This window comes from Xiphophorus hellerii, chromosome 6, assembly GCF_003331165.1.
Source record: "Xiphophorus hellerii strain 12219 chromosome 6, Xiphophorus_hellerii-4.1, whole genome shotgun sequence".
Lineage (NCBI taxonomy): Eukaryota > Metazoa > Chordata > Actinopteri > Cyprinodontiformes > Poeciliidae > Xiphophorus > Xiphophorus hellerii.
In genome coordinates this window covers 747,355-889,289 of record NC_045677.1, presented here as the reverse complement: position 1 = coordinate 889,289, position 141,935 = coordinate 747,355, and the positions used below count along the sequence as shown (strand labels likewise).

General features: G+C 40.8%; 6 protein-coding genes and 2 long non-coding RNA genes across 12 annotated transcripts; 4 read left to right on the top strand and 4 right to left on the bottom strand.

Moving 5' to 3' along the window:
• Positions 1 to 6,091: 6,091 nt before the first annotated feature.
• Positions 6,092 to 19,379, bottom strand: LOC116721249 (tissue factor-like). 2 transcript variants are annotated; one of them, XM_032564860.1, is made up of 7 exons: positions 19,197 to 19,379; positions 16,083 to 16,200; positions 14,111 to 14,197; positions 13,208 to 13,317; positions 12,847 to 13,025; positions 9,588 to 9,753; positions 6,092 to 8,824 (listed from the first exon to the last, which is right to left on the bottom strand). In XM_032564860.1, exons 1-7 carry the CDS (start codon positions 19,258 to 19,260, stop codon positions 8,679 to 8,681), a joined length of 870 nt encoding a protein of 289 aa, XP_032420751.1. In that variant the 5' UTR covers positions 19,261 to 19,379; the 3' UTR covers positions 6,092 to 8,678. The 2 variants fall into 2 exon arrangements, with proteins under 2 accessions (XP_032420751.1, XP_032420752.1); XM_032564861.1 differs by lacking the exon at positions 16,083 to 16,200.
• Positions 19,380 to 38,110: 18,731 nt separating this feature from the next.
• Positions 38,111 to 46,529, bottom strand: LOC116721535 (uncharacterized). Its single transcript, XR_004339617.1, has 3 exons — positions 46,518 to 46,529; positions 43,198 to 43,199; positions 38,111 to 38,449 (listed from the first exon to the last, which is right to left on the bottom strand). It is a non-coding gene; the product is annotated as an uncharacterized LOC116721535 (long non-coding RNA).
• Positions 39,721 to 56,775, top strand: fam110b (family with sequence similarity 110 member B). 2 transcript variants are annotated; one of them, XM_032565320.1, is made up of 5 exons: positions 39,721 to 39,915; positions 49,630 to 49,743; positions 50,240 to 50,839; positions 52,454 to 52,866; positions 54,638 to 56,775. In XM_032565320.1, the coding sequence occupies exons 3-5, from the start codon at positions 50,717 to 50,719 to the stop codon at positions 55,539 to 55,541; spliced, it is 1,440 nt and encodes a 479-aa protein (XP_032421211.1). In that variant the 5' UTR covers positions 39,721 to 39,915; positions 49,630 to 49,743; positions 50,240 to 50,716; the 3' UTR covers positions 55,542 to 56,775. The 2 variants fall into 2 exon arrangements, with proteins under 2 accessions (XP_032421211.1, XP_032421212.1); XM_032565321.1 differs by having other exon boundaries at positions 49,630 to 49,761.
• A 649-nt stretch (positions 56,776 to 57,424) lies between these two features.
• atg10 (ATG10 autophagy related 10 homolog (S. cerevisiae)) lies at positions 57,425 to 66,425 on the top strand. Of its 3 annotated transcripts, none has more exons than XM_032565323.1 (7): positions 57,425 to 57,694; positions 57,971 to 58,077; positions 58,163 to 58,303; positions 58,388 to 58,553; positions 59,897 to 59,994; positions 60,076 to 60,173; positions 60,830 to 66,425. In XM_032565323.1, the coding sequence occupies exons 2-7, from the start codon at positions 57,973 to 57,975 to the stop codon at positions 60,933 to 60,935; spliced, it is 714 nt and encodes a 237-aa protein (XP_032421214.1). In that variant the 5' UTR covers positions 57,425 to 57,694; positions 57,971 to 57,972; the 3' UTR covers positions 60,936 to 66,425. The 3 variants fall into 3 exon arrangements, with proteins under 3 accessions (XP_032421214.1, XP_032421213.1, XP_032421215.1); XM_032565322.1 differs by having other exon boundaries at positions 57,426 to 57,694; positions 58,385 to 58,553; XM_032565324.1 differs by having other exon boundaries at positions 57,426 to 57,694; positions 58,385 to 58,553; positions 60,076 to 60,177; positions 60,830 to 60,940.
• A 201-nt stretch (positions 66,426 to 66,626) lies between these two features.
• Positions 66,627 to 67,923, bottom strand: LOC116721537 (uncharacterized). Its single transcript, XR_004339618.1, has 2 exons — positions 67,628 to 67,923; positions 66,627 to 67,390 (listed from the first exon to the last, which is right to left on the bottom strand). It is a non-coding gene; the product is annotated as an uncharacterized LOC116721537 (long non-coding RNA).
• A 6,352-nt stretch (positions 67,924 to 74,275) lies between these two features.
• On the top strand, positions 74,276 to 78,794 carry en2b (engrailed homeobox 2b). The gene is made up of 2 exons (XM_032564346.1): positions 74,276 to 76,152; positions 77,668 to 78,794. Exons 1-2 carry the CDS (start codon positions 75,669 to 75,671, stop codon positions 77,988 to 77,990), a joined length of 807 nt encoding a protein of 268 aa, XP_032420237.1. The 5' UTR covers positions 74,276 to 75,668; the 3' UTR covers positions 77,991 to 78,794.
• Positions 78,795 to 85,244: 6,450 nt separating this feature from the next.
• On the bottom strand, positions 85,245 to 118,082 carry cnpy1 (canopy FGF signaling regulator 1). Its single transcript, XM_032566558.1, has 6 exons — positions 117,928 to 118,082; positions 115,875 to 115,977; positions 108,007 to 108,122; positions 97,873 to 98,085; positions 96,712 to 96,808; positions 85,245 to 85,407 (listed from the first exon to the last, which is right to left on the bottom strand). Exons 2-6 carry the CDS (start codon positions 115,966 to 115,968, stop codon positions 85,367 to 85,369), a joined length of 561 nt encoding a protein of 186 aa, XP_032422449.1. The 5' UTR covers positions 115,969 to 115,977; positions 117,928 to 118,082; the 3' UTR covers positions 85,245 to 85,366.
• A 6,991-nt stretch (positions 118,083 to 125,073) lies between these two features.
• paxip1 (PAX interacting (with transcription-activation domain) protein 1) lies at positions 125,074 to 141,483 on the top strand. Its single transcript, XM_032566341.1, has 23 exons — positions 125,074 to 125,271; positions 127,211 to 127,345; positions 127,983 to 128,026; positions 128,196 to 128,259; positions 128,358 to 128,468; positions 129,453 to 129,528; positions 129,692 to 130,180; positions 130,298 to 130,398; positions 131,413 to 132,124; positions 132,195 to 132,289; positions 132,365 to 132,460; positions 135,569 to 135,706; positions 135,867 to 135,988; positions 136,083 to 136,267; positions 137,276 to 137,319; positions 138,390 to 138,457; positions 138,565 to 138,667; positions 138,748 to 138,916; positions 139,007 to 139,107; positions 140,150 to 140,284; positions 140,442 to 140,517; positions 140,604 to 140,664; positions 141,263 to 141,483. The coding sequence occupies exons 1-23, from the start codon at positions 125,191 to 125,193 to the stop codon at positions 141,276 to 141,278; spliced, it is 3,222 nt and encodes a 1,073-aa protein (XP_032422232.1). The 5' UTR covers positions 125,074 to 125,190; the 3' UTR covers positions 141,279 to 141,483.
• Positions 141,484 to 141,935: the final 452 nt, after the last annotated feature.

The window sequence follows — 141,935 nt, the reverse complement described above, 5'->3', positions numbered from 1 at the left end:
GAAGCTAGTTTCTGGCTGCAAAGTCAAGTAATTCTGCTTGTAAAAATTATGTTTTTATTTTCTTTCATTCTTCGCTGTGAAAGGTAATGCCAATGAATCCAGTTTGTATTGTAAAACGGTTGAAACAAGTCCACACAGCACATGACTTACAATCAATAATAGCCACACAGGCACACCCCCTAGAACAGTGCTTCTCAATTCCAGTCCTCAGGCCCCCCTGCTCTGCATGTTTTAGCTGTACCCCTATTTCAGAACAGCTGATCCAAATGATTGCATTACCTGTTCTGCAGCCATCAAGTACTGCAGAAGCCTGTTAATCATTCATAGATTCAATCCAGGTGTGTGGCAGCAGGGAAACACCTAAAACATGCAGAGCAGGGGGGCCTGAGGACCGGAATTGAGAAGCACTGCCCTAGAAGGAACCAAATGCAACCAGTACAACACTTTCATTCTATTGGCTGAGAGGTTGCCAGGCAACTGTGCCAAAAGACAGTTACAGGTTTCATAAGCGAGCAGAGTCAGAGGAGAGACTAAGTGTGGAGGAGTAGTTTTGAGTACAAGCGTTACAAGTTTTGAGAAGAAAGACATGAAGTCTTCTTTCAAAATATAAATGTAAGCAAAAATTTTAAAATGTTGAGAACAAAAAACATAAAATCCTGCTTTCAGACTGAAAATGTGTGCTCTTGGATTATGGCAGAAAAATTCCCCCATAGTTTTTTTGCTTCTCTTTTAAAGCCTTAGCACGCGAAAGTTACATCATAAAATATAAAGATAAATTATTTGATAACAAGAAAGGTCATCTCTGAGAACATTGTCAGTTTCACTTCACTCGACTCTGCAATAAAATGTACAAAATCTAATGAAAAACCTGAGGTCATTTAAATATTATAGTTATAAATGAAGGGATATGTTATTCTAAAGAAAAATTCAAAGTGAGAGATAACAGAGCTTTCTCCAGTTGTGACTAATGTCAAAGGTTAAAACAAAAACACTTCCACTGTCACCACTGAGTGCCAGGCTTATGTTAGGGACCAGGGCCAGAGCCAAGGAGGTGAACTTAGAAACACATACCACATAGACAGGTCTAAGTCTGACTTTAAATGAGAAGGAAGGATATCAAAAAATAAGGTTAACTATAGTTTCTCTCTTTGAAAACACTCAACAGGTCAAGAGCAGGCAAAAGACTACCTACCAGACTTTTAATTAGTTCTTCTAATGGATAAGAGGCGGGGTACACCTTCCTCTTGACCATTGCGGTGACATTAGGGTGCACTAGTCACCCTTGCAACACAGAGACACCAATCAAAAATTTGTCTATTTCACTTCTGATATTTATGTTAAAAGAGAATAAATAACATAAGTTTTCTTTGACATATTTAAAATAAATATATAATTAAATAAATAATTATCTTACCACTTGAAGGTACCGTATTTTCCACACTCTAAGGCGCACCTAAAAAACTTAAATTTTCTCAAAAGCCGACAGTGCGCCTTATAATCTGGTGCGTCTTATATATGGACCAATATTGAGCCACAACAGGTCTCGCAACTACGGTAAGAAGCCGCCGACTTCATTTTCCCCCGTAGAAGAAGAAGCGCGCGGTGCACGCTGGGTTTTGTGTAAAGACCCCAAAATGGCTCCTATTAAGAGACACGCTTACGACGCAGAGTTTAAACTCAAGGCGATCAGTCACGCAGTAGAACACGGGAATAGAGCAGCAGCGAGAGAATTTAACATGAACGATTCAATGGTGCGGAAGGAAGCAACAGCTGTTTATTCATTTTGGGAATGAACGGAGTTTTCAGAATGCTGGTTTGTCATCTATTAATAAAGTTTGACTGACCTATCTGACTATTTTGTTGACATTCCCTGTAGCGCAGTTCCATCTAATGGATACATAACGTAACCCCAGCCTCTACTGTAGCATCTATTCTATGCGCCTTATAATGCGGTGCGCCTTATATAAGAAAAAAGTTTTAAAATAGGCCATTCATTTAAGATGCGCCTATATAATGTGGTGCGCCTTATAGTGCGGAAAATACGGTACTTACTAATCATTTAAATTTGATTCCGAGATCATCACTTAATCCTTAAATGTGACAAAAGTAATGCACCTCTTTCTGATTCTGCTGAACTCTGTGAATTCCAGGTCTTAATTTGTATTCACTATTCAAAAGGATCATTACATCACTGATCCTTAGCAAACATAACTGAACAAAATTTCCTTAATTTCTTCATATGTAGAACTGTATAAACAGCTTCAACACGCCCCAGGTACATGCAGCCCGCAACTATGTGACCTCTCATCAACTGTTCCGATTCAGATAAAGGACGGGAGAGGCTTAACCCATTTCTTTGGACTGAGAACAAATTCTGGAGGTTTGACTGTGCATTGTCATAAAAAGCTGTTTTTGTAGCAGGACATAAAAAATACTGACATGTTTGGCATGATATCTGAGTTGGATTAAACTATCCCTCACATTTTCATTTTGGCTCCTTAAAATGCTCTTTACATTATTCTAGGGCTGGGCGATATGGCTTAAAAATAAAATCTCCATTTTTTTAAAATACAATTTTAATAAATTTTTTCTGGCTTTTTTTTTCTTTAAAAATAAATTGCAAATGACAGAAAATATTTTGGAAACGTTGCTTTCATTTCAGTCATCCTTTCTGGGAGTTGACCTGAATACAAAGTTCAAATAAATACAAATTGTAAAACAGTGAAAGCAGTTGGTGGAAAAAAATAAAAGTTTTCCCAAATTATATATAGAAGCGCCGAACGATTTTAAAGATTGGCTAAATCCACAGCTCAGACCTGTCAAATAATATAAGTAGCAAATATTATTTCACTTCTTCCAAAATACAGATAGGATTTTATTTGCTCAACCAAATTGAATCTCACACAAAACAACATTGTGAGCTTGTTGCCTTTGTATACCCATCCAGCTTGAGCAAAATCTATCAGTGACCTACATACATGTTGACCAGGTGCCTCCTTTCAACAGGATAATGTGCTGCAGACATCACAAGTTTTTAAGTACATTGAAATAAACACAACACCAAATATTTGGAGCCAATTTGTCTCCAGACTCTCCAGATCTCATCCAATTAATCATCAGTCAGATATGCTGGCCAAATAAAGCCCACCTTTCAGGAACAAACTCAAGGATTTCAAAAGATCTGCTGGAGATCTTTAGTTCTGTTGTGTACTTCATACCTTGATGGTTCAGGCCTACTTCCCTGGTAACATAGACACTGCTGCTGCAGGTGTGCTTGTCTCCAGCACAGTGATATTCACATGAGAAATTCATATTGCTCATGTGAATATCTTGTTCCATCTCATCCCAAAGATGATCTATAGGACTGATATCTGGTGACTGTGGAGGCCGTTGGTGCATGGTAAACCGTTTCAGTTTCGGTGGTGGTAAAATACTATTTGCTGGATGAATCCATGCTTTCAACTTGTTTCACCAAATTTTGGCCCTGACATCTGAATGACACAGCTAAAATCAAGACTTATAGTTTTGACAATAACAGACACTTTCTCCTGTATGAATTGTAGGTGCAGTTTCTTGTCCTTTGATGGAATAGATATTTTGCTTTTCTGCTGCTGTCTCTCATTCACCTCTAGGTCCTCCATCTTTGCATTCATTCAGGACATTTTGCATACTTTGGAACAAGAATGTGTTCTATTTCTACCATTCTGAACCAGTCTGTCCATCTCTGACTTGTGAAATGAGCAAGGCATGTCAGTCAACACAACTGTTGCTCACTGGATATTTGGTCTTTTTCAGAGAGTTCTCTGGAAACGTGAGAGTTCTTACAGTAGATCCACAGTTTCTGAAACACTTTAGTCTACCACATGCTTAACCGAAAGCTGAACAGTTGACGTGCAGTTATGTGGTTGCAGACTTTTCACACACAACTTTAATGCAAAGGTGCAGATCACCTGAGTGACACCCCTTCCACTTTAGGATCCATTACATCTCTAACCAACAGGGTTACCACTGCCTTCCTGAATCCTATATTTTGGCTTTATGAAATGTGCACAGTGAGAGCCCCACAACTTTCTGCAGCCACCCTCCTCCATTGACAACAACAATGCCATTTCCCTCCCCCCAAGAGTCTTATTATTATAGTAGTTATGTAGTGAAGAACCATACAAATGTACAGAATTCCTTTCTGTGTCACATAAACTTTCCTCAAAAGTATTCATATCTCCTATGGATACAAAAATCAGATGGTGGAAGTGGAATATTTGAAGAGAAATATCAACATTGCTCTCTGAGTGCATTATCTGCCTGAAGTCAAACTGTTGACGTGCGGTCACATGGTTGTGGGGTGTTGGTTTTTTGCATACTCTTAGAGATCCAGAAAATACAGCAAGCTGAGCTCCTGTGACAGTCCTCCTGCTGCAGTATGTATTATGGTGGTATGGCATATGCATGGTTTACAACAGCAAAGTAGATCCAGGGATCACAACAGAGAGGAACAATTACTACGAGTTCACAAGTTCGGAGCAGGAAATAATGACCATCAAGTTGAAAAATCTCATTTTACTTTTTCAGACCAGAACGGAGCAGGGAGTTCAGTGTTTCAGTCAAACAGATGTGGAAAATGAATGTTGGGGAAGTTGAGTACTTGAAATGAAAGGTCAACATTGGTGTCTTGTCACTTTTCCCTCTTAAACAACCATCAAACTAAACACACAATAGTTTACATGCTCAGAGGGGTGAAAAGTTCACCAGGGAGATTGTGACAAGAAGAGGCGGCGGCATGAGGCTGAGAACAAAATGATGTGATTTTCATCAGGCAGCTGTGGTGATGTGAGCAGATTCAGGACTTCGGCCCGACTATCCTGGGTCGGTTTGAGCTTCAAGTTGTTTCATTGAGTTGCAGTTATGTGATGGGCTTATTTGATATTCCTTTCAACAAGCTACTGAACAAATTTACATAATAAAGCGGTTGTGTGGTTGATTGGTATATTTTAACCAAAGCAGTGGGCAGCAACTATCTCCTTTTTAAGAATAGAGTCCAAGTGCCCCGATTTGCTTTTAGTCCTTAAAGTCAGCCTCACATTTCTTGTGTGGCACTCTGGCATGTAGGTAATTCTGAGTAGGGTCTTATTTAATCATTCATTTATTTATTTACTGAGAAATGGAAAACACTTCCAACATATTGGTTACAGGGGCAGATTTTAGCGATAGGGAAAAGCCTGACTGGCATAAAATGGTAGAAACGGAAGAGAAGTGCTTTGAAATACGTTTGTTCAAATGGGAATCTATGTTTGGGTTGGTGTGTGAAATAACCTCGTTATTCCTTGGTGAATGTTTTACAGGAGACTGTTGTGTATGATAAGTATGTATCACCTGTGATATTATGTCTTCACACTGCTCTCAAGAGGAACTTGAGCAAAAATATTTTCAGCCACTGCATGTCAAGATGTGCGGTTTGTAGTCGTGAGGATGGACATGGCAGGACCCAGGTATAGTGGAAAATGATGGTTTTCAATGACGAATTGATACACAAAAATCCAGGCAGCACAGGTGAGTAATAGTTTTGACTCTGGTAGCAACTGGAACAAACTTTCGACAACTGATGTAAGACTCCTGACAATTGATGATAGACAAGGATCCAACAAGGAACAAGAGACACAAGTGGGTATGAATACACAGGGAAGGTAATAAGGGGAGACGAGGGACAGCTGGGAACAATCAAGAGGCAGACTGGACGACACAGGAACTAAATAAACACACAGAAAACTAAATCCTCACACTAAAGACCTTTTGTTGGCCTACCTCATGGCTACATAAAAACACTGTGAAATGATTGGTAGCAAATATTAAATCTTTTTACAGGACAACATGCATCTTTGCAACTTCACACACAACAACCAAAACATGAAAAGTTCCAACTGTAAACAGTGAGATATTCTCTGCTGGATGCTAAGTGATCTAACCTTTAGTTTGGCTGTGAGCCATCATGTGTGTGGAAAACAAAAAGGTGACATTCTGAAACATTATTGCTTCTAGTTCATTGTGTGAAAATCTTCCATTGTACTCAGCAGATGAACATAGTTGAACAAGCCAACCAGATGATTCCTCTTTTATTGTGCATGAGATATTTTTAAGCAAAACATATTTACTCTGTTATGTACAGTATATATGCATCATGTACACGATGTTGGCCAGACTAATACCAGTTTAGAACATCTGTGTATTGCAGAGTAAACATGCAATATCTCATTCAAGCACACTGAAGCTGCTACATGAATCTCAAATTATTGGTCATACTACAAAAGACAGCTTTAACTTCTGTTTTTAACCAAATTTTACATATATAAGCAAGAAATATTAAAATATTTTTTATTACGGGACATGATATTTAAACATAAAAATCATGTTTTTTGTTGGTGTGAAAAACGTAAGAGCTTCTTGGAAAGGACAGAAGAAGGCTGATGCACTGCCTGATGTAGCCACTGGGGTCCAGAATTGATTGAGTGCAATAGGAACTAAATGTTTAATGCTATTACCAATGACTCACAAATACATCAACTCTACTGTAGGAGCTGCAATGAGGTGGAAGCTTCTTTTCATGTTATAAAAGATTTTATACTTTATCTTCCTTTAATGAACTATTTCTTGTTAATGTGTTCATGAATTTGCAGATCAATTTTTGCATAACCCAGTTGTATTGTGAAAGTAACTGATGCAGTTAGAATCCTGACAATATACCTGACTTAAACTGCTTCAAGTTACATTATCTGACAGGGAGTTCCAATAAATAAACAGAACAAATAGTTTTGTTATGAAATTAAAATTTTCTATCTATGCATGGTTTTTGTTACATTTTAGGAAATGTCTAAAACCATCTTTTTTTATTGTTATGTATGCTATAGATTGCAAATGCAATTTTAACCAGAAGATGTTACCCACACAGATGAGTTGTTGACACTTTATCTGTGTCCTCATTTAGTGCTGTCTCTATTTATTCATTGATCTTTTTGTTTGTTAAAAGCCATGTTAAGTCACATGACAGTCAGCGAAATTGTGTTTGAACCTGTTGGAGGAACAATTTCCTGCTATAATAATGTGTTTGTCTGTCAGATAGAAAAAAACTGTTCTTGTGTAAATGGTACATTTTGTGAAGTATTCAAGGAATAAAACTGTCCGTCCAACAGCTAGTCTGATTATTTCTTTAGAGAGCCAGTTGAATTGTACATGAGACATCGTCTTAATATAAGGAGCACGAAATGACAGATGAGGTCATGGAGAAACATTAAACCTTAAAGATATTTTGCATATTTGAAAGTGAAATAGAATGCATGGTCTGTCTTTATAAGACCTTGGAGTTGCAACACACAATGGCTGATAAATCAATCTGATTCAAGCTTGGCTTGCTGTCCACTTACCAGGTCCTGCCTTCAGTTACAACTGCACTGGTTACCATAACAATTGTTAGTGAAACCATCAGTTTGACAGACATATTTGATCCTCATTTTATTTGTGGTGTTAACACTGAATTCATCACTATTAATCCATGAATTCAACGTAGTTAGTATTTTAGAACCAGTTCATGTCAAATATTATCTTAAAGAACTTGATCCATCTTCCTTGTTTATTTATAACAGCTGAAGTCTTGTTATATTCAAGTCAAGTTTATTTGTATAGCACATTTTAGCGATAAGAATTTTGATGTGATTTACATAATAAAAACAACACAATGAACAAACACAAAATATTACTATTACTATTTGCATTCAGATCCTCTGTTGTAAGAGCAGGGGGCTCGGAGTTTTGGAGGATGGAGGCGGGGTGGAGGCGCTCATGCTTCCCCCACAAGATGCCACCCTGGGCAGTTGCCCATATCAGAAACCACCGCTATTGTTGAAAAAGTCTTGCCATAGGCTATTTCTTAGTATTTAGTTTTTTTATTTATTCTTTGTGTTCTTTGTGCATTTGTATTTTGTTCTCCTAGATCAGTGTTGCTGTTTTCCAGCCGATTTGTTGTTTCCTTGAGTCTCTGTTCATCTCAGGTTGATTATGCATCTTTCCTCAATCTGCCTCTTGGCTTTCTCATCCAGCTAAAGACGGTTAATAATCAACCACCTGCCTCGTCAGCATTCAGATTTGGAGTGACTCTATACGACACAGTGTCATTTCAGTCTGTCCAATGCAAAGGAAGGAGGAAATAATTTTTTGTTTTTTTTATTGGAACATAATGTATAAAAAACATAACAGAATTTATAAACTATTTAAGTAAAAAATATTAGAGCATTCCACATAAACAAGATCAACTTTTTTCTTTATATTGTTGGTACACTAAAAGAAAACTACTTTCAAGGACTTTTATCTGATTTATCATTGTTGCTTTACAGAAAACCGACCTAAATACTATACAGCACTGCTGAAGTACTTAACATATCCTTGGCTGTAATACCGGCAACTTTCTGTTAATGGGAATCCAATGTTCTGACTCTCTGAATTGAATGTTCATTCATTTGTTTTAACTTTATTATTGATAAACAATAAGGCAGGAGGATCAATCTGAAGTTGGTGACTGAAAACCTTATTTTCTTCATCATGTACCTCTATTCATCCTCCTATCAGAAAGCATGAAATGTGTTCAGATAAATGTAAAAAAAAAAAAAAAGGACAGACAGAAAATACTGTGCACCTCAGATAGGAGCTGATGACTCAGCTGTTTGGATGTTTTTGTGCCTTTTGTGATTTCTTCTGCAGCAGAGGATAGTTGTTGTGATGAAGACAATGATGACTGTGATTAGGATGAAGATGATGCCAACCCAAGCTCCAAGGCTTAAATCTACAGGAACAGAAAGAGTCTCAGTTAGAAAAATACTTCATGTAGGAAACCTGTTTGTGGGGAAACTCCAGGTTTTCTGGCTGGATTCCAGGCTGTATGAAGAAACCTGCTCACTTTGAGAACACCTGTGTTTCTCTGGTCCCTGCCTGACACGAGATGTTCATTTATAAAATTGTATTGATACTGAAGCGGTCATAGGAGAATTTTCTCACATAAATCTAATGTTCTACAACTCACTCGTACATATTTTGCGACATGGCTTAATACACTGGAGACCAGCTTCAGATATACTTATTACATATTACAGAAGGACATTTTAATGACTGTCCTGCCTGCAGACACCCAAGATGGAAGAGCTCAGGAATATGATCTGCTTAAATTATTAATTTAAAATTTCCAGACATCAAAGTAAGGTACTAAGATCCAAATTTCACATTCATTTGTTTTCTTTCTATAGATGCAGCAGTTAGTATTTAAACACATAAGACACCCAGGCTGAATTCACCCCATCTTCAACAAGATGGTAAAATCTCCTTGGGTGAATTTTCACAGCTCAAATATCTTGCTTATCTTAACAGAGGTCACAGAAATCTAATAGATGTTTATATGTGGGTAAAACATATTTTACCCACATATACCAACACATAAATAACTGATATTTGAGAGAAAGTAACTAATTACAATAGCTCTACTGCTTCACTACACTATGGATAAAACACTTAACTCTTCTCAGCTTCTGTTTTATGTCTACGTGTGCAAGCACCTTGTGTGAAGTGTGTGTCTCCTCGTCTACACTGCTGTGTGCTCCAGGCTCCAAGTTGGGTGGCTTTAGGTCTGGAGGGAATGAAAGCTGCCACCATGAAGCAGTAGCTCTGTCCAGCATCCAGTCCTGAAACTTCTGCTGAGCTGGAGTCAGCAATCTTATCTTTCTGTAAGGTAGAAATCAGATTTTTGACACTGTTGAAAGCACAAAGATCCACTCCACTAAAAATAAACTTCAAACTAAACCTGGTGTACTATTTGTGGAGTAAAAGCTAGATATTTTAAACCATTTTAGATCCTCAGCTTTGACACCAAGAGAACTGCTAAACAAGAAACAGCTTTTTTCAGTTTTGACATTTTATTTCTCATAACTTATGAAAGTCAAACAATCTTTTCTTAAACATTTAAAATACACCTAGATCAAAGCTTTTGTGGGTTTGTCTGCTCTGTCTTCTCAAACCCCCAGCTCATGGCAGATAGCTGCTCACACTGAGCCAGGTTCTGGTTCTGCCAGAGGTTTCTTGCAATCATGTTAGTGTTCCTTTAGGCCAGTGGTGAGGAAAAGCCATTATGAAGCCTTTGGTGCAAATGAGTGGCTTCATAAGACCATTATGACCATTATACAGGTGAGGCTGCATTGGATGATGCATCCTCACCTGCATCATCCAATCACTTTGTCCCTGCCTCAGCCAATCCTCAATCAAGAATCCCTTTAAAAGGCTCATCATCCATGGATCCACCTGCACCACCGTGCTTCTGCCCACCTCCACCCCGTCTTCCCAGGCTCCCCTCCTTTCCTGTCTCTACTCCAGCACCAGTGTCTGGCTCCAGGAGAAGAAGACCCTAATCCTCGTCCTAAGCTGTCAATTCAAGCTGGTGGTGATTCTCAGCATACAAGTCTTCTGCTGGGGTCCAACTGCCAAAGAACCTACTTTCAAGTCAAATAAAACTCTCTAATTGCTGCTTTTGTCTTTGTGAGTCTCTCCAGATTCAATCATTTACTGTACATAGCACATTTTCAGAAATTCAAAGTCATTTACATGATTGGAAGGAAATAAAGCAAGCAATAAACCTTACACTGCAGTTGCAAACTTAAGGGAAAACAATGACCGGTTGAAAAACAGACTAAACTTTCATTTAGTTGTTAATTGAAGGCAGTTGTGAAAATGTGATTTCAGTTTAGATTTAAAGAAACTCAGTGTTTCAGTTGTTTTTGGAAGTTTGTTCCAGATGTGTGGTGCATAGAAGCCGAATGCTGCTTCTCCATGTCTGGTTCTAGTTCTGGGGATGCAGAGCAGATAAAGGCTGGTAACCTTTATCTAACCAGTTAGGTTAGTTAACTGGTACTTAACCTAACCCATTAAGTACTGCATCAGAGAGTCCAATCCAGCTTTCTAGATGTTTCAATAATCATGGTCAATTGTGTTGAACACCACACTGAGGTCCAACAGAACCAGCACTGTGGTTCTTCCACAGTCTGTTGATATGAATGCCACTGAACACGTTGATTCTCAGGACTGTGGTGAGCATGGAAACCAGACTGAAAAACATCAAAGCAGTTGGTCATCAGGAAGCTATTTAACTGTTGCAACAGCTTTTTAAATCACTCTGCTGGTAAATGATCCTAGCCTTTGCCTTGCTATGCATTTCTGCTTGATTTTGATCTCCCTTCAGTGTTCCGCCTGTGCTTTATTAATTAATCTAAACCAAATATTTTTCATAATATGCAAGAAAAAAACTTCCTTCACCTAGTTAAAAAGCACACATTTCTCTGTTAGTTTTACTCACAATAGCAAGTTATATTACTATTTTACTTTAGGATACGTTAAATCCTTGTTTCAAGTTGCATGAACAAAATTTCTGATCTGATAAATAAATTTTATTAAACATCACAATGAATTCTGCTCCAAAACATTTAGTGTGAATTCTCAAGCTTTACAATCTGTTAGTAGCAATAAAACCAACATTTGCTTTAATGACACACAAGAGTTAGATCGATGTAACACACTTCCATCTCATTCCCGGTGCCACACAGGAGACAAAAACACGCTGCTAAGCACACTGGGAAATATTTCCCACTCCTGTCTTTTTCTTCTTTCAGTTTTTTTAAGTGCTAACCTAAAAACTCTAGTTTATCCAACTCTTGAATGTTTAACAAAATTAATAAAAAGTTAACACAACTTACTGCTCTAAATTTGTCTTTTATAAACTCGCACATTTAGGTTCAAAATCTAGATCTCGCTAAATTAAGAGACCATACTGTATAAGCAATTCAGCTTCTACATTTTTCTGAGACAATATTTTTAGTGATGTTTGGTTATAGCAAAAAAATACTTCATGGCTAATAAGATTCGAAAAGTGTCTCTAAGGATTCTGCATAGATGTTATCGTGATAATATTGCAATATTTAGATATCGGCCAAAAGTTCATTTTACAGCAACTCTGAGGAAACCATCATTCATCCTTTCTGGGACCTCTCTTATTCAAATGTTTTAGAAATATATTTTTTATTTCTAAAAAGAAACTTGATAATAGATGTACTGTTTAACTTTACAACTATGTCAGGTGGTTTCTTCTGTTTGAAAACTCCAAGAAATAAAGTCTTAGTTGTAAACTTAATGTTAATTTAGCTAAATTTAATATCCACTGCTGTAAATTTCTCAAGTCAAAACCCAAATTGAATGCCTGTTTTTACCTATGTATCTTCATATTTGTCTTCTTTAAAGTACTGTACCAATGCAAAAGCCTTAAAGACTTTATCAAGTTGAATTTAATTTTTCATGTAATCTGCCCAACTTTGTTGTATTTTTCCTTTTCCCAATTCTATCTTTTGTTCTCTTGCTTGCTTTAAGCCTCAACATACATTCATTCATTATGTATGTTTTTGTAATTTGTTGTACACACACAAACACGCGCACCCCCCCCCCCCCCCCACACACACACACACACACACATACACTCATATACTGTATGTATATGTATATGTATATACATATACAGTACAGACCAAAAGTTTGGACACAACTGTGTCCAAACTTTTGGTCTGTACTGTATGCATGTGTGTGTGCGTGCGTGCGTGCGTGCGTGCGTGCGTGCGTGCGTGGGTGGGTAGGCGTGTGTGTGTGATATATGTTTTGCTGAACTGAGGTTTTAAAAACATTTCAAAACAAGAAGGGGTTGACCATCATATCACAGCTGTTGATATAAAACAGAGTTTCTAAAGCGCTGATAGAGATACTGTTCTCAAATAAGCAGCATACCTTTCCTGTGCTTCCAGACTTGTAGTAGATGATCTTATACTTCAGATCATTTTTCAGAATGTCCTTGATAGTTTGCTGCTTCCCTCCCACAGTGATGGAGGTCAGTGGATGTGTGATGTTGAGGATGACGGTGCCCTCATCAACATCCGTGATGGAAAATTCCAAAGCGCTGATATTGCCTACCGAGATGAGACAGCAGTGATAATGAGATGTTTTGTCTGGCTTAACATATTAGGAATCTGGGATGTTATTGGATGAGAATGGAATTTGGATTAGCAAGAAAGCCATAAATGGAAGAAAATGCAAAAGCTGTCAAGTGCTCACATGTCTGTGTGTGGGTGTTTGGTAATGTGATACCTACTCTCTTTGTAGGGGTTAAACACTGGGGCATAGGTGTGAGGAAAGTCATAGTCCAAGCCAAACTCATCAGCAAGGTGGTCAGAGTCTGATCTAATATCAGCTTCATAGTTCCTGTGAAGACAGAAAATCTTTCCTAAATTTTCTCTCTTTCTGGGGTTTGTTTGTTCTGTACTGAGCAGCTGCCAACCCCCATCCAAACTCGTACAGTTTGCCTGACTGAGTTTAACTTCAGCATTTACTCTGACTTTTAAAGCAGCTCAAGTGTCTAGGTTACATGGTTGTGATGCAGGCAGCAAACCTTAGCACATCAGTTCCTGTCTGCATTTCACTGAAATTTGATCAGGCAGTTTAATTCTATTAATTTTATAATTATGAAGTCAATTCATAGCACATGTTGTCTCAAAGACAGTTACAAGTCTGTGGTATTTTTGGGGGATATTTTTCAAAGCAACTAACACCCTGAGCAGAAAACATTGAATTAACAAAGACAGGAAGCAACAGGAAGATAATAGTCATAGCTGCTAATTTCATTTCTTCAGACCTGATGCAACACATATAAATGTAGACTTATAGAATAAAAGGTGAATATTCCTGAACTACCAAGTTTTATGTTGATTTTTAAGAAAAGTTGCCCCTTTCTAAAGTTTTTCTATAACATTTCAACTGCTTTCATAAAGGAATATTACACTCATGTATCAAATTTCAAATTAAATCCCTTCAAGTGTTCATTAAAGGTACCTTTGTCTCTTGAGTTTTACAAGAGATGGTAGAAGTCACTTTAACTCATCATAATGAATTAATGGTGATAGAAAAGGCAGGTAAAAAATAAAATTCTCTGAGAAAAATATATTTATTTTATAACATAAACTGTGAAAAGTTTTAAATGTCATCAATAAGGTCTCACTTGTTCGATGCTTCAAGCTGTTGAGTCAAATCACATTCAGTCTCCGACATGCTGAAGCAGTTATCAACATCCATCCAGTTGTGATCTCTGAAAGGTTTATGACAAAATTACATTTTAGCAGAAGAAAAACCTCCAAACACGACAAGACAATTATTTTAGACCAAAGAAACAAACAGCAGATGTTGTAAACAAGAAGAGGTTAGACGAAGTCATTGTTTTGTAAGTCACAAGTAAATCTCAAGTCAAATTTCAAGTGAAGTCCCTAGTAAACGCATGCAAGCACCAAGTCAAGATAAAATCCTAGACTTTTGATTTCAAGTATTAAACAAGTCATTTGATCAATTACTTTTATTAATTACTGGGTGATAATTCATAACATCTGAATTGTTAAAATAATTTTGAAAAGTGTTGTTGATTGTCTGAACAACCAGCGATAGAAGCTGAACTTCAAAATGCTGGAAAATTACTAGTGATGTTGCTTTTTTCTGGAAATATTTGCCAAAAAAAAATTCAACTGTCACAAAACAGGAAAAAAAATATTATCCAGAATAAAAAACAAAATAAATCAAATATTCCCCATGTCAACCAACTGCAACAATAAATCCCTGATTTATAATATTACTTGATAAAGATCAAATCCTTAAATTAACAAATCAAATTATTTATTCATCTGTATCAAAACAGGCTTTGTTGTAGAGCTGATTTTAATAGAAATGATTACTGCAGCATCTACCTGCTCAGATGCACTTTAGGTTAAGACCCAAAGCTCAGAGACTTGCCATGTACACTTTTGGCTCTCCAGGCAAGAAGGACGGAATGATGTTGAGTCTTTGAAAAAGGAATAATGAGACTGGTACAAAAACTGTTAATCCCAGAATGCACTGAATTTACCTACTTTCAGTTTATATCTTCCTAATGGACATTCTGAAGGAAGGGGAATGAATTGGTGAGACATAGATTAGCGTGTGAGAGCTCTGTGTTTGCTGGCGAAGTGAGGCACAGCAACTTTGAAGTATCCCTGGATCCAGAGTACATACAGTTGGTGACTCTATTCCAGCCTTGACCCTGGCCTATTAAAGCTCTGCAGAGAGGACGCTGTCTCTATTTCAGTTGCTGAGCCGACGTTGCTAACCACCTGTCACTGCTTCCCATCCTTACTGGAATCCTGGAGCTGAGCAAAAAACCATGGTCCCACACACATTGTCCTGCCACTGCACTGTTCTGCACCAGATCAAGTTCACCCCACAGTCTGAGCTAACATGGACCAGCCAAACAGTGCCGCCACCTGCCAGCACTCACGCTGCGCTGGTGACAATTGTCTCAACTGTCACCAGCTTGAAATTACCAACAGGTCTGGAGGAACATTCTGGTCTGCAATTAAAGTCTTACTGAAAATGCATTAACACTATTGTATAGAATGGTGCTGCTGTAGCCTATGGGACATTTGGATGACTCTGTGCACAAGTCATCTTTTTTTCTTTCCCAACTTTTCCCAAACCTCTTGGATAGCTCTGGATGAACAGACATCGCCAGCACCGTCATCATCTTTGCTTTCTTTGTAGTATGCAGAATGAAAGCAGATAAACGGAACAGTAGAAGCAGTCCACAGGAGGTGGAATTGCTGGAAAATGGTCAGGACCATGCGCTGGGCTGAACCCTTCACCTGGAACAGTTTAATTATTACGTGCCTGGCATACCCATGAAACCAGACAGAAAACAAACTTTCTACTTGGTTTAAGATCTCAAGTCTTTTCAAGTAAAATGTTTCACATTCAATTGAAGTCTTAAGTCATTGGTTTGAAAGTATAAGTCAAGTCCTAAGTCTTTTGAGGTTTTATCAAGTTAAGTCTGAAGTCACAAGTTTGTGACTTAAGTCATGGAATCTAGATTCCAAGTCATGTGACTCTGCCTAAGTCTAACAGGCAACAACTGATCATTAAAGGCAGGATAAAAAAAATGTGTCCTCACTTACTTTTCAGAGTACATGACGGTATATGTATGCTCAGACTCTTCAACAGTCCATTTGAGAATAGTTTGAAAATCTAGAGATGTCCAATGAACATTCTGTGCTTTGGGAACAGAAGTGTCACCTGGAAATATGAACAGAAAATATTTGTCTCTTTAGAATGGAAGTGTTTTTTACTCCTTTCACTGAAAGTTTAGCATTATGATATGTGGCTTTACGTTTTGTGATTCTATGATCTTCCTTCCTTATTTTCTTCTGTTTGAGAGTAAAATACTCAACACGTTATGCTTGATACACTTTCATTAAACATACATTCACCACCATTTATAAATTTAATGTACAATTAATGGAACAAAACATTCAATGAACAATGGTCCAAGTTTAGCCTTTTCTTGCTAAAAAAAAACAGGTTCTGTTCTCTAGAAGACTTGGCAGTCTAAAAAAGTTCAAATGAAATCAGATGATGCTGTTCAACAATTTTGTGTCCATGAAGATGCAGTGTCATCAAAGGTGAAGGAAAAATACCATAAATTGCACTATCTCTGTCTAATTACATATAAATATCCATATAGTATAATATTTGTAACTTTTTTTGACACCACTTGTGGTTTTTAATGTAGGCTATTTGGGTGACATTAGAAAATTCTCAGATACTTTCTTGCATTTTAATTGGTTGAGTAGAGGGAGGGGCTTCGCAAGGGTGCCATTCATTTGAGAACCACCACTGACCGGCATTACCCGGTAGGAGGGGTTCACACAGGGCTGTGGTCAGGAAAAGGGAAGCACTCTTGCACACTTGATGACTTTTCAAAACCCTGTAGGAACTTTCTTTATCTCAAAAAGCAGCGAGAAACAAATCTAGCGGCTTTATTTTGTGTTACTGGAGACTCTGGGGACAAAAATCACCAATCACTCTGCAGTAACTATCCTTACTGAGCAAGCAGTTATAGCTGCCATGAGCCCCTCCCACTTCCTAAACACTACAGTCAGTCTCACACAGCTGCTGTGCAGTCAGAGCAGAGGAGATCCATTCCTCTCTGTGTCCACATTGCAAAGAAATCACATGTGCAAAGCTGAGAAACACTACTGATCAATGCTCACCATTCCAACTCCCACCTCACCATGGGGGTGTATGTCTGAGTTGAGATGGTTTTATACATTAAGGTGGGCTGTGATGTAGACATCCACCAAGTTGTACCGTGGCAACCAATAGAAAACTTCAGCTGCTATGTACACCCTTCAACCCAATGGACCTGAGATTCTGCATTCTTTGGGTGTCTCAAAGTGTTATTGTTAATTTAGACAATTGTATTCTTTAAAGCTGCAGTATGCAACCTTTACAAAAATGTGTTTTTTTAACTGTCACCGTGTCCTCCTGACAGTAAAATACCCATCCATCCATTTTCTAACACCCTTGTCCCTAATGGGGTCAGGAGGTGCTGGTGCCTATCTCCAGCTAATGTTCGGGTGAGAGGCGGGGTCACTCTGGACAGGTCACCAGTCTGTCACAGGGCAACACAGAGACAGACAGGAGCAACAACCATGCACACGCACACACACACCTAGGGAGAATTTAGAGAGACCAATTAACCATGACAGACCATGATTTTTTTTCAGACTGTGGGAGGAAGCGGGAGTACCTGGAGAGAACTCACCATGCACACATGCAAACTCCATGCAGAAAAACCCGGGCGGGGAATCGAACCCGGGACCTTCTTGCTGCAAGGCAACAGTGCTACCAACTGCGCCACTGTGCAGCCCATGACAGTAAAATATAAGACAAGATCAAGCTTCTCCACCTTCTCCCTGAGCTATTAATTCCGTCCAAAGAAATGCACCCTGGTCACAAACAACCAATCAGAACCAGTAGGAGGGTCTTAGTGCTATCAATCAACCTTATCTACATGCTGCTCATTGTGCTAATTGCAGAGAAACAGTTTAGTGTTCCAGAAAAACTGTTAATCTGCCATCATTGTTGGGCATGCAAACTAGCTTTAGCATTCATGACAGGCTCTGCTGTGGTGAACTATCTGTAAATTGACATCACTAAAACCCTCTTTCTGGTTCTGACTGGTTGTTTTTGATGGAGCTGTGTATTTTATGGCCGGTCCATAGGGAGAAGGCTGAGGACCTTAATTTTTTTTCACAGATTATCTGTGTTATATTATACTGTCACAACCTGGTGATAGTTTTAGCAAATTTATAAAAGATATTTTTTATACTGCATCTTTAATACTGATGCTAATGTTACTATGAGGCGATGTGGCGACAGTGGTAGGAGTTTGTCCTGCAATCGACAGGTTGCCAGTTCCATCTCCGCTCTTTCCACTTCTGTCATTCTGACCTTGGCCAAACGTGTCACTCTATCAGTCATACACTTCTCAGTCAGTCTGTCAGGCTCTGTTAGTCTGAGTGTATGAATCTTTGTGTGAGTGACTGACTGAATGTAGTGTGGGGTCCTCTGGTCTTGATACAGCACAAGTACAAGCCATTTATCAAGATCTCCACCCACAGAATTATAATCTGTTACAGATCAGTTAAACAGACTGATAAGTGCTGACCATAGTGTTTTATTTCTGCTAAAAGTAAAGCTTTTATCTGAATCCGCAGGTGAATCAATGAAAGGGTTCAATAAAAAGCAGGGTATCACATGCTGAAAATGTTAAGTTCCTCTGTATTCCTTCAACAGGCAGAGTAAACATGAACTTTTTACTCTGAATCGGATGTGAGGTGGAACACCAGAAAGGAGAAAAAGTTAAACAGTTCCTGAAGATAAACTAAATCATATAAGGTCTGACCGGTGGGTTTCTGAGAAGGCTGTTTATTCACAGGGATACACTGGCAAGTCAGTAAACATTCAGACAATTTCCAACCTAATATCATCCAACTATGTAAATAAAATGTACATCATTGTTAAATTACTTAGGTTGTTTGCAGACGATTGAACTTCTCTCTTACAGACCAATAGACTAGTTATACTCAGTAATGGGATGGTATCCAACAGAAGTAAACCATAAACATGACAGCACCATTTCAAGTGCACTGTGTGGAGTTTTCATAGAGAGGCTGGTGCAGATGACTTGTACCAGAACAGAAGAAAACAATGATCTCATGACTTACCTGTGGTCATGCTCCAAGCAGTCATACATGCTCCCACAGACAGCAGAGTTTTTATACAAGCCATGTTAACACACTAGAATACGTTCCAAGGCAATCTGTGGTCCTTCACTAACTACCTGAGCTGAAAAGAAGCTCATCTGGTTTTCAGCGGCTCAGACTGTTTTTATGTAGCAGGGCAGAGAGCGTGGGAGCTGCTGTGAGGTGGAGCTAGGGGAACATTCAGGGTCCGCCTGCTGTGTGCTGACTCTTTCCACATGTTTGCACGTATGGGGCTCAGTCTGAATTCCTCCCTAAAAGTCCGTGTTGAAGAGCATGAATGCCTTATGACTAATTGTACACATTCATTTGAAAATTGGGAAACATGAGCTTCAGTAATTTTTATTTCTGAGGAGGACTAAGAGAGGACAAAGCAGTGAGTAACACATTGGAATTGCATGTAGTCTGAAAAAGGTTTGTGGTCTGGAAATTAAAACAAGCTATTCTTCTCATCAGTGGTTCTTTTGTAAGAAACAAACAGCTTGAGCTCTTGTTGCCTTGACAACTGAGAAGCTTTGTGGCCTGACCCAGATCAGACTCACCATAAACCACTTTAGTTCCAGAGAATTTGCTCATTTTGTTCACATTAGCTCTTAGACAGATAAGTGGGTCAAAAGTGATTCGGTGAGGGTTCTTTTGCTATATCTTTTTAACAAAAGTCATCATTTCATTTTCCAGGTTTTCCTCAAAAATGTGTTACTGAGATTATACCATTTGAAATTTGATCTTACCTCTGATACATTTAGCAGAATTGACATTTTCACAAAACTATGCAAGCTTCCTATCCTGAGGGAATTTTTCTGCTATAATCCAAGAGCACACATTGTCAATCTGAAAGCAGGATTTCATGTCTTTCTTCTCAAAACGTGTAACGCTTGTACTCAAAACTTCTCACATTCACACTTAGTCTCTGGTCGGACTCTCTGCTCGCTTTTGGCAATGCCTCTCAGCCAATAGAGGCGTTACCAAATGAAAATGAAAAGCATTAGTGCTTCTACAGATTTGTTGAAACTGTCACAATGTCATGACAGTTTGGTATGAGGCAGATAATCTATGAGATCAAGTTGTCATTTCCCAGTACTCCCAGTAATAACTAGAAACAGCCAATCAGAGCTTGGAGTGCCTCCTGGGAGTGCCTTAGTGCTGTCAATAAGGCTCGTGTATGCGCTTGGTTTTTGCTATGCTGCAGCTTCTTCCTGAGAGCAGAGGCTTCCATCAATGCTCAGGCTAGTTAGCATGGCCATTGGATATGGCCATACTAACTATGTTGCATTCTAGCCTGGCCATTTCCAATGGCCAGGCTAGAATGCAGTTCTGGGTTCGATTCCCGGCCTGGAGTCTTTATGCATGGAGTTTGCATGTTCTCCCTGTGCATGTGTGGGTTCTCTCCCGGTACTCCGGCTTCCTCCCACAGTCCCGCCTCTCGCCCGGAACGTTAACTGGAGATAGGCACCAGTACCTCCCTACCCCACTAGGGGCAAAGATGTAAGAAAATGGATGGATGGATGGATATATTTATAAAAGTTACATACTGCAGCTTTAATTTCACTTGGGAGAGGATAGGTCAGGAGGGACGTGGGTTAGAGCTGCTGGTGACTGACTCATCTGTTAAGTGGTAAAAGATACGCTTACAAGTTCAATATATCAATATGTTGGTAATTTCTTTCCTTAAGTCATTAAGTGCTAGTGAAAAGAAGGCAAACAGTCTGTAGCTAAGCTAATCTCACACAGTCTACCCACCTCTCTATGAGAAAAACTGGGTTACAAACTGACACTTTTACCTTTTTCTCTCTCCCTCTCTCTATTTTTTTGAAAACCTAACTTTATTATTTTTCTTAGATGCATAGTAACTGCCACAGTCGTTCTTGTCTTCCACTGTTTGCTGCTGAACATCGTCCCCGTCAAGTGCGCTAAGCAGGAACAACCATTTCATGCAGGGGGGTGTTCAGTGCAAATGTCTGCTTTTTGGTCTGGGGGTGGTAACATTTAATTTTTACTGTTAAAAACAATTTTAGAAAACACAGTATAATTAATTTTGTAATTGACAGGGCCCCATTTTTTTAAAAAAATTCTATGAAAAGAAAAAATTGTGGAGGGCCCCCTGTTGGTCAGGGGCCCTTGGAATTGTCTTAACTTTCCCCTCCTATATGGCACCCTTGCATCAGTGTCCCAATCCTGTGATAAAACCAAACAGAAACATTAAAACAGGCAAATGTTGCAAATTGTTTGTACTGCTGACATTGCTTTCCAGTTTTGTGTGCTAAAGAAAAAATATTTACTGAAATGATTTGTGTTATGCTAAGTTGCAATGCTGGCATCTGGAAGACAGCCACTGGCCTATGAGACTTCTATGAGAACTTAACAGGCAGATTATGTAGAAGTCAGTGGGGCCATAACTAAGTAGAACTGGGAGACCTCAAAGTACAGTGGTCCAAATCGCTGTCACATCTGGTTTCTAAAGGTGGATATTAATAAATAATTTAACCAACTAGTGATGTTAGAAATATTCAACTGACTAATCAGGAGTGTCAAGAAAATCCGAGCTCATCCCACTTCCCCATGCTGGAGATTTTAGTTTAACAGTAATAATAAATAAAGTTATCTTTAAAATGAATCACTCAAGTGACTTCAAGGCCCAACAGTAGACTTAAGTGTCAATAAAGTTAGTTTAACAGTAATAATAAATAAAGTTATCTTTAAAATGAATCACTCAAGTGACATCTAGGCCCAACAGTAGACTTAGGTGTCAATAAAATAAATCTGGTTGTGTGTGTGTTGTTTTTGTCTAAAGCAAACTTTGCTTTAATTCTACTTTTTTCTATCTAATCATAAGAAATCATAGTCAGTCAGAAAGAGTCATTAAACAGGAAAAGCAGGTTTCCTGGAAAAAGAGGAAGTTTCCAGCCTGTAGATTTATAAAAATAGCTGAAACTATTCCTTAGTTTAAAACATGAAAGTTTTACAGAATGAAATCTAAACATTATTAGTAACTGGATAAGATTCAAGGTAAAACACTTATATTAATATTGGTTTACTTGTAATCATACTTACACTTACATTTGTGGGAACACTTATAAGAAAAACAAGTAACTGTAAACGTGGGTATCAAATAATTAGAATCATGGATTATTCTTGGTTTCTTTTCAGAAAACATCTGTAATAACTCACATTAGGATTATAATAAGGATAATTAATAAGTTATGGTTATAAAATCATAAAGGAATGATAGATCAGAGAAGCTGAAGAAAATAAATGTGATATAAGTTATGGTTATAAAATTATAAATGAATGCTAGATCAGAGAAGCTAAAGAAAATAAATGTGATATAAATGTGATTTTGACATTGAACTTGAAATGGTGTAAAAGGTGTAACTGCAATTAAACATCACTGATATGTTGGAGGTAGATGGTAGGTGAAAGGTGAAAGGAAGGGAAAAAGGGGAACTAACAGGAGAGCAGAGATGATCAACGCCTTATTTAGGTAAAAGGTTGTGCAGGCAATGGACATAGGAGGTTGAGCAACCCTGAGACATTAGCACAGACATCAGGACATAAGGTCTGTAAGACAGTGATGGATATGAGATCATCTGTCTGAGCAGACAGCCAATGAAACAAGCCCAGCAACAGTGCTAGCCAAAGAAACCCTATAAAAGGTGAGTGCAAAAGAGGAACCTTTCGTTGGATCCTCCGGGCAGCTTCGAGCCAAGAGATGGACAAAGAACTCTGCAGCTGAAGAAGAGCCGGGGCCACGGAGCCGAAGACTGTCCTGCCATGAGGACCAACCCGTCAGCCCTGCAACATGTGGCTTCGAATCGCACTTCTCTCATCGGCTGGGTTCAGACCCCAAAGACAAAGATGAAGACAAAGGCAAAGACAAAGAAGAAGAACTGGTGCCTTTTTTCCTGCCAGCACCAAGTCCTGTGTGACCTCACCATCCATGCGGAGAAGAAGCTCATCAGACCTACAGAGATCCCTGCCTTCGCTGATCAACATCTTCCTCCTGCTGCAACACCTTCTTCATCATCAGGCCAGGTCTGGGGTTCGAAACACCAAACTCCGTCCGTCTCTCTCAAAGGTTCTCTTTTTTAGTTCTCAGTCAGCAGTAGGGAAAGATAGACTAGATGATTGATTTTACTTATTTGATTATTTCTGCTACTGAATTAAGCTGTACTGACCCTTGCAAAACTGCCTTATTAATAAAATATTTAGCATAAAGAAAATCTAAAAGATGTTGTGGACATTCAGTTAATGAGTCACCTTAAAGTTCTTTGATGGTTGTAAAATAGCTATGATGTTTGATTCTGGAGAGGAAAAAGTTTAAAATGTTTTATAGGTTGCTGGTAGCCCAAATTTAAAACGTCATCCTTGGGACTCGCCCGAGTCACTAAAACCTACCTGGTTCAATAACAAATGCAAGTTGTAAAATAGAGAACGAGCGACCGTTAACAGGTGTGCTCTGTGAAACTAGTTGGCTGTAGGCTGCTCAGTCTGGCTAATTCACAGGGGGAAGAAGGGTGGGACACCTGGATGTTGGCCGTCAGAAACCAGGCGAATTGTTTCTCGAAACCAGCTTAAACAGAGTTTACTTCAGTTCTGGGCAGGGTAAATCCCAGCAGATTTAGGAAACTCAATTAACCCGTTAGAAGGAGAGCTGGTAGCACATCTCCCCTCTCAGAAGAGGAAGCAGAGAGTGAGACAGTAGAGACAGAAGGGGGGGGGGGGGGGGGGGGGGGGTGTTGCGCAACAACAGGAGCATCCCAAACCCTCTCGTACTCAAATTCATTTCAACTGTTCACATAGTGGCACTATAGAGCAGTGTTGTATAGTAACAAAGTAAAAACACTTCACTACTTTACTTAAGTATATTTTGGAGTACTTCATACTTTCCTCGAGTATGAAAATTTTTGATAACTTTCACTTTTACTTTACTATATTTCCGAACTTAATTGCATACTTTTACTCCGATACATTTTCAATGTGTGGTTTAGTTACTCGTTACAAAAAAGCGAGAGAGAGAAACGCAAGTGTTTTGACCCCACCTACGGATTAGCAAGTAGCAAGTAGGCTACCGAACAAAGTCGGTAGCCTACTTGCCTGGGCTTGTTCATCACCACCAATAGGATACACCTGTTTCGCTTCTCCCATTAAACACAAAGCAAGTCTCGCAATCAGCAGCAGCCACATGGAGGAGGAGACGGAGACCACAACGACTGCAACTACGTCGGACACGGCTCCAGGGGAACCACCAGCTGGTGATGAGAGCCCATGGCCTTATTTAAACACAATGCACTAGTGATGGTGAGATGAAGCCTCATGAGGCATTGAACCACTTGAGCCAACTGGTTCAGAAAGGGTTCATTTCTTGAAGCTTCATGTGCACACGAAACCACCTACTGGCCAGGTGTATAATCACAGCCAGCTGTATCTTAACACGTGTGATGCATTGAATTTTTGTCTATTATGGCTCTTGGGAATGACTTCACAAAAGGTGTAGGACGAAATCATTTGTCTACATAAATTATGTATACACATATGTGTATAATAAAATATTGTTTGAATGTATTCTCTGTGTGTAATTATTCCCAAAATAGTAGTGTCATGTGATATGGCATGTTGTGTAATAATGTTTTTCTGTGACTCTAGAAAAATGGCATGGGCTTAATCAGGCAGAGGACAGTGAAAGTGCTTGTGGAACTAGGGAGGGGGTAGTGAATAGGCTAATGCTTGTGTAACTTGGATGATTTCATGCATTTTTATTAAGAAACAACAATTTCTCCACAGTTTTTGGTTTCAAACGATTTCTCTTTTTTGACACTACATGGATGAGGTGTTATTATTGTACCCCAACTCCTTGGAGCACAATAAACACCTCACCTTTACAGAAAATAAGAAACAGTGAAAAATACAGTTCCTCATAAGCAAACCTAATGCATCTGCAAATGTTCAGTTCACCTTACCTTGTTAGGGCTTATCAAATCAAAATGTTCCCACATAGGGGAAATCCTCCTCTTTCTCGCCGGCTCCATCCTACTCCTATCCTGTCCTCGCGCTCCTAAATCTCCTATCTATCTATCTATCTATCTATCTATCTATCTATCTATCTATCTATCTCCTAAACTCTCCAAACACCAAACTAACTGTCTCAAACTAAATAACCACTATCCAAACTCTGCTATCCAAACTATCAAAACTCTATCCACTCTCTCAACTGACCGCAACTCGCCTACAACAACCCACATTTTGAATGGAGCCTGTGGGGTTTCTAAAGCTGTCAAAAACCGGCGCCAACATTTGAGCCACTTCCCGAAGCAGTCACGTGGTACAGCCGGGCAGCGAGGCTTCGGACGTCATCGTTTTCGGCTCCTCCCCTAAATGAAGCAAGCTTCGATACGCGCTTTACGGAAACGCCCCCTCCATTACTCGACACACGCCTCGAAGCCTCGGCACATCACGTAACATCACTACAATGCACTCTTTCGTGGGTGTTAAAGATTCGTCATACCGCATGCAGTGTATGTTATTCCTGCCCGAAGATGTGGAAATTCTATCTTACAAAAACTCCCCGTCCAACTTGAAGAAACACATCGAGGTAACGTCTTATGAAATGGTTATAATCCTCCTGTTTCAGTAACTATAGCTTGGTCACTAGGCACTACTGTATTGTGAAATCTTGACCATAAATGAACTTTGTTTGGCATTGTTTCAGTTCCACACGTGGTGTATTTAGCTTAGGCCTAATGTTGACTGTAGCAGGCTACCTAGACTCCTCTGTTCAAGGGGGGACAGAAGCCATAGCGATAACAATTTAGACTAAATTTAACGAATATAGGAAAGGAATGCAAGTTCAAAACCAGGTTTACAGATGCCAATAAGCTGCATTTCCCTCCCAATTCTTTTTTTCTTTTGCATAATGACCAGTTGTGTGCACCACCTACTGACTGTAGCGTTGACTGATTCACTGATTTGTGAAGTAGAGTAATCGTAACAGCTCTTTTTCTTCATGTTGGCCGCATTTTCTGTACTATTTATTTTTCTCATTTTCAGCACTGACCTTACTTGAAGGGAAAACTTAAGGCTTACAAAAACTTTGTATTTTCTGTCCTGGAGGGTTTACTAAGAAGCTGGTTCAGTTGTAAAGCAGGTTAAGTTAACCTTGTGCTATAGGTAAAGCACCTAATTTTCTTAACTAAATTATGCCTGCAGGTATATCTATTAGCAGGTTTAATTTTGCCTGCACTTGGTTGTGTACATTATTTTAAGTGTATTTGACAAGTTTACCAAAATATAAAAAATGTCATTCAAACTGAATTTGCCTTGTTTTACTTTTTACTTGTACTTTTCATTACATTACTTGAGTACATCCATTTTTACAGCAATTTCCATACTTAAGTACAAGAAGTTTCAGATACTTTAAGACTTTAACTCAAGTAACATTTCAGTCAGTGACTTGGACTTTTACTAAAGTCATATTTTTTGATGTTATGACAGTTCATTGTAAATACATTGACAAGTAGGAAAGGGGCAGGACATTATAAGATGTATCTTCTACCTGCTCCTTTTCGAACAGAAAATTTTGCATGTCACATGGGCATAATAATTTGTTTCATATTTTATTTCTTAAGTTTGTTTCATTCCATTTTATTTTATTTTCTTTTTGATTGTTTTAAAGTCTGTTCGAAATAAATAAATAAATAAATAAATATTTTGGAGAGGTACCTATACTTTTACTTGACTCTGAGATTTCAGTACTTTATACAACACTGCTATAGAGTCTATATCTATCCAATAATTAATCTTTGCCTTGAAGATCTTGATAAGGCATAGTGTGTAGCGGTGCAAAATCCTCCTACAAGTTGTTAGTGAACCTATTGCAACAAACAGCAAAAAGTCTGGTGACATATCGTAAATAATAAAGTTAAACTTCAACCTAGGGCTCTTGCTTTCTAATACTATTCCTCTAAATAATCCTTTTTCCTGTCATGAAATGGTGTGGTGAAAGCGGTGAGGGAAACGCAGCAGACCCAGAGGAGATGAAATGATGATTTAATGGTGAAAATATCCAAAATGACTCAGTCCAATGCACAATCCGAACAGTCCACAAACCTGGCAGCACAGCAGAGCGGAAGCTAGGGCTCAGCACTGGTAGCAACAGGTCAAACGATAGGACAAAAGAGACTGGTGTGACAACAACACAGAATAGACAAGGACCCAACTAGGAACAAAGAACACAGGTGGGGTTAAATACACAGAGGGTAATCACAGAACGAGACACACCTGGGAACAATCAAAGGGAGACAGGACAACATGGAGACACAGATACACAGGAAACTTGAAATAAACAGACAGAAAAACACAGATCCTGATATTTCCCCTATTATGCAGTCCTTAAAATTCAACAACAGTTTTAAATTTAAGGGAATGAAAAAATGTATAACTTGAATTTTATCAGACCACCAAGATTATGTTGGAAACTTGACCAACCTTGCATTAACTAAGGCCTGAACAAGCTAACGTTATGCCTATTTGGTTCCTTAGCAACCTTAGCAGTTTTTGCAAGTGTGTATTAACAGACACACTTCATAACTTACATTATTATCCTTTAAAAGAAGCAGGACAGCGCAAAAGCCGAAGCCAACAGGTTTTCCTCCGTTCTCCATCCTGTGTGCTGACCTGAGCAGAAGGTTAGTTAACTTTTGTACGTCAAGGTAGCTGTTGGATTTTACAGTGTAGGGTAGGGCTATACCAACCCACTGGCAGGCCAGTGGGTTGGTATGTTTCTTTCAAGCTTGACAAGAAAACCAAGGTGCCATGAAATCTTTTGGCACCATGTGTAAGTCATTTAATAAGAATGTTGAGTGATACATTGCTGTAGTTTAAAGCTGATGAATCTGCTAGTGTTGTAACCAAGCAGATGTTTTTGCTCTTTGCATGCCTGTCCAACACATCATGAGTTTTACCAGCACAGATTTATTAGTTCATAAACATGTAGCATGTAGATGGAGTAAACAAGAATATTAGCAGTAATCTGATCTGTGCTGTGCTCAGCAGAGTGCATTCCTGAAGGAGCTGACTGAGGCCTCAGGGATGGTTAACGCTCCTTTTTTGGTTAGAAGAAACACAAGATTTGTGCTCAGTAAAGTCTGATATCTTGTGGGAATGTCCTTATTTTGAGAGTATCAGTTTCCTAGAAACGTAGTCGAAGATCATCATGCTGTCATAGAAGATTTAAGGGAAGTATAGAATCTGATTCATCTTATGTTGTCAGAAGCATCTCATTCAACAGCTGACTCACTCATGTTCAGACTGGACGTAAACCTAACCCTTTGTTTAGTTCTATTCTACTTTATGTACCCAGTGAACATTCTGACCTCCCACATTACTCAGTGGGATTTGGATGAGTTTTCTGTTTATTCTCAATGCACAATTATTATTTTAACATTTGACCCAGAATAATATTTGCATGTTTTGACCCTTTTCTCATTCATGGATTGAAAAATTGCACAACATAAGGTCCTATAAAAACTTATTTTAACAGTTCTTCAAAGGCTAAAGAAACATTACTTCATTCCAACTTAAAAACAAGAAAACTGATTTAGACTAAATGAAAACATCATGTCTCTGTTATATCACAAAAATGTGGGTAAGCTGGGTGGGGAACCCAATTAGCATCCCTTGGGCTTTTGGACTCATGTATTCCATTACATGAGTCCTTTATTACCTTTATTGCCAAAAACATTGTATCACTCCTTTAAATCCTTAACTTGGAGTTCCAATCACATGGATGTATTAAATTGGGCACCTCCACCCTCATCCACCCTGACAGGTTTTAAGCAGTAAAATCTGCCAGAGTCCCAAATAGAATCTTAGGGTGAAGGCAAGGAGACCTTCCAACCTGAAGATCCACCTTAGCTAAGAGATAAGTTGTCAAATTAATCAGAAACAAACTTCTTGGTTGAATAAAAAATTATTTTAAATCACAAACTGACAGAAGACAAATAATGGCTTACATTTTTACCATTATAATCATTTCGTCAAATTGGTCATTCTCACGAGCTCAGTTTAATTCCAGAGGTACCATGATAAGACATATTCACAGATTCACCTGTTTGAGGAAAAGTTGTGGATTGTTTTCGTAGCGCATATTGGAGTTATATTTTAAGAAAACACACAGCTTGAGAAGCTGAAGTATGTTGGTGCAATGCTACTTGACATTTGCAATTCAGTCACTGTAGTGCCAACAGTCAGGTTCCTCTGTTTTCATAATTAACTATGTTTACACTATTAAGATAGGCAGTGACACACATTTTTAAAGAAGGTCTCGGGTGTTTTCAGATTTCAGCTAGTATTTGTGAGTAGGTGTGTTCCATGAGGACCTACTCACCCAGGGATCCTGGGAATGTGATATTACAGTGACAGCCCAGCTTTTTGTTGGGTTCAATTCCTTAGTTCCAGTGTGTAAATAACTCCTAATGCTTCAGCATACCAAAACATGAATGCTCCCAACTTTGTGGGAACAGTTTGGAGATAACCCCATCCTGTTGCAACATGACTGCATACCAGTGAACAAAGAAAGGTTAATAAAGACAGCAATCCGAGAGTTTCATGCAGAAGAACTGCAGCCAGCACATGTCCTGACTTCCACCTGATAGAACACCTTTAGGATGAATTAAATCAGAGACTATGAGCCTCACATTCTCATCTCATCTAATATCTGACCTGAGAAATGCTCTTGTGGAGGAATGGACACACTTCTTAACCTTCAAGAAAACCTTCCTAGACGAGTTAAGGCCACAAAGGGTGAGCCAACCAAATATTTAACCCTGTGGGTTACAAATGGGACATCGGTCAAGTTTATGTGTTTGAAGGATCAATTAAGCGAATTAGAGTTTCCATTAACATTACAATCTTACAGTAGTGTGAGTTTTAATTGACACATTGCTGCACTCTTGTGGCTGCACACTGAAATATTATACAAAGAAGCAGCTTGACCAGCAAGAGCCGTTCAAGGTAGCTTGCAGACTTAAGATGATTCACCTGAGTTTGTGAATGTGATCAATGACAGCTGGGGGTGGGAAGGAAAGGTAGGATTTGAGTTACCATAATACTGAAACATACTGTATGTTTAGTGAAAAATATAACCGTAAAATAACTTTAATAGTTATATATTTAAATAAACAGTAGCATTTATTCTTTCCAAAGTTTTTCCTGTGTAAATGTTATTTCTGCCATCAGTAAGTAACATCCAGTCTATCACTTTACTACACGTTAGTCTTTATGGTCAGACTTTACCTACAAACAACATCAGGGCATAACTGCCAGAAAAAAAAGGCTTGAACATAGAGTAACAGCAGAGACAGGCACAATTATTTACTGGAAATGAAGACTTGGTGGAATCATTTTATATTTTTGTTATAAAATTTTTCTGTTTCTCTAAATTATTCTAGGAATATATTAGGAATAGATTGTGAATAAAACACATAGTGCTATTAACATGAGTTTTATTAGAGGTTTCTATGCGTACTGTTTCTTTGCAGTTGGGCAGGTTTTACAGGTTTAATTTTACCCTGTGTTTGGACTGGAAAATGTCACATCTGGCAACAGTGTCGAATTTTTGTTATTAATGAGCATGACACGCATGCGTCATGCTGGATAGAAATATGATGCAGCTTCTATGTGAGCGTTTAAAAAAAGAAGCGGCCAGCGTCTGTCCGCACGGAGACACGAAACTGTCAGTGTTAGAGATTTTTTGGTATTATCATTTTATTCTTACTTTAGTGCACATTCAGCCTATAGATCATTGTGATTTTCTGTTTAAAGTGTTCTCTTCCTTACGTGTGTATGGAGGTCACTACTGTCTGTTCAACTTTATGCACCTCCTAATTTAGTAACTACCTGTGAGCAGTCGTATTTTGTTTTATTGACAGTACTGACCGAGATTTGAACCGGGCTCAGACCTTTGATCAGATATCACATCTGGAACTGGGTTGTTAGATGTTTGGGTTAGAAGCTTTACGACCTCTGTTGTTTTTCCTGACTGCCCCCTTGCCTGTTCTTCTTTGACAATAAAAACAGGAGCTCATGTGAGAGCAGATCAGAACGCTCTGTAAAACTGCTCGGAGGAGAAGTTTGGCAGAGCCTTCCCTTTTGCAAAAGCTCCACGTAAAATTCATATACGTTGTCTGTGGTTCTTTCTTTTATTTAGGTTCGAAAGGAAAATACCTATCAGTCAGTCTGATATTTATGAACTTTGGGACCTGTATTAAGGATGATATCTTCTAATCTCCCAAGATGCAGAATCCGAGTGGATGCCAAACCTTATGACTGAAACCTTTGTGGATCCGATTGAAATCGTGTCAGTGTTCATCGAGGCCAAGTTTGGCGCCTTGTACTTGACCTACCGGTAGGCTGCAGTGATGGCAAGCAGGCCGCAGGAGTGCTACGTTTGAAATTGCTGCGTTGGTTATTCGGTAAGTTATTTTTTGGAAACCTAACTCTAAGTTGTTTGTCTTTTTCCACCGATGATGTTAGTGAAGCCATTTTTTTGTGTCTAAACAGAGCAGCACACAAGGAGAGACCCGACCAAGGCCTCTCAGTGGCGGTTTGTTTGGTTGCTGCCGTCCCTGAAACATATGAGATATATCTGGAGCTAGCACTTCATCGATTATGGATATACTACAATCAAGCTGAGGATTGATTCCGTCAAGCTGCAGTGAATGGCTCAATATAATCAGCTGTGTTTTTGGTTGGTACAAACTTTTTAAACTACTTTAATAATCAACTGAGCTTATTGTACTAGCAAGTGAAGTCCATGTGACTGAACTGAAATTATTTCAAAGTGCATTGAGAGACATTTCTTGTGTATTGGCAAAATATAAAATTTAATTTTCAAACTAACAAATGAGCCCCACCAATAAACAATATAAAATACCAAACAAAACCCCCCAAAAAATACAAAAAGTTCAAAACCCCAAAAGTAGATATCAAAAGGTTCAAAGCTTATAAATATAATGTTAATTCACAACAATGTTGTTGTCAAGGCATTTTACGAAAAGTCATTTCAGGTTCAGTTAATTAGGTTAACTGAACCTAATTAACTGAACCTATAAATAGGTTCAGTTAATTATAAAGTAGTTTAAAAAGTTTGTACCAAATAGCAGCAGATTGTATGGAGTCATTACTTATGGCATTCACTCCTCTTGACCAGCAGGGGGCGACAGTAAATTGCTTGTGTTGGGTTGACTTTACAGCAGTCCCTCATACAGAGCATGCATGAAGTGACAGTGAAGAGGAAGTACTCCCCTCTAACAGGAGCAAACCAACAGCAGAACCAGAACCAGACTCAGTACCAGCAGCCATCTGCCATGACTGACTGGAGGTGAGAGAAGACAGAGCAGAGACTAGCAGGACAACAACAACAACAGGTCAACTGACCAGGTCAACTTTCTATGTTCCTGGAAGTGAAAAGGAGATGGAGAACAGTTAGGTGATGGCAGCATCATGTCAGCCAATGCTCTTTTTCAGGAAGCCAACACAGCTAATCAGAACGCCAGACCAGGTGTAGCTTCTATGGAGAGAAAAATAACTGAGAAAAACAAAAAGTTTAGTTTCTAGCTAAACCTTTTAGTTAGAAACGGTTTAATTTCTAACTAAGCTTCTTCTTTAGTTAGAAATAACAAATTGCCACCTTCTGGCATCTCTCCATATCAGTTCTTAACTGTTCCTGGCTGTTATTTCTGAGTTTTGATGCCTGATCCTGCATCTCCGACTTTCATTAACTTGACATTTTGTAACACGCAGCAGACTGCAGATGGACGAGCCCAGCAGCTCTTCCACTGGGCTCAGCAGGTTTTCTGGAGGAAACCCTGGAAGTGTTCCCAGGTGACGCTTCCTGATTGTTCTCCATTTTGACTTGAAACTTTCTTAGCAATCTTCTTTAAGGAACGCTGCAGGTGTTTTTCTGTCTATTTAAGTTACTTTTAAAAGTGAGTTTTTGGAAAGTATTTTCATTCTTGAGTCATTAAAAGGTTTGACTTGAAACCTGCACCTGACCTTTTGTCGCCTTCCCATCCTCAATTTCCATTTGCAGATTTGTTTCTGTTTGTACCAAAAACTGGATGAATAAAGTCTTCAGTCTGGTGCTTTGTAAACAAAATTGTTCTTTTTTTCTTTTTAAAAGAAAAAGGTTTTGTTGAGACCGGAAACTTCATAATTTCTTTTAATTTGTAGTTTCGGTTTATTTATTTAGGATATTGTAAATGTCTTCCAGTTCCAGTGTTAAATGTTCATTAGAATTTAAAGTTTGAGAATGAAGAAGACTTCTTCCCTGTGTCCTCGACTCAGCAGCTTCTTTCTTCTCAGTTGGATTTTTATTTTCTATCACACAACATAATAAATGTTGATGAAAATAATTCTATCAGAGTTCCTGTTTCTCCTTTTTATTTGTGTCTGAGCAGTGGGAGAGTTTCATCCGGTGTCCCACAGCAGCTTGATGGAATCAGACTCCGGTACCGTCAGTAATGACCCAAACGGGTCGCCGGTGTGTCATCTGAGGCGCCATTGCTGGGGGAGATTTGAGATCAAAAAGCCTAAAACATCAGACTGAACGATAACCATTAGTGGCTAAAGCTTAACATTGGGGACAATGTTTAACTTTGAAGATAAACTTTGGGGGCAACTTTATTTTTGCACAATTTATTGATTTAAGGCTGCAAATCCTGGAACCTTAAAGTGTTTCTAATTTTAAAAATCTACATAAATTCAGTAACAAAGTTCTATGTACCTTTTTCCTTTACAACTCTGAAATTAGTAATTCAATTATAGTGACATATGTATTGTAGAACTTGTCAAGAAAATCCGAGCTCATCCCACTTCCCCATGCTGGAGATTTTAGTTTAACAGTAATAATAAATAAAGTTATCTTTAAAATGAATCACTCAAGTGACTTCTAGGCCCAACAGTAGACTTAGGTGTCAATAAAATAAATCTGGTTGTGTGTGTGTTGTTTTTGTCTAAAGCAAACTTTGCTTTAATTCTACTTTTTTCTATCTAATCATAAGAAATCATAGTCAGTCAGAAAGAGTCATTAAACAGGAAAAGCAGGTTTCCTGGAAAAAGAGGAAGTTTCCAGCCTGTAGATTTATAAAAATAGCTGAGACTATTCCTTAGTTTAAAACATGAAAGTTTTACAGAATGAAATCTAAACATTATTAGTAATTGGATAAGATTCAAGGTAAAACACTTATATTAATATTGGTTTACTTGTAATCATACTTACACTTACATTTGTGGGAACACTTATAAGAAAAACAAGTAACTGTAAACGTGGGTATCAAATAATTAGAATCATGGATTATTCTTGGTTTCTTTTCAGAAAACATCTGTAATAACTCACATTAGGATTATAATAAGGATAATTAATAAGTTATGGTTATAAAATCATAAATGAATGATAAATCAGAGAAGCTGAAGAAAATAAATGTGATATAAGTTATGGTTATAAAATTATAAATGAATGATAAATCAGAGAAGCTAAAGAAAATAAATGTGATATAAATGTGATTTTGACATTGAACTTGAAATGGTGTAAAAGGTGTAACTGCAATTAAACATCACTGATATGTTGGAGGTAGAGAGTAGGTGAAAGGTGAAAGGCAAGGAACTAACAGGAGAGCAGAGATGATCAACGCCTTATTTAGGTGAAAGGTTGTGAAGACAACGGACATAGGAGGTTGAGCAACCCTGACATTAGCACAGACATCAGGAAATGTCTGTAAGACAGTGATGGATATGAGATCATCTGTCTGAGCAGTCAGAAACCCTATAAAAGGTGGGTGCAAAAGAGGAACCTTTTGTTGGATCCTCCGGGCAGCTTTGAGCCAAGATCGAGATGGACAAAGAACTCTGCAGCTGAAGAAGAGCCGGGGCCACGGAGCCGGAGACTGTCCTGCCATGGGGACCAACCCGTCTGGCCCACAACATGTGGCTTCAAATCGCACTTCTCTCATCGGCTGGGTTCAGACCCCAAAGACAAAGATGAAGACAAAGACAAAGGCAAAGACAAAGAAGAAGAACTGGTGCCTTTTTTCCTGCCAGCACCAAGTCCTGTGTGACCTCACCATCCATGCGGAGAAGAAGCTCATCAGACCTACAGAGATTCCTGCCTTCGCCGATCAACATCTTCCTCCTGCTGCAGCACCTTCTTCATCTTCAATCATCACAGAGATTCCTGCCTTCGCCGATCAACATCTTCCTCCTGCTGCAGCACCTTCTTCATCATCAAGCCAGGTCTGGGGTTCGAAACGTCAAACTCCGTCCGTCTCTCTCAAAGGTTCCCTTTTTTTTAGTTCTCAGTATCAGCAGTAGGGAAAGATAGACTAGATGATTCATTTTACTTATTTGATTATTTCTGCTACTGAATTAAGCTGTACTGACCCTTGCAAAAATGCCTTTCTAATAAAATATTTAGCATAAAGAAAATCTAAAAGATGTTGTGGACATTCAGTTAATGAGTCACCTTAAAGTTCTTTGATGGTTGTAAAATAGCTGTGATGTTTGATTCTGGAGAGGAAAAAGTGGAAAATGTTTTTAGGTAGCTGGTAGTCCAAATTTAAAACGTCATCCTTGGGACTCGCCCGAGTCACTAAAACCTACCTGGTTCAATAACAAATGCAAGTTGTAAAATAGAGAACGAGCGACCGTTAACAGGTGTGCTCTGTGAAACTAGTTGGCTGTAGGCTGCTCAGTCTGGCTAATTCACAGGGGGAAGAAGGGTGGGACACCTGGATGTTGGCCGTCAGAAACCAGGCGAATCGTTTCTCGAAACCAGCTTAAACAGAGTTTACTTCAGTTCTGGGCAGGGTAAATCCCAGCAGATTTAGGAAACTCAATTAACCCGTTAGAAGGAGAGCTGGTAGCACATCTCCCCTCTCAGAAGAGGAAGTAGAGAGTGAGACAGTAGAGACAGAAGGGGGGGGGGGGGGGGGGGGGGGGGGGTGTTGCGCAACAACAAACTCCATAATGTAGGGAAAATTAGCAGTTTATCCCAGAGTATAATAGTTAAATACAGATTAAGAAGAATTAATAGGTGTACATTGGCAAAGAGTTGGTAATTAATCTGTTGCTGTATGTTTGATTGTTATTTAAATTGTCGTTATTATTATTGCTATGTATCTGTAGATTTTCTTGTCTTCTGAGTTAGTTTGTAACTGTTTTGTCTATGTCATATAATTTATCTGTTGGCTCTTTAGCACAGTATATTGAACAGGAACATGAATATTATAACATGGTTTTAATTACAAATTTTTGATAATCAGGTCATTGTAAGTAAGTCATTAAATTAAGATAAGTCATAGGATTAAAGAAGTGTTCTCTCCATTCCCTTTCAAACAGAAAATGAGTGGTAAGATAATTATTTTGTTCTTGGTTATGAATGCATGATTTATTTCTCTCCTACAGATTGCTTGTTTTTAAAGACATGTTTAAAAATAAATCAACTATTTGTTAGTTTGAGTAAGCTACCAGCACTTACAGAATCCTGCTGCTGTAATTGTTTGTGTGCTAGAAGTGAGCTAAGGTGGAATCATTTATTTGTATCAGGTTGTAAATATTTATTTTGAAGCAGGTCAAAGAGAATTCATTGTAGCGGCTGTTAATTAATGGAGATGCTCCTTGTTGCTCTCATATCTTGTCTGTTAACAGAAACCCGCAAAACCACATTCATTACTTATTGTGGTAAATATAGCATGTTGATAGATATTATGTGAGATATTGAAGCTGTGTAACAGCGGTGTAATGTTAGTGTATGTTGAGCATATTCTATCATTTCAGGGACACAGTGACCTGCGCAGTTCTGTGGACACATTGCGGCTGCGCTGCATCTGATAACAGACATACAACGTATTAATGCGCAAAACAGAGTTTGCAGTGATCTGTATTTGTAGATGTCTGTGTTTAATTTAATTCCAATAAAACCCTGTTTCACCTGTCTGACACTGTTTTATTCTTACAAACACCTTTGTAATTAAAATATTTTTTTAAAGGTAGGATATTCTAATAAAAAAAGATTAGTGCATTCAGCTTCATTTTAAACGGATAGGATATTCTGATGAAGGTGATATTTTTGTGGTTTTGTCGTGTATAGAAATTGCTCCAATGCTAAGCTTCTGTCTCGTCACTCAAATAATGTTATCCAACGATAATATTTAACATTAACACAACCCGCTATAGTTTTGTAAACATGACGGTAGACGTTTTAGACGGGTAACACCGACAGATAGAGAGCTATCTTTGCTATCGTAGGAAAATCTGACGAGGTAGCACAGATAGTCAGACCACCGGTTCTCAAGCGTGTTTCCACAGAAAAAAAAAGTTTTTCCACAGCGGGAACTCTGCTCAACTGTGCACCACGAAGATGAAGTTGGTTTTCAATTCTAACTTCCGATTCGGGAATTGGTTAAAGGGCGATTCCTCTTAATTTTTCACTACTTTCCGCATCTTTAATCGACTCTAGTTTAAAAATTACAACACCTAGACTCTTCAAACCTAGACTAGATTATTCTCAACTAGTAGCAGAATATTTAGAACCATGTTTGGGATTCGTGAAACTTTTTTCTGATTTGTGAAACTTCACTTAACAGACCGCTGCAGAAGATCTTTAATTCCAACAGCCATCACCATCTACAATAACTCTTTCAAGAATTAATGAGTTACACCAACATTTAATTTCTCGTTGGGATTAATAAAGTGGTTTTGAATTAGAACTGAATTTGAATTTGAAAAAAACTGCATGGAACAAGTGTGAATAGTAATCTAAACTTTAGTGAAGTTTCACAAATCTCATAAAGGTTTCACAAATCCCAAACATGGATTAAAATATTCTGCTATTAGAGCAGAATAATCTAGTCCAGGTATGAAGTGTCTAGGTGTTGTAGTTTTGGAATTACGGCAGATCTCTTGTTACCGCGACCGAAAAAAAGGGTGAAAATTGCCCTTTATTGCAGTTTCACAAATCAGAGAAAAGTTTCATAAATCACAAACATTGTAATAAATATTCTGCTATTAGAGCAGAATAATCCAGTCCAGGTTTGAAGAGTCTAGCTGTTGTCGTTTTTAAACTAGAGTCGATTAAAGATGCGGAAGGTAGTGAAAAATTAGGTGGAATCGCCCTTTAGCCATTCCCCGAATCGGAAGCTGGAATTGAAAACCAACTTCAGCTTCGTCTCGGGCCCCGCAGAATAAACCCAGATGGTAACGGTTCACGTTTTTCTGCGTCAAACGTTACGTCACATGTGGGCCGGTCCAAAAGCCGGTCAACGGAACAGAAACGCAACAAGCATGGCAGTGAAGAATGTGACTGATGTTTACTGTATAGCAGATGTTGCCCCTCATTATAAGTTTATTTGCAATTAGCATCAAACTCAGACACCAAAGAAACTCAACAGACAATAAAAGAGCCTGGTTCTGGGCTGGACTGTTACTAATCAGAAACGGGGAGGGGCTTCACCCCCATGTTCAAATATTTTAGAATGTTTTGGAACATATAATATAATTTTTAATGTATTTAATGTTTTTAATATAGCCTACTGACTTTTTTTTTTGTTTAGCAAACAGTGGATTTTTCAATATATTATCTTATTATTCGGGTATAAATAAGTCCTTCAAATAAAACCTTAACAAACTTGATCAGACGTCAGCAGTTAAAGCAGATCACCTTCTGTCGCAGTCAAACCTAAGACGCTGCAGCTGACAATCCAAGCACTGGCCCTTTAACGGACGGGCCGCTCCATTCAGGAGGGAAGGGGAAACAGCTTGAAAGCCAGCGACATCCAAGAAAATCTAATATTATGCAAAGAGCTGCTCCAATATACCCAAAAGACAAACATGCAGAGAGTGTGTGTGAGAGCAGGACGGTTTAGTTAGAGTAAAAAAGGAACGAGGCTAGAGGGGGCGGTGGGGGGGTCTCTCCCCTTCATCTGGATTTATGTGTCTCATTGCAGGGTCTGAGCCGCTCTCCGTTAGGTTTGCTAAAATCACAACACCGAACGGGAAAATGTCATCCTCAGTTCCAAAATAAAATCAAAATTAAAAATATTTTTTATGCATTTATGTTAACTTCTTGGTTTGCACTGCACTTAGCTGCAGCTCCATTTTCTCTCTATGAGTGTAAATGATCAAATAAGATTTTAATTCTTCATTTGTTTCATCTTTCTACTTGAAAAGCAAAGTAGTTTTATACAAAATAAATGGACTAAAACATTTTTATTGCGGACAAAAAACGAACTGCGGAGTGGTTTCAAATAGAAGGCTATTTAGTTAGATTTATATATATATATATATATATATATATATATATATATATATATATATATATATATATATATATATATATATATATATATTATTTTATTTTTTTTTTTTTTTTAAACCAAATTTTGTGTCGCCTTTATCTTTCGCGTGGCTTTTTGAGTAAAAACCCTGGTCTACAGAGTGAACGTAGATTTCTAGGTGAAAGGCTGGGAGTCTCGAGCAGAAAAGGACCTGATTGTGAAGAGGCTGGGCGGAAGGAAGTGCCGCTGCTGCTCACTGCTGCTGGCGGAGGACTGGACGCTGTCAGGCCGAACAAACGCACCGATCTGACGGAGAGAAATTGCTGCAGCATCCTTTGTTTTCTGACTCCGAAGCTGAGGTAGGACACATAAACAGTTCTGCTCCATCTGATCTGCATGTTTGGCTCCATCATCACCCGCGGGGTTCGCCGTCCCTCCTCCGGCCGATCCGCTCAGGTCTATTGTTCGGCAGATTGTCATTCAGGCAGCAGCAGAGGGGAGCTACGCCAGGCACCGTTAGTGTTTGATGTTGTGGTTGTGTGCTTTGGGAACAGCAGCTTGGTTTTTAAGCCCGCTGTGCAGAGTCAGGAACACATTCCGTGTCGTGTCGTGCCGTGCCGTGCCGTTCCTTTCTGCTCGGTGGGGTTTGGCATAGCGAAGCATCAGCACCGCGCGCACGAGCACGCGCTCTTCGTGTAGTGGCTGTCAGCTGCTAACGTGCCTCTGCTGACACACCCGTCTGCTCCAGCCTCCTAGGTCGCTCGAGCTGAGCGGAACAACAGTTAGATGCTTCTCTCTGCTCCTGCTGCATCCTTGAGTTTTTCTGCTCTTTACATTTCTCACTCAGGCTTCAGAAGTTCCAAACTGGACTAAGTGTTGATGTCATTTTCAATTGATGATTAGAAACCGAGTCATCAAATGAACAAATGCAAAAGAAAGAAAGCAGGAAGGACCCGGATACATTTAAACCATGAGTCCACCTATTCAACCCGGGTTCCTTCATTTTGGGAGGTCAGCCAATACTTGCATGAGAAACTGATCTCATCTGCCTCCAGAAATATCTGAAAATCTGCCACAGCCCCTTTTTGCTCTGCTGTGAGAGAGGGCTGACTGACAGACCACCAGGTCATGTCTGCCAGCTTTGCAAAGTTGTTGCTATATTTAGCACAATTTCAGTCAAAAAATCAGAACTGCATCTTTTAAAGTTCAGTGATCAGCCAGAAAACTACAATCAGTGCGCCCCAATTTAAACAACATCATAAAATCAGCATCATTATAAAGTAAACCTTTTATTAACTTCATGTCTAACTGCTGAACTGAAGAGGAAGAACTAGTGTTTGAATCCTGGATCCATCACTATAGTATACTGGATGAGCTACACAACCACACACTGATATATGCACATACAGAACATTTCATGTTTCAGTGTTTATTTTAGAGTTTTTTTCTACAGAATTAATTACTTTTGTTTTATATATATATATATATATATATATATATATATATATATATATATATATATATATATATATAACTTTATAAAACAAAGCGAACTCTGTCCCTCATCTTCCTCAGAGGTTTGTGTGTGTTAGTAGCAGCCCATTTGCTGCTGCTGGGGGTTTTGAGTGTAGTAGTTCTGGTTGGAAATGATGGTTCTTCATCTCTGATTTTGAGAAAGCTCCTGTGTGTCTTCACACAGCCTGTTTAGCTGAAATGGTTAATAATAGTTCAGATTAAAATTGGTGTTGTTTCCCCCAGCATAAGCATGCATTAGCAGTGCAATGCTGCAAAAAACAAACAAAAAAAACATGGTTGGTACATTTTCACTACATTTTAATTAAGAGAAATAGATTACCTTTACAGAATTGACTAAATTTATCCTTTGTTCTCACTGCAAGCTACAAAAATACAAAATCAGAAAAAAGTTTCTTATAGGATTTTCACATTAATTGGCTGAACAATAATCCTTGATAAAGACTCTAACTAATAAGTGGTTGAAAAAAGGAAGTTAGGAACACAATGGTCATACCATCACATTGTAGAAATAAAAGTCAAGTTTGGTATAACATTGGATAGAAATATCATCATGGCATTACAGTGTTTCCATGGGATCAGTAAACATTAATTTATTTTGATTCTCTTACACATGAACTTTATTATAAATTTGTAAAACATCTCCCTGGTTATCACTGGGAATATAATAAACTAATATTGTCTGTCTGCTAGGGTTAGGATTCTGCTCCTTAAGTTTTCTAACCACAATTCTCCATATTTTATTTGACTGTAATTAATTTCCAATCAGCTGATTTTAATCTTGGTTTTAAGCAAAGATGCTTTACATGAAATCAGTCATTTCCATTCACACACACAGTGACATGCTGATAATGTCAAGCTACTGATTGTAGCCACAGCTGCCCTCTGTTTCAGTACTTTTGATTGATCAAAGCCTTTGAATTTTACCCAGTAAAATTAGGTTCTTCATTACATTTCTTGTTTTATGGTCTTCAAATTCAATGCTCACAATGTTTTACTCCAACTTCTTTCAGTGTTGTTTCTGAAGTGGTAACAAATGTCATAATTTTTTAAACATTAGCTTGAAAATTCTTAGAAAGATCTGAAAATAAATAATCTGATATCAGTGCCTTAAATTCACCATAAAAAGCTTTCAGTGTGGTTTACACAAAACCCTCTGCTGGCATCAGTATTTATTAAAAATCACATTGGTCTCTTTAAATAAATCTTTAACTCTCAAGTCTTTAAAATACATCTGAAGTGTAAATTGTCTCTGTCTGTAATCTTAAATTGCATTAAAAGGATGCATCATGAAAACAATATTACACTTGAATTAAAACTTGCCATAGTTTAGGAAAATGTTGTGAATATTTTGAATATTTTAAGAGGGAGGCCTGGAGTTTAGGTGCTAGAAAACAGTCATGTCGTGTCAGCGGCCAGGAGTGCATCCAGGTGGTTACTTTCTCAGATCCTGCCCTGAGTGGCTCCGTTTATCCCAGCTGGAAAAGGTCATGAACTTTGCCTCAGAGTTGCTGTCTGACCAGGGATTTGATTGCTCATCATTCCTGAATTCAAAACCAAATTTAAGCAATCTTCTTTTTATGATTCAGTACATTTTTGGACAACTAATCTCTGGTTTTGGATGCAGTGCAGCTGGAAGAATTTTTGGCGATGCCTTTTAACTTTTGAACATTTGTTGTGATGTGATGAGAATAAAGAGGGAAATTCAAACCATTGATCATAAAGGTCAAAGTGAGACTTTTGGCAAACAATTTGGATGAACTGTAAGATCCAGACAGATTACCAGGAATGCAGTACTATGTGTTTTAGTGAGACATGGCTGCAGGATCTTATCATCAACTGTGTCTCTCTGCTGAACTGTCTGACGACACAAGCAGACAGAGATTTAAAAAGGAGAAGAAAGAGCAAAGGAGGTGGATTTAGCAGTGCTCGTGAACAACAGATTGTGTGATCCATGACATGTTACTGTGAAGTGTCATTTGAACTTAGTAAGTTTTTGTCCACATCATTTACTCTTGTGTCATTTTGTGAACTGTTTACATCCCTCTGTCAGCTGTTGCAAACCATGCATTTGATGTCTTCAGTTCAGTTGCTAACTACAGACACACCACTCCAATGCGTTTGTGGCAATATTTGTTAGTTTTATTCATGCCTCACTCGCTACTGCACTTCTAACATTTCAACCATTTGACAGCAGTTCCGCCAGAGAAAACTGTGTTGGATTTGTTTTATGCAAATGTCAGAGTTATCAATCTTTAAAGCAAGATCTTCTCTGGAAAAATCAGATGACAACCTTGCTTTTCTTTGTTCCAAATATAAACCCTTCATTTAAAGGCCAAATGTAATTAAAAAAAATTTGCAAAAGAGGGCTGAAGAATTTCTGCAGGACTGTTTTGGGCTGTTTTGAGGCTGTAGACCCCAGTCTGTCAGCCACATGGAAAGGACATCAGTGCCATGGCAGAAAATGGGACCGACTGAATGTATATGAACTACAGACAGTTATATCCCTACTAGAATAGCTAGATGTTTTCCCAATAGCAAACTCTGGATCAGCAGTGACCTAAAGAAATTGCTAAACAAGAAAAAGGAAACTTTAAGGAGGGAGACTGGAAATATTTAGGACTATATAGTAACTTATAATTAAGATTATAGACAGCTAGAAAACATACTAAGCCAGAGAGCAAATTCCAGAAATTCCACTGAGCTTTTGTACAATGACAATAAAGGCATTCTGATTCTTAATGCGAACAGAAATGTCTGGTATAAAGAAAATCACAGACCTCAAGCAGAAGGAGGAACGTATAGATGGAACTCTGGACACAGCAAATGAAATGAACACATTCTTCAATAGGTTCAGTTCATGAACAAGTTCAGCATCATCCTTTTCTCAGCCAAGCAGACGTCCCAATAGACGGCTTGAGCAACAGCTTTCCTGTCACACCTCAAAATCCTGTTTCCACCTCAGCCATAGAGCCTAGTGGTTCTAAATGTTTGTCTTCAACCAAATCAGGAGATGCTGCTGCTCCCTTTGCCTCCGCCTCCCACCTATCTGTCTTTAGAAGTCAGGCGAGGAGGCAGTGGAAGAGACTAAACTTTACCAGTTCCAGATGATGTCAGTTTCCAAACCCTGAAGGCTTTTACAGAGTACGGTAGCTCTCTGGGATTCTGCAGCATCTCTTCAACCTTAATCTGACCTAGGAGAAGATTCCAGGGCTGCAGAAGATATTTAGCCTTGTCCCAATGTCCTGAAGAGATTCCTGTTGGGCCACTTGAGTATTCAAACAAAAACATGTCAGGAATCCTTTCAACTTATTTATTGTTATTTAGTTGAAGTTTAAATGGCATCATAGGACTGCATCAACAAGCCCACTGTCATTTGGACAAAGCAGATAGCTATGATGATCATGTTCTTTGATTTCTCCAGAACATTTAACACAAGTCAGCCTGATCTGTTCGGTCAGAAGCTCCAGAAGACAGGCCTCAACAATCACCTGTATCAATGGATCCCTGACAAACAGACCAGTGTTTTAGTTTGGCTTGGCTTTGTATTTTTGAATATTTTCATGATTGTCCTCTGCAGAACCTCTGATGAAACGTTTTCTCAGTGTTATAACATTCCCCTCTGTCTTGATGTAGTGAGGATGGTTGCATTTATGCAGCTCAAATCTGGTCTCATTACTCAAAATTACTTTTTTCCAGAAGTTTTAGGCTTGTCTCTATATTTCTTGGTGTACTGCAAGCAGGCTGCTTTGTGGCATTGCCATAGCAACGGCTTTGGTCTGATGACTCAACTATACAGGGCATTTTATTGTGTATCTTTAAACGGCTATATTGCTTTATTTCTGTATTCAGCGGCCCCCGCTCACAAGCACCACCACCCCCATGTGAGCAACAAATAATGAAGAGCCCGTGAAATCAACAGACAGGAGAATAAATAAGTAAATACAGTTAAGATAACAATGTCTATTAAAATGTTCTTTACCACCGGTTCTGAACAGAACACTAGTGGATATTTGCACATTCTGAACTAAGTTTCAAACAAGTAGATGTTTTTCCCTAACAACTTCTAGTTATAAGCAAACGGATCATAGGTTAGGATGGTTTCCATTTAAACCCATTTGTATCAACTTGTGTATCTTATTATAGGTCAAAACTTCCACTTTATGTAAAGTTTTAATTAGGATTGTTTAGATTTTTTCTGTTGACTTTATTAAGAGCAAAAACAAATATCACTCACCAGTAATCATGACTGAAAGACAAGTGAAAAATGGCCAAAACTACAAAGTATTCATGTACTTTATAGTGTTAGATTAAAAATTAATACTTTTTAATCTAACGTATTCATTTTTAAAGCTCCTCAGCAAGCCATCACCCAACTGTTTTTTTTTTTTCTTTTTTTCTCCCCCATCTGGGGACCTTTCACAATTACACATCACCTTTCAGAAAAAAATTCAAACATTATACATTTTCAATACTCCAATTTTCATTCTTACAATAGTTTGAATGAAATAGCTGTTGAATTTGGCTTCTGATCTTGATCTTTGAGAATGTGTTCTTGCATTTTTATGTCATCACCTTTACATTAGATGAAAATGGTCTCAAAACAACAATATTGTTTATCGCAATAACTTATGGGACAATTTATCATTCAACAAAATTTGTTATCTTGACAGGCCTATTCCCATCGACTGGTGCATCAGTGGCTTTTTAGAGGAACAAAACAAAAAATTTCCAAGGTCAAACCTCCAGCATTTTGAGATGTGGGGTCCATAGTTTCCAACCTCTACATCTGCTCCAATACAGCTGTAGGCAGCATCAACCTCTGATTAAATTGCGCTTTGTGTAGGTTGATTCGCTCCAAAGCAGTAGATGGAAATTCCCTTGAATTGCAATTAACTTTTTTTTTTCTCTTTTGCAAAATTTCAAAAGTTCACTTAAAATTCACATGAAATTGTAAGCAAATATACAACCATTTGACAGCTGTTCTGTCAGCTTTCACATGGCTGTTGTTTAGAGAACATTTTCAAGTTATATAATGGTAATAATCGCATAATAATGCAAGAACACATTCTCAGGAAATTTTAAATTCTAATGAACATTTAACACTGGAACTGGACGATATTTTAAATAACAAAAATACAACAGAATCAACAAATAAAATATTCTTGAAGTGTCTGTAAACAACATTTTTGCTTCAAATAAAGGGTTAGCTGAGACCAAAGCACCAGACTGAAGACTTTTGTCATCCAGTTTTTGGTAGAGAGAAAAGAGAAAAAATATGCAAATGAAAATGTTTGAGTTTGTGTCAATTTATCATGCAATTCATTGATTGCTTATTGTGACTGTCCTCATCTGAAGTTGTTAAATGATCAGCCTTTCTTCTTCTGGCTTCATAACAAGTGGTAGGCCAGTTGTAAAACTAAAAAACCCACTTTCCACTGAATATAATAACTGATTGTTCAAGCTTTGATGGTAGCAATTGCTGTCAAATGTTTGCAATAACTGGCAGTCGGTCTTTCACATCCCGGTGGAGGAATTTTTGGGCATTTTTCTCTTTTGTAGAAATGTTTAATCCAGCTGTACTGGCTGGTTTTCCTGCGTGTATATCATGTTTTAGGTCAATTTAATCTAAGGCTGAACTTTGACCAGGCCACTCTAAAACCTTAATTTAGTTTTTTTGATTGAACCCTTGAGTCGTTGCTGTGCTTCAGATTATTATTCTGCTGCATAATATGGTTAACTTTAAGGTGACAATAGACGGCCTGACACTCCCCTCCAATTTTTTGTGTTGAGAGCAGAATTACTGCTTATGTTCCCACATGGGAAATGTATTCCTGTATCTATCTTATCGGGATAAATAAACTCAATTGAATTGAATGATGATTTTGTTTTTCACTATCTCACAAGTTTGCACTATTTAGTAATTTAATTTGAGTGGTATTATTGCTTCAAATGTGGGTCAGTAATTTCTGCTGATCACAAAACATCCCAAACTGCAAATTATGTCATCTGTATTTAAAAGGTACATTAAACTAACTGAAGGTAAAATCATGGGTAACTGATTGTTACCCAAAATCAGTTACCCGCTTTTTATTCATTACAATGAATACAATGAAAAAGGGCCATGTGTAGACAGTGTAGTGGACATGACAGCGGGGGAGGGGCTTCCAGATGGCTTCTCCAATGAGATTAATGGTATTAAGCACGTCTGTTTTGTTGACACTAAAAATAAAGGAGAGTGTTGGCATCATTTTGGAGAACATGGTGATGAAGCTGTTGGGAGAATTCTGTGTCTCCTCAACAAATGCAACCAATTGCACTGCCTGGCCAAAACAATAAAAGTCACCACCAAAAACCACCATAAAAAGGTCACACACTACTTGCTTGGATTGCCTTTATCTTTGAATACAGAACTCACTCGCTGTGAAATTGTTACTAAAAACTTCATCCAATAAAGCAACAATTCACAGACAAAATATCAAAAAAAATGTTCAAGACTCTTTTTCTATTTGACTCTACATTCTTTGTCACTTTGTTACTGTTGCACTGGAATTTCCACACTGTGGAACAATATAGGGTATTTCTATTCTAAATTGAGTAAAGTGAAGATTCAGTCAAGAAACACGGACGTCAGACTCATTTTTGTCCAAATAAATTAAATGTCTTTATTTTGGGAGGCCAGAACTATCAAAATATTGTGTATTGGCTTTAACTGATAAATATTTGAATAATAAATTATTCCTTTCTGAAGTATACTGGAAGAAATATCCACAGTGCCTTTCAAAAGTGACAGGAAACTATAAAACATTGGAACATTGTTCTGTAACCTGGCCTGGTTTCTCCTGCTGTCGTTAATTTAATCCAGCCAATGCTGCAGCAATAAAGTATTTTTACTGTTCTAGCTCAATGGATGCCAGCATCTCTTACTGAGAGCCCCGGTTATTGGTCTGATAAAAATTCTTTTGTTGCAGACCTGTGTATAAATAACTTGTTTTTCTTACTTTTTACTCTAGTTTATCCACAACTCTTCATCCAGAATGCTGCATTTGCCTGTCGATCTTATTGTAAATATGTTTTGGGAATACAGTGTTTGGTATTTAATGAGTCCAGTAATGTTGTTGTTGGAATGTATTGGTAAATGTTTAATTGATTTTAAGTATTATGCATGATGCAACTGTTTATTTGGAAAAGGTTAGAGTATTATGTTGAATTTAGGCAAAATGTGTCAATGGCCCCTTTTGAATTATTTTGGTTGCCTCATTAATCTTTGGTGCCTCGCCTTGCTCTCCAGCCTCCATCTCTTCTTTCTCCTTCTGTCTCTTCATGTCTTTTCACAAGAATTGGATTAGTCCATTTTCAGTTGCTCCTTTGTTCCTGTGGAGGACTAATCCAGTCAAAATTGTCGATTAAAAATAGAAATAATAAATGGATTGATAAAGTAAAGTGAAGTGTGGCAAATATTGCACGCAAAAACAACAAAAAAGTTTTAGTTAAAATTGTTAATGTTAAGTTAAATGCATGTTTTAACTAGCAGTCCACGTTTTGATTAGTTTACTGTTAAAGCCGTTGAATCCGACGACTGTTGGCCTGCTAGCAAGAGACACACTGGCACAGCTGAGGGATGTTTTACTTTGAAAGAGTGAGCGTCCCAAGTGTGTAACCGATGTGTTTTTTTTTTTTTATCATTCATGGTCCAAAACAAACATCCACATTATTACACATTTCTGTTGTAGTTCTATGAGGGAATTTCCTGGATTTATTCAGTTAAGTGTATTTAAATTCCATCAATTCCCAGCAAATGTTATCTCAAGGCGCTTTACAAAAATTTTATTTCAATTAAATTATAAAAACTAGATTTGCAGAAATTGATTGTATAATATGCAACACCCACAATCCCACTGTGAATTTCAGGTCTTGTCAGCTGGCAATTTTTGGATGAGTGTATTGCCCAGTTGCACATTGATGTGGCTTGGGAGAAAGCTGGAATTGGACCTCACATTATCTGACTGCAAGATGGCTGCCCTTCCCACTGAAACACATTCGATTCCCACTCACTCCCCAAAGAACAATATAGTCACATTATGGGTCCAGACCATAATGTGTCTAGAGCCAGTGATGCAGACTGGTTCATTCTTCTGTTATGTTAGCACTTTGCTGTTACTCGTGTTTTTATACCTAAAGGTTTGCCTTACAATTGGCAAGATATTCCTAAGATGTTCAACATTTCTGTTCTTGTGGATTTGGAGAAATTCTCAGGGAACTTACAGTGGCTGCCCAGTAGGTGGCGAATGGCTATTTACAGTATGAGGTGACACACTAGTCTACCTTCCTTAGCCACATACATACAAGAAAGCAGCTTTAAATAGCTGTTCCCCACAGTCACACCTGTGTATGAAAAGCGTTCATAGAGCTGTTATCCATCTACCGCTTAGAACAGCATCACCTTCAAGGTCATTCATTGATCTGAAAGTGAAGTTCTGCTGTCATGAGGAACTTCTGCTGCTCTGCTTTACTCTGTTCTGTTGTTTTTTACCTGACAGTGACTGTGACTCCCACTGACAACCTGCAGCACCTAGAGGGCAAATACACAGGCAGCAATAAAGCAGAGGGTTTAAGAGAACCAATGAGCAGAGCCAAAGCAAGCCTCCAAACTGGTAAATATTGTTTGCAAGGTAAAGCTATTTATGATGTAAAATATGTTTTTAAGAAAGAAGGAACAAAAATCTGTACTCAACTATTCAAATGAGCAGATATGAAAAGATGCAAACATCTTTGCACAAGATTTTTGCCTGTCATGCAAAAATCCTTTATTTTTGATTGGACCAGGGTAAGATTATTTTTCATCTCTGCTACTTAGAAGTTATGATCTAGGAATATTCATTTAGTGGACACTAAATCATATACAGATGTCAGTTTGTTGTTAGTTGTTTCATCTGTTTTCACATTTATATTTTTTTTAAAAAGCAAAGAAAACAAGAAAGAAAAGACTTGACCATCATAAAAATTGTACCAACAAAACTCAGTCATGGCCTGACTTCAGATGAATGGATGATTTACTTTGTTTGCTTGCAGAAATACTGCAGTTCTATGTTGCAAGGTAAATGATGTCCAACTACTCTATTGACTGTTTTTTTTCTTTTCCCTTTTCAGATGCTTATCAGGCTGACGGGAGAGCTGGTCTCAGTGGAGAGGCAGTAGGTTGTTGATTTTCTAACAGCCTCTGCTGTCCCCAGGCTGAATGGGATCTCTTATCCACACCACACTGCTGTCACACGTCTTGAGTTTCACTTTACTGTCACTGCATTCATTTGCCTCCTTTCCATTGTTCTGTTGCCCAACCTAAATGATTGAAGCTCTAATCCAAAGAGCTAACAGAGATTAGAGAGCAGAGATCATCCTTTCAATCCGTTTATGTGACTATAGTATTCTCCCACCACTCCTCTTCAGTAACTCTTGCCTTCTCTCAGAAGCGATGTGCAGGGTGAGGGGGTTTGCCTGCTTTTAGACTTTTTTTCTTGCCTCCACCTTGTGTCTTCATGTTTTGGGGGTTCCTTAGTGACCCCACCCTCTGTCAACCACCCCGCACCTATTGCCACCACGGCCGGCCACCCCAATCGCCTTGTTGCCATGCCGACAGAGACACTGGCTCCTCCCCTGCCAGGTAGCAAGTCTGCTGGCCCCACCACGCCCTTCAGTTCCACTGTACCTCTTCGCATCCTCAACAAGGGCCCTGAGTACTTCAGAAGGCAGGTGAGAATATCATTGTTGTGGTCTTAATGAGGACTCCTACAGCTGAGGTCGAAGGTCAGATTAGTTTGGCCTTTAATAATTTCTTTGAACCATTCTAATTTGTCAAAGAAACCATGATAAATGGAAACGATGCGTTACAATGTGACCCTACACATGTTGAAGGATTTTATTTTTAAAGATCTATTTTTTCAAACTTCTTCTAATTTAAAAGTGATTTTTAAATTCAGTTTCAGAGCTTAACAGCTGTGTGTAAATTGTCACGAATAATGTTTGTAGATGGCTACTTGTAATCCTAACTGGATTTTTTTAATAATTCCACCCCTCCCTCCCAAACCAATTCCATGCAAACCATATGAAGAAGCTGGATGACTCTTCATATGGCATCCAGCTTCATATGAAGAAGATGAATGCTCCCACCTGGTAAAAACCAGCCCCTTGTTCTACGCTGTGTCCACAGCGTTTGGACCCTTGGTTAATGATAATTCAATAGTAACTTCAGGGGATGGTGTCCTAATTGCGTGATTGACTTTATTAAATTATGGTTGCCCATGATATCATGTGACACAGGTTGTATTATGTAATTTGAACCTGTGCTGGTATGACCTTTTGGATTATGTAGCAGTGATTGTGTGTGTTTATGAACATGTGTGTGCTAATTTGTCATCTGGAATTAAGAGGAAGTAATATGTTTGAGAAGGTCATAAGCCTTCCAGCGCTCAGCAGGCCAATTTTATGATCCCACCCCAATTGGAAAGTCCAAGGGAGCAGGGCTCAATACCCCTCAGCCTGTCCGAAATGTCCCCAAGAGGCGTAGACCACCCTCCAGGAGACCACCACTCGACAATGTAGCCGAGCTCCCTCACACATTCCACCACACAAGAGGGGCAACCTGCACCACCACCTCGAAACCTGTGCCCCCTTATTGTCATGGCACTCCTGCAGAACGATGACCTTCTCAGTGTCAGGAGTCATATTTTACTGCCCAGGTTTCAGACCCCATTCAAAACTCACAGAAAACATCTTGGGTGAATAAAAAGCCTTTGGAAAGTTAAGTTTTGGAGAAAAAACCTTTAGGATCCTGCAGTGGAAATGCACTCCTGTATATAGTTAAATGTCTCTGGGCGAGTTCCAACTTGCTGGATACTTCTTTTTGTAACTTCTGTAAGAGCTTTGCCACAGAGTTGATAAACATCTTTCAAAGAGATTGGTCTACTGGCACAGACCCAACATCTATACGTGTCGTTTTCAGTAGGCCAACATTATTCCAGTTACTTGACGTTATTCATTTTCCTGTTGGAACACCCAGTTATCCACCTTTCAAAATGTTCGACCATCTCACTGTTGATCTAAAGGTGAAGGAGAAACCTATTGTTTGTGCGATGCTATTACCATCATTCTTGACAGTTGTTACAATATCCTTTGGCTTTAAATCTTCACTGACTTCCTCAAACATATTTGTGGTCATTGTTGAGAATGTTCTTTGGTTAGAACATTTCATTGATCTGATTGGTTTGTTGAAGAAGTATGCAGTAATTGGATTATACTGCTTTATGATGAAATGTTTATTTTTCCATGCCTGAAACATAGAATAATTCATTTTTAATGTGTTCTCAGGCGGAACCAAACCCAAACCGCCTGAGTGCAGTTGAGAGACTAGAAGCTGACAAAGCAAAGTATGTCAAGAGTCAGGAGGTCATCAACGCCAAGCAAGAACCAGTCAAACCGCCTGTCCTGGCCAAGCCCACCGTTGACCCTTCCATCCTGCCAAAGAAAAGCCCTGGGATTGGTGGAGGAGGGAACGGAGCCGGGATCCCTTTCAAAGCATCCAATAACAACGCAAAGTCAGACACATGTGCGTCCAGCTGTGGCAGCAGCAAACGGGAGAATTTAAATCTGGAGATCTTAAAAAATCTGCTGAACTCATCATCATCCTCAGCAGCAGGTTCTGAAGGACTGTCAAGTGGAGCTAAAAGTGCCGTCCTCATGAGGTCATCAGTCAGAATGGCCCGAAGCTGGACACCGTTGGGGTGAGTCACTGCTGACGGTTGCATATTGTCTAGAGTATTTCTAATGCTTAATACACCGAGTTCTGCTAATTCTATCTCTGATTTTAAATCTAAGATTTGAACAAACACTAACAAAAAGCTGAAAGACGTATTTTCACTAAATTTGAGCTTACACCTCAGCAAAAACTCTTGCCTGATATAAAATGATTCTGAATTTGATCATTGGAAGATGGAAATGTGATTGTGAAATTCTAATAGGAGAAACTATGTAGATGTCTGGAGGAAACCAAGTTATTCTAAGGTCTTTTTATTTTGTGCACCACCTGAGAAGGCTGTTTTTAACATCAGTCCTTTTCATAAAAAACAATTATTTAGGAACTCTCCAAGTTTTTTCAAACCTTTAAGTAACAGTCTTAACTATTAAAATGTCTATAGTTTTTTTCATGTTATGTGCAATTTGGAGACTATTATTGTCAACAATAAAAATCACTTATTTATGCTACATGGTTTTATTACTATTATTTTGTAGTAACTTTTTAGCTACTATAAAAAAGTTACTACTTTTTTGTAACTTATTTTGTCATGAGAGCCTTTGTTTATGGTTGATTTGTAAAAGCAATAAAAAGTGGAAAAAGTCCAAGGGTGTGAATACATTTCGTAGGGCACTGTATATATCTGGAATTTTATGTATTGACAGTACATGGAATTTCATCCAGTGGAAATTAAAACATTAAGAACCAAATGAATGGAAATGAAATTGCCAAAGAATTTGGTGTCTAAAAAATTAACTTTGAAAGGCAGTTGATGGCTAAAAATTAGGAAATGATACGAAAGGAAATCATGAATAGTAACCTTAAATTACAAAACATGCACAAGTTTTACAACATTTTCATTAACATTGTTATTTCATTGTTATGCATAAATAAATTTCCAGAACCAGGGCAATTTGCCCAGAGACATATTAAGGGGTGGCTTAGTAATATTTTCAAAACAATGGAAGGTCAAAACAGGATTTTTGACCTTTACAAACAACTTTGTCTACAGTATAAAAATGAAGACTGTTGCAGCATTTGATGAGCAGAATTTCTGAAAAAAAAAATTGTTTTAGATGCTACAAAAATTCAGGAAGATCTTTAAATATACTGCTTTTTTAATGATTCAAATGAGTGTCAGTTATTATATCTAGTTGTCCTAATTAGAAGAACAGTTATTTTATTTCAACTGAAAGGGGAAATGGTAAATGATATGTACTCATATAGCACTTTATCAAGTCCAGAGGACCCCAAAGCACTTCACACTAGATTCACTGACTTTCATTATTGCAGAATATGATTCTTTTTTCCAGCAACAGAGAATATTCAGAGATTTGAATTACAATGTTTTTCCAAAATAAACATGATTAATTTAACAATTGTTATTTGGGATCGAATCTTAACCTTGTGCAAGGTTGCCAGTGCTCTGAACTTATGTATGTTTAAAAAAAACAAATGTAACTGTAAATACTTGATGTGTTAAAATCTATGTAATTAGTTAAACAATATATCTCTTCGGGAAATTTAAATCAGGTTTTGTTGGAGCCAAACGTGATGTGTTTAACATACTAGAAATTCCTAAAACTGTGTCCCAGAATAACACAGCTGTGCCTTCACCTGTTGCTCAGGTAAAGGCACAGCCAGTAGCAAATTCAATGATAGAGTGATTACTATAATAACATTATGCTCACATGTAGGTCCTCTGTGGTCACTTGTGTTTGTGGTGCTTTCTAATACTCTGTTTCTGTTTCTCCTTCTAGGATGCCACTAACATACAGATCCACCATGACCCTTAATGAGCAACCTTCAGACTCAGCTCCCAGTCCGAGCACCTCGCATTCTCTCAGATCCTTCTCTCACTCCTTAAAGGTCCCCCCAGTGGCCAGCGGGGGGCGTCGCACTCCACAACAAGCAGGAAACCTGAACCTTAGCAGACGAGTCCAAGATGAAAGAGGATGTGAAGGAGGAGTTGTCCAGCGTTCTCATTCCCCACTGCCACCTCTTCTGACCTCCCACTCATCATCTGACCTCCTGCGACTGTGCAACGGTAAACCGCTGCGCACCACTCAGTCTAGCAGCTCTTCAGCCCCACCCCTCCCTCCCAAACCAAAGCCCACCTCTCTCCCTCCTGCACTATCCTTGTCACTGCCACGTGCGCGTCCGCCAATGTCCCCTACGCCCTGCAACAACACAACTCCACAGTCTTTGCCATGTGACTTTGGAGACCCTGTTAGTGCATCAGCTGAGTTGAACATTGATCTGGAGCAGGGTTCAAATGTGACTCGTCGTTCGTCACTGCACAGATCTAAATCGGACCTGTCGGATCGGTATGCCCGGGCCGGAGCGGATGTGGAACGCTTTTTTAATTATTGCGGCCTTGACCCTGAGGAGTTGGAGGCAGTGGGTCCCGAGAACTTTGCACGGGCCAACTCGGACATTGTCAGCCTGAACTTTCGATCAGCTTCTATGATCTCCTCCGATTGTGACCAGTCACGGCGATCTTCCAATGACGGAATATCAGAAGAGGATGAGGGGGAGGAAGAGGAGGAGGCCGGTGAGCGCGTCCCCTATGGCATCTCAGCTGTGGAGCGAAATGCAAGGGTTATTAAATGGCTGTATAGCATTAAACAAGCAAGAGAAACACAAAAGGTTTCCCATGTTTAGATTAGGTGAACCATTCATGTGGACTGTGGATAATCTCTCCTATGGCTCCAAACTTGTAAGGTCATTTCTAGCTGGATTTAAAGGCTGAAGAAGAAGAAAATTATTTTAGTTTTAAGAATGAAGGACTGAAGAGGTGGTCTAAAAGTTCATATCAAACAAACAAGAGGTATGAAGAGAATACTCCAAAATATTGAAGAAGGTGAACAAAACCAAACATGGACAGATGTAATGATAAAGACGGTCATTTTCTGTTTCTCTCAGAAAGCCTGACTGACATCTCAGTTGGACCACAACCAAAAGCATGATGCAGTGAGGTAGAGAATGGATCCACTCTGTCAGAAGTGTTCAGCACACTTCAGCCCATCATACATTAGTGTGACTGACATTCCAACAAAGTGCAGCCCTTTATTCCCAATCTGTTTGACCAATTTAGCTTTCTGTCAGTGTTCCACACTTTCCACACTTAGAAATGGTCTTCAGTCTGAAACATCAAACTGGAAACAGCAGATATCAGTATTGGTGGTTGTATTGGTGCCCGGAGAAGCAGTTGTTAATTGTACCAATAAATTTTTTCCCTAACAGTATGTACACCAAAAACTCCTTTATGTTCCAGTTCCATGTAAAAACGATAACATATTGTGCTGTCCTACAATTCTACCAGAGGTATTTGCATGTGTCCATCTCTGCTTGACTTAGCTGACTAAGCAACATTCGAATGTGTGAAGATTTTATAATTATTACTTCCCACAGAGTATTTTTTTTTTACCAAAACCTGTGAATGAAGTAAGACATGAGAGTTTGTTCACTATAAATATAGAATGATGTGGTCTTCTTCATCTGAGTAACAGTAAGAAAGTGGAGCAGGGGTCGAACCAGTAACTAAACAATTGTGGGACGAACTCCAACCACTATCACCTGCATTGACCCAACATTCATGACTGTCCTAACATGCTAATGACTTAATTAGCAGGCAGCAGGCAGGATATTCCCCAGTAATGTGGATTACACCATCAGTTCTAACCAAATCCTGCTAATCTACTTCATTTGCTTTTGCAGATCCTCTTTAAATCTCTGTTTGGCTGTACGGTCAGAAAGTGTATGGTCAGGGTTATGATCAATAAAAGAGATTGTTTGAGAGAGAGCTATTTTACTTCACGAGGACGTCCAGCATTGCCACCTGACCTAAAACTCATGTTAATCCTTTGCCCTGCCAAGTAAAATTTGCTGGATCCATCTCTGCTGCTGGTCATCTGTTGTTGATTAAATACAACTGCATCTCAAAACCTGTAAATATGCAAAGTTCATTTATTCAGTTTGAATAGTGAAAGTTGCATTCAATACAAGAGGCATTTTTTAGTCTTTTCATTTTGATGATTATGCCTTACACACCTAATGCAAACTTAAAATTTTGCTTCTCAAAAGATGAAAATATTACATGAGTTGAGTAATGAAAATGTAGGATGATGAAATATGTCGTGGCCACACAATCATGGGACAGTCTGGTCAGTTAGAAGTTGTCCTGCAGGCAGCCATTAACACCATTATCAAGAAGGTTAGGCTGTAAAAGGTCACCAATGGCAATATATATATGTGTGTGTGTATGTATGTAAACACACACACACAAATTATGTGTAGAAATACATATGTGTGTGTTTACCTTTACATACCCTTACTGTTGAGAAAAATTGTAAGGGCAGGACAGGAATATGATCTTAAAGAACTATTGGGAACTGAAGGAAACTTCGAGGATATTTATAGATTAAGGAAAGCTATATTTATTTTCTTCGTAATACAAAGTTGAAAATGGAATTTAATAGCTGTAAAGTAGTAATGCTACACACTCGTGTTCAGTAGGTGGCGGTATACACCTGAAAGTTGTTTGCGATCTACTACAATGGCAAGAAGAAGAAGACGAAGATCTCTGTCTCTCTCTTTCTCTCTAAAAAGAAATTCCTGCTTGAAAATGTAGATATTTCTCTTCCTTTTAAGCCAGACTCTATAATGTTCTTCAGTGTAGTCAGAGTTAACTGAGCAATAAGCTGCTTGTTCCTCTGCGACGTTCTGCTCGCGGCCTCTGAAGGTCTGGCTGGATCTGGAGCAGCGCTAAATCTCCGACACTCTGTCAACAAAGCAGCGACTCAGCGGGATCCGAGGTATTTACTCGTTTTGTGAAAGTATAACAAGATGTTGGAATCTAGTTTATTAGTAGAGAAGATGGTCCAAAAGTTTAAACCAGAACTTTTCGACATATTTTTACAACAACATATAACTGCGCTAACTCCAATGTAACTGCAGCTTTATTTAATCCGTTTGTCATTCCAAACTATATCTTTTGTGGTTTTAGTCTGAATGTGGTTTTCTGTGTGTGTGTGTGTGCGGGTGTGTGTGTGTGTGTAGTCCCTCATTCTCTCCATGTCTCGTCCTATCAGAGATGAGCTGCAGTGTCCTGGATGAGGAGCAGTTCCGTCTGTCCTGCCAGCTGCTGCTTCAGCGCTCTGACCAGTTGGGGGATGGCTGGAGCTGGGAAGCGGTTCAGGTGAGGAGGTGTGTACTTCCTCTGTCACTGCGCACACAGCTGGAGAGTTAAAAGGTATTATGGTATTTTCTTAATACGACTGCAGGGCTCAGAAGAGGGCTACCTCAGAAAGACTGCACTAAGGTCAGTTCCTAGTGACTGGGGTCCACTTCATGACCAGAAGGGGTTTAGTTTCCACCCACAGCCACAGACCCTGTGTGACTCTACTGGACATGAAAAGGAAGAAGTAAATACTTGTTTTACTTTGAAGTATGTAACGATCACAGAGTCAGACATACTGAGCTCCACTGTGTCTGCTCTTTCACAGCAGGACCCAGCTGCCTCCACTGGTTCTGACTTCCTCAGAGCTGAAGAAGAAGATGATGGTAGCTACACAGTGACTAACAGCAGCAGCCTGGTGCTTCAGTACGAGTATCACATCCTGTTCTCCTGCAGCTACGGAGCTCCTGTCCTGTATTTCAGAGCGTTCACTTTGGGTTAGTCACACAGAAAGCAGCATCTTACATTCACTTTGCTTTTTAGCATTAAGTTGACAGTTTTAGGAAGCAAAGTCATTTTTTGATTAAAGGTTTAGAGTTTTCATACAATTAAAGGTTCTATAAGAGTGCCTGGTTATTCCTGCCAGAAACAGCCCCCTCCCTAGCCTCTGAAGGGAAAGTCAAACATTATTTTTTGTCATTTATAAGGAGAGTATTAAAGCTTGTTGTAATAACTCCATTCACTATCAAAGCATCAGTTTGACGTGAACACCAGCTGAATCACATCATCACCGTCCTGGATCAGATCAGGCTCCCCACAGAAGCGGGTCGGTCTGTGCTGACTGGAGTAGCCAGAGGAAAGTCATCTGCAGTACAGAAGCAGGCATGATGAAGACATAGGAAATGATGGCAGTAATGATTTTAGTTTTCAACCCTTTCTTTGAATGTAACATATTAGATTATTTTTGAACTTGCTGTTTTGGGAAGTAAATGTAAAGAAACTGAAAATGGCACAAGATTTTATTTTCTACAGGCACAAAGCAGATCTCCATTCTGTCATAAGAAACCCAAAGAGCAGCTCTCAGAACTACCACTCTTGTGACAACAAGCTGCCACAAGAGTGGTAGCTTGTTGGAGTAGCTCTGTTACTTTATCTGCAATATATATTTTTTATTATGTTTATGCAACTGGCAGATCAAAGAATTTACATGTGATGCAGTTCATGTGTAAATAAGCTACTTCATAGGAAGATCAATAGTCAGGTTCTGTCAGAGACAACAGGGTTGCCATAGAAATGGAGATAGAAGCTAACAGACACTCTGTGGGTCTTCAAAAGTTTCTTGAATCATTGCAGTAACTGGACTGTTATCCAAGGCTTGTGATTTAGCTGGTTTTAGCTGACCAGCTAGTCTGAGCTCTAGATTTTCTCTTGAGCATCATCAACCACTTCACTCTTCACAACTGTACCTCTGCTGACTTTGAACCCTTCATGACTCCAGCAGCTAGCTGTTAGCTCTCCTGCTAGTCTGTGCCGCCATCTGTCTGAACTCTGTTCTACCTCAGCTGGAGCCAACCAGCTAAAAGTAAATCTGCACAATGTTTCTGTCTGACTGCCTGTCTGGCAGAAAGCAGCACAGTCCAGCTCCTGACTGTACACAGACTCATCACCGTCCTGCATCAGAGCAGAGACAGAGGAGTCACTTCAGGAGTGTGACTTCCCGGCCTACTGAGGTGCAGTTATTTGTGAACAGAGAATGGCAAATAATGTGTGTTGCAGAGGATTTACATTTCACCTTGGGTCTAATTTAGTGCTTTATGCGTTTTTGCTGTTCTTGTCTCAGAGGGGAGGAGCCTGGCATTAGAGGAGATGTGGAGCACCATCCACCCAAACTACAGGCTGTGTCTTCAGAACTGCCCTCTTAATGCAATAAGTCAGCAGGTAGGAACTCCCAACCTCCTCCTTGTGCCCAGGGGTCTCTGTGAAGCTCTGCTGAAACCTCATTCTTGGTGTGTGTGACAGGAGCACCCTTTGCTGGGCCAGCCGTTCTTTTTCTTTCACCCATGTAGAACAGAGGAGTTCATGGGACCTGTGCTGCAGGCTGCTCCAGATCAAGGCAGGTAGGTATGACCTAGTTCCTAGTTCTCAATCCAAGAAAGACCCACTGCTTAAGAACGACTAAGATGATGACATTTCGCTGATGATGCCCTGTTCTTCCTGTCCACTTTACCAAACTCCTCACTTCCACCCTCCTCCCTCACTTCCTGCTCAGCTGAGGTGAAATCCTGGTTTGCATCAAACGTCCTTAAACTTTTCAATAATAAAACAGAAAATGTGATGCAAGATGTGTTTTTAATAAATCCTGTAGCTGTTCATGTTGAATCAGATCATAAAGCTGCGTATGTTTAAGTGCATGTGGTGTCAGAGTGTTGCTTGAGCTTTCTTGATGGACTGCAGCATATTGAAGGTGACCTGCAGGAACTTCAGTCAGGATAAGATATGTTGCTGTTAAAACAAAAGTCCTAACACCTTTGCTAAGTGAGTAAATGTAATACTAATGAAGTGTAGTGGGAGTTTTCAGGCCTGTACAAGGCCCTGATTTTCAGACTGACTGGTTTTAGGAACATTTATTTTGGGGACTTATTATAGGAAATATTTCAATATGAGGCCAAGTAATGATCAAAGAATAAAAGCTTTCAGTTTCCTTTATAATAATGTGGTTTCATCAGTTTGAAACCATTTTAACTCATTGACTTGTATGTTTCCATGCCAACAGGCCAGTGAACTATGTGCTGTCATGGCTGAGCGTGGTGGGGCCTGTTGTGGGTCTGGATGTTCCGCTGCAGTACTGCACAGCTCTCCATTCTACAAAACCCGACTGAAGCTGAACACACACACCTGCTGATCTTCACACACACCTGGACATGTTTGTCTTGTTTTTTCCATGTAACTATTTCAAATACCCCAAATAATTATGTTGGTATAGGCATACCATTTGGTACCATTTTATAAATGGTACAATGGTACAAACTACACACACAAAGTATAGTTTGTGTGTGTTTCACAAACTATACTTAATTTTCATTTTGTAAACTGAAAACTTATGTATATTTTCTATGAAGTATTGTTCTCTCTAGTTCTCAAATTCTGTCAGTAATCAGATTACTGTTATGGAGTCTCTTCCACATTTAGCATTGTTAACTACAGATAGCTTATTTTCTATATAGATATTCACTGTAGGAAATTTTTAAAGAAGCCCCATTTTATTTCTCTTATATTTTAAAATAGAAAAGCAACAGAACTTTTGGTAAAATAGGATGGATACACACTGTGAGGTTTGTTTCAAATGAAAAAAGAACTCTGCATAGTTTCTACCCGAAGAAAATATATCAAAAACATATTTTTGAGTCACTCTGTCAATGAAATTCAGTGAAAATCTGAAACCTGCACTTACAGATGCTGGTCATAAAATTAGAATATCATGAAAAAGTTTATTTAAATCAGTAATCCCATTCAAAAAGTGAAATTTGTATATTACATTCATTCATTACATAGAGATGAATACATTTCAAATGTTTATTTCTTTAATGTTTATTACAACTAATGAAAACTCCAAATTCAGTATCTCAGACAATTTGAATATTGTGAAAAGGTTCAGTATTGAAGACCCCGGGTGCTACGCACTAATCAGATAATTAGCTCAAAACACACGCAAAGGCTTTTAAATTGTCTCAGTCCAGTTCTGTAGGCTACACAATCATGAGGATGACTGCTGACTTGACAGTTGTCCAAAAGATGACCTTTGACACCTTGCACAAGAGGGTAAGACACAAAGGTCATTGCTAAAGAATCTGGCTGTGCACAGAGCTCTGTGTTCACGCACATTCATAAAGAGATGAAGGGAAGGAAAAGATGTGGTAGAAAAAAATGGACAAGTAATCAGGATAACGGCACCCTGGAGGGGATTGTGAAACAAAACCCATTGAAAAATGTGGGGAAGATTCACAGAGAGTGGACTGCAGCTGGAGTCAGAGCTTGAAGAACCACCACACACAGACATACCAGGACCTGGGGTTCAGCTGTCACATTCCCTTTGTCAAGCCACTGTTGAACAAGAAACAGCATCAGAAGCGTCTCAGCTGGGCTAAAGACAAAAAGGACTGGACTGCTGCTGAGTGATCCAAAGTTATGCTCTCTGATGAAAGTGAATTCTTCATTTCCTTTGGAAATCAAGGCGCCAGAGTCTGGAGGAAGAGAGGAGAGGCACAGAATCCACGTTGCTTGAGGTCCAGTCAAAGTTTCCGCAGTCAGCGACTGTTTGGGTTGCCATGTCATCTGCCGGTGTCCGTCCACTGTGTTTTCTGAGGTTAAAGGTCAACGTAGCCGCCTACCAGGACGTTTTAGAGCACTTCAGGCTTCCTGCTGCTGACCAACCTTATTGCGATACAGATTTCATTTTCCAACAGGAGTTAGCTCCAGCACACAGAGCCAAAGCTACCAGGACCTGGTTTAAGGACCGTGGCATCCCTGTTCTTAACTGGCCAGCAAACTCACCTGACCTTAACGCCATATAGAAAATCTCTGGCGTATTGTGAAGAGGAAGATGATGTGATACATCAGACCCAACAATTCAGAAGAGCAGAAGGTCACTAATCAGAGCAACCTGGCCTCTCATAGCACCTGAGCAGAGCCACAGACTGATGGACTCCACGTCACGCCGCATTGCTGCAGTAATCTGGGCAAAAGGAGCCCCAACTAAGTACCGAGTGCTGCACATGCTCATAGTTTTCAGGTGGCCAACATTTCTAAAAATCCTTTTTTTGTATTGGTCTTAAGTAATATTCTAATTTTATGAGATAAAGAATTTATGGTTTTTATTAGTTGTCAATTTTAACCATCAAGATTAAAAGAAAAACATTTGAGTTATATCAGTCTTTGTGTAACAAATTAATATAAAATGCAAGTTTCACTTTTTGACTGGAATTGCTGACATTTCAACTTTTTTATGATATTCTAATTTTATGACCAGCACCTGTACATGTACGTTATCAAGAGCCATTCTGGAAGGTCTTAGGAGCCATTGCAGGTTGAAGACCCAAACTTTAATGCAAAGCCAAATACTTAGTAATCTGTGAAGTTTGCTGTACCCTAAATCAGAAAATCCTCCCTGAAAGGCCAACTGTAGATCAGTTGGCCTTTTAATCCTGTTTTAATTTAACAGGATTTAAAAACACAATTTAGTTTAAATGTTACATTGGTGTAGTTGGGCTGGAGAGCAGATCAGCCACATGAAAACACTTGCTGTGAGTCATGACAACCAACAGATGGCGGTAGAAGCTCACAGGTGTGGAGAGAAAAACTTCAGACGAATGTTTTTAAAAGCATTCATCTGAATGAAAGTTGACCATTTATGGAAACGACTGGGGGAAACATTTAATGTGCTAGAATATATCAATAATAAAACGCTCAACACTAGATAATCAATATTAGATTTCATTAGTTATTTTTATAGTCAGTGTTAATTGACAGTGTAAAGTCTTTGTGTTCATTTTGCTGATTATGGCTGACAGCTAATGAAAACCATAAATTCAGTTGATCATAAACTGAGAACCTTAGTCTACATAATCAAAGAGAAATCTTCTGATTTGATGACAGTCCAACAGAGGCTCTCCATCCTCAATGACCATATCTCTCAAACTGTCATTGCTAAAGAAGTTCACAGAGTTCTTTGTCCACAGCTTGCTACGAAAGGTTTAGTGGAAGGAAAGTGCGTGGTTGAAAAAGGGGCACAAGCAACCGTGATAACTGCAGCCTCGATGGGATTGTGAAGCAAAAACCATTTGAGAGTTTGGGGAGATTCACAAGGTGCTGACTGCAGCTGCAGTCAGAAACCAAAGTCTGAAGGAAAAGAGGAGAGTCAGCTGAACCACAGGCTGACCCCCTCCATGCCACACCGCATTAATACAGTAACTCAAGCAAAAGGAGCCCAGACCACGTGCATGTACTGTACATATACAGTACAGTATGTGGATACACATTTAGTAAGTTCACAATTCAAGGTTAATATCTTTTTCATATATAATATTAGCCTTCAAGATGTATAGAAACATGTTTTGAATGGATCACTGAAATTAATAGATAAAATATATGAGTTTTACTTTATGAGTTGAATTAGTGAACTAAACCTTTTGGAGGTATTTTATTTACTATAGAAACTGATTTAACTGTAATCTTCAAACAGAGGCTGGGCTAATACCTCCTCTTTCTCCAGAAGGAGCCCAGTGGGGGGGTGTGGTGCTGGTGGAGGAGTGTGGGGGCATCATCGATGATGGTCGATCGTCACCTCACTCGTTCAAACTTGTGAGATCTTAGTTCCAGTTTGTCACACAGTCTGATATTCTTCTCCAGTCAGTCACTGACTCTGACACGACCTGCAGAAAATCTGCAAGAGATATTTGACCGGACTGAGTGGATTTTCCTGCTGTCAGCAAGTTTCTCTCTCCAGGACTCTGACACATGATGGAAGAAGTCCTTGAAGCAACATTTGAGTCCAGGCAGTCCTCATCCGATCTCAGCAGTCTGCATCCTCTGCCTGCCCCCCTCCATCCCCAGCCCCACCAAGCTGTCTTCTCTGTTCCTTCTTGTTCATTCACCTCGGCTGTCTGGCTCTGTGCCCTGGAACAACTGCCCTTCCTTCTTCTGAGAGCAGCTACCCAGAACAATACAAACACTTCAAATCACTGCAGGGCTAAACTGTGTTGTTATAAAATGTTCAACTTACATCAAAGGACCCTTAAAAAGGCCTGGAATCAATCAGAGCTGTTTGGTAACCGTTATGATCCTCACCTTGACCTTTCAGGAACTGTTAGAACACAGAAGTAATGTGAATTGTGGAGCTGGGAAGAATCCAGACATGGGACATTTCCAGAGAATCATCATGTGTTCCTAAAGCGCAGAAGAACTACTTCTACTGATGGTCATTTTTTGAAGGAACCCACCAGTGAAACGGCAATCCTTTCTCATGCAACTGATATTATTAAATATTTACAAAACAAAGACATTTGATTTACTTCAATGTGAATAACATCTGCTTTATCAAATGTCAAATTAATATTTTTGTGATGACATAAATAAATTGAATTGAAGTTTGTGAACTATAAACCAAAGGTGTTGATCACAGTAAAACAACCTTGGAGAGTCAGGTTGGGACACAAACGTCTTAAATCACTCAAGTCTAGGTGACAATGAAATGTTCACTCTGCCGTCTATCACACGTATCCTTCTGGTAGCTAAAGACGGTTTCTTTGTTTCTGGCTTTGTGTGTACAGAATGGATTCATTTGCCACATGCAATGTTTACCCAAAGGATTTATTGCAACAGAGATTAATTAAGAAAACCTGAACAAGAAAGCGTAGAGGTTTTGGGTGTAGCACAGTAATGCAGCAGTATGAAGAGGGAGAGAAGAGGACCCAGCATTATTTGATGAATACCTTGACTCACTCCAGTAGGATCCATTCTGATCCATTATGTCCAAAAAAACCACAGTTTTGGATTCACTCTAACCACATTATCCTTAGAACAATTAGAAGCTGTTCATTGGAATGGTTCACAGTAAGAGTCAGAATTCCTTTTATTCTCATTGTGCACGAAGAAAGACCAATGAAATTATAAAACAGCACCTTTCAAAGGGAAGTCGAATAATTGAATAGAGTAATAATAAGTATATGTCAATAAAAATATTGTAGAAATACAGAATAACTGAGACATTAAGAAAAATAAATAAATGATCAGTTTATAGATGGATTAGCTGTGTTCAGGGTAAAAACAGCTCTTGGGTAGAAATTGTGTTTTTATGGTGGTGTCCGGGGTGGGAGGGGTCTTTGGCATCTAAGCCAATCAGAGATCCACTCTTTACAGACAGTAAACCTTTAAGGTTCCTGGGTTTTGTAGCTGCAGTTTGAACACATGTCAGCTGGTGATTCTTGGAAACCAGACAGATTAATGTCTCTTTACAGACATGAATGTTGCAGAATAATATGCAGCATTCAACACCAACTGATAATGATCAGTTGGTGTTGAATGTTGCATATTATTTTCATTTGTCACAGATGTTTCTTTTTGGGGGCCTGATTGTCCAGCTTGTCTCTGATTGGCTTAGAGGAACTTTAATCTCTCTGTTCACTCATTGCTTGTCTGTAACAAGCTGAGACGACATGTAGCCAAAACATGTTCCTTTTTTTGCCCACATTAAACCTTTGTAAATTTTTGGAGTATATTTATTCCTGGGTTTTGTATCTGCAGTTTGAACACATGTCAGCTGGTGATCCTTGTCAGATGGGAAGCTGATCTGGGAACTAAATTCCCTCATAACACACATTGGATTTTGAAAAATACATATCAAAGCTGAACTGTTGTTTTTCATTGTTTATTTATTTATTTTTGTTATTAATAGTTCATATTTGTTATTCGTTCACCTTTTTACTTTTTTAGTCAGCTTGATTAAGTTCTTATTATTTTCTGTTTATTTGAATGTCACTGATCAATTTTTATATTTTGGAGAGAACTTATTCTCTAAATCGGGCTTAGAGTTTGAAAATTCACCTTTTTTTGTTCTGTAATATCACACTCCACCAGGCAGGTAATCATGAAACTATAAGTGAGAGTAAGAACTGTTTGGCTATGAATATCTGGTCATCAGGTAGTGATTTATTTTTAAATTTTGATTAAAACCATTAACTTCAATAATTGTCCATGTCTTTTAGTAAGAATTACTCAAGGAAAACCAGTACATTATTGTTGCAAAACAGTTGCAAACATCAAAATGTTCAAATGTTTGACTAATTGAAAGAAAGCTCATTTCAAACCCTATTTAGGGCGAGGGCCGAAAAAGTGTACATTTGGGGGGAAAAAAGGGCCTTTTTCTAAAAATTCTGGAGGTCTAACCCTGGGTCGTAGGGTTACGGGGTCAATCTCTAAAAATCCGGTTATCCCTCGTTACCCCCGTGACCCACCCTACCGATTTTTAAGACCCCCGGTCTCCCCGTGAGAGACCCCCAAACAGGACAAACTTTTCACAAAAATCATGGATTTTGCTCCCTCGTGGCAAGATTCGCTGTAGTAACGTGTTTCTGCCACCAGAGGGCATCGTTGCCATCTCGGTGTTTCTCTCAATGGGGAAAACTGCCACTTGGGTACCGGACCCGAACTTGCCACTTGGGTAGTCCGTCAATGGGGGCTTGCCAACTGGGTATTCTTATCCATACAACTGACACTTTGTCACATTTTCACTCCATGGGGCTTGCCAAATGGGTGTTTATGCCTATGGGGGTGTTGCCACCTGGGTATTCGAGAACATGGGGGTTGCCACCTGGGTATTCGTGAACATGGGGCTTGCCACTTGGGGACCAGGGCAGATCATGGAGCTCACTTACCCAGGGATAGGGCACCCAAAGCCCGCATGGAGGTTGGGTGACAGACCCCTTGGACCTCCAGAGAACCAGGGGGGGGACTCATGGAGCTCCTTTACCCAGGGACAGGGCACCATGGGGCTTGCCACCTGGGTGTTTATTGCCACTTGGGGGACCAACACTTAAGCACCATTCGAACCTGGGGACCCAGACTTAAGCCAAATGGGTGTTTAGGACTATGGGGGTCTTGCCACTTGGGGGACGGACCCACACTTAAGCACCCTTCGAACCTGGGTACCCCACACTTAAGCACCCCTACGCGGACTACACCCACCAGCCCGCACGGCCCAGAGTCTCGTGCCCCTGGTAAGGCTCCCTTTGTGGACATGGCTTGCCACCTGGGTGTTTATGCCTATGGGAGGGTTGCCACCTGGGTATTCGAGTACATGGGGCTTGCCACCTGGGTGTTTATGTCCATGGGGGCTTGCCAGCTGGGTGTTTATGCCTATGGGAGGGTTGCCACCTGGGTATTCGAGTACATGGGGCTTGCCACCTGGGTGTTTATGTCCATGGGGGCTTGCCACCTGGGTGTTTATGCCTATGGGAGGGTTGCCACCTGGGTATTCGAGTACATGGGGCTTGCCACCTGGGTGTTTATGTCCATGGGGGCTTGCCAGCTGGGTGTTTATGCCTATGGGAGGGTTGCCACCTGGGTATTCGAGTACATGGGGCTTGCCACCTGGGTGTTTATGTCCATGGGGGCTTGCCACCTGGGTGTTTATGCCTATGGGAGGGTTGCCACCTGGGTATTCGAGTACATGGGGCTTGCCACCTGGGTGTTTATGTCCATGGGGGCTTGCCACCTGGGTGTTTATGCCTATGGGAGGGTTGCCACCTGGGTATTCGAGTACATGGGGCTTGCCACCTGGGTGTTTATGTCCATGGGGGCTTGCCACCTGGGTGTTTATGCCTATGGGAGGGTTGCCACCTGGGTATTCGAGTACATGGGGCTTGCCACCTGGGTGTTTATGTCCATGGGGGCTTGCCACTTGGGGGACCAAGACTTAAGGACCCTCCGAACCTGGGTACCCCACACTTAAGCACCCCTACGCGGACTACACCCACCAGCCCGCACGGCCCAGAGTCTCGTGCCCCTGGTAAGGGTCCCTTTGTGGACATGGCTTGCCACTTGGGTTTTCGGCACTATAAATGCTCTGCCATCTGGGCACACTGACCCTGGCTTCCCCCGTGGCACAATGGTTAAGGCTGGTGCCTCCCACCCGGCAGAGCCTGGTTCGATACCAGCTTGGGACGCAGAGCTGCAGGACTTGCCATCCGGGTATCACTTTCAAATGCATTGATGCCAAATGGGAACCAACATTCACGGGGGCTTTAAGGGGGGGTCCCGCGCATTTATTGGGCCAAAGGTGGGCTCGGGTCATCACACACACTTGGAAGAATAAACGAAACCAGGCACAACCTCCTCTGATGACCCCCTGCTCTGGGGGGGCTTTGCCAAGGAATGGAGCACCATAACCCCGCATGGAGGTTGGGAGACAGACCCCTTGGACCTCCAGACAACCAGGGGGGACTCATGGAGCTTCTGTACCCAGGAATGGAGCACCATAACCCCGCATGGAGGCTGGATGAAACAGCCCCTGGACCTCCAGAGAACCAGGGGGACTCATGGAGCACAAGTACCCAGGAATGAAGCACCATAACCCCGCATGGAGGTTGGATGAACCACCCCCATGGACCTCCAGAGAACCAGGGGGACTCATGGAGCTCATTTACCCAGGGCTAGGGCACTGAAAGCCCGCATGGAGGGCAGATGAACCACCCCCATGGACCTCCAGAGAACCAGGGGGACTTATGGAGCTCAGGTACCCAGGAATGAAGCACCATAACCCCGCATGGAGGCTGGATGAAACAGCCCCTGGACCTCCAGAGAACCAGGGGGACTCATGGAGCTTAAGTACCTGGACCTCCAGACAACCAGGGGGACTCATGGAGCACAAGTACCCAGGAATGGAGCACCATAACCCCGCATGGAGGCTGGATGAAACAGCCCCTGGACCTCCAGAGAACCAGGGCACATCATGGAGCACAAGTACCCAGGAATGAAGCACCATAACCCCGCATGGAGGCTGGATGAAACAGCCCCTGGACCTCCAGAGAACCAGGGCACATCATGGAGCACAAGTACCCAGGAATGGAGCACCATAACCCCGCATGGAGGCTGGATGAAACAGCCCCTGGACCTCCAGACAACCAGGGGGACTCATGGAGCTCAAGTACCCAGGAATGGAGCACCATAACCCCGCATGGAGGCTGGATGAAACAGCCCCTGGACCTCCAGAGAACCAGGGGGACTCATGGAGCTTAAGTACCTGGACCTCCAGACAACCAGGGGGACTCATGGAGCACAAGTACCCAGGAATGGAGCACCATAACCCCGCATGGAGGCTGGATGAAACAGCCCCTGGACCTCCAGACAACCAGGGGGACTCATGGAGCTCATTTACCCAGGGCTAGGGCACTGAAAGCCCGCATGGAGGGCAGATGAACCACCCCCATGGACCTCCAGAGAACCAGGGGGACTTATGGAGCTCAGGTACCCAGGAATGAAGCACCATAACCCCGCATGGAGGCTGGATGAAACAGCCCCTGGACCTCCAGAGAACCAGGGGGACTCATGGAGCTTAAGTACCTGGACCTCCAGACAACCAGGGGGACTCATGGAGCACAAGTACCCAGGAATGGAGCACCATAACCCCGCATGGAGGCTGGATGAAACAGCCCCTGGACCTCCAGAGAACCAGGGCACATCATGGAGCACAAGTACCCAGGAATGGAGCACCATAACCCCGCATGGAGGCTGGATGAAACAGCCCCTGGACCTCCAGACAACCAGGGGGACTCATGGAGCTCAAGTACCCAGGAATGGAGCACCATAACCCCGCATGGAGGCTGGATGAAACAGCCCCTGGACCTCCAGAGAACCAGGGGGACTCATGGAGCTTAAGTACTTGGACCTCCAGACAACCAGGGGGGACTCATGGAGCTTCTGTACCCAGGAATGGAGCACCATAACCCCGCATGGAGGCTGGATGAAACAGCCCCTGGACCTCCAGACAACCAGGGGGACTCATGGAGCTCAAGTACCCAGGAATGGAGCACCATAACCCCGCATGGAGGCTGGATGAAACAGCCCCTGGACCTCCAGAGAACCAGGGCACATCATGGAGCACAAGTACCCAGGAATGAAGCACCATAACCCCGCATGGAGGCTGGATGAAACAGCCCCTGGACCTCCAGAGAACCAGGGGGACTCATGGAGCTTAAGTACCTGGACCTCCAGACAACCAGGGGGACTCATGGAGCACAAGTACCCAGGAATGGAGCACCATAACCCCGCATGGAGGCTGGATGAAACAGCCCCTGGACCTCCAGAGAACCAGGGGGACTCATGGAGCACAAGTACCCAGGAATGGAGCACCATAACCCCGCATGGAGGCTGGATGAAACAGCCCCTGGACCTCCAGAGAACCAGGGGGACTCATGGAGCACAAGTACCCAGGAATGGAGCACCATAACCCCGCATGGAGGACAGATGAACCACCCCCATGGACCTCCAGAGTAGTACCTATGAACCACCAGCACTCAGACACTTAGCACACCCAGCTAAGCCACTTTGCCACGAAGGAACACCGGTCAGAATACCCAAGTGGCAGGCCTCCCAATCCCCCACAATGCCCGTGGACCACACTACCCATGAACCACCAGCACTCAGACACTTAGCAGACCCAGCTAACCCGCTTTGCCACCGAGGATCACCGGTCGGAACACCCAGGTGGCAGGCCCTCTGAGCTGAAACTGAAAATCTGACTTGATTTCATTCCTAATACAAGAGCTCCATCCAGGGGATTTTGCATGAACTGCATCTGCACCGATATGGCACCAAAAGTGCCCAAATGGCCCATTCAAAGGAATACCGAGGTGACAAATAAGCTCTTGCAGCCACTTAGGCATAGTGGCAGAACACGGCGGTGTCAAAGCCTATGGGAAAATTTTGCCACTTCGGACCGTGACCCTAACCCTTGTTGCAGCAGGGAAGATACTGACTGATAATAACCTCTTATCACAACCCCCACTTCATAGAGTAAGAGTACGCATCAGTTCCATGTTATCCAGTGTATCGTTCACCCAGCATTTCCTAAACACATTAGAATGTCCTGCAGCTGCAGAAAGACAAGAAGAAGTTTTAAAATTAAAAAAGCGGCAGAGCGAAACCTCCCTTATTCAGAAAGCAGTCCTGTGTACTCATGGAGGACTGACCAGCAGCCAGGGAAGCCAAGCTCCACTGGAGTCTGTGAAGTTAGTCAGCGTGGCCCTGCGGGCCCCTTTCACTCCGGGCTTATCCACGGCACAGTGAGCAGAAGGATTAAAGCAGTAAGTGATAGCAATGAGCCAGCTCCAGGCCCTCTCTACCTGCTGTGAAGGGCCACGACCAGAATGGTGTGATCGGGACCAAGAAGAGGGTTCTGCAAGAAGTGACTAGTTTTCTGACTTTGTGTAAACACAGATTTAGATTAAAATGAATTAACAGATTAAAATGAACCCTTGCTTCACATATATTTATATTATACTCCAGCTCCTAGCTCTCAAACACATTTCATAATTTTCTGCTTTTTTGCTGGTGAAAAATGCTAACTGTTGCATCTTGTGTGAGCTAATATCTGAAAACTAACAACTTTTCTTAAGACATTTTTTCTGACAGCAAACAGGATCCTGTCCTGGTCAAGGATAGAAATCCTGAGCAGGTGGACTGACTGTAGGCTGGGCCTCTTCAAATAAAAGGAACAAAAAAATCCTGCTGAAGACACTGATTTATTTTTAATAAGCTTTCATTAGTTTACTGAAACAGGACCTTGTGTCATCTGATGAAGGATGACTGGTTCAATCGTGGTGATTAGATGGAGCAGGTAGGCTGGAGAGAGTCTCTCAGTTGAATTTACACCTCGGCTTCATTTCCATGACTCCTGAATGTAGAGCGAACACTAAGAGGAACAGGAAGTTTCCCCTCTGAGAGGTTTTGTACAGACAGCAGGAAGATGACCTCTGCTTTGCCTGCTGACTCAGACCACATGTGAGAACAAACAGCATGTCAGCTAACAGAGCTGTACTCTTTCAACTGCACTGTCTCGAAATGCTTTATCTATGGAATTATTATTTAATAAAAGGACTTCCACATAAAGTCAACAAAACTGAAAAGAATCACTGTTCAAACAAGGAACACTTATTGCTCTCATTTTTCATTGTCTGCCTTCAATGTGAGACATCCAGTCATCCAGTAACAGGATGCAGCATTAAATATAAATGAAGTAAACCCCATAAGCAAATATTGGTTGAACTACATTGCTTTGCACCACAGAGATTTGCAAACAAAATGGTTCCTTTTTGGAGCTGCTCAGGGGATGAGAACAGTGGCTCATCATAGTGTCAGTTTGGCATTTTCTGTAAATAGAAGCTGATCTTACCTGAATTTGTCACCATGGCAGCTCAAATGATACTGGAGAACTAACCAGACCATCAAAGCAAGACCTTTCAACCAATCGCAGCCCTGACTAAATGATGCCAAAGTAAAAACATTGTGTGCTTTTATTTTCCTCATCATTAATGTTTACTGTCATGAGAGATTTCTTAAGCCCCTTCACTCATTTTCAGCCATAAACAATTTCATGTAATATTGTGATACCTGGAAACCAGATAGTCAGGTGGGCAAAGTATCCAACTATTTTACCCAAGCCACAGTAGCACTCTTCAACATATCTTTACTCAAGTAAAAGTAAAAAGCAGCCTTCCAAGAAATTACTCAAGTAAGAGTAAAAATTCAAATTCAAAATACTTTATTTATTTCAAAGTAAAACTAAATGTTGTAACTCATAAATTCAGATTCTTCAAAGAGTTATTGTAAATCTTGATGGCTGTTGGCAGGAAAGATCTCCTGTAGCAGTCTGTATTACAGCGAATCTGAAGAAACCTCTGACTGAAGATTCTCTGTTTTCTCAAGCCAGTCTCCTGAAGAGGATGGTCAGGGTTGTCCATAATTTTATTGATTTTATGAAGAATCCTTCTTTGAATCATCATCTCCAGAGGTTCCACAGTCATCCCCAGAACAGAACCAGAACTGAACCAGAACAGAACCAGAACTGAACCAGAACAGAACCAGAACCAGAACTGAACCAGAACTGAACCAGAACCAGAACTGAACCAGAACAGAACCAGAACTGAACCAGAACCAGAACTGAACCAGAACCAGAACAGAACCAGCATTCTTTATCAGCCTGTTGAGCCTTTTTAAGTCCTCGGTTCTGATGCTGCTGCCCAACAGATGACGGCTGAAGAGACGATGTTCTCAACAAGAGACTGACAGAGGATCTGCAGCATCTTGCTTTTTTACCATAAAGTATTTGGTAAAATATTTACTCAAGTACTTAGTAACTGATTAAATTATCAATCATTTAATATTTAAAAATTACATAATCAGATGAACCAAAATATAAAGTTTAGTGGAAATGTTGGTGTCTTTATGATGAAAATTAAAATAATTCATATCAGTAACAAAACATAATAAAATTAGGTAAAATAATTATTTTTTTCCAAACTAGTTTCTTTCAATAAAAAAAAAACTTCTGAAACTTTAATAAAAACTGCAGGTGTGTCTGTGTCTGGTGAATTTTTGGTTCATTCAGTGAAGTTACTCTCAGTGGGCAGAGAATCCAGAAATGTTACTCAAGTAAGAGTAGCGACTTCATAATAAAAGTACTCAAAAACAGCATTATAAAAATATTCCTAAAAGTACATTTTTTCAAAAAAGTTACTCGAGTAACTAGTTACTACGCAACTCTGCAGATAATTAACTAGGACATTAACAATATCTCCCCCTACTGGACTCAGTGGTTTATAGATTTATAAACCATTTTGTGCGATGAGGCTCTAAATTAGACTTTTGCATGGGGTTTATTAAAACTATCTGTCTATTGTGAATAACACCTGCGACCTTTAATACATTCTAAAAAAAATTGTTGCCACATTCATAAAAATTCTGTGTTATTGATCAGTGTATTAATATGTTTTTTTTTTCTCTTTCTGCAGGTGTAGAAGTCTTCTCTCTTTCTTTTTCTCCTCCAACCTTATGTCTTTCATTCCCTCTCTCTCTTTCTTTTGGGCACATATGTAACATGTCCATTAGATTTGACTTAAACCCAAAGCAATTTCTAAATGTGTAAATGTGAATCTTGTCCAGTCTCTGACCTGCCTAATTACAATTTACAATACATGTCATCAAAAGTCTAGCAGAACAACATGACTAATCAATCTGACTGTCTTATCCAAACACAATGAAACGAGGACTTCATATTCTGAATCTCTGACATGTTCATTGATACAGATATTTCATTTTGAGACATGAACTAAGAATTTTGAGAAATAAACTGGATTCTGTAGGTAATCCATGGTGTTTTGATTCATACCAATTGTTTTGAGAAATGCATTTAATGTTTTGTAAATGTAGGAAAAGATTCGAGAAATCCACCAAAGCAACTGAGAAAACCTGCAACCCGGCAGAAAGGCTTCATCCGAGCGATATTCATTGAATATGACTGTATATGTAACACAGCCATAATCTACTGATTAGAAAAGGGAATTCCGGGAATTCCACATGATATATATTCTGTGAATCTATTGGTCAAAAACACATGTTAGTGAGGCCCGTGATACAACGTCAGCGCAGAGTCCTGCAGCCAATCAGAAATCAGACCCAAAAATGTTTAGTGGAAGTATTTGAGCGGCATTTTCATCAAGAGGATTTAGTGCAGCAGGAAGCTTCTGTAACTGAGCTGGAACAGTCTGCAGCTTTCACACTTTGGTTCGTTTATTTTAATGTAACAGGTAGTTTGTGCTGCAGTGGGGTGAAGGAGTGAGAGCAGAGAGGAGAGGGATGCTCTCATCACAAAGAAAGCTGGATTGTTCTGGGCCGAAATTCCCAGGCGCGTTTTCAGAACTGAACACTTTTACCTCAGATGCAAACACACTCGAATTTTTATTTTTCATTCTTTCCAACGGCATCAGCTAATTGCTAGAAGGAAGACAGAGACTGATCAGAAACTTGGATCTTTTTCTTTGGAGCTTCAGCTCATCATCATTATGGAGGAAAATGTTCAAGGAGAACCTGAGCGTCCAAAGGGCTCTGGAGAGGAGTCCAACCGGGCCATCCTGCCTCTGCTGCAGCAGCCCGGGATTCAGCAGTCCGACCGGGTCACCAACTTCTACATAGACAACATCTTAAGGCCGGACTTTGGCCGAAAGAGAAAGAAAGGCACATTATGTGTTCGGGGAGGACACGGGCTGGAGGAGAGGAGCGAGGTGTCAGGGAGAAAAGCTTCCAAAACGGACTCAAAGCGCGGCAGGACAGGAGGACGGGAGGACAGCTTGGGGAAGTCCGACCACCAGCCTGCGGAGTCAGAGGCGAGCGGCCCCGGGCTGACAGCCTGCGACTCAGGCCGAGGGATCTCCTGCCGCAGCCCCGAGAGCAGCGAGGCCCCGGCGGCTCCAGCGGCCCCAGCAGCCAAGCCGATGCTGTGGCCGGCCTGGGTTTATTGTACCAGGTACTCCGATCGGCCTTCATCAGGTTGGTGGAAAATGTTCCCTCAATCACATCATTTTAGATGCATTCAGTAAAATGCGAATTTTAGTGGTAAAATGTAATATTATCTCTGCGATAAAAATAAATGAATAAAACAGATGAAATTGTGGGAAAGGCTACGAAAAAAAAATCTTATTTAAACTTTGAAATAAAATCGAGAGTATTTTAAAATTAGCTGAACAGTAGAAACTATAGTTTAAAGAAAAAACGAAGCACTTTTAACAAAGACTTAGCCGTTATTGCACCAACATATAAATATTACATTATTAGAATTATTTAGCCGTGATCAAAATAAAACATGAAGCATTTATAGAAAGAAGATCATTTATGATTCTTGCAGCATATTCATCATGATACGAACGCTTTCTGCAGGTCTTGGGTTTTTGACTTTTGATTTTTCTGACCATAATAATCTGCCAAAGTGGACACAAAGCTTTTTATTAAAATAAAAGTGAAATGGGAAAAAAATGCTTCACAGTCAAAAACATAAAATACCGAAGTAAAACCAAGTTTAACGTCATTGTTCCCCCGCTTCTTTGTTATTTTACCATTTGCATTTTTTTTTCTAACAAAAGAGTTGGGGGTGGAGTGGGGGGGGGGGGGGGTGTAAAAAAAGTGAAGGGGCCGTGAAAACCAAAAATCTTGAAACATTTTCAACCTCCCTTTAGAAAACAAGAAAGAAAAACTGACCGCTGATCTGCGGCGACATTTAATTCGTCTGAGTGAAAAGTTGGCTTCACGTCACATGTGTTCTTTGTCAGCATTCAAAGATGTGTTTCCTCTACATATTTAAAAAAAATAACCAAAGGAGGAATAACAATAAAAACGGAATGCATTGAGCATCTGGAGAACTACAAGTACAAGTGGTGCAAAAGTAGTTTGATTTTGTTCACGAAAATACGAAAAATAGTCTTTAAACGTTCGGGCCAAAGGAGCCGAAACAAGGCCACAGTTCATCTGCAGCTCGGATTTATTGTTGCTCCGTTTGATCAAATGTCTGACGGTCGTTTTCATTCTGTTTTTATTCAGTCTGATCCAGTTGATTTTTGTCTAGATTTTCTCTTTTTCTTAAAACCAGTTTTAAACTTTAATGTCATACTGAATAATAAAAACAGACAGGCATTTGACCCCCAGCCCACGAACGGCCCGTCTGCTACCACTCCAGACAACGGAGCAGAAATAACAAACCTCATCATAAACCCCAAACATTTTGGGGAAACAGAAAATGTGTGATCCAAATCTGATTTAGGGAAATATTAAAAGTTTTTTATTAAAGATGCAGTCATCTTTAATAGGAGGTATTGCCTCAGAATAAATCGCGTCCTCCATTCTGAAGTTTGGTTCCTGAGATGAACCAATGAACAAGAAAAATCCCTGATGTTCATGTCAAGAAGTTCAGCGCGCCTTTCTCTGTCCGTTTAAATCACAAAAACTTTCAACAAAGTTTGAAAACGAGTTAACTGGATGTTTTGGTGTTTTGTTCGCTCTTTTCCACACAAGGGCCCAGATCCCGCAAACCAAAGAAAGCCCCGACCCCGAGCAAGGAGGACAAGCGGCCCCGGACGGCCTTCAGTGCCGAGCAGCTGCAGCGGCTGAAAGCGGAGTTCCAGAAGAACCGGTACCTCACCGAGCAGCGGAGGCAGAACCTGGCCCTGGAGCTCAGCCTCAACGAGTCTCAGATCAAAATCTGGTTCCAGAACAAGCGGGCCAAGATTAAAAAGGCCTCCGGGAAGAAGAACTCTCTGGCGGAGCACCTGATGGCGCAGGGGCTGTACAACCACTCCGCCGGCCGGGAGGCGGAGGCCCGCTCCGACAGCGACTGAAGCCATCACATCACCAGCATCCTGGGCCGGTACCGCCGCTGTCTGACATCACACAGTTCTGCGCGCTGGACTGTTTAAAGCACGGCTGACAGAGCTGCAGCCTCACAGACAAATCTCCTGAAATGTTTTAGATGTAGACTTCTTTCATCTTGAAGGCTCAGCTGAGGCAGAAGGCCGGCCCGGAGCGCTCCAGGCCGACCAGAACCACCGGCTGACAGCGTGGCTGCTGGAACCCAAAGACAGCTCAGCTGCTTCATGGTAGGCCTTCTGTTTGTCCAGCTGTTCTGTTGCTGCATTTTCCTTTGTGAGTCAAAGCTCAGCTAGGTTTCAATGTAGAGCTGATCTGGCAGCAGGCGCCTGCAGAGCTGCTAGTTTTCTAGGTTTTCAATCATTTATGGACCTGACCGGAAATGCCTTTGGATCTGTGGTTCCAGTGCTGCCTTATCGCAGTTCCCCCAATTTCCCAGCAAACTATCGGTGTCAATAAGTGGGATCATGCGCTCTTATTTATACCCAACACAGCCAGAATCCAGAGCAAAGACGCTCTGACATGTTTACATAATTTATTTTTCTACACAAACCTGTCTTTGAATGCAACGTTTGGCGGATCAATGAATATGAATCCAAACCAAATGTAAGCCTTACAATGCAGTCAACTTTTTTGTTTCCTTAAATTGCTTCTGTTTCCTAATGAAGATTTTATGTTTTCAGTTGTTTTTGTCCATTTCTGATAAAATTCTCCTTTTAGACAACATGTAAATAATTTATGTCATGATGATGTGTAAATAAACAATGCAGATCTGGCTTTTTAGATATTTTATTTTATGCCCAAATACAGAACACATTTTATGAAAATAAGCAACTGTCCATCAGACTTGACTTTGCAAACAGTTTTAGCTTTAATTATAAATGCACAGAAAATTTGCCTCAGATTGAAAGAACTATATCTATATGTACAGTTGCATTTCCTTTGTTTAAAGTGCTAATTTAAAATTCAGTGAGTGAATGATTCACTTATTCAATACGTATACGCATTCAGTTCATACAATTTCTTGCAAGTAGAATAAAAACTTAAATTGATGTTTTACTCTGAACATGAATATTTTCCATAAGTGGTAAAATATTGAGTAAAAAGCTCCAAGCATAAAAGTCTTCACAGGTCAAATGAACCATATCCTTGCTGCTGTTTCAAAAATGAAGATCAGAGAATAAAAACAATCCTATAAAATTTGCAGGCATTATCTATTAAATAAGCATCATAGAAACAAAGGCATGTAAGTAGAACGTACGTATTAGCAGGAACCAGTTCAGAAGAATAAGGTTCCTGGACTGGAGTCAGTTTTGTTGCTCTATCCAAAGAAAAAGAAAGACAGGAAATATTTTACTTTTGCAAATTACACTGATAAGCAGGTCAGTAGAATCGATCAAAACCATCTGGCAGATTGATCCATGTGCTGTAACTCCATGATTTTTGAATATCTGAGTGTTTGAATTAATAAAAATCCAAGAGCATTAAAAAATACCTCATGAAAAATGAGACCATGAGTTTATTATGAGGTGAAATTTTTGTAAAACATTCACAGTACACAAAAAAAGAATTTTGGGGCCCCCCAACTTTGCAGCCCTGTGCTACTAGGACCCTATGAGTCCTTTCTTAAATCTGGCCCATTAGACATCAGGGAGCTTCACAGTGGTCAAATTCAGCTGACAAATATTCTTCAGTAAATAATCCAAATGTGTGTTGAATCCCAAACAATCATGTAAATAACAGCAGATTTTCTTCAAATAAGTGTGGATCCATACAGGTCATGAGGGCCTATATCAGTTGCTGGTTCAAATGATCCATTTACCTGACATATCTAACTTCTGATATAGAAAATAACACAAAAAATGTATATTAGCAACATGTATATCAGATTTTCCTTCTGCTTTTTGAGGCAGTCATCTTGGCTTGGTTGAATTACAAAAATATTTGCAAACTGAAACAACCCTGAAGATGAACCAGATGACATGTTTGGTTGAAGTTAAACAAAAACAACATGTCCTCCTTACTAAGCCAGATCCAGCAGCCAAATTATTTCTAAAGAGTCACTGAAAATGCCTAACTTCACTTGTCTCTTCACTTCTGGGTGACATGTACCTGCCAGAGGAGGGGAGCAGTGAAAAAAAGAGACACAGACAGAAATATGAAGGCCAGAGGAAGATCCACTGTGTTTTCTATTGGCAATGATAGCAGCAGCAGCCAGGGGGCTGAATGGCTGCAGAGGCCCTCATCTGCATTTCCTTTCTTAGCTGGCTTGTATGTGGAAGTAATGCCCAACGGTCGCTGACTGAAGAACTCAGCTGCTCTTGACTTGGGAGAAAAGGCTGGGAGCCGAGTTTCTACGCACTGTCAGGGGCTGACAGCTGAAGGGTTAGTGGTGCTGGGTATGTTGGGGTATGCTGGGGTACATTGGGGTATATTGGGGTATATTGGGGTATGCTGGGGTATGCTGGGGCATGGGGGCACAGAACCTGGACGATGGTCCAAATATTTCCACGCAAAGCAGGAAATGACGACACTCAGGCAAAATCTGACATCTTTACTCTATCCTGCTCCAACTGGGAATTTTAATAAATCAGGAGGAATAATACAGCAAAAACATGAAGCCTAGGCTGCTGTTTACATTTGAAGCATGCTTTTAAAATGATGTCAGAAAGCATTCCAATGTTTAACATGTCAGTCTTGTTCTTGCAGTTTCTTGTTTTCTATTCCTTCACGCCTCTGTTCTAGAAGCAAACTGGAAGACTTTGCTGGTTTTATTTAAGTTTTAAAATAATTTGGAAGCAAATGTTTGCTGCTTGCAGTTTTTTAATGTCCAACCACTTCCTAAGGTAAGCAACAGCATATTTCTTGAGGAGAAAAGAGGATTTATTTTTTTTGTTTGTTTGGTTTCAGCATCAGTTTTTAGAATTTCTTCAGCAAATAGATGGGAAGAATTAGAGTCTGATGATAATAAACCTGGAGAGGGCAGTAGAAATGTGTTGGTCTGCATTAACAAAACAGGAGCCTGATATAAGCTAGCATGAATCTAACTATATGCTAATGTGTGAAGACTTGCAGGTTATGTCCATGTTTCTTTCTAAGATTATTTGAATTGTTGCCATAAAATAAGCAGAATTAACATGAGGTAAATTGCAGGGTCTGACCATAAGAGTCTGGATATGTTAAAAAAGGAAAAAAAACAACTTTCAGTGCCACTGTGTGTTGCATCTATTCAAACTGGTTGTTCTTTAGTGAAGCCAGCCCAAAGAAAGGACTTCCTGCTGTGGAGTCCAAACTTTTTGCCTTGTGGCCCAAATTCATCAAGTTGAAAGTGTCTTCATGCCTAACAAAATCATAATTTTCAAAAAAATGCAAAAACAATTTTTATTTTGATTATGTCTCTATTTTTACCTTCTCAGCCATAAACTAAATATTTAGTATTTTATTGAAAATTAAAGTTATCCTATTTTTGTAGAAAACATAGAAACACAGAGATTAATGTTATTTATACATGAATGTGGATCAATTGCTCTCTAACTTCTTAGCCTAGAAACGATTTAAGCATTTGAGTGAAAAACTAGTGGATTTCTTTTTAAGTCTTTTTTTTGGGCTTAGGCAGCTTTTAATTGAGATAAGTTGTACAGGAAAGTAGGTAATGAGAGACGGGGAAGACATGCAGCAAAGGCCGGGAATCGAACCTGTGACATCCGCGTCAAGGACTAAGGCCTCCATACACGACTTGTGCCACCACAGCACCCAAAAGCTGCTGGATTTTTGGAGAATCAATGTAAATTATTAAAAAAACAAATCTTCTGTACAGTATGTAATATTTTCCATTTTAAGTAACCTTAATTTATCAAGTAAAATTTCACCCAAAATGTGTTTACAAAGTATTAAAACTCTTGCAAAGCCTGTAAGCGGCACATGGTCAGCTAACATACTTTTAAGGTACTTTTCATAAATAGATATGATGAAAATATGTGTTTCAACATAGTTTTCATTAAACTCACATTTATATCTAAAAAAATTTTCTTGGTCAAATATAATATATGTCTAGTGTTTTCATTAGCTGTAAGCAGAATATCATAAATAATAGAAATAAAGGCATGTAAGCATCCATCTGTGTGGAATTAATGGAATTAATATTGCTTAGTGAAATATAAAATAACATATTTTGCATAGGTAGGTTTAAGCAATGAAACAAGACGTCTTTTATACTGAATGTTTGATTTTATTTTTTACATATTTTTCTGTAAGCAACACTGATGTCCTTTAATATCCTAAGTTACAAAGTTGTTGCCAGATTCAGTGGTTGTTACACCTAAATGTCTCTTATTTGAATTTTTGTCACCTTTACTTGCATTAAATTCACAGAAACCCTAATTTCAGAGAACTATAAAACACTTAATACGTAGAATAACTGAAAATTTTATCATCAAAATTAGAAAAATGGAATGAAAAGGTAAAAAAAAACACCCAACATTCTCACTACCAAAGCATTTAACCACCCTTTGAGGCAATCATTATAAAATAATGAAAAGATGGAAATGAGGTTTGTTAATCACCGCTTATTCATGACGCTTCGTCTGTTGACATATATCCAAGGTTTCATTTAGTAATACTTAAAAGAAGCACACTTGTCTTATTTCCTGAGTATGGGAACATTTCAGTCACATTTCTCTTTTCCCTGGTTAAAAACAAATTAAAAAACATAACACTGATTTATCCAAAGTTCAGACATCCTCTTGTCATAAAGTTCACCTCTCCAACAGGCAGAGGAAAAGGGCAGATGAGTAGAGAAAAGAAAAGTACATATCACAAAGTACTGATGTCTCCTGTGTCTCAGTCAAACAAAAGATTGCCCATCCAGTCCCCCTCCCCCACTGAGAGATTTGCCCATAGTTCTCTAAACGCTTCCTAGTCAAACTTGGAATATGGAATGAAGAGGACAGGGGCTTTGTGGCGGAAATATAATTACAGCCACTAAAAGCTGGTGACGGTGAAGAAAGGGAGATGACATCAGGGCAATTTCACACCCAGGTCTTCGATGGCCAGGCCAAGCCTGGATGTTGCTGCAATACACTGATCAAAGCCTGCTGCAGCTGGCCTGCACCCCCCACCCCATCCACCTCCACCCCTACCCCCGCCTACCACCACCAAAAGAGGAGACTTATGTATGCTAATCTCCAGGACAAATATATTTTTAATCTTGTTAGAAAACAATTTAATACTCAAGTTCAATGACTAAACTTTATGAGAAAACAGTGGCAATTCAACAATGCATGACTATTTTTGCTTTAATACTTTGTTTCAAAGCTGATGTTCAGGGTCAGAATATAATTATCTTTATGCAGTAACAACATGCACCAGGCTCTACCAGAAGCCTGGTGCATCTGGGACGTGACATCATGTTGTTTTTAACCCAGAGCAGTGAGAGGGAACAGAAAGGTTTCTGAACATGGCATGTTTACAAAAATATTGGCATATCTTATTTAACCACCTTTAAACCACATTTAGACATCTCTATGGATGTTTTCACCTTTTCTTTCACTTTTCACTCACAATGTTACATTAACTAGACAGAGGACAATGCCATTATTTCAGTCGAGTTAAGAAAAAGTTACATGAAGGCACGTTTCAGGGACACTGTAACTAGAAGTGCAACAACTAGTAGCTCTTTTTATTGTTAATGTGAAGAAAGGAACATTGAACTTTGCTCACACTCAGTGAATCTTTTAGTTGTGTAATAACTTTGGTAAACTCAGGTGAAAGTGAGCATCCAAATAAAACAGTTCTCTTACATCCTTAGGCCTCCTTTAAAATATTTGGTTTTCAAAGAGATACATCTAGGGCTGAAATGATTAATCATGATGAATCGATTATTGAAATAACCAGTTAATTTAGTAATTAATTAATTGTTAACTGGAGGACTCAATAAAGACCATTTGCTGAAAGAACAACATACTCAGTAATTAATCCAAAACTGTACAAGAACTGTTTACATTTTGTATTTAAAATAAAAACCTCTGTTTTTCAAGCTGCACTACTAAATAAAACTCCTCAAGTGGTAGTTTTAGCTTCATCTGGTTCACATTCTGTAAAATATAAAAAAATTATTATTAAGCACTTTTGAAGAAATGGTCACCAGATCAGCCCTGCTCTGTACCGAGCACAAAGACCTCAGCTTTTCATGTTAGAAGGATTTTTTTAGCTGCAGATCCATCCTTTACTACAAATGATCAAGCATTCACTAAAAGAATGCTGCTTACCGCACTTTAGGAAAGAAAATGTTTATTTTCTTATATAAAAAAGGAATTTAATTATTTATTTATTAATGTATTTCTAATATTGTAAAAAGAAGCTTAAGTGTTTTAATGAAAAATCTGTGGAAGGTGCCATTTTTTTAATATCTGATTAATTGATAAATTGTCAGAATAATTGATAGAACAATCAATAACTAAAATAAATGTTTGCACTAGAAAGAATTTGTCCTCAGGTCACAACTTCTTTAGCATATGAATGGAGCAACTCACCAGTGACCCATATGCTGCTCGGGTTTTACTTCCACAAGATTGTTGTCTAACTAATAACATGACCCAACTTTGAAACACAATGAGGTTTTCTAAACACTTAAAAGGTAAAATACACGTCTAATTTTGAAATAAAAAATTCAAATCTGCTCCTCCATCACTTTAATAAACACATAATGCAAATATACAGTGAAAAGGGAGCAGTAATGAGAAGCATTCTCCTTACATGGCAGATTTTTTTAATGGACCAATCTTTAAGATGTCTTGAAAGGTTCGTTTCCACTTTTGTTCCGGAACATTTCATCCAGTCTGACTGTTTTTTCCAATGTGGGATCTGAAAGATGAGCCAAGTATGTAGATGACAGTCCCTAAATCAGAGTGTGTTCTTCTCCACTGCACTGCGCCGCTTTTGTCTGGGGAAACCGATCTCCACCCACAGCAACAGAAGAGTCCAGAATGAGATGAAAAAACCGTGAAGTCAGTCTAATGGTGGGGATATTTAGAGAAATTCTTATCCATCCAAAAATCCTCTCTCCCTGTAACTTGACAATTTATGTTGTGTTTTATGTTTTCTCGTTTCTGCAAACGAAACGAGAAAAATCTAGAGGTCTACTCTTGTTCCTGAAAAGGTCCCCACAGTGGAAACAGCTTAAAATACACAGAACTATGTGCACAAGGAGAGACAAAATGGAACAAATAGTGTGTTCTCTCTTAATTTTTTATTTGTTTACAAAAGTTAACTGTTACAATAATTTTGAGTTTCAAAATGATCTTTGAAAAAGTTGCTCACTCCAAGACCAAGGCAGAAGTGATTTCAATTACTACAGCTCGTCATTTGGCTGACTGTCGTCTTCACAGTAATCTGCACAAAAAGAGGGAAAAAGAAACACCTGTCAGCCTGTCAGTTAGTTTTCTGCCATAAGTAGCTCCTGTAGGCCAAAAATATAATTGTAATTTGCCTTTTGAATAGAATCTGCCGCAAGAGCTGAAGAGGTCTGCAGCTCCTCCTCGGGAGGCTCTCATGGTTATTACTCAGATTAATATTGCTCCTTGCATATACAGTACAGACCAAAAGTTTGGACACACCTTTTAATTCAATGAGTTTCCTTTATTTTCATGACTATTGACATTGTGGATTCACACTGAAGGCATCAAAACTATGAATAACACATGTGGAAATATGCACTAAACAAAAAAGTGTAAAACAACTGAAAATAGCCCTTATATTCTAGTTTCTTCAAAGTAGCAACCTTTTGCTGTGATTACTGCTTTGCACACACTCTGCATTTTCTTGATGAGCTTCAAGAGGTAGTCACCTGAAATGGTTTTCACTTCATAGCTGTGCCCTGTCAGGTTAATAAGTGGGATTTCTTGCCTTATAAATAGTCATGAAAATAAAGAAAACCCATTGAATTAGAAAGGTGTGTCCAAACTTTTGGTCTGCACTGTATGTCAGTTTAGGTTAACAGCTACACTACATTAAGCTATGCTACGTGACGTTATGGTACACTATGCTACATTACGCTACACTATGTTACATTATGCTACGCTAAACTAAGCTAAGGTCAACTTAGCTTGAGATTGACCACCGTTGAGTTTAAAAAGCTGCACTGAAATTTATAGTAAGGTTGTGAGTCAGAGGGACTGCATGTACACACTGCATTCCTTTAAGGCTTTAATTATTAAAGAAGGGAAAAAAAGTAAATTTGTAATGGTAATAATCAAATCATAAACTACTTTCTATGGGGATTTATATGGAATCCCCATCATGGGGCCAGTGGGGAGAAAAGTTAGGACGATTCCAAGGGCCCCTGACCACCCCTGAAAAAAAACCAAAACACAAAATAGTTTTTTTTGTTTGCTTGTTTGTTTATTTATTTTGAAGAGACAAAAGTAAAATCAAGAAAGAAAAAGAAATTAAAAGTTAAAACAAATGATCATGCCCAAGTGACTTGCAATTTTATATTATTTGTTCAAAAAGGAGTAGGTAGAAGATACAAGATCTTATAATGTCCTGCCCATTTCATACTCGTCAACTTATAATCAATTAAATGTTGAAACAACAAAAAAGACAAATTATTTCCACCTTACATGATATTTAAATCTCACATTCTCATCTTTAGATGTATAATTACACTGTGTTCCAAATTATTATGCAAGTGATATTTTCTCAGATTTTCTTAAATGGTCAATGCAAATGATGGTCAGTATAATTTTCAAGTCATGAACTATTACAGTGTAAATCAAATTTTACTGATCAAAGCTCCCCATGAGAACAGTATTTTTTTCAAAAATAAAAAACTCAAACTGTTCCATATTATTATGCACAGCAGATTTTCTAAACATTTTATGGTTTACAAAAAACTGCAAACGGTCATTCTTTGAATGTGCAGCATTAAGTGGTCACATGTACTAAAATCAAAAGCTATTTCAATCAAAAACATCCTAACAGACCGAGTTCCATGTTAACATTGGACCTTCTTTGATATCACAGCACAATTCTTGATCCATTGAACTTGTGAGTTTGTGGAAAGTTTCTGCTTGAATTTCTTTGCAGGATGTCAGAAAACCTTCCCACAGCTGCTGGTTTGATATGAACTGCATTCCACCCTCAGATCTTCTGCTTGAGGAAACTCCAAAGGTTCTCAATAGGGTTGAGGTCAGAGGTCAGAGGAGGATGGTGACCACACCATGAGTTTCTCCCCTTTTATGCCCATAGCAGCCAATGACACAGTGGTATTCCTTGCAGGATGAGATGGTGGATTGTTATGATGAAGATGATTTTGCTACTGAAGGTCTGGCTCTTCTTTTTGAACCATGACAGAAAGTGATCAGTCAGAAAGTCCAGATACTTTGCTGAGGTCATTTTCACACCTTCAGGGACTCTGAAGGGGCAGACCAGCTCTCTCTCTCTCTCCCCATGATTTTGGCCCAAAGCTTGACTCCATCATCTCCTTGCTGACGTCACAGCCTTGTTGGGACGTGGTGGCCATCCACCACCAATCCACAACTGCGGCCATCTGGACCATCCAGGGTTGCACAGCAATCATCAGTGAACAAGTCTGTTTGAAAATTAATCTTCATGTACGGCTGGGTCCACTGCAACCCTTTCTGCTTGTGAGCTCTGGTTAGTGGCCCAATAGTAGGTTCATGCACTGCAAGCCTCTGGAGGATCCTCCACCTTGAGGTTCCAGAGGCTCCAGCAGCTTCAAATAACTGTTTGCTGCTTTGTAAGGGCATTTTAACAGCTGCTCTCTTAATCTGATGAATTTGTCTAACAGAAATCTTCCTCATTATACCTTTATCTGTACAAACTCATCTTTGTTCTGAATCAGCCACAAATCTCTTCACAGTACGATAACGCTTCAGTTTTGGTTAAATATCTAATGTTTTCATACCTTGTCATACGGCACTACACTATCTGATGATTTTCATCAGCATAGAGATCCTTTCTTTTTCCCATATTGCTTGAAACCTGTGGCCTGCTTAATAATGTGGAACATCCTACTTAAGTAGATTTCCTTTAATTGAGCTCATCAGACAAACTAATCAACCAGCTCTCTGAAATTAATTATAGTGATTCAAAGAGCCCTGACACACAATACCATTTATAAATTTAATAGCACCACAAAAAATTTTATCTTTAGAATTAGAATAGAATAGAATTCAACTTTATTGTCATTGCACTGTCACAAGTACAAGCAACGAGATGTAGTTTGCATCTATCCAGATATAAATATTTATTTACAGATGTACAAGACTATGTATGTATGGACTATAAGGGGTTATAGCAAGAGATATAGATATTGTGTATAAATATAAATATGGGATCTACATGCACAGATTATACAAGAATGTTAGGGAATGGATTATATATGTATATAATATAATACAAGATAAATAATGGCAGATAAAATTTACAGGCTGCATGTGTGTGTGAAGAAAACAGTCTGTGATGTGTGTGTGTGAGAATAGTCCATGTGTTATTGTTGTATGAGAGGATAGGGGAGTACAGTCCTTATAGTTTATGTTTTATGTCAGGAGGCGTTCAAAAACGTGACAGCTGTGGGAAAGAAGCTGTTCCGGTGCCTGGTGGTTCTGGTCCGTAGGCTTCTGTAACGCCTCCCAGAGGGCAGGAGGGAAAAGAGTGTGTGTGCTGGGTGAGTGGAGTCCTTTGTGATTTTCCCGGCCCTTTTCAAACACCGCTTCCTGTAGATGTCCTTGATGGCAGGGAGCGGTGCCCCGGCGATATACTGGGCAGTTTTCACCATCCCCTGCAGCGCCTGCCGGTCGGAGACAGAGCAGTTCCCGTACCAAGCTGTAATACAGTTGGTGAGGATGCTCTCAATGGTGCAGCGGTAGAAGTTCGTGAGGATCTCTGAGGACAGGTGGTTCTTCCTCCGGGTCCTCATGAAGAAGAGGCGCTGATGCGCCTTCTTAATGAGTTTGGAGCAGGTGGTCGTCCAAGTCAGGTCATCGGAGATGTGGACTCCCAGGAACTTAAAGGTGTCCACACGCTCCACCACTGTCCCCTTAATGTGGATGGGTGGATGTGGGTCAGCGTTCCTCCTGAAGTCCACGATAAGCTCCTTGGTCTTCTCGGTGTTCAGCTGCAGGTTGTTTTTGTCGCACCACTCAGCCAGACGGTCTACCTCCTCCCTGTAAGCGGCCTCGTCATTATCTCTGATGAGGTCGATCACCGTGGTGTCGTCTGCGAACTTGATGATGGCGTTAGAGCCATGGACAGGTCTGCAGTCGTAGGTGAAGAGGGAGTAGAGGAAGGGACTCATCACACAGCCTTGTGGCACTCCAGTGTTTATGATGATGGTGGATGAGAAGTGGTTGTCCAGCCGGACATGTTGAGGTCGACTGGTCAGGAAGTCGAGCAACCAGTTACACATGAGTGGACTGATGCCGAGGTCTGTGAGTTTGGTAATGAGTTGTGATGGGATGACAGTGTTGAATGCTGAACTAAAATCTAAGAACAGCAGTCTGGCGTAAGTGTTCTTACTGTCCAGGTGAGAAAGGACAGAGTGCAGCGCTATAGAGACTGCATCCTCTGTGCTCCTGTTCTGCCTGTATGCAAATTGGTGGGGGTCTAGTGTGGGGGGGAGACAGGATCTGAGGTGTGCTAGGACCAGCCGCTCCAAGCACTTGGTAATGATGGGGGTAAGGGCTACCGGGCTGTAGTCATTGAGTCTGGTTGGGTTGGGATTCTTGGGGATTGGGACGATGGAGGTAGACTTGAAGCAGGTCGGTACCACAGCGCGGGCCAGGGACAGGTTGTAGATGTCCGTCAGCACTCCTGCCAGCTCCCCAGAGCACGTTCTGAGGACACGTCCAGGTATGCCATCAGGACCCGCAGCCTTGTGGGATTTAATCCTGCTCAGAGTCGCTCCTATGTCAGTGGGGAGGAAAGTCAGTGGCTGTTGGCCTGGGGTGGTAGCTGCTTTGGTTGCAGTTGTGGTATTCCCTCTCTCAAAACGAGCATAGAAGTTGTTAAGCTCATTGAGGAAGGAGACATCAGTAGAAGAGGGGGGTATTGGGGTTCTTGTAGTCTGTGAGAATCTGAAGGCCTTGCCACATATGTCGGGGGTTGGAGTTAGAAAAATGTTCCTCCACCTTCCTTTTGTAGTGGTGTTTGGCCTTCTTGATTCCCTTCTTCAGCTCAGCCCTGGCTGCACTGTAAGTCTGTGCATCCCCTGACCTGAAGGCGATGTTGCGGGCCTTCAGCAGGAGACGAACGTCTCGGTTCATCCAGGGTTTCTGGTTGGGGTACATGGTAATGCGTTTGCAGGTGGAGACACGTTCTATGGTGGTGGAAATATGGTTCAGTACAGATGAGGCGTACTGATCCAAGTCTGTATGGTGGAAAATAGTCCAATCTGTATTCCTGAACCGGTCCTGGAGCACAGCGTCTGAACCCTCTGGCCACACCTTTACTGTCCTCACGGTAGGTTTCACACGTTGGATGAGTGGTTTATGACACTGAAATCCAATTTGCATAATAATTTGGAACACGGTGTATTTAAACACTTTTTATATCATCAATAGCATTTATGGACTTTGAAACATTCATCTTATAGAACATATTTCTAAAAAACTTTTTAAACATTTTTTAAGCTGGTTTATATTTGTATTTTTTTTAACTCCTCATTCAATCCATTCCATAAATCTACTCCACACAACGATAAACAAAATCTCTTTTTGGTTGGTCTAATACATAGTTTTTAAAATCTCTTTGTCCTCTTGAATTATAAACCCCCTCTCTGTCACAAAACATGTTTTGTATATTGGGTGAAAGTTGATGATTTCTTACTTTAAACATGAATTGTACCGTTTTAAATGTTACAAGGTCCCAGAATTTCAGTATATTTGATTTAAAAAAATAACAGGTTTGTGTGTTTCCAAGCAAAGCAGTTCTAAGCCTTTAAAATTGTGATAGTTTTGATGGGTCAGATAGACTCAAGAAATTATAACAGCAGGTGCGCAGGAGGGGCCCAATTTCATTTTTTGTCATGGGGCGCAAGATTCCTGGAGGCACCCCAGGAATTATTGCTCATGCTTGAAACTTGCCAAAAAGTTAAAAAAAATAAATATTAACACGCATGAACACTTTTGCAAGGTATTGCATGGTGGTTAACAATATTTTCTTGAACAGCTAATGTTTTTATTGTGTCTATCTCTGTGGTACATAGAATAGAATAGAATATACTTTATTGATCCTCAAGGGGAAATTGCTTATTTGTTGAAAGCTACTTCATCTTAGGTGATAAATACAAAGTTTGTAAAATATATATATATACACCTAAGAGTGAATAATAAAGAGTGAATAGTTCAAAATGACTAGATATAAACAAATAAATAAATAACAAGCAATCACCTGCAATATATTAATCAATAAATAACCTGTAAATGAGCACAGAAAGAAATTGAATCAATTAGCAGAGACTTGGGCATTGTAAAGCCTGATGGCAACGGGCAGAATTGACTTCCTGTGGCGCTCTGTGGTGCACTTTGGCAAAATGAGTCTCTGGCTGAATGTGCTCCTGTATCCGGCTAGCATGTCATGATGAGGATGAGACTAGTTGTCCAAGATGGCCTGCATCTTGGACAGGATAGTTCTCTCTGACACCACTTTCAGAGAGTCCAGCTCCACTCCAACGACGTTACTGGCCTTCTGGATCAGATTGTTCAATCTGTTGGTGTCCTCCACCTTCAACCTACTGCCCCAGCACACCACAGCATACAGGATGGCACTGGCGACCACAGAGTCATAAAACATCCTGAACAAAGTCCAAGAGATGTTGAATGACCTCAGACGCCTCAGAAAGTAGAGGCGACTTTGGGCCTTCCTGTACACAGCATCAGTGTTCTTAACCCAGTCCAGTTTTTTTTATTATTGTGGACACCCAGATATTTATAGTTCTCCACAATGTCCACACTGACCCCCTGGATGGTAACAGGGGTCACCAGCATCCTGGTCCTCCTCCTCAGATCCACCACCTGTTCTTTGTCACATTGAGCTGCAGGTGGTTCAGCCCACACCATGTGACAAAGTTGCCTGTACGCAACCTCATCACCCTCACTGATGCAACCAACAACAGCTGAGCCATCTGAGAATTTCTGGAGATGACAGGTCTCAGTGCAATAGCTGGAGTCAGTTGTATAGAGGGTGAAGAGGAAGGGAGAGACGACAGTCCCTTGTGGAGCTCCTGTGTTGCTGACAACACTGTCTGATACATAGTGTCACAGGTGCACAAACTATTTTCTGCCATTTAGATAGTCCACAATCCAGGACACAAGGGGAGATCCAACTGCATTGCCATCAGTTTCTAACCCAGTAGAGACGGATGGATGGTGTTGAATGCACTCGAGAAGTCAAAGAACATAAATCTCACAGTGCTCAACAGCTGGTCCAGGTGAGCGTATACATGGTTAAGCAGGAAGATGATGGTGTCCTCAAGTCCAAGCTTGGGCTGTTAGGCAAACTGTAAGGGGTTCAAGTGTGGTTGGACCAGAGTGTGGAGCTGCTCCAGGACGAGTCTTTCCAGGGACTTTATGATGTGGGAGGTCAGAACCACAGGCCTGTAGTCCTTGGAGTCACAGGGACGCTGCGTCTTTGATACCAGAATAATGGAGGTTGTTTTCCACATCACAGCGACCCTCTGTTGGCACAGCCTCATGTTGAAGACATGCTGGAGGACTCCACAGAGCTGGACAGCACAAGCTTTGAGTACCCTCGGGCTGACACCGTCAGGGCCTGCAGCCTTGCAAGGGTGGAGTCTCACCCTTCTCTCCCTGTCTTCTAACATCTTCAGCGGTGACGTTTCCTGTAGAGGTAGCCAGCTGAGGGGTGGGGGAAAGGTCACTGAGTAGAAGAGGTGGGAAGGAGGTGTGAAGGTGAGATGAAGGACTCTGAGGAGTGGGAGGGGAGAGTTGTTGGACAGCAGCAGCATTGATGGGAGTGTGAGCAGAAGGTACAGGGGTTGCAGTATCAAATCTGTTAAAAAACAGGTTGAGTTCATTGGCTCTGTCAACGTTCCCTCAACCGCTCCACAGCCTGCTGATCTGAACCCAGTGATAGTCCTAATCCCTCTCCAGACCTCTCTGATGTTTTTCTGCTGGAGTTTCCTCTCCAGCTTCCTCTTATAATCTTCCTCAGCTCTTCTGATTTTCACCTTCAAGCACCTCTGAATTACTCTCACATCATCCCTGTTGCCATCTCTGAAAGCCCTCTGCTTCTTATTCAGGATTGTCTTGATCTCCTTTGTTACCCTGGGCTAGTTATTTGGGTAACAGTAAACTGTCTCAGTAGGGATGATGGAGTCAACACAGAAGCTGATATAATGTGTTATGCACTCAGTGAGCTCATAGATGTCCTCCATATTCGGCTCACAGAGTGCATGCCAGTCAGTGGCCTCAAAACATCCATGGGGGGTGTCAGTGTGACCTCCTTTGAGCACCTTCTCACTGTCCTCATTGTTGCAGGCTGTCTCTTCACCAGAGGCATATAACATGGGCTGAGGTGCACCAGGTTATGATCGGACCGTCCGAGTGGAGGGAGGGGACAGGAACTGTATGCATCCTTTACGTTAGCATACAGCAGGTCCAGAGTTCTGTCCTCTCAGGTGGGACAGCTCACATACTGGGGGAAGCTGGGCAGGGTTTTGTCCATGGTGACATGATTAAAATCACCCGAGACAACCATGAATGCAGTTGGATGTTCAGTCTGCAAGCGAGCTACAGAGGAGTGGATGACGTTACAGGTCACCATGGGGTTAGCAAAGGCAGGAAAGTAAACAGTCACCACGACAACATGGGAATATTCACGGGGCAGGTAAAACGGACGAAGACCAACCGGCAACAGTTCAACGTCCGGGCAGCAGATTCTGTCCTTTACCGTTATATGAGCAGGATTGCACCAATGGTTGTTGACTAGATCAGCAAGCCCGCCTCCTTTCCGCTTACTGCTCTCGGTGCAATCCCTATCTGCCCGAACAGTCCGGTAGCCCTTGATGGTAACATTGGAATCAGCAATGTCCGGGTGCAGCCATGTCTCCATAAAACACATTAAACTACATTCCCGGTATTCATTCTGGCTCCTGGACAGCAATGTTAATTCATCTATTTTGTTAGTCATTGATCTAACGTTGCCCATGGTGACAGAGGGGAGAAACGGCTTATAACTTCTCTTCTCCAAAAGCCTCTGTTGTTTCTTCCTTTTTGTTCTCCTCCGCTGTTTGTTTAATCCTCTGCAACCCCAATGTGTCCTTCTCCAGATCTCCTCGGGGCTCTGCACACACCATTTCTGCCACATGTAGGTAAAATTACATTATTATAATTTGCCTTGTGGACATAATCTGCAGCTCCTCTTCATAGAAAGGGTTGCTCCAGCGCCAATTCAGTTGGACAAAGTCCAACTGAATTGCAAATGGACAGTGTTTGACAAGACCAGGTGGCCCCAGACAAGAAACACTGACATCTAAATAAAAACTAAAATTCAATAGTAAAAATACTGTAACAAACTTAATAAACCAACTGCACTACACAAAAAATCCTTCCAAAAGTAAATCTAGTTGTCGTTTACCAATACTCATTATAGATATGAATGTCATTAATTTAGAACAGAATATACTTTATTGATCCCCAAGCAAAAATTGCTTATTAGTTGATAAGCTACTCCATCCAATGTGTTAAATCCATCAACCTTCTTCCGGGATCGGGTCACAGGGTCAGCAGCCTAAGAAGGGAGGCCCAGACTTCCCTCTCCCCAGCCACTTGTTCCAGCTTCTCCAGGGGAATCCCAAGGCGTTCCCAGGCCAGCCGAGAAACATCGTCCCTCCAGTGTGTCCTGTGTCTTCCCCGGGCCTCTGCCCGGTGGGACGTGCCCGGAACGCCTCACCAGGGAGGCGTCCAGGAGGCATCCTAACCCTAAGATGCCTGAGCCACCTCAACTGGCTTCTCTCTATGTGGAGGAGCAGCGGCTCTACCCGGATGATCAAACTTCTCACCCTATCTCTAAGGGAGAGCCCAGACACCCTACAAAGAAAACCCATTCCGACCTTGTTCTTTTGGTCATGACCCAAAACTCATGACCATAGATGATCGACAGGTAAATCGAAAGCTTCGCTTTTTGACTCAGCTCTCTCTTCACCACGACAGACTGACCAGAAACGAGCCCGACTGACCAGAAACGAGCCCGACTTACTGCCACCAATGAGGATCAGACACCGGTCATACAGGGACCTAACAGCCCATATCAAAGGGCCTGATACCCCATATTCCCAGAGAGCAATGTGTTAAATATTAATCCAAATATAACCATAAGAGATAGAGTTTATAAATATATATACCTAAGAGTGATGTAAGTAAGTCAATATGCCTGAATATACAGTACAGACCAAAGGTTTGGACACAACTGTGTGTCCAAACTTTTGGTCTGTACTCAATACAGACCAAAAGTTTGGACACACTTTCTCATTGAATTCAATGAGAAGGTGTGTCCAAACGTTTGGACATCATCAACCCAGCATGCATTGCATGGGTGAAAAATATAATGAAAGACATACATGTTTTGAGGTAATTAATAGTTTTTACATATCACAAACTGATTTTTTTTTTATTTAATAGGAAAATTACAACATATTTAGGCCAACATGTTCAAATAAATCAAATTGATGGAATAATGTTTCCTTTAACAATTACATTCTGTCCTTACATAGGCCCTTTAAGGTGAATGTCTGCGGCTCTTCCTGTTGAGTATATGGCACTGAATTTGTTTGAACCATACACCGACCTAGTCCTTCTCACTAACTGTATTTCCATTGACCATCTAACTGCTCACACTAGCATTCGGAAAATAAATTTGCTTAATGGAAACTAACACTAGGATGAGTAAAGTCTCCAACTACAATTTCCCCAAAACGCTGCACACGTAACCACTTCAGTTACAAGAGGCTAGTCACTCCAATGCCTGAATGAGACACCAATGACTTGTTATTTGAACAAGCTTATTCACATGTGATTTTAATTGCATTTGTTATTTCATGGAGACACCATAATTGCAAAATTGTGTTCTTTAGACATTGGCAGAAGGTCGACAATATTTTTCAAACATTTGCAATGGAAACATAATAAAGAGGCAGCAGCCAATCACTAGCTAGTCTCACTCTAAGAAAGAAATACTGGAATTGTGTGTTAATTCCACCCTGGAAAGGACTTGTCCAAACTGATCATGTAAAGGCCCTCATATCCAGTTGTTGAAAACGTCTACCCACAACAGTTCTTTTTCTGATTGGTTCACTTTGCCTGACCTACAGAAATACAAATACAGGGGGAAAAAAAATTTTGTTTGTTTTTTTGTTGTTTTTTAGCAACTTAAAGATTTTACTTTTGGAGTGATAATTTTTGTAGAGTTGATTCTGGTTTTTGTGTTTGTTTTCTGTTATTTATTCATTGTACTTTTAGAGGCACAAACAAATCCATAAAAGCTGTCATTTCATTAAAGAAAAGCCCAAAGAAAATACTGACGCTCTTGGTGTTAGTTTGTCATGACATTAAATCCAACAAAAAATGTACCATTGCAACGCTGTTCCAAACAGGTTCCACGTCACCTAAAGAGCAAGAGGAGAACAGTGGCAGGAATAAAGAACAGATGAACTACCTGAGACTCGGCTGCATAACTTCTTCTGCACATCTCCCTCATCCCGGCCGAGCAAAGAGATGATGTCGTCCTCCAGTTCCTCCACCAGCGTCTCACACTGCCAAGAAAAACAGACACAGTGGGGAGATATGTCTAAGTCTGGGGGAGACACTGGGCTGAGTTAGCTCAGCCATGCAAACACACACACACAGTTTAACATGTCTTTATGCACAATGAAGAGTATGACAGTGCAGGGTGGCGGCCATGTTCCCCATCTGTTTGCCAATCTGTTCAGCAGTTTTAGCATTTGGTAAAGATGTGGTCAGCTACAAGGACCATGTGAACACAGTTCTGGATCTGGCTCAACGTTTTTTCTAGGTTACAACAGAATCCTTTAGGCTAATCGAAACAGACGGTTGCCATGGTAAATAGAAGGCATGATGACCTAATTTTCTCAGTTTTTCTGTGTTTGATGCCAACTTTAATAAAAATAATTAAATTTAGAAATGTTAAAAACTCCAATCCTAATAATCTTTGCACCACTATGTTAACGCCTCAACTCTAAAACGTTTGCATGTTATCCAATGGGTCAGGAGACTGTTGAGCTCATTGAAATTATTTATTTTACACACTGATGTTGTCAGACAGCTCCATTCTCTAAAGATGCAACTTTTATGGAGATTAAAAATAAGGATATGCTTTTCCAGTTATACTTTCAACTGGAAATATATCATTGAAACCACAAAGATATGAAACGTGAACAACAGAGCAGATTCTTGCTAAAAATGGAGAAATATTTGGACGACAGTAGGGAACAGTAAGGGAACAGTAAGGGACAGCAGGGGACGTAGGGGACGGTACCTACAGTCTGTCCCCTATCTTAAATTTATGTACATTTACAGCAAATTTGATTGCAAACATCAATCAAAATGTTCTAGACAAAAGTATAGCAGGTAATTTTCTAATATTAAGCATCAGCTTAAAACTTTGTACAACTTCTAAAAGAACCATCAACACCTTCAAGTTTAATTGAGACATGTTGCAGCTGTTTAAATAATTTAGTCAACACATGAAACAGAATCTGGTCAGCAGTGAGTCCATTCTATGCAAATAGAACAATCATGTACAGTATGTCACAACTATAGTGTGTTCAACAGTTCAGCAATGCTGTTGTGAACTTACAGCAAATTTCAGGTTATTGGATGCCTCCGGACCATCAAACTTGAAGTTTTCAAAGTCTGGAAAGTCTTCTGAGGATCCACTGACTCTTGGAGCGAATCTCCTGTACTGCTTGTGGTGGGTGTTCGGGTCAATGTAGAGGGCATAGTCACTCATGCTGTCGCACACCCCGTCCAGGAGCTCACTGAGGTGCGTTTCTGAGCGAACGAACGGGACCTAGCAACAAAATTAACAAATAAAAATGGAGGATTACACTGAGAACTCATGAGCTGGCTGACATCAGGATGCAGTGTTGTAGCCAGGCCTGACCTTGTTCAGTAAAATTTACGTTCCTATTAGGTCAATGATGTGCAAACTGTTGAACTGATAATGACTGTGCAATCTGCTGGGTTTCATTCATTTTGAACAAATTTGAACAATAAACTGAACTTAATGCACTTTTTGATACCTAGGATAAATTTGAATGTATGTTACTGAACTGAAATGACTTTTTTTGTAAGTTACCATGAAATAACATGTTGTGAATTGGTGCTATATAAACTCAATCGATTTTACAATGCAATAACCACACTCAACCTACAAATATTTTCATTAAAAAAACCCACAAAACTATTTCCCTTCCTTTTAGCTCTAATGGCCTTTATTTAACAATAAATGGACAGAAGGGAGGACAGAGAAGAGACAGAAAAAAGCCACCAACTGGAAAACAAACCCAGGACAACTGCATCCAAGACTGATTTTGTTTTAATTTTTTTGTATACAACTTTTTATATTCTTCTTTTACACTATGTTCAATAAAGTCAAAATCAACTCAACTCAACCCAGCACCCCGCAGTCTGAGATTTTGCAATGACAGATGCAGTTTGAAATTTTTACTGGTTCCAGATCTTACTTAAATGTATGAAAGATATGACCCAAATTGAAAATATACTGGGGAGACAAAATAACTATACTTCTAAACATGGTGTTTGGATGGACTCAAGCTACACTACAAAGTGTTGGCTTATGTTGAAGAACAAAAGCAGCCATATTGACGGTTGTCGTTAGGGTCTGAGTTGACCCAGAGTCAGCAGTGTGACACCGCAGGGCTTTGGGAGGGTCATCGGTGTGACCCTTTGCTTCCGCTCTGTTTTATTAGTTGCATGGTAACAAACGTCACCCGGCAACTCTGACTTTTAACCTGCCTTCCCACCTCTCCACCACCTTCCCCTTCCTCTGCTGCTCTCGTGGAACAAAAAGGCAAGGCAGTGGTGTCTAGACAGGTCAATATAGGTGAGGTGGTCCAATCTAAGCATCCCCGGAAGTATACAGGGTGAAAGGGTGATGCCCAGGAGGTGAGGGGGCAAGAACGGGGCATAGAAAATGGAGAGGAAAAGGGGGTGAGTCAGTGCTCTTTACCCTACTCCAATCAGGTTAAAAAACATAAGGTGGGGGTAAGGGGAGAAGATGGAGGCAGTAGAGCTCATCAGTAGCCAAGTGCAGCGTAAACAGCTCATTTCCTTAGCCCCCACATTGCTTCTGTTGTGTCTTTTCACCCCCTTTCCATCCTCTGGTGATTAAAGGAGGAAGGTTGTGGAGGTGGGAGTGAAGTAGAGTGAAATGGGGGGGGCATGGTTGGAAGGAGTTAAAATGAGAACAGTCTCTGCATTCTGTAACAATATTCATAAATAACTAATGTGAGTTATTTTGTTCCTTTTCTGAATATTACATTTATACTTGGGGGCTTCAACTCCAGGCCTCCAGGGCCGCGGTCCTGCATGTCATGTCATGTCCCTGGTTCAACTCACCTGAATTAAATAGCTGGATCACCTCCTCAATTAGCAGTCAACTTCTCCAGAGTGAAGCTGATGGCCTCATTATTTGACTCAGGTGTGTTGACGCAGAGGCCTGAAGTTGAAGACCCCTGACTTAGACCATAATCACTGATGTCTTCACTGACTTTCATCTGACTCCAGATAACACCATCTAATCATTCAGCAATAAGTGACTGCAAAGATCAGCAGAGATGGGGATGAAGGAAGTCCAGCTCATGTCTAAGATGAAACAGGCTGCAGACCAGGAGCAGTCTACCAGGAATGCTAAGTTGTTTCTCTAGCATTACTACATTTAGCAGTATATACATGTGGAAGATTGACAGCGGTAAGCCGCTCCTCCTGGCTCTGATTGGTTGTCTTTGGTCAGTCGTGGTACATTTCTACAGATGGCAATAGTAGCACTGGGAGGAGGTGGAGAAGCTCAGTCTTTTCACTGATTGTCTGATGACATGGTGACAATTTGAACAAATATGTACAAAACACATTTTTGTAAAAGGTGCATACTGTAGCTTTAAACATCCCCTTAAACTGCAGAATAACACTGTTGTCCTCATGCCCACCACATGTGAGTGTATATGTGATTTTAGTTGTTTTAAGAGGAAATATACCTGCTGGGTTTCAAATGTCTTTTTTTTTAATACATTGTACAGAAAATTGCAAAAGATGCTTTCTTTGTGTTTTGTTTATTTAGGCTACCTGGACCGCTGAGTATTGTTTAAATCTATATTAAATACGGCTCATGTGGATATGAGCCATATTTACAAATTATGTAAAAGAAAACTGGAGGATCTCTTTTCTATAAGACTTTATAACTGTGTTGTTATTGTATGTTTAGGATGGTGTACTTCTCCCTTGACAGCAGGAATATAAAACGATCAATATGCATTTTCTTTGATCACAACCTGACTTTTAGGAGCTAGTTAATTTTTTTTTAAAAAACAGTTCAACATTGTCATGTTTTAAAACGTAGTCCTTGATAAAATTTCACCTTGTTGAATGTGAAATGTTTTCCTTTCATATTCCTGCTTACACAGCGCCCAGGTGGAGGTTGTGTTAGATTCTAACCAGCCCCTCGACTGGGCCCAAGAATCTTTGCATTCAAGAATTCCATGGTGTCTCATATGTTGATTATTACTATATTTGGTGACGGCCTGCTTCTTGCTCTTCAGTATTTCTAAAATCTATACAGCTGCATTATTAATGTAACATAATAGGCAACACAGTCACTGTCCAATAAAACAGCTTCACATCTCTTATCATTTAACACAGATAAACATTAAATTATTTTAGTAATTTTTTTTCTGCCATGGCACATGACATTTCTTATTGCACATTTGGTTTTTGAAATGTCAACAATTCCACAAGCTCATCCAAGCTAAGCGACACAAAGACAAAAGAGGACCCTTCTTCCTACACTGGACAATAGAGGCATGTATGTCCATCTCAACCCGTGGGCTTAGGTCTCAGTCATTATCAAGCCATGTTACAAAATGGATTGGAATTAAAGCCCTTCCTCAGCAGCCAGAGCCCAGTGAAAGGGAGCCGTCAGTCACAGCGTTGTTTGAAGAATGGGGCAGGGTGTGACCGGTTTGGCCAGAGAATAGGCTTCTCAGGGATGCCATCCTCCATTCAATTCCCATTGGACAGGGAGCCATTACTGAGCCACTGTGGGCAGGAACCTTTCAGTTTCATTGTCCTTACTGCTCTTATGGGCCAATGAAGACCCATAAATTAATAATAATAATAATAATAATAATAATAATAATAATAATAATGTCATGAAAGCTAGACTGGAGATGAAGAATAAAGAGATAGATTTTCAGCATATTCAAATTTAATACTTAAGTTATCTTTTGTCAAAAATAAAATTTGTGATGTTTAAGTGCAACAAAAAAAGCAAGAACAGAAGAAATCTTTAAGGGGGCAAAGACTTTCACAGCACTATGTATTATAGAAGAGCATTAAATCGTGGCCTAGCGTACCGCAGTGATAGCAGTCAGAGGACGAGAAACAGATGAGCATCTGGTTTTAATTAGACTGGTGGAAAATTACTTCATAAAATATTGGCAATGGCCATACAAAGTGGCCTGCAAAATTATTCATACTCCTTGAACTTTTCCATATTTTGTCACATTACAACCACAAACATGAATATATTTCTTTGGAATTTTATGTGAGAGACCAACAAAAAGTGGCCTACAATTGTGAAATGGAAAGAAAATTATATTTGACTCAAAACATGTTTTACAAATAAAAACTGAAAAGTGTGGTGTGCAAAAGTATTTACCCCCCTTTTCTCTGAATGCAACCAGTTTCCTTCAGAAGTTTCCTAATGTCTGCTAATGACTGAACAGAGTCCACCTGTGTGTAATCTAATCTCAGTAGAAATCCAGCTGCTCTGTGACGCCTCAGAGGTTCAGAGAATATTGGGGAGCAAACAGGATCACAAAGTCCAAGGAACACAGCAGACAGGTCAGGGAGAAAGCTGTGGAGAAGTTTAAAGCAGACTTAGGCTGTAAAAAGATTTCCTAGGTTGAACAGAGGAGAGCTCTGATCAGAGACGCAGCCAAGAGGCCCATAGTGACTCTGGACCAAAGGCAGAGATCCACAGCTCAGAGGAGGAATCTGTCCACAGGACAACTATTAGTCATGAATGATTTCCAACATCACAATCGGATCAGGACACTCTTACTTTATATCAGGCCAAAATTTGGAAAACTTAGCAAGAAAGCTGATTGGACAGCTGGTCATTTCAAAATAGCACACAAAAGTTAAAATACAAAATAAGTTACATTATTAGCCTGCGTTTGAAGAGACATAACAAATAGCAACACTGCATGTCAAATTCCAGCTCTCTAGGCCCTAATATTATGTGTCACTGCCTCAGCCTGCCATTGTGCATTTTCTCATTCTCAATGCATGACTTCCCACTAGTAACTATGAGATCAACTCACTGCTCCATCTAAGTTCAATGTCTTTGGATGCCTTAAATATGCCATTGTTACGGAAGGCAGGTTTTACTTTTGTGCCACAGAGCGGCTTCATGCCCCCAGGAAGTCCTACTGTGAGGAGGCCAAAGAGCAGACTTAAAACCTGAAAATCCTCCACACTGAAGGCATCTACACTGTGACATCCCATCCTCTCCAATTCACTCTAGGTCAAAAGCTGCTGAAAAGAAGGGAGAGCAGAGGGCATGGGATCAAGGTTTGACTGTTTCTGTGGCTAAGAGACATTTGAATGGCCAAACAATGCAACAGGTGGAGGGTAGTGCCATCTCTGAGCTGAGGAGGAGCTCATCTTTGACATCATCGGCTGAAGGCTAAGGAAAAACTTATCTGGACCCTAGCCCTAATCAACTTCTTCCAAACTGCTAAAGGAGTTACCAGAGATTCCGATAACTTTTCAAAAAAGTTTGGTATAAACTATTGCTATAGAATAGTAAAGCTTCACCAAAACATGAGAAATGTTTACTCTTGTCAATGTTCAAAGAGTAAAAGGGAGAAATCTGAAATGGTAAAGATATTGTCTAAGTTTTGACTGTTTCTTCAAAGTGACCAAATCTGCAGTTTGAGGATAAGATAAGATGAGATAAGATATGATAAAATACGATAAGACTTTATTGATCCCCTAAGGGGGGGGAATTTTGTTTATCCCAGCATAGTACACAATAAAAATTAAAGTAAATAAATAAATAAAGCAATAAGAATAAACATATAACAATAATAAATAACAATGAGCAGTGATAGTCTTAAGAACACACACATATCGCTCAGTATAATTCTAAATATATATTCAACATTTAAAACACACAGCTCTAGAGACTATGTATTATAAAGTCTGATAGCTTCTGGAAGAAAGGACTTGCAGTGGCATTCTTTAGCACATCTGGACTGCAGTAATCTTTGACTATGTCTGCTCCTTAGACTGTTCACCATTCTGTAGAGGAGATGAGATAGTTGATAATTCTTCAGCATTCGGTCTCTCGTCATCTCTTCCAGTGGAGCCAGCTTGATCCCTACAACTGACTCAACCTTTCTTGTCAGTTTGTTGAGTTATTTTGAGTCTTTCACCTTCATTGCAGCTTCCCAACACAGAACTGCATTGAAGATGGAACTAGCCACTGATGACTGATAGAACATGAACAGCATCTTACTGCAGATGTTAAAAGACCTGAGCTTCATGAGATGAGAGATGTGTCACTGTTTGAGAGCAACAGTTATAAAAGTAGCTTAATATTAAAAATAAATCCCAAAATATTTTAGAAACAACTTTTACACCAGAGGCATACAACAACTAGAATCTTAGATTTAAGCGGGATAACAATCCAAAGTTGTAGGGGAAAAATACACAAATGTTTTGTCCTATGGCTAGGCTAAATAGCAGTGAGTCAACCACAGTTGTGGTGAGCATAAAGTTTAAATGATCACAAAATGCTTTCATCAACAGCTATTACAGTACAGAATCTCTCCTCTTACATTACATTAACTTCTCTCTAAAAAGATACTATATTCATTCCACAATGCTTGGCTTCAGCTGCGTCTCATATTTTCTGTGTCTGGGTCAAATGAAGGAGAGAATATTTAACTGCAGTTACTACCTAATTTCTAGACATATTTTAACATTCTTTCCATTTGCAACATGGAAATGATGGATTATAGCTTGAAGTGACCTTTTCAACTCAGGGTTTCCCCCAGAAAACTTGCTAAGCCCAGTGGTTGGGGCGCCGAGGCGGTCCACCAGCGATCCACCATGTTTTTGTATTAAAAGATGTTAAGTTGACAGGAGAAGTAAGAATATTACTGAGTAAATATATGTTACAGGAAAACAACGCCAGTGAAACGCTATTTAAACCCACAACTAGTCTTTAAAACAATAAATTAAAAAATACAATTAAAATGAATATCAATTATTTGCACTTCTTTTTAATCCAAATTAAGTCCGCAGCTTCATAAGGCCCCCAGGACTTCAGGGGACCATAAATGCTAATATTTTAACACAAACCATACATAAATGTAACATTTGTTTGAGATTATCAATGCTGCTAAATATGATTTAATGGTTTCAGCATATATAAATTAAAAGATTTTAAATTGTTTAACATTTATATGTAAGATTTTAAGGAGCTGGCAAGTTTACTTTGTAAACAATATTCATAGTTAAACTGTTTTGTTACCATAGCAACAATCTGATGCTATGAGTTTAATCTCTTAGTTTTAGCTCTGTTTGTTCACAAATACAAATGAATAAACTGCAATTATAACTTGCTGCTTTTTAGGTTGGCCAATTAAACTAGTCTCCCTCCCCCAGATTAAATGTAACACAGAAGCTGTTAGAGGTGCTGATGTTTTTAGCAGCAAGAGGGGCCCCCAAGTCAGATTCTGCTCCAGGCCTCATACAGCCTTGGACCGGCCCTTCATGAGGAGTTAAATCCGCTGCACTGCGCAGAGATGAGCAACAAACAGGAGATTTAATTCAATGCTGCTAATGTGGCTTTAGTAGCTCTTCCATTTCGTGTCTGTTGAGTTTTAAACAAGGGGACACAGAAACTATTTTGTTTGGTAGAGTTTATGGAACGCGTTTCTCAAATCTCAGCACAGCCTCGCACATTAACTCTGGCTACATGGACAAAGCATTTAATATGGTTTGTTGCACCGTGTAAACTGAAAAATAATACCAATAATAATAATAAAATAATATAAAACCAGCGCGAAAGCTCCTCAGCGGGCTGAACCTGCAGGATGAGGTTAGCGCTGATTCGTTAACCACTAACGCACCTGCCAACCGGGACCACATACACCTTATCAGCGCACACAGAGCCGGGCGCTGAGCAGCGTGTTGAGCTGTAAAGTCCGCATATAATTCTTTGTTCACAAAAATAAATCATACTCACTGCTCCTCAACCCGCATCTCTGAAAGTGTGACTACAAGCTGATCAACCAGAGCAACGCGGTGGGGTTTAAACTCTTACCTTGATCAAACACTCTGGAAAGAAACAGAATTTCTCACAGGGGATTGATGTAAATATCCACACAGGTCAGCCTGTGTCCAGTTTGAGTAAAGGAGGCGCGCGCGACCCGCGCTGAAGTAAACTTAAGACATCCAGCTGCTGCAGCACGCGAGGCAACGAGCAGAGGCGCGGGCTTTAAAAAAAAAATATATATAAGTTTTTGTTTTTTTTAAATTATTATTTTATTATTATTTTCCTAAAAACATAAACAAGAAAGGCTTAGCCTGGCGGTGGGGCTAGTAAAGCATGACGGGCCGCCAGGCCTATAATACACTGGGGGAAACCCTGCAACTCATCAGAAAACTAACAGACTTAGTTTTGGAGACATGGAGGCCTTAAAGATGCAGCTTTAGTGACAGATGGTGCAACTCGTAATATTTCTAGAGCAATCTAAATTAAGTCATCCTGCATCCTAGATTTTTTATTAATTAAGATGCATAGTGTTTTATGTAGTCACATAACAGTCATTATTCCATTCGATGAAGGTGGAATGTCTTGTAATTTAAAGGAACATTTTGGATTGTTGGTACTATTTTGCCCAAAGTTTTGGAGCACCAGTTGCCAACATATAAAAAGGCATGAAATTCCATTTTTACTTTTTATACAACAACTTTAGCTCTTTGGTGAAGGTTTTCACAAAGTTTTGAAATGCATTAATGACATTTTTTAACCAGTGCATTTATGGGGTTCAACACTGATGTTGAGCAAGATGGACTGACTTCCAGTCTCTGCTCTAAATCATTAGGCGAAGTGATACAAAAATTATCCCCCACGCAAAACTATTTTAATAGAATCGCAAGTGTGTGTGAGATAGGACAAACAATCATATGTCATAGAGAAATGAAACTCAATATGTAGGAAGAACACCCCCAAACAAGAAAAAAAAGTCTTTTGGAGGTATGCCACAAAATGTACATGGAGGCGGCCATTTTGGGTCAAAGGGCAAATTTTGGCCATTTTTGACGTTTACACACCTCAAACTTTAACAAACTACTCCTAGGGATTTTGAAGTATTGCGTTCATTTTTGATCAGTATGCAGTTAAGGGATGCAAGACTGAAAGTGACGTTTTGAGCATTTTGTAGCAAACTTAGCGTACTTGTCAAAGCAAACAAAAGGCCCCAACTTTCACACACAATGACCAACTTGGTATGAGGTATGTCATCATATTCTGACATCCTACAAGCCCTGGCCCCTCAGAAGAGGAAGTCACTTTTTTTTCTTGGAAAACTCAGTCTCTGGCCTCTTGGGCTAATCAAGATTGTCTTTTGTCAGAAAACAGAAGAGTTTTTTTGGTGGTCATTGCCATAGCAACGTGGCAAAGTCAGAGGTCATGCCGTTGCCATACGTTTAGCTCTAAATTCCACATATTTCAGCCAAGCTTCCTATAGGAAGTCGGCCATTTTGGATCAAAGCCATTTTGTCTCTGTTACATATGTTGTATCTGAGCAAACTCCTCCTACAGCTTTTGAGATACAGGTTTCACAATCACTCAGCACTGTCTTGAAGCATTCAAGATCAAAAGTTATCAAAATTGTTTTCCTACATCAAACATGCAAGCATGTTTTGTTAGAAACCATTTTAAATTCCACCTTTCTTTCTCTGGACACCTTTATGTTACCAGCCCTGAACCCCAAGACCTTGAGGTTTGTAACACATGGACTCAGAGCAAATGTTTGCCAGACAAGGTGCCTAAAAAAGGTGCATTTTTACGACTGTAGATTTGATGACTTGCACAGGAAACTGCATGACACTAAACTGTGTTCACATCAATCTATTTTTTATGCAACAGACAGTCAGCTCAATCAGTCACTAGGACGCATAGTGTGATTACCACTCTCTGTGCAGGTTTGACAGGTGTGCAGTGGTTGCCTTGGTAGAGAAGTAACGGAGTTAGGCGCCCAACTAGCACATCAAACCTGTCCTGATACATTTTTCAGCCATGTCACCCAGCCTTAATTCAAATAATATATAACTCTTTTTAAAAGGTATAACTAGCCAAGAATTAATAAAACATCTTCTTGAGTTCTCAGTCACCCAAATAAAATGTACTTTCAGAAATACTTTTCCTTTTTGAAATTCGGTGTATAAATGGCAGTCTTGATCTCAATACTTCAGGATCCTAAACACTGCCACGTTTAGAAGCTCTCAAGAACATCAATTGCAGGATAAAATATCATTTTAGCCTCATGTCCAGTCATAATCAGGACCTTCAGCAAAGCCTTGAGAGCAGTGAAATGTGTTAAAAGTGTATGAAAAGTCAGATAACTGTTACAACAAAGAGGTTTAAATGTACAGTATTCAACAAACGCCCTACCTTTTTGTCTGTCATGGTTCCATCAGGGTTGAGTCTAAAGCTCCCTACATTAATGGTCATCTTTGGGTCCACCTGACTGATTGAGTAGTTCAGCTCATCCACAATCGCCTTACAAGCTGGGAGGAGGGGGGTGGGGGGGTGGGGGGGGGTGGGGTGGGGGGAGAGAACAAGAAGACAGAATTATTGTTTTAGCTAATGGCAATTAACAGGAAAAAAAGAATCTCTCTTATTTGGACCAATCCATCCATCCATCCATCTTCTTCTGCTTATCCGAGGTCGGGTCGCGGGGGTAGCAGCTTCAGAAGGGAGGCCCAGACTTCCCTCTCCCCAGCCACTTCTTCTAGCTCTTCCGGGGGAATCCCGAGGTGTTCCCAGGCCAGCAGAGATACATAGTCCCTCCAGCGTGTCCTGGGTCTTCCCCGGGGCCTCCTCCCGGTGGCACGTGCCCGGAACACCTCACCAGGGAGGCGTCCAGGAGGCATCCTGACCAGATGCCCGAGCCACCTCAACTGGCTCCTCTCGATGTGAAGGAGCAGCGGCTCTACTCTGAGTCCCTCCTGGATGACTGAGCTTCTCACCCTATCTCTAAGGGAGAGCCCAGCCACCCTACGGAGAAAACCCATTTCGGCCGCTTGTATCCACGATCTCGTTCTTTCGGTCATGACCCAAAGCTCATGACCATAGATGAGGGTGGGAACGTAGATCGACCGGTAAATCGAGAGCTTCGCTTTATGGCTCAGCTCTCTCTTCACCACGACGGACCGGTACAGCGCCCGCTTGACGGCAGACGCTGCGCCAATCCGCCTGTCGATCTCCCGCTCCCTTCTTCCCCCATTCGTGAACAAGATCCCGAGATACTTGAACTCCTCCACCTGGGGCAGGACACCCCCCTTGACCCGGAGAAGGCACTCTACCCTTTTCCGGCTCAAGACCATGGCCTCGGATTTGGAGGCACTGATCCCCATCCCGGCCGCTTCACACTCAGCTGCGAACCGCTCCAGCGAGAGCTGCAGATCATGACCTGATGAGGCCAGTAGGACCACATCGTCTGCAAAAAGCAGAGATGAGATCCTAAGGCCACCAAATCGGATCCCCTCAACACCTTGGCTGCGCCTAGAAATTCTGTCCATGAAAGTGATGAACAGAATCGGTGACAAAGGGCAGCCCTGGCAGAGTCCAACTCTCACCGGAAACGAGCCCGACTTACTGCCGGCAATGCGGACCAGACTCTGACACCGGTCAAACAGGGACCTGACAGCCCGTATCAAAGGGCCCGGTACCCCATACTCCCGGAGAACCCCCCACAGGGCTCCCCGAGGGACACGGTCAAACGCCTTCTCCAAGTCCACAAAACACATGTAGACTGGTTGGGCGAACTCCCATGCACCCTCCAGGACCCTGCCGAGGGTGTAGAGCTGGTCCAGTGTTCCACGACCAGGACGAAAACCACACTGCTCTTCCTGAATCCGAGGTTCGACTATCCGACGGACCCTCCTCTCCAGGACCCCTGAATAGAACTTGCCAGGGAGGCTTAAGAGTGTGACCCCTCTATAATTAGAGCACACCCTCCGGTCCCCCTTTTTGAACAGGGGGACCACCACCCCGGTCTGCCAATCCAGGGGAACTGCCCCTGATGTCCATGCAATATTGCAGAGTCGCGTCAGCCACACAACCCTACAACATCCAGAGCCTTAAGGAACTCCGGGCGGATCTCATCCACCCCCGGAGCCTCGCCACCGAGGAGCTTCTCAACCACCTCGGCGACCTCGTCCCCAGAGATTGGAGAGCCCAACCCAGAGTCCCCAGGCTCAGCTTCTTCAATGGAAGGCATGTTGGTGGGATTGAGGAGGTCTTCGAAGTATTCTGCCCACCGGCCCACAACGTCCCGAGTAGAGGTCAGCAGCACACCATCCCCACTATAAACAGTGTTGGTGCCGTACTGCTTCCCCCCCCTTGAGACGCCGGATGGTGGACCAGAATAGCCTCGAAGCCGTACGGAAGTCTTTCTCCATGGCCTCTCCAAACTCCTCCCATGCCCGAGTTTTTGCCTCAGCAACCACCCGAGCCGCATGCCGCTTCGCCTGCCGGTACCCATCAGCTGCTTCCGGAGTCCCACAGGCCAAAAAGGCCCGGTAGGACTCTTTCTTCAGCCTGACGGCAACCCTCACCGAAGGTGTCCACCAACGGGTTCGAGGGTTGCCGCCGCGGCAGGCACCGACAACCTTGCGGCCACAGCTCCGATCGGCCGCCTCGACAATGGAGGCACGGAACACGGTCCACTCAGACTCCATGTTCCCCACCTCCCCCGGGACGTGTTCGAAGTTTTGCCGGAGATGGGAGTTAAAGCTCCGTCTCACAGGGGATTCCACCAGACGTTCCCAGCAGACCCTCACAACACGTTTGGGCCTGCCAGGCCTGACCGGCTTCCTCCCCCACCACCAGAGCCAACTCACCACCAGGTAGTGATCAGTGGACAGCTCCGCACGTCTCTTCACCCGAGTGTCCAAGACATACGGCCGCAGATCCGATGAAACAATGACAAAGTCGATCATCGAACTGCGGCCTAGGGTGTCCTGGTGCCAAGTGCACATATGGACACCCTTATGCCTGAATATGGTGTTCGTTATGGACAATCCATGACGAGCACAGAAGTCCAACAACAGAACACCGTTCGAGTTCAGATCGGGGGGGCCGTTCCTCCCAACCACGCCCCTCCAGGTCTCACTGTCATTGCCCACGTGAGCGTTGAAGTCCCCCAGCAGAACAAGGGAGTCCCCAGGAGGAGCACTCTCCAGTACCCCCTCTAAGGACTCCAAAAAGGGTGGGTAATCTGAACTGTCGTTCGGCCCGTAAGCACAAACTACAGTCAGGACCCGTCCCCCCACCCGTAGGCGGAGGGAGGCTACCCTCTCATTCACCGGAGTAAACCCCAACGTACAGGCGCCGAGATGGGGAGCAACAAGTATGCCCACTCCTGCCCGACGCCTCTCACCTTGGGCAACTCCAGAGTGGAAGTATGTCCAGCCCCTCTCAAGGAGGCTGGTTCCAGAACCAGAGCCATGCGTCGAGGTGAGACCGACTATTTCTAGCCGGAACCTCTCGACCTCACACACTAGCTCCGGCTCCTTCCCCACCAGAGAGTGGGGCTCCTTCCCCACCAGAAGAGCAGAAGCTGGCTCTTCCACGTCCCAAGAGCCAGCTTCTGCAACCGAGGATCGGACCGCCAGGGTCCCCTCCCTCTGCCGCCACCCATCCCACACTGCACCCGACCCCTTTGGCCCCTCTCACGGGTGGTGGGCCCATGGGAGGGGGGACCCATGTTTCCTCTTCGGGCTGAGCCCGGCCGGGCTCCATGGGTAAAAGCCCGGCCACCAGGCGCTCGCCATCGTGCCCCCCCTCCAGGCCTGGCTCCAGAGTGGTGCCCCGGTGACCCGCGTCCGGGCGAGGGAACGCCAAGTCCAATGTTTTTATTCATCATTGGGGTCTTCGGGCTGCGCTTTGTCTGGTCCCTCACCTAGGACCTGTCTGCCTTGGGTGACCCTACCAGGGGCATGAAGCCCCAGACAGCATAGCTCCTAGGATCATTGGGGCACTCAAACCCCTCCACCACGATAAGGTGGCAGCCCAAGGAGAGGCCCAATATAGTGTTTTAAATTTCTACGAATATTTTATGCAGAGCTAGATCATGCTTTTTTTTATTAATTATAAAAGACTGCTGGTGAGAGAATCTGCCATTCAATCAAGGTGTGTTGGAGAATAACACCTGGAAACAGGGCTGCCCAGGTGAAGTCCTTGAGAGTTACCTTTCTGGAACTTTTAGATGCATCACAATGCACATCAATCAAAGAAAGCAATTCTCTCACCAGCAGTCATTAGACTCATATGTTGCAGAGGCCTGCCTCAGACACTCAGTTAATTCAGGTGCATTGGGGTTAGGGATCCATCTACAGGTGGCAGGATGTTCCCCATCAAGGACTGGACTTGGGCAGCTTTGATCTAAAAGTTACAGGAAGGAAAACAGCTTTTTAAGACTGGGCATCACTGTTGTAGAAGATTTATATACAACAGTGATGCAGTGACCTGCACTGGAGTCCAGCCCTCCAGTGCAGGTATCCTGCATCTTTTAGATGTGTCCTTGGCCCAACACACCTAAATCAAGTGACTGAATCACCACATCAGTATTAGCCCTGCTAATATACTGATTATTTGACTGAGATGTATTGTATCAGAAACGTATCTAAATTTGCAGGACACTAGTCCCCAAGGTATGGAGTTGCAGACCCCTGATCTACATCTTTCTACAAACAATAAAAAGATCTAAACGTCCTCAAGAAGTACAGACTGCTTTGTCACATTTTGTAGACAGCTTCACTGTTGGATCTCCAGTTTGGTTTGTTGTCCAGGTGAACACTGAAGTATTTACAATTATTGTTCAAGTATGCGGAGTGCGATGGTTGGACTATAACAGCTTTTGTGGCGTCGGAATCGCGTCGTCACGGTTTTGGAGTGAACGGTAGGAATGAACGAGAGAGAGAAAAAGAAAGACAGAATGATTCCTCAGATAATTGTAAAAATATTCTATAGAGTACTCGATTGCTAAAATATTCTTTTACAACAGCCCTAGTAAGTCTTCCACAGTGATTGAAACTTTTCCGGGGTGGGAAAAGATGGAAGATGTGATTTAGAATCCCACATAGCTGGTTTGTACAGGCCTTTAGGACTGGCTGACATAATGTGGAACTGTACTGTGGCTTTGTTCCTGTTCCCTGAGCTGCCTCTTCCTCTGACCTCTGGAGACAGGAAAGTGGGTCGGGGAGAAAATAGGAGCACCAGCATCACATGATTTTGTTAAATAATGTGATAAAGCCAAAGGAGCATCCGTGACAAAGGTAAATGAAATATTTCAGGTGTGACAGAAAAGACTGGTGGGCAAGGGATGGTGGGAGATCTGTTTGGGGATCTGGGACAGGAGAGGAGAGCACAGAGTCTGTTTCAAAACTTGACCTGTTAAAGAGTGTTCAGTTCATTGGCTTTATTGATCTGGTCACACTTCTGCTTGAAACCTATGACCACCAGTGATGGCATAGTTACTTTGAAAAAGTAACTTTAATCAGATTACTGATTACTCCTTGAAATAGTAACTTAGTTAGATTACTGACTACTTGATTTGGAAAGTAACTAAGTTACATTAAAAGTAACATTTTTAGTTACTTTCAGCAGCTGCTAACAACGCTCCACCTCTTGTGAAAATTACATTGATTTTTGCCAATTCTTAATTACAAGTTATTTTATAATAGTAACATCAACAATATATTTCCACTTATATGGCTGAACTGAAGGGGAGATAGTTTAATGGTTACAACAGTACAAAAGAAACTTTAGTAATTTGTGCGTGTTTTTGTGTGTTTCTATTGTCTGGAAAACTATAAATAGGATTTTATAGTCCATCATCCAGGTTCTGAATTAGGCCCTGCTTGCTGTCAGAGCACAGCGCTCCTCCTGCTGCTCCACAACTCAGATGTCCCGCTGCACAGATTTGTGACATTTATCTTAACATTAATTATTATAATGCCGTTTAGTTGCACAACTCTACGGACATCTTCATTCGTGGCTGTTTTCACGTTTATTGCGCAGTTTTATGGAGCGCAACGCAAAGCTCGACGTAATTCACAGGTAAAATATTAACTTGACATTAACAAAGACACAACGGGACGGATCATCCGGGGAATGATGGACATGGAGAGCATGGAGAGCTAAAACTAACTGAATGTCAGACACATTCTGGGGTTTATGTCTGCTTATTTCCAAGCCCAAAAACCGCAACCTGCGACTCATTAAATCTGCAAGCGACTTTAGAAAAAACCAAGCCCAAAGCTATTACTTATAAGTAATAATCAGACTTGGCGAGCAAAACTCAAAATAGTTTCTATTTTTCCAGCAACAAAATGCGCATCTCCCTCTTCCCTTCATTGTTTATGTTTCTGTCGCTGCTGATACTGTTGCGGTCGCTAGTCAAGATGTGTAGAGGAAATAAAATTAAATTACAAAAGAGAATAGTAACGACTAGCACAATATTTAGTGCTCATGAATTTAACATCCAACAATCCGCATACAGTATGCAAGTACTGTAGGTTGCTTAAATTTTTTCTATTAGTTTTAGCTTACTGAAATGTCTCTCTCCACGAGCAACAATCAAAAGCAACATGGAAAATACACATAAAGCAATCCAGACTTCTCAAAAAATGCTATGAAGTTGCATTTTATTCAAGCTGCAGTACATAACTTTAATAAAAAATATGTTTTCTCCATATTTGTTAAAGCTGTCACCATGTCGTGACAGTTTGTTGTGAGACAGATAATCTGAGAAAACAATCAATCTCCTCCACCTCGTCCCTGAATCACTATTACTGGCTAAAGTATTGCAACATTCCAGCCAAAATAACCAATCAGAACCAGGAGGAGGTTCTTAGTGCTGTCAATCAACCTCATTCACTCACTGCTAAATGTGCTAATGGTGGAGAAACAACATTTCATTACAGGAAACCATTTATCTGCCGTCACTGGTAGCTATGCTAACTAGATTGAGCATTCACAACAGGCTATGCTAGCTGCAGCATAGCACAGAGTGAGGGGGAGGAAGGATGAGCAGCCACATGAGATTGTGATTGACAGCACTAAAACTCTCCTGCCACTGACTGGTTGTTTCTAGCACTTTGAGAAAGCAGAGGAAATAGATTTTTCACAGATTATCTCTCATACCATATTGTCACAACATAATGACAGTTTTAACAAATATGTGAAAAAATATATATATTTTTTTTTTTTAATAAAAGTTATACTACAGCTTTAATTTCACTTAGGAGAGGCTGGTCAGGAGGGACGTGAGTTAGAGCTGCTGCTGACTGACTCATCTGTTAAGTGGTAAAAGGTACAGGGACAGGTTAAATATAGGAATTTCTTGGTAATTTTTTTCCTTAATTCTTTAAATGCTAGTGAAATGGAGGCAAACAGTCTGTAGCTAAGCTAACTATGCTAAATGGTTGATAATCTCACACAGTCTACCCACCTCTCTTGGAGAAAAACTGGGTTATAAATTGACACTCTTGCCTTTCTCTCTATCCTTTTTTTAATTTTTTTTATTTTGAAAACCTGATTTTATAATTTTTTGTAGTGGTATAGTAACTGCCACAGTCGTTTGTATCTTCTACTGACTGCTGCTGAACACCGTCAAGCCCGCCAAGCAGAAACGAACCATTTCATGCAGGTCCAGGGGGGCTCAGGGCAAATATGGATGTGTGTTTTTTGGTCTGGGAGTGGGAACATTAAATTTTTACTGCTGAAAACAATCTTCGAAAACACAATATGATTAATTTTGTAACTTGACAGGGCACCATTTTTTTTTATTTCTATGAACAAAAAATAAATAAATAAACTGTGGAGGGCCCCTGTCGTTCAGGGGCCCTTTAGAATTGTCATAACTTTTCCTCCCTATACGTCACTAATGACCACACATCTCTTTTAATCTTCTGCTGGAGCATAATCCAGGTTCTTCCTGTAGGCCTAATTGCTGTCTCTAATCTTGACTATAGGAGGCTGTTGTATACTCCTCAATAATTCATTGCAACGTTCCCTCAAGGCTGTTTGTTTTTCTTGAGATTACTGGCAATCCAGAGTTTGTTTCTTGGAAAATACCTTACTATGGAGTTAGAAATTGTGCTGTTTACACAAAACTTTACATAGTCAGTCACACACTCAGTCATAACCTCCTGCCTCTTTGATGCCAATACCTGACGCAGGTTTTAATTGCCAACATGTTAAATCTCACAGAAAGTAGTGGGGGAGGGGCAAATCGCATTATTGCTTCTTACCAGAACAGTAGAGGACTTTGTCCCTCTTGCTTTGGCTGCAGCTGATGAAGGTAGACAGCACCATCACATACATATGAAATATCCACGATGCCATAGTGATGCCCTGGCAATACAAAACATGATTAGAGAAAAGGACATGTGTAGGGACTGGAGCTTCAAAATGATTGCCGAGATGCTGGTCTTAGATTCTGACCATTGAATTAGTGGTAACAGTTGAATCAGACACTGCAGGGAACTGATCAGAGGAACAACAGAAATAGCAAAAAAAAGACAAAAATAAACTGCTGAGACAAATTGATGTTCAAAACAGAATATCTCAGTTCAATTTCCTGTTTCAAAATAAAATCTGTGCTAGTTTAAATAATGCATTTCAATACATTAGTTACAATAGTAATATGATAATATAATATAATGGACATTCATCTTTAGAATACAGCAAAAAGTAAGGTTAATAATAACAGTATTTACGTGTTAGTTAGCCATGGTAACTAATACAGTTACCATGGCTAATTAATGTTACCATGGCTAATATCAAATTACCATTCTCCAACTGAAGGAAACAGCCTACATTGGAATGTAAGCTAACAGCTTTAGCTAAAAATATGCACTGCTGCCTGTCATTGTTGAATTGTTAAAAAGTTTACTTTATATGTGCTTGGTGTAATACCGGGGTTCAGCTCCCGCTATGAAGGGTAACTGAGATTTCATAAATGTTAAAAAGTTTGAATCATTCCCTAACATTGATTTAGATTATCTGAGAGCTAACCTTAGAAATAAAATAACTTTTTATTTCTAAAATAAAATATTTTATTAAAATATCATTTTATTTTAGAAATAAAATAAAATAGCATATTTTTATAATATTAAATATCCTCAACCATGTATCAAACTTTTTAAAAAATTTCCTTGTACGTGTAGCTTTGATAGCTGTTTGACTAAAGTTTCCAGCAAAAAAAGTGTGAAAATTTGTTTAGTATTTAATGAGTTATTATTAATTAAATGCGTTGATACTTCATTGATGCACTGATACTTCTAAGTCAATCATTGTGCCATACCAGTGACTGGTTTTGAACAAAATCTAACTGTAAACTATTTAAATAGATTAATAAAAAACAAGCAAAAACCTGGGGAAAAAAAATCCTAAAAACGTTTATACTTCTTCCCATTTTTTAACACAAAAACGCAGTATGGCAACAGGTGGACAGGCAAAAACTTTTGCCTGTCCGCTCATTTGTATAATGAGCTCAGCAGATGCACAGTTCCACCAGGGATTTGCTAATTGCTGCTCCTAGTCTAAAGGAGCTGAGTGTGCTGATTTATCCATCACCCACTACCTTGGTGGCTGTTTTTACAACATGTGACTGGTATAAACATAATAGTGTTTATGTGGAAAGGTAAAGACATGAACCTGAACAACAAACAACATCCGCAGATCTGTTGAATATGCGAGATCACAGACTATTAATTAAATTATATCATGGAGTAACATTTTATTCATGAAGAAAAGGACAGATTATTTATCTCAAAACGTTATCCTTGGGGAAAACAATAGTTTCCTCAGTTTAGGAAACAAATTCCTCCCACTCCGCTTCGTCATGCTTCTCCCCGGGTTATCCCCCGGCTGATTGGTAAGGAATGCGTCTCCTCACTCAGGTGTTTCCTTGGACTCATTTCTAGACTTAATCTTTTATATTATTTCCGCACAACGCACTGTAACAGTTTTGTTGTTGTTGTTGTTGTTTGTTTGTTTTTGTCAAATAAACACTAAATTATTCTTACACGTTCATTCTGTAAATTTATTTATTTTGAGACTGATACAGGTTTTAAGCTGGGAACTTTAGCTGAAGTGAACTAAAAATGAGATTCCTTGTGGTGAAATCGGGTTGCTTCAAAAGCGTAGTATGAGCCGAACTCTGGGCTGCTTTAATTCAAACTGTAAAATATTGTACTATTGCGTGGCAGGTGGAAGAAGCGTTGCTGATACAGAATATTCATCTAAATGAACTGGTTTCTTTGCGGAGCTCGGCGCAGTATTAGATATGGCTGCTCTTACCTGACCAGAGAACCAACCAGCAGCTTCCAGGGGTCGGGCTGTAACTCCGACTCACAACACAAACGGTCCCGGTTTCAGTTTCTACTGTCAGCCCTCCTGTACATGCTTACATAAACTTAAGTTACACGTTAGGCTCTGGAGAACTCACACTAGCATAAAGCGTTTAATGTTCTGGTGATGTATTTCAAAGTAAAGTTTCTCTATCCTAAATTATCTCTTTCGGGCATGACACTACATATTCTTCATGCATACACAACAGAACAATAGTAGTTACTTGAGAAGATTTGCATTACAGTACACACATGAGTTGTATTTTCATTTTAAATGCAAGGTGGGCTTTTATTTTGACCTCACTTCCGTTCTTATTTCATTGCATGTATTCTTAATTGACTTCTGGCATTTACGTACGTGCCACACTGTAGAGAAGCCACGTTCAGCCGAGCATCCAATCATATTTCAGAGTTTGATCAACGAGACATGTTGGTCTATTTTCATAATTTATTTATTTCAGGATCTGTTTTTCTTTTTCTCAGTAAACAGGAACAGTACCAAAGCTTTTAATATCTTTAGTGCTACTTTCTTTGCAGATCATTTTGTTTATAATATTTGGTGCTTTACTACTTACATTTTTTTCCCATAGGGCTTTATTTTGGAAAGTGCTGAATTTCCATTCCCTGACTTATAAAAATAGAGTCTAAGTTTTATCAGATGACAGTCCTCAAGTGTATGGAAAAAAAGACATCTTATGGAAAATAAGCCACATGCTGTCATGTCCCTTGTTTTCAGTTTAGACATAAGTGATATCTTCCAGCCAATACCTGAGTGGCCGTTTTTATAACAGGTGAGATTATTCTCTCTGGCCGTCAAGCACTTGAAAAAATAGTAACACTCACAGAGGAGTCTTTAGATACCGACAGATAAGAATTATAATTTTTTTGAAATACAAACGTTTCATGAATGTCCTAAAAACAAATATTGTCTGTCTGACATACTGTGATTGCTGTGCTATAATGGGACCATATGGAAGAGTAGTGACAAGTGATACATTTTTTCATTTCAGACTCATGGTGGCATTTCCATTATGAACATTCAACACCAGACTTGTACATGGCCAGTAGCATGGCTGCTTGTCCAACAGTTCTTATGTTGGCCTCAAAGGTCAAACCAAATCTGCCCTGCAGTGGCGGTTTCTGATATGGGCAACCACCCAGGGCGACATCTTGTGAGAGACAGCATGAGTGCCCCACTCGCTCCCAGAGTGCCCCACCCTCACCGCCGGTGTCAAATCCCCCAACTCCTCTCACAACTGGAAGATCTAAATGTCAACAGATCCTAATACATCATTACACCAACACACACGCCACCTCCCCAGCCCACAACTTTGGTCCCAGCCTGAATTTGTGCAGCTTTCACACTAGAAGGTGGCGAGACAAATTTTGAAAAGTGCATTGTACAAAAAAGTTCAGATGTATAATATCGTACATATGCATGTGGCTGCGCACTTTTCCTTTGCACATTCTAATTTGGGTGAAATAAAGCACAGCTACTAGCATGGTTTGGACCGCCCTGTCGCCTCCCATAAATATAAATCAGCATGAAAACTAATCGGTGGTAAAAATCTGGCACAAAAAACTGATGTATTGTATCCCCAGCTATCAAGACATAAAGGGATTTAAACCCAAGGGGGAAAACATTAACATCAAAGTAAGGGTCTTAACCAAAAGTTAAAGAGAGCAACACACAAGAAAAGACTTAATGGAGACAGTTTCATGACCCAAAAATGTAAACAGAAAACACAACCTGACATGTTAGTAAACATGGGAAGGGGACATGGAGCAACAGGGAAATTGAGCTTTTCTAACATTATTAACTTGTTTTCACAGGTGACATTTAATGGAATCTTTCTTTCATGTCTTATCATGGCTGTATCAGAAAGAGAAACATTTATGCTGAGGAGGGGGGTTGTTTCCCCCCCCTCCTCAACAACAAATTTTCCCCGCTCATGTCACCCTTCTCCTGTCACTTTCACAGCATGACTGCTTTAAAGCATGTGTGACAGGGGTCTCCTCTAGTGGGCAAACCTCCAAAAGCATCAATTCAAGGTGTCATGTGGCGTCACTGGCTGAGTAAATCAATCCTGACAATCAGTTGCAAGGCTTTAATTTAGGTTCTCTGATGTTTAAGTAGACTGCCATTTTGTCTGTAGAAGACTTTTATTGATTGTTGCTTCATTACATTTATACCCTAAATGCAGTGTTTAACAGATACGCAGAATAGTGCAGTAAAAGCAAAGCAATATGTAAAACTTGAAAACTATGCTTTATGTTCTATGTAATGTTGAAGTTTCCTGGGGCCTCACATATGAAGTGTGCGTACGCACAAAAAAATGTGTGGCACCATATTTTACTCCATTCAGTGTTATTTAACTCAAGGAGCATCAAACCCAATGTCTTTTCATACTTTTTCTTTTTTAAAGAAGGAGCCGTGCATCAATAGTGCTGCTGTAGGTGGAGCTGCTGACAAGTTGAGGTATGCCAGCTTTGTGAATGCGCCATCCTGAACAGAAAGCATCTCCATTTTGTAAATGTGCAACTTATATGCACAAAAGTGCCTAATAAATGTAGTGGCACGTCGGTCTGGTTCAACACGATTCCTCTATTTGGAATTCCATATTCCCATTTCCCCACAAAGGACTCTGACACGCTGTCTGTTTTTAAATCCCGGCTGAACACTCTGTTGCTCAAACAAGCATTTCTACTTGGATTAATCAACACTCTCTTATTCCCTTTTTTTAATTTTGATTTTTTTTCCTGTAAAATTTATTATTATTGTTATTTTAATTTTTTGTGAAGTGACCTTATGTGGCCTGAAAGACGCCATTTTAAAGATATAAGGCATGATCAGAGGACAGGGCGGCGGAGGGGCCTTCAGCCCCTACCCTGATGCCCCAAGTGCCCTTTTTTGAGGTTCTTTTTTTTCATAATTTTTATCTGTGTGTCAGGAGTCCTGCTTGTGCCCCTCAACAATAGTATTTATTTAAAAATAATAATTTAGCAAAATAAGTTAGTATGGCTGCCCTCAGTCTAAAAATGAGGATTCTTAGTGCCTCTGTTGTTAAGACACTGGGCCCATATTAAGGAGGGCAGGGGACCTGGGGGTGATGGCAGAAGCAGCCCTGCTGTGGAGGACACTCCTGCAAAACATCCTGTAAACTCACAATCAATTAAAATCAGGAGACATGAAGCAGTACTTATGCTCAACAAATGTAACAATTATTTGAATAGTGAATAAAAGTGAGAAGAGAAAAAAAACCATTGTAATAGCCAGTGTTTCTTTTCATATTTTGTAGCATTATTTGTGGGTTTAAAAAAGGGGTCCATTCACAGAAGCTACTGCTCATTGGGCCATGGCATGGAAATGTTAGGGACCACCTGCTCTCTTCAACATAATTTTGGTTGATCCAATGAGTGTGGGCAACCTCAAGACATTGTTACATAAGTACAACCAAATTTGTGGGTTTTGTACCTTCTCAAAGAGTGTGCTGTCCTAGATACAGAGCTATCCTCTGTATCTAGTGACCTTCACTTCCTGTTTGAATTGACTGTGAAATGCTCCATCAACTGACTGCAACTCTTTTGCTAAATCCATGACACTTCTTATAATCTTTGCTGAATCAACAGAACACCCATCACTGTGTACCAGACTAGGTCCAAATCAGACCACTGGTACTCTGCGCTTGACTTGGTGCTTCACCATTTTTTTTCAATGAATATGAATAAATGCGGTTACATTTTAACAGCTCAAGAAGATCATCAAGTTCAGGCTTCCACAAATTGAAGCACAGTAGATTAATATACTTTAATCATTTAAGTTATTTCCTGATATTTGTTGGTTTTATATCTGCCCAGAACATGAGCTTAATCTCAAATGAATAAGAAAATTACAGACTAAATTATTATTTATTTTGCCATAATTGTGATTTTCATTTTTTCTGAAAGCCTCCGAATGTATGAACTTCAGCCTAGAAGAACAAAACAAAGAAGTAACTTTTGTTGTAGCATGAAGTTTTATCCATAACATGACCTTGATCTTACGTTTCCTTTTTCCATCACATTTTCTTTCTCCACACTCCACCATCTATTGAGCAAAGGCTATTATAATTTTAGCTGTATATTATAATTTTAAATGCCCTAATTAAACCATGGTGTTTCATCTTTTTAATCGAATGCTGCTGATTGAATTTGAGTGACAGTAACTACCATTGTCTGTAAAACCCTGGGGAAGTTTTCTATTAGGCATTTTCAGCCTTCATCCCCTTTGCTATGGCTATTTCAAGTCATTATTGCTTTTTCAGTTAATATACTTTGCTCAAATGTAAAGTTATCCCATTATGTTCTGATGATATTGGATTCAAAACAAATTTTACCATCATTGTGTTGGGGTGAAGTTGGTCCAGCACAGTGAATTTCTCTAACAATCAAAGGCTTTCAGATTTACAAATGTACAAAAGAGGAAGAGGAAGACTTCAGAGCAAAACTAAATGCAGCAGTATCACAATCCACTTCAAGATTGATTGAGATAAAACAAGTAAATTGTTTATTGCAATTTTAGTCAAAGTCATGAATAAATTCTGGTCAACTAAAAAGATGCAAGTGTTTCAATCTTGTCAGAGTCTTAGTTTAAGCTTGAGGGAGCAAAGGTCACTTGAGAGCAATCATCTCTGGCTGACTCCCACTGAAACGGTGGCCATACAATGCTGATCCTCCTCACTGAGGAAAACAATGGATGAGTAGCTGGATAGAGTGTGGTCAGAAAAAAATCCTGAATGATCAGAATCGGTGATCACCAAAACTCTTGGTGACATGAAATCGAGGAAAACAACAGCAAAACTCTGGGATAAGTAATGGCATTTCCACACAATGTGAAGAGAACTCCAGTGATTGAGAATGAACAGCAGCAACCATAAGAAAACCACTTATCAGTGATCAGTGGCAAACTGGAAAAAATGCCTTTAATCTGAAAGGGAGCATAAAGATTGGACTCTAGAGCGATGGAAGAAGGTCATGTGATCTGATGAGTCCAGATTTGCCCTTTTCCAGAGTGACGGGCGCATCAGGGTAAGAAGAGAAGCAGAAGAAGTGATGCTCCCATCATGCCTCAGGCACTCTGTGGGGCAGCCCTAAGATCTGAGGTTGCTGCTGCTGGTCAGAATCTCCCATCATCAATACAAGAGTTAATTCAACACTGGATGGCAACAAATCTGGGGTCATTGCAGAAACTTATGGAAGCAACTCCACAGCAAGTAAGTGCTATACTCTGAGTTAAAGGTGGTCCAGCGAAATATTATTGTGTAACTTTTTTATTTGTTTTTTTTATTTGGTGGTGACCTTTTTTTGGTCAGTGTGTGTGTGTCCCTTGGTGAAGTTATAGCTGACCATATTATAGAGAGATGCTGTCATTGGTACCTCCTTTATATTCTGTTACATTTTGTCACAGCAACCAACTGAAAGCCTCCTTATTCATCCTGAAGGTTGTTTCTCATCTCATTTCTTTGATCGTTCATTCCTACAGTGCTTAATTACCTCATAAATTACCAGATGTCAAGCAGGCTATACACTCTCACGCACACAGGTGTTAAAACACAATTTAATGGTGAACCATGGTTAACTGACCATGGAGAGCAATCTATTGGTGTAAAGAGTTGACCAATTGAGTGAAGGTATTAAATAGAGGTGCTTTTTGACATCTACATTAAAATGATGGAGATGACTGCATGTTGACCCTGTTTCTATAAAATGTAGATGTTACTTTAGACACACTTCTCGCTATTTTGCACACTTTTGGTCTTGGTTCTTATTCCCATCACCCATTGCTTTCCTGCCTTCTCCCTCCTCTGAGCAATCTTACAACATGCCATGGCAGCACTAATTAGATGAACCGTGTGACAGCTACATTAATGCTCAGACTCATCACCTGGTGACATGAGACATTTCTTTATGTTTACACGTGTAACAAGATTAATGCATTTATTAAATGAGTAGCTTTTTCTTTCTTGCTGCTTTCTTTTGCAGGTATATTCTGTCTTCATCTGGCCAAACTTGCATACATTTTTGTTTCACTAAGGTGAAAATTAGAGACCTATGTTCATTTTGTTCATCAATTATATAGATACTGTAGGTTATCTTGAACCGAAAGATGATAAACACATCTCCCCCATCCTTGTATCCCTTCACTTATTCTTAGTGAAGGATACATTTTTTTATCTTCAAGCCGTCATTGTAAAATTGTGAGGCCTTTGCTTCTCTTCAGCTCAATAACATCTTATAGACATTCTAGGCCTGTGAGGAAGAGAGGCAGAAGAAGGGCGCTCTGTGGGGTGGAAGCTCAGCTGAAGCTGTATTGTGCAAATGGACAGTGTCCCAAAACATACCAGTAAATCCATCAAATGGAAAGTTGTAGCCTGGGTGAAAGCCCAAATATTGAACTCATTGAATTGAAACAAGCTGTACCTACAAGAAAACTCCCCTGTGACAGCTACATTAATGCTCAGACTCATCATCTGGTGACATGAGACATTTCTTTATGGTTACACGTGTAAACATCCTAGAGCTGAAATTTAGGGGTGGAGTAAACAAAACCTTTTTTGAACAAATGAGATTGCAATATTTTTTTAATCTGCAATCAAATCCATTGCTTTTCCTGAGATTACTAAAATTGGATTAAATATTATTGCTATTTATTTAAAAAAACAACGAGTCTTAATTCTTTGTGATAAAGTTTGCTGCTCAGTTGTATTCATATATAAAAAATTCTAAATGTATAAAAGTGATATTCAGTTTACAAAACATTTTTATAGCATATTTCTTACCTACAAATATCAAAAAGCTACTGGTAGACCGTAGCTGTGCGCAGGTTGGAGAAAAATACCAAGTCGGATTTGATGGGGTTGTTTTGGCTGTGTAATCTCTTTTTCTAGACTTTTCAAGGTAGATTTCGAGTAATTTTATTAAATTGCATTCCTTAAAAACTAAATTATGTAAGATAATGCGTGCGTGGGAGAGAGAGAAACCCGAGGGAAAGGAATATTAAGCCCATGTGATTTTCCTGCCCCCCCTCTGGCTTCAGACACAGTGCTGCGGTCCAAGGCGCGCGCCGCTCAGTGATTTGGCGCTTCACTGTCCTGTTAGTGTGCAGCGGTGAGACACATACTTCCTTTTCCACATTTCACACAGGTTTGCAATCTTCCACCGTTCATGGACAGTCATGTCTGAGGAGGAAATCAAGGTTCCTGATGCACTTTTCAAAGACGTTAAATTCTACGTGGTTGGGGACATTGAGCCAAAGGTAAGGACCTGGATGTTAGCTTGTCGATAGCTATGAAGCTTACATGCTATCCTACCAAACACATTCAGAATGAAGGAGGCGGTTCAGAGGAAGCTAACTAGCAGGCTAACAGGACAACATCCTATATGATAAACATCAGGATTCCATCTGTCTCCCTTCTAATGCGGCTGTGAGACGCTGTCCGTGGTGCCAGCCGATGTCTCACTTTATGTTGAATCTACTTTAGAACTGCAGCTCAGCTCAACCTGTAGACTGCAAGAGGAGTTTTTCAGGTTAGCCGTTAGCTTCCAAGCTGTAGACTTTACATCTGAGCTTGTAGGTATACCGCCATATGGTAACCCTTATTCTTCTTAAATCCATGTTTAGTCTGCCTAAGTGCGGTTAGATTGCTTTCCTAAGGTAGAGCAACACAAAGCAAATGTCTCCTCTGTGTCTGTTTACATCAACCTGTTACTGTCAGCGTCTCCAGATGGACGCCGCTCACCGCGCACGCGTTCCCGTTCCTTCAGCCACCGCTGCCGATGCAACTCCTCTGAAACAGCTGCAGCGTGTCTGACGGGACTAAAGACCATGCAGCATCCGAGCCTTCTGCTTTCTGGGAAGGCATTGATTATTTGAAACCAAGCCCACCTGTAACTGTCCATGCAGATTTTCTTTATTGAGTGTGTTTGAATTATATGTTAAATAAATAAATAAATAAAGGAAGGGGGAACAAAATCTAAACATAAAGCACACTTATGTTTGTTCTTACTATTGTCCTTTAGACTAGTTCAGGAAATGTCACCAACAACCAGAATTGGCAATGGCATAGAAGTGTTTACGCACAACTTCAGTACCAAATGAAGTACTATAGAGTGAATTCGAACAGTAAACCAGAAGTGAACATTTGGTAGGAGCTCATCCCGCATTTAGCTGGTTGCTGGTCCAGCTGTCTCTGTCGTTGTGTCTTTGGGCAAGACTCTTCACCCTCCTTACCTGTTGGTGGTGGACAGAGGGCCCAGTGTCAGACTGCCCCATGGCACACTAACAGAGGTGAGGGGAAGGCTGCACAATATATCACTACTATAGTGTCTTTGCAATGTCAATGCGCGCAGTATTCATATTGCTAAGGACTATTAGGAGAGCAGTAATTGTTGGCTAATACATCTTACAAATTTTTAAGTTGTATTTTTCATGCTGATGTGATTAACCAGTAGGACAGAGTCTTTTGGCAGCAAAATTTACTCACAGTTGACATTACCAAAACTGCTAAAGGTATAACATGTAGCAGGAAGTACCGATTAGACGGAGGAAAATAGGCATTTATCACTTCTAATATTGTCATCCCAATATTTACCAATGTTATCGCCATCCCAAGATTTTCTAACATCGTGGAGCCTAAGGACAGAGTGCGTTCCAGCTACAAAGGCATCACACTCTTGAGCCTCCCTGGTAAGGTCTAGTCAAGGGTTCTGGAGAGGAGGGCCCATTGGATAGTCGAACCTCGGATTCAGGAAGATCAATGTGGTTTTGCTTCTGGTCGTAGAACTCTTGACCCTGGAGGGTGCATCGGCGTTAGTCCAACCAGTCTACGTGGGCTTTGTGGATTTGGTGAAGGTGTTCAACTGTGTTCCTGGGGGAGACACAGGCTCTTTGACACAGGCTGTTGGCTCTCTGTATCACCAGTGCCAGACCTTGGTCTCCATTGCTGGCAGTAAGTTGGGCTAATTTCCAGTGAGACTCAGACTGTCTGTCACAGATTCTGTTCATTACTTTCATGGACAAAATTTCTAGGCACAGCCATGGTGTTGAGGGAATCTGCTTTGGTGGCCTTAGGATTGGGTCTGTGGTTTTTGTTGCTGATGTGGTTCCCTCGATGCATCCCTTCCCTGGTGAGGTTTCAGGCTCGTGTCCCTGGAAGGAGACCCAGAGTCCACTGAGTCTTCTGCTTTTTTTCCAGGTGGTGCAGCTGCTGAAAGCAGGAAAAGGAAAGGAGGTGTCCTATAATGCTTTGGCCACTCACATCATTGCAGAGGATGGAGATAACCCTGAAGTGAGCGAATCAAGGGAGGTGTTCGATCTACCTGTGGTCAAGGTAAACAGATGTGTTTTCCCAGCCCAGGTATGCTTGGCCCTGACTACCTGTATCCCAGCATCAGAGGCTAGCTCCACTAATATCATTATATGTGTCCTACTGCTTAAAGATTGAATGGGACATCATGGCTTTAAATTTCTGTCCGGCTGAAACCTGTAGACATGTCCTCACATGTCAAAGCAGTACTTGGCAAACCTTCCTCCCAAATCAGCTTTTTTGTGGATAAATTGTCTGAATAGCTTATCTAGGTTTCCATTTACATGTTCATATTATCTACACAATTAAATGTGATTAAAATGGGATGAAGTAAAGACTTTTTCAATCTCTATACAAAGTTGCAGGATTTGATAAAAAAGAAAAAAACTGACAATGAAATAGTAGCAACAAAAACTGAGCTATACTTCATTTCAGTTTAATTTAATTTGCAGTAATTTCCCAAAAACTCAGATTAGTTCAGTAGCCCTTTTTTAAAAAATTCCACTGGTGTGGAAGGCCAGGGAAACTGATGTGCTTTCAGTCTGGGCTTAAACAGACCTGCTGATTGAGCGATGGTGATGTCACTGACCAGCAGACCTCAGGAGCACTAACAGTGAGTGAACTGTACTTTTAATATGAGTGTCTGTTTGTTGCTCTACAGCCATCCTGGGTGATTCTGTCTGTTCGATGTGGAGACCTCTTACCGTATCCTTTCACTGCCAAGTCCTCATGACCTCATGCTGTTGTTACATCATATAAATAGGAAAATGTCCACATTTTAGAAGAAAAGCCTTGCTTTAGCATGGTGGTTTAAATGATCAGTTAATTCCTATATTTTGACCTGTGTCGTTTTTCTGTGACTGTGGAACTCCAGAGTAACTGGATTCTCTCCAGAATCAGGCCAGATATTTTTTGGCGTGACAGCTTGCCTTCCTAGGGTAAGTATGTTTTTTTTTGCTATGGTTTGTCCTTTATTTTTCACCATAAAGTAGAGTGTTTTTATGAGTCCTAAAAATGTGTGTGTGTTCATGTACAGCTTCCAGATGATCTCAATGCCCTGTGGGCGTTCCTTACCTTTTATGGTGGTGAATGTCAGCTGAACCTAAACAAGAAGGTCACCCACCTGGTGGTGAAGGAGCCAAAAGGCGTAAGTGCATACTCTGCTTCCAGTTTTCATTTGCTCATTCACATTGTGTTGCTCTTAACTAAAAACTGAACATTTTAGTAACAATAACAATAACAAGGAAAAGATCTAGAGTAGGGCAAGTTTATTTTTGCTGGAGGAACTGCAGGATGCTGTTTTTGTACCTTAAGTTGTACCTTAAGTTGCAGCACTGAGCCAAGGCCTTCAGATGGCATGCAGCTTGTGTTGACCTTCTGTTTCAACACAAGGTCATGCTCATTTGAGCATGACCTTGCTGAGAGCATGCTGCTTTTCTTCTAGGCAAAGTTTCCAGGCAAAACTTTCTGGTTTAGAATGAATGGAGCAGAAATAAAAGCATATTTCAGCTGCACCTGATCAGTCAGCCACCAGTTCTGAGAAGATTCCATGTTAGAACAGCAGGGCCCTCATGTATAAAGCGTGCCTTCGCACAAAAAATGTGCAGCACCATATTTTACGCACAAGTTGGAAGTATAAAAATGAATGTGGTGCGAAAGTTTGCATAAATGTACACAATACTTTGACATATCACAGATATAGAATTTTAACATTTGTTTATTGAGACTGTCAATGCTGTTAAATTTGATTTAATGATTAAAGCATAGACAAAATTAAGACAAAAATGAGACAAAATTAAAAGATTTTAAATTGGAAAGAAAGATTCTGCCTTACCAGTTAAATGCTCAGTGCAGAAGAGATGCTTGCAGTCTGGCTTGATTTTCTTCTTTGTTCAAAAACAAGCAATGCTTAGCCTGGCAGGGGGCAAGTAAATTCTGGCAGCCCACCAGGCTTACAATGTACTGAGCAAAACCCTGTTGAGGTTTGGTATGGGCAGATACTGATACCATTCCGATAAAGAAAAACAGTGGTTTGTGGTTGTGAGAGAAAGTGGTGAAGTTAAAACGGTCTGCGTTGTCTATGGCAACCTCTGTTTATCACACATTATCATCATCATTCTGCTGTTTCCAGGCCAAGTTTGAGTGTGCCCTGAAACACCCAGGCATCAGGATTGTCACTCCAGACTGGATCACAGATTCTGTAAAAGGTGAAGTTTTTTCACATTTCTTGATCATTCTAGTAGTAGGATGCTTTCTGTAGGCTGACGTTGGTAACAGCTTAGTGTTTGCACACCTTAGTCACTGTGATTAGAGAGAGAGAGATTATTCACTTCTTGCTCTTATGGCTCAAGTCTTTCTATTATTTCTCAGATAAAAGCAGGAAGGATGAGAGTCTGTATCACCCCAGACTCACATACGTAGAGCCGGAAGAGGAGAGCGAAGCCGAGTCGTATGACGCGCGCTGTCATTCCAACGGGAGTTACAGCCCCCGGCGCTCCCAGCCATCCAGCGGTGGATCCTCCGGCGAGGAGTCTAGCCCTCGCAGACGGCCGGGACCCAAACGCCTCAACTCCATCTCACCCACCTCTCCCCGAAAACCCGAGCTCCGCAGTGAGAGGATGTTCGACGACTCAGATGATGACTCGTCCCCAGAAAAGGAGGGCACCAACCTGAACTGGACGTCAGCTGAAGTCGTCACACCGACCGTTGCCGGAATAGCGAGGCAGCGGGTCGGGCCAGCTGGTGTCAAAGATCCGGGTTCCTCTGCGGGCAGCGGGCTGATCAACCTGTGTGCCACCGCAGCCCCAGTTCCTGGCAGTGGAGGTCCGCTAGCTGGAGAGGCCCGAGGTGCACAGCAAGGTCAGTAAAGCCAGACCCGGTAACATTCCGGACCCTGCGGCATTCTGCCTCAACCGAAGATATGACTGTTGTTGCTAACTGGTAGACCTGCTAATAAAGGTTTCATGTGTCTGTCAGGTGTTTCGGGTCCTGAGGGATGGAACCCAACTATGAGAACGCTCCGCAACATCACCAACAACTCTGACATGCAGCCAGCAAACCGGCCCGCAGTCGCACATGTAAGAAATCCCACTGACTCATTTTCCACGTCCCACTAGTTGCATGTAAGCTAGATTGAGACGACATTTGTTGTTAATTAGCTCTACATAAATAAATTGAATTGAAAGTTTTAAACTGTAAACTTTCACAGGTAAATAAGTCAAAATATGACAACATGCAACATCCAATAGTGATATCTTTATGTGTGGCCTCAGCCTGGCATCCCATCCAACAACATCCAATAGGAATATTGGACTGGGTCAGGCTCAGCTCCCCCTGCAGCCCAGCTGAGAAACTGTGACAAACATCTGCTTAAACCAAAGGGCTGTTTCATTGTTCATGAACAGTGTCTGACCACATGTAGCTTGAAACTCCATGTGCTTAAACTTTATGGAGGTTCTTTAAAATGTAGTTTGAGATGAACTGATGCAGATGTAGAGATTTTCGATGATACATATTTTAGTATTGATCCAGTACTAAGTAAATAACAAGACCAGAATCACAGATACTTCTTATTACTCGGGTTCGTTATTATTGTCAAACTTCTGACCTTATGATGTTTATGTAATTTTTCCTTTGAATTATTTTGTGAAAACCTGGGACAGAATTTGGACAAAGTTTAAATATGTCTACAAAATACTTTAAAAAACCAAAACAAATTTGTATTCAAATTAGATTGTCCCTAAAACAGTGCTTCTCAATTCCAGTCCTCAGGCCCCCTGCTCTGCATGTTTTAGATGTGCCTCTATTCCAGAACAGCTGATTCACATGATTGCATGACCATCAAGTGCTGCAGAAACCTGTTGATCACCCATAGATTCAATCCAGGTGTGTATCAGAAGGGAAACACCTAAAACATGCAGGGCAGGGGGGCCTGAGGACCGGAATTGAGAAACGCTGCCCTAAAACAACTGGTCATTGGAGATTAAATGAAAGCAAAATTTTTTTGAGGAGTAGTTGAGAAAACACAATCCAAAAATAGAAATAAAGTTTCAAGAGGGAATCTGAAACTTTGACCTTCAACTTTTTTGCAGATCATCCAGAACCTGGCAGCCAATCAGACGAAGCCTGTGGAGCAGACCAATCAGAGCCATGTTCAGATCCTGAACAGCAACAATCCTCCTCAGTTTGGTCAAAGTAAACTTCCTAGGCTGCCACTCACAGCAGAGCAGCTACTGCAGCAGCAGCAGTCACATCAGACTGGTCAGCAGCATCAGCAGTTACCACAGCAACCAACACATCCCATGATGCACCTTCAGCAGCAGCAGCAGATGATGCAGCTGCAGCAGCAACAATCACAGGTGGCACAGCAGCAAGGTTTCCCCCAGCAGCAGCAGCAGTTTCTGCAGCAGCAGCAGATGCACCAGCAACAGATGTTCTCCCAGCAGCAGCTGCGACCTCAGCAGCTGCTGCGGCCAGGCCTCCAGCAGCTGCAACAGCAGTTTCAGCAGCAGCAGCGTCTGCAGATGCTGCAGCAGCAGCAGAATCAGCAACAGTTTCACCAACAGCATCTTCAGCAACAGCAGCAACAGCAGCATTTCCTGCAGCAGCAGCACCTGCAGCAGATGCAGAAACAGCACCTGCAGCAGCAGCAGGTGCTGCAGCATCAGAACCAACAGGCATTGCAGCAGCAGCATCATCAACAGCAGACGGCCACTCCGCTGCCCCCTCAGCTGCAGCAGCAGCAGCTGCACCAGCAGCAGCCTCACATCAGCCAGCTGTTTGGACATGAGCAGGGTCAGGACAGTAAGTACAACCCAGTCACATCACCAGTGTCTCTGCAGCTATCAGAGTCTGACTTGTGCATGTGTCCCAGTTCCCCAGGACGGCTTCTTGCTGGGCTGTGTTTTTGCCATCGCTGACTACCCTGAACAGATGGCTGACAAGCAGTTGCTGGCCACATGGAAGAGGGTAGAACTCACATCAACCAGAGCTCTTAAGAAAGAACATGTTGGCTTCAGCTCCTGACCTGACCTTCTGTTTCAGGTCATCCAGGCATGTGGAGGTGTTGTGGACCCCACTTTGACCAGCCGTTGCACTCACTTGTTATGTGAGAGTCAAGTCAGCAACATGTATGTACAGGTAGGGTGCATCATGGGACTCAGCCACATTCAGCCCTTTTTTGAAGAACACCACTATGGTGGTTAACGTCCTCAGATGTAAAACAAGGTTGTACATTGTGACCAAATTTGCCATTTTTATCAGTGTTCTTACTGTTTAAGTTGCTAATGTGTTATGTTGACAAAGTAGAAAAGTTGTGAGATGAGAGGTGGGCCACTGTGTGTTTCTAGCTGTTTCCATTACAAACATATGCAAATCTTCATCTATTTCTTGCGAATGCCAAAAAAACACAATTTTGCAATTGCTTAAATAATAAATTTAATTAAAATCACACGTGAATACGCTTGTTCATGAGATGAGTCATTAAAAATCAGTTAATCAGTTAAAAAACAGTTACATGGTATATATTCATAATTCAGTTCTGGCTCTCGTCATCATCCATCAGAGGAGACGTTGCCGTCTCATTCAGGCGTTGGAGCGCTAAGTGTGCGGCATTTTGAGAAATTGTAGCCAGTGAATTTAGAGAATAGCTATGGATTCAACATGTTCAAATGACACATAATGTCTTATGACCACTTTTGGTTTCTCCTACTACTTCCTGTCATCATCTTTGTGATTTTCACAAGGGGCACAGTGATTTATCGGTGCCAATTTCCTTAAGTTTGGGAGATCGGTGATCGGCTGATACTTGCATATGAAGCCGATCTTATCCACCGTCTTATCTACCTCAGCAAAGGTGTAAAAATCAACCACCGTTCTTTCTGCTATGTAGTGAGTAGGCCTGTCACGATAGCAAATTTTGCTGAGCGATTAATTGTCTCAAAAAATTATTGCGATAAACGATAATATTGTCTGAAGACCTTTTTACACTGATTTAATGGAAATGATGTAATAATGCATGCGATTTCCTGCCAAAGATAGATACACTTTATTTTCAAAAGAACACTTAACACTGGAACTGATAAACAAAATAAACAAAACAACCAAAAACAAAATGGATTCTCTGTCTCCATTAACAAAAAATGTACTTGATAAAAACTAAACAACATAAAGCCAAAGTGGAAATAAATACTGCATTCAACCAAAAGAGTGCAGATTATGAAGTCTGTATATTATGTTGCCCTTCAGTAATAATTAGATTTAAATAGAGAAGATGGGCACATCGACTACCTGATGCAATAGTTCACACTACATGATTTTTTGCTCCTATTTTTCCCCATACAACAATCTTAGACCTTTGGTCTTTCTAAGATTGTGTGGTGTGTTACGGTAGATCATCGTTGCCGCTCCGATCTAAATCAGGGTTTTTTCCCCGACTGGGAGCTTTAACGCAACCTGTTGAATGTGACAGGCAGCCAATCAGAAAGCGAGGATTCTCCTCCGTGTTTTCTGAGGGGAAATTACGTCGGGGAATCCCAAACAGCTGACACGGCGCAACCCGAAGTCCAGTGGACATCGGAGATGATACGTGGAAACAATATTAATGTTTATTCAACATGCAAAGAATATAGAAATGACAAGAGGAGGAGTTGCAGCGAAATTGCTACCGCAGTTGATAAACCCGGTAACTTTTCAGCTGTTCTTCGTTAACGTGACGTAAATAGGTTATAATGATTTTCATTCAGTCAGGACTTTACGCTGACACTAGCCACATGCATTGCAGGTAGATTGTTGTAAAGCATTGATTAATACCTGGTTTTAAAATTAGTTCACTGAACTTGTAGCCATTATTTTGTGCCCATTGTTGGACACCACATGGCAGGAACGAATCCGATCGAACCGTTATACCTAGGATTTCTGTCGGCTAATGTGTGGTCTGTCAGGTTTTGAAAATGGGCCGACAATCGGCCGACAGCTCGCTGGGCTTTACACTAAGGAAATGAGGAAGGGAGGAGTCAGTGGAGAGCACCGGAGTTGAGCCTTTTTTCATTCGGTGTCATCAACAGAAAGAGAAAAAGGTCGGGAGAGACGATAATGCCGATAATTGAAATGACGTCGATAGTTTTAATTTATCGTACGATTAATCGATTTATCGTTTATCGCGACAGGCCTAGTAGTGAGAGAGGTTTGACTGACTGACCGGCCCTCCAGATCATGCCTGCATGTTTGCAGTTTAGTATAGTTGCCCCACTGTTACCAACTGAGGTACTTTCCTGTTATATTTTGCAACATTCCAGACAAAGAAAATGGTATTGGGCAGCATTCAGCAGGTCAGGCTTCTTAAGGGTCGACTGACCAGCCAGAAAACTGCATTTTGTGCATCCCTAGTTTTCTTCAGTAGTAACATCCGGCTGTTAATCATGTGACTCGTGATGCAAAACATTTTCTATTGCAGTTCTGTGAAATACATGTATTTCGACATACAGTGAACCCTCGTTTTTCGCGGGAGTTCCAAAAAGAACCCGCGTTAATCGAAATCCGTGAACTAGTTACCTTTATTTTATTTTTATTTTTTTTATTATTATACAGCATAATTAAATACTCTACATTGAAACCAAAGAACAAAACCTTTTTTCAGGCCTAAGCATTTTTTTTAACAAATAGAACGCTTTCTTACAAATAACTACAGTAAAATAATAATTTCAATCATCAATACGAAATTCAGTAGGACAAATTGTGACTCTCGTATTTCACTGTTCCTCTGACTGTGATGCTGCGGCCTGACTCCGCTCTCTAGTGTCTTTTTCTTCTGAAGCCTGTGGTGCAGGTGTGTTTTTTCGAGAGAAGAACATAGTTATCGGTAGTTGTAGTCGCTCTTTTTTCTTCTGGGCAAAAATATTTGCCAAAATATGCCAAGCTGTATATTTAAATACCGTAACGTTATTGGCACACAGGTAGAGAAGAAGCGCGGAGACTGTTTAGCCAATCAGGACGCAGAACACAATGCACTGTGAAAGAAAAAAAAAACTCCGCGAGGCCGGGAAAAGTGAACCGCGTTACAGCGAGGGTTCACTGTACAGCTGTAAAAGCACCTCATCCCAATGCAAAAACTTTTTATCAAAAAGCACAAGTTTTATAGAAATTGCTGTTTCTATTAAGCAAATTCATTTTCAGAATTTCCATTTGTGCAATTTCTGGTTAATGAAAATGCAGCTGCTAAAAAGAATGTTAAACATTTTCCTTTGAAAGGCCCTTCGAGAGGGGAAGCGCTGTGTGACGGCTCACTGGCTCAGCACTGTGCTGAAGAAGAAGAAAATGATTCCTCCTCATCGGACTCTCCATCTGCCCTTCGCCTTCCCTCCTGGTGCCAAGCCGTGCTCTCAGCATGTAAGTCCAGCTAGAAATCAGCTGCTGCTCTGTTTTCACTGAGTCCATAGCTCCCTGATGGTTCTGCAGCGAACCGGGCCAGCTGTCAGTTCACGTCGCTTGTCTGAGACTCCTCTCATCAGCACGGCTATGTTCTCTAAGTGTCTGCTCCTCCCTTCAGATCCTGTCAGTGACGGGCTTCATGGATGCAGACAGGGATGACCTGAAGCTGATGGCCTACCTGGCTGGTGCCAGGTACACAGGCTATCTGTGCCGTGGTAACACCGTCCTCATCTGCAAAGAGTAAGACAGATCATTATTGTCCCCTGGACAATAATGGAGTGAGATGGACTAGCTTGTGTGAGCAAAGCTACATTTTGTTCTGATCTCTCCTCAGACCTGGTGGGATGAAATACGAGAAGGCCAAGGAGTGGAAGATCCCGTGTGTCAACGCTCAGTGGCTGTGTGATATCCTGCTGGGCAACTTTGAAGCACTGCGGCAGATTCAGCACAGCAGATACTCGGTGTACACTCAGCCTGAGCCGCTGATGCCCAACCCCCAGCTGGTCCAGAACCTGCTTGGTATGTCCAACTAGGCCTGTCGCAATAAGCAATCAATCAATAAAATGAGGGTGATAATAATAATAATAATAAGCCCAATGATGAATATACTTTCAAGGGTATATTTGTTTACAGACACCTCATAATCCATTTTATTTCTTTGTGGTTTGTTTATGTATTTTGGATATTTAAAATGTCTTCCAGGGCTGCGCAGTTTGTAGCACTGTTGCCTTGCAGCAAGAAAGTCCTGGGTTCGATTCCCAGTCCAGAATGCGGGGGTTCTCTCCGGGCACTCCGGCTTCTTCCCACAGTCCAAAAAAAACATGATTGGACTCTCTAAATTCTCTCAAGATGTGTGTGTGAGGGTGGGTGTATCACAGGGGTCTCAAACTCCAGGCCTCAAGGGTCACTGTCCAGCAGGTTTTAGATGAGCCACAGGTACAAAACGCTGGAATGAAATGGCTTCGTTACCTCCTCCTTGTGTAGATCAGTTCTCCAGAGCCTTAACGACCTAATTATTCTGTTCAGGTGGTGCAGCAGAGACACATCTAAAAGTTGCAGGACAGGGTTAGGGTCCCTTGAGGACTGGAGTTTGACACCCCTGTTGTATCACAATCATTTCTGGGACAATTGATCGCCCAGCAAAATTTGTTAATGTGACAGGCTTGTGTTCAACCTAATCCACCATGATGGAAACAAACACTATGTGACTCATCACACAGTCACACAGGTGTTAGCACTGTCTAGTGATGGTGTGCACAGTTCTAAAATGAGGATCATTGACAGGTAAACAAAGCAACAGTACTCAAGATTTTATATCTCAACATGTCATCTTCAGGTCAGCTTCAGCAGCCCCACCACTTTTGGTTTCAGCTGACTGTCAGGTTGTAGATAACAGAAGAAGGGTTAATCTGAAAGGATAAAATGAGTTCCAACAACATTTAATTTCCCTTTGGGATTAATCAAGTATTTTTGCATTTGAGTTAAGTTCCAGCTGAGGGCTGACTGCGGTTTTGCTCTGTGTTTTAGCTGCTTGGAGAACTCCAGTCAAAGTAACTACTGAAGCTCTGGTGGTAAGTAAGCTCCACACTCTGCAGATTAACCATCAACACAAACAAGCTAGCCTGAGCTAGCATTTTGAATGTTAGCATTTTAGAAAAAGGTTGATGCTGTCATTGGAGCCATGCTTGTTCCCTAACAGAGATCTCTCATTTTGAGGTTTATCACAGACAAACGTCAAATTTATACAAACAATATTTGACCAATTAAGGTGGGATTTTTATGTCACTTGGGGTCAGACTTTCTTCTACAAAATGTGAAGCTTCAAGTTGCTGAAGCTTCACAGCTTCAGCAACTTGGGTTGCTGAAGCTGGTTTTTACGTGGGTTGCCACGTAAAAACCTGGCAACCCACTGCAGGAAGCGTCCAGGGTCATAAATGCCAATAAAGGTTTTTCTAGGGATGCACTGATAAATAAGCTCTGATTTTCTTCATCAGGCTGATTCTTCCATGTGAAGCTGATCTTATCCACCAATCTTCTCTCCCTCCACAAAGGACTGAAAATCAGCCACTGTCCCCTTTTGCTCAGCAGTGATAAACTGATTGACAGATCGGCCCACCAGGTCACAGCTGCATGTGCTGGTCATCCCACTGGCAACGTAGCAACTTTGTCAATATATTTAGTGATTTTTCTGACAAAAAAAATTGGTATCGGCCAAAATTTGGATCGGCAGGTCACATTGTTAATGATTGCTGGTAATGCAGCTGCACTCTCTGTCTTTTCATGTTAACACTGGGGAAAATAGTGATTCAGATCATAATGTGATTTTCAGTTTGTCTGTGTTTCAATGAACCAATCAAGATCAGATGCTGGTTGTCTGTCTGTATGGCAGCACAATCACTAAATCAGCAACATTCAGGATCAAATCTTTTTCAATGATCCCAACGTTTAAAAAGTGAATGATAAAATGTTTTATTTTTTTATTAAAACTGTTTTAAGAATTTGCCACGTTAAATGTCCAACATCGTTCCTCACGAACAGAGAGCTGTAACCCTGTCTGTAACATTTGGAAGCATTGCTCCAGGCAGCAGAGTGGAGCAGGACGTGTTGCCTGTTTTGGCTCATATTGTTGATTCTGTTGCAGAACCTCCAGCTTCTCCAGAAGCAGAAGATCTCTGATTCTACCAACCCACCTTCAAACAAGAAGGCCAGGTCTGCTGCAGCCTGCTGTCTGCCACTGAACGTACAGCCTTGCTCTCATCCTGCTTGGGTCATTGGGTAAACACTCCGTGTGTGTGTGTATGTGTGTGTTTGAACAGACTGGAGGAGATCCAATCACCCAACAGGAAGCTTCCTCCAGAGTCCACTCCCCGGGTCATGTTGACGGGCTTTGAGCCGCTGCAGGTCCAGCAGTACACCAAGGTAATGTAAGCTGGCGCTGAGGAAGCCAGAGCTGTTGGCCTCTGCTCCAGCTGCTCCATGCTGCTGTCTCTGTCCTGCAGCGGCTACATGCTCTAGGTGGGGAGGTGGCAGAGAGCAGTCAGAAGGCCACACACCTGCTGGCCAGCAAGGTGACGCGCACCGTCAAGTTCCTGTCTGCCATGTCTGTGATCAAACACATCGTCACACCAGAGTGGCTGGAGGAGAGCTGGAGGAGCCAGAAGTTTGTGGGTGAGTCCATGCTGTGCTGCTCAGTTCTGTTGTTCTGCTTGTTCTTCTGTTCCCTGATCTCTGCTGTGTGTGGGGGTGTGTGTGTTGCAGATGAGCAGAGTTACACTCTGAGGGATGCAGAGGCAGAGGTGTTGTTCAGCTTCAGTCTGGAGGAGTCTCTGAAGAGAGCCCACACTGCTCCTCTCTTTAAGGTTGGAACTAAGTAGACCCTCCGCCTCCCGTCCCCATGTAGGAAACAAGACAGTATGAGCAGTCTCTCTTCAGAGCTGCTGATGGATTTAGGTAGGTTAGCTGGGAGAGAGGAAAGCCATTGAGAATCAGTTCAGCTTTAAGAAGGAACAGCAAGACAGAGAGGACTCCCAGCTGTCTCTGCTCTCTCTTTGTCAGCGTCTGCATCTTTTAACAACAGTAGGACTGTAGCTCACACTGCATTTAGTGACAGTACTCACCAGAAACAACGTAAAAATCACTGAGACCAAAGAAAAATCAGCTGAAGTCCAAATCCACCTGCCTGGGGCGTTCAACCAGTCCAAAACGCTGCACCAGTCCCCGAGAGCAGACGGCTTTTCATCATCATCACCATCATTTAGTGCCCTAATGGAAACCCAGTTTATGATGCATTCAAGAACATCTGGTACACTGAACTGTCTAAATATCAAAACATCCTAATTTAACCTTAATAAAAGAGATCCTAGAATTCAGTGTTGACCATTTACTGGCTGTCTGGCCTATTGTGTTTTTCTGTTTCTCTTGATTGAAGCAGCAGAAAATGTACTAAACTGTTTTTGTGTACCACTACAGCCTTGGTAGTTAAGGTTCAATTGTTCTACGTATTTAGAGCAAAATCCTCCTCAGTGTTTTATCCATCCAATGGATAAAACATTCAGCTCGTCTTAAAAGCAGCTCTTTCATCCTTAATCAGGTTTAATCTGTGATTTCTTCCAGTTATTCAGACATGCAGAGGAACGATTTGTCCATGTTGTTCCATCCACTAATATTTAACATTCCCTCTAGAAGAACACTTGACCCCAGATACACCTTAATGTGTACTAATACCCACAGACTGCAGTATTGTGGTCTGCAGTCTGTGGGTAGACCACAATACTACCCACAGACACAATATACATATTGTGTATATTATTGCACACAATAATACACAATATGTGTAATAACACATATTACACAAATATGTAAATATGTGTTCAATGTGTCTCTGTGTTTGTGGTGCTGAAGGGGAAATATTTCTACCTGACCCCGGGAATCTGCCCCAGCCTCAGCACCATGAAGGCCATCCTGGAGAGCGCTGGAGGGAAACTGCTGGCCAAACAGCCCTCCTACAGAAAGGTCATGGAACACAAGCAGAACAAGGTACTTCAGCAGACATGCTGTGGCCTCATACACACACCATCACACACACCTAATATCCTCTTTAAAAAGAAGTCGGGATGAAGGATTGCTGTGTCTATCTGAGCAAAAACAACATGACATAACCAAGAGTTTTTCCTGCATTTTCTTTCTCGTCCAGAACCTTCCAGAGATCATTTTAATTTCCTGTGATAATGATCTCCACTTGTGCAGAGAATATTTCATGAAAAGCATTGGTGGGTCTCTCTCTTTCACACACACACACCCACACACCAAATCCCTGCTCTATATGTCTGATGTTGCCTCTGCTTTTCTGTCCCAGATGTCCATAATGCAGAGTTCATCTTGACTGGAGTTCTCACCCAGAAGCTGGATTATGAGTCATATCCTTTCCCAGTAACAGCTGCTGCTTACATCAGAGCTTTTTGACTGCAATCAATTTGGTTGCAAATATGATTTATTTTGTAAACAGTTCACTTAAAAAAATATGCAAAATAATGTGAGGATGCACCAGTTTGACCAGTCATTTGAGGAAATTAAAGTTTAGGTACTGAAAGTCTCCTTGTGGTTCAACATCAGACACATTAAGCCCATGTTGTGTTCTAAACTAATCAGACATGGAGATTGTGCAGATATTCTTGCACATGTTCTGCAGTCAGAGACAGGTGAGTCACTTCAGATGTGGATGAGCAGAAAATGTACAAATATAAGTCACTACATTTCTCTGCAGGAGATTCCTCCAGAGTAAACAGAGGCTGGCAACCCCCTAAAAATACATCAATATTTCCCTTTATTTATTTGAAAATAAATATAGAGTGAAATATTGTGTACTTTTAAATGAATTTATTCTATAAATCCATTATTTAGTGAGACATTTAATTGTGAATCTGTTTATTTCATGATATGTGTTTATTTAATGTAGTTGTTTTTGGCCCTACATCCACCTCAGGGATCACTATCATGTTTCCTTAACATTCACACATATAAGTTCACCTGATGAAGATCTTCAACATCTCCTTGGACATCTGTGCATAGCTCTCCTGTCATGTTTTTAGCTTTTCTTACTTCTTTTAAAAGAAACTAAATTGTATTTTTGTGAAATAATTGGTTAAAATGATGGCTTTTAATCTATTTCCTTGTTAAACATATAAATGCTTCAGCTTGTACACACTGCTTTTGAAAAATAAAATATTTGTGTAAATTGTTTGCAGCCTTCTTGATCCTGGGATAGTGTTCCTGTTATTAGATGTAATCACTGGAGTGTAAGAAAGTAAATAAACCCCAACATATTTTAGTGTTGGGTCCCACAGTGAGAGCTCCATGTTTGAGGACAAAGTGTATTACTTTGTTCCTAGAGGTATTCCAGAATGGAGCGGGGAATTCCTGATAGACGTGATTTAATTAACTGTTAATGAGGGTCTGGGGTAGTTACTGGTGAAGCTCCAATTGTTGGCTGTCAGACAGATAGCCTAGGGGTCATCTGGGGGAGGGTGCCTGGGTGGGACTGTGGAGCCGCCTGCGGCGCTGCCCTCAAAAACTCCCTCTGACTGAATGAGAGACAGACTGAGCCAAGGTCATGAGCTGAATATTCTCCATTTGTTTCATATTTATTTACATGAACATTTGGGACTTTATCTCTTCCAGTTGCTTACGA

Coding starts and splice junctions, on each gene's coding strand:
- LOC116721249 (XM_032564860.1), bottom strand. CDS start 19,260: ATGGCTTGTATAAAAACTCTGCTGTCTGTGGGAGCATGTATGACTGCT. Junction 14,198..16,082: donor ACCGTCATGTACTCTGAAAA/GTAAGTGAGGAC, acceptor TAAACCTTTCAG/AGATCACAACTGGATGGATG. Junction 13,318..14,110: donor CAGCTTGAAGCATCGAACAA/GTGAGACCTTAT, acceptor CTGTCTTCACAG/GAACTATGAAGCTGATATTA.
- fam110b (XM_032565320.1), top strand. CDS start 50,717: ATGCCGACAGAGACACTGGCTCCTCCCCTGCCAGGTAGCAAGTCTGCT. Junction 50,840..52,453: donor CTGAGTACTTCAGAAGGCAG/GTGAGAATATCA, acceptor ATGTGTTCTCAG/GCGGAACCAAACCCAAACCG. Junction 52,867..54,637: donor CGAAGCTGGACACCGTTGGG/GTGAGTCACTGC, acceptor TTCTCCTTCTAG/GATGCCACTAACATACAGAT.
- atg10 (XM_032565322.1), top strand. CDS start 57,973: ATGAGCTGCAGTGTCCTGGATGAGGAGCAGTTCCGTCTGTCCTGCCAG. Junction 58,078..58,162: donor GGAGCTGGGAAGCGGTTCAG/GTGAGGAGGTGT, acceptor ATACGACTGCAG/GGCTCAGAAGAGGGCTACCT. Junction 60,174..60,829: donor GCTGCTCCAGATCAAGGCAG/GTAGGTATGACC, acceptor CCATGCCAACAG/GCCAGTGAACTATGTGCTGT.
- en2b (XM_032564346.1), top strand. CDS start 75,669: ATGGAGGAAAATGTTCAAGGAGAACCTGAGCGTCCAAAGGGCTCTGGA. Junction 76,153..77,667: donor CTCCGATCGGCCTTCATCAG/GTTGGTGGAAAA, acceptor TTTCCACACAAG/GGCCCAGATCCCGCAAACCA.
- cnpy1 (XM_032566558.1), bottom strand. CDS start 115,968: ATGGCATCGTGGATATTTCATATGTATGTGATGGTGCTGTCTACCTTC. Junction 96,809..97,872: donor CCAATAACCTGAAATTTGCT/GTAAGTTCACAA, acceptor TTTTCTTGGCAG/TGTGAGACGCTGGTGGAGGA. Junction 85,408..96,711: donor GTTATGCAGCCGAGTCTCAG/GTAGTTCATCTG, acceptor CTTTTTGTGCAG/ATTACTGTGAAGACGACAGT.
- paxip1 (XM_032566341.1), top strand. CDS start 125,191: ATGTCTGAGGAGGAAATCAAGGTTCCTGATGCACTTTTCAAAGACGTT. Junction 128,027..128,195: donor CGATGTGGAGACCTCTTACC/GTATCCTTTCAC, acceptor GTGGAACTCCAG/AGTAACTGGATTCTCTCCAG. Junction 132,461..135,568: donor TCAGCAACATGTATGTACAG/GTAGGGTGCATC, acceptor TTCCTTTGAAAG/GCCCTTCGAGAGGGGAAGCG.